At 40.9% G+C, this 144,179-nt stretch overlaps 8 protein-coding genes and 1 long non-coding RNA gene across 10 annotated transcripts; 6 read left to right on the top strand and 3 right to left on the bottom strand.

The window, feature by feature from the left end:
- Positions 1-8,048: 8,048 nt before the first annotated feature.
- LOC115666992 (uncharacterized) lies at positions 8,049-8,459 on the top strand. Its single transcript, XM_056319595.1, has 2 exons — positions 8,049-8,146; positions 8,192-8,459. Exons 1-2 carry the CDS (start codon positions 8,049-8,051, stop codon positions 8,457-8,459), a joined length of 366 nt encoding a protein of 121 aa, XP_056175570.1.
- A 14,052-nt stretch (positions 8,460-22,511) lies between these two features.
- Positions 22,512-24,494, bottom strand: LOC115689432 (patatin-like protein 7). The gene is made up of 3 exons (XM_030615457.2): positions 23,516-24,494; positions 23,332-23,394; positions 22,512-23,197 (listed from the first exon to the last, which is right to left on the bottom strand). Exons 1-3 carry the CDS (start codon positions 24,413-24,415, stop codon positions 22,901-22,903), a joined length of 1,260 nt encoding a protein of 419 aa, XP_030471317.2. The 5' UTR covers positions 24,416-24,494; the 3' UTR covers positions 22,512-22,900.
- A 16,147-nt stretch (positions 24,495-40,641) lies between these two features.
- LOC115664614 (vacuolar protein sorting-associated protein 2 homolog 2) lies at positions 40,642-46,800 on the top strand. Its single transcript, XM_056319523.1, has 11 exons — positions 40,642-40,969; positions 41,349-41,393; positions 42,189-42,223; positions 42,304-42,358; positions 44,538-44,638; positions 44,733-44,804; positions 45,169-45,240; positions 45,555-45,635; positions 45,711-45,746; positions 45,850-45,908; positions 46,526-46,800. The coding sequence occupies exons 1-11, from the start codon at positions 40,924-40,926 to the stop codon at positions 46,584-46,586; spliced, it is 663 nt and encodes a 220-aa protein (XP_056175498.1). The 5' UTR covers positions 40,642-40,923; the 3' UTR covers positions 46,587-46,800.
- Positions 46,801-49,469: 2,669 nt separating this feature from the next.
- On the top strand, positions 49,470-55,849 carry LOC130140415 (uncharacterized). Its single transcript, XR_008818425.1, has 3 exons — positions 49,470-49,773; positions 49,880-50,089; positions 55,543-55,849. It is a non-coding gene; the product is annotated as an uncharacterized LOC130140415 (long non-coding RNA).
- A 2,182-nt stretch (positions 55,850-58,031) lies between these two features.
- On the top strand, positions 58,032-67,350 carry LOC115689414 (lysine-specific demethylase JMJ18-like). Of its 2 annotated transcripts, none has more exons than XM_030615437.2 (11): positions 58,032-58,537; positions 58,957-59,079; positions 59,786-59,863; positions 59,989-60,498; positions 60,596-60,820; positions 62,260-62,421; positions 62,701-63,066; positions 63,220-64,228; positions 64,338-64,441; positions 65,041-65,238; positions 66,721-67,350. In XM_030615437.2, the coding sequence occupies exons 2-11, from the start codon at positions 59,038-59,040 to the stop codon at positions 66,817-66,819; spliced, it is 2,793 nt and encodes a 930-aa protein (XP_030471297.2). In that variant the 5' UTR covers positions 58,032-58,537; positions 58,957-59,037; the 3' UTR covers positions 66,820-67,350. The 2 variants fall into 2 exon arrangements, with proteins under 2 accessions (XP_030471297.2, XP_030471295.2); XM_030615435.2 differs by having other exon boundaries at positions 58,870-59,079.
- A 1,556-nt stretch (positions 67,351-68,906) lies between these two features.
- LOC115689433 (FAS1 domain-containing protein SELMODRAFT_448915-like) lies at positions 68,907-70,211 on the bottom strand. Its single transcript, XM_030615460.2, has one exon. It carries the CDS (start codon positions 70,141-70,143, stop codon positions 69,409-69,411), a length of 735 nt encoding a protein of 244 aa, XP_030471320.2. The 5' UTR covers positions 70,144-70,211; the 3' UTR covers positions 68,907-69,408.
- Positions 70,212-71,895: 1,684 nt separating this feature from the next.
- LOC115689418 (gamma-soluble NSF attachment protein) lies at positions 71,896-79,332 on the bottom strand. Its single transcript, XM_030615444.2, has 9 exons — positions 79,072-79,332; positions 78,391-78,458; positions 78,178-78,262; positions 77,944-78,102; positions 77,200-77,337; positions 76,551-76,629; positions 74,895-74,974; positions 73,863-73,992; positions 71,896-72,364 (listed from the first exon to the last, which is right to left on the bottom strand). Exons 1-9 carry the CDS (start codon positions 79,116-79,118, stop codon positions 72,260-72,262), a joined length of 891 nt encoding a protein of 296 aa, XP_030471304.1. The 5' UTR covers positions 79,119-79,332; the 3' UTR covers positions 71,896-72,259.
- A 14,212-nt stretch (positions 79,333-93,544) lies between these two features.
- Positions 93,545-102,171, top strand: LOC115689413 (probable ribose-5-phosphate isomerase 4, chloroplastic). Its single transcript, XM_030615434.2, has 9 exons — positions 93,545-93,915; positions 95,205-95,325; positions 97,811-97,890; positions 98,410-98,514; positions 98,635-98,730; positions 98,815-98,871; positions 99,298-99,415; positions 99,496-99,562; positions 101,653-102,171. Exons 1-9 carry the CDS (start codon positions 93,757-93,759, stop codon positions 101,735-101,737), a joined length of 888 nt encoding a protein of 295 aa, XP_030471294.1. The 5' UTR covers positions 93,545-93,756; the 3' UTR covers positions 101,738-102,171.
- Positions 102,172-130,508: 28,337 nt separating this feature from the next.
- LOC115689421 (beta-amyrin 28-monooxygenase-like) lies at positions 130,509-133,619 on the top strand. The gene is made up of 4 exons (XM_030615447.2): positions 130,509-131,607; positions 131,871-132,058; positions 132,566-132,710; positions 133,113-133,619. Exons 1-4 carry the CDS (start codon positions 130,674-130,676, stop codon positions 133,262-133,264), a joined length of 1,419 nt encoding a protein of 472 aa, XP_030471307.1. The 5' UTR covers positions 130,509-130,673; the 3' UTR covers positions 133,265-133,619.
- The last annotated feature ends 10,560 nt before the right edge of the window (positions 133,620-144,179 follow it).

Below are 144,179 nucleotides of genomic sequence, written 5' to 3'. Positions count from 1 at the left end.
CCAGTGTCTCCTGCTACAAAGTGCATGAGACGCAACACTGATCTCCTTACGAACCAGAGCCCGCGTAAAACGCATCAGGATGGTCGTCTTCCGGACGTACCGGGCATCGTCCTACTTCAAAGTGCATGAGGACTGCACACCCCGCGTAACACACATCAGGGCGAAATGTGATCACATGCTCATGCCAGGCACGCATTCTCGCACAATCTCGCCACATGCCTCATTCTCGGCATACATAATGCGTGACCATGAAATGCAATACAGTGCAACATGAGCATCACTATAACACAGGCACTTAATCAAATCCAAGCCACCACACAATGCCCAATTTACAAACAGCATGCTCACTTGGCCATTTAATACCGTGCGGCCCAAATACACAATGTATAATTTGGCAGTCAATTCAGCCAATCAATTAGCCAATCACACTTCGCACAATTCAGCCACACGAGTACATGACATGGCAGTACACGATTTATCACAATTGAGCACAATTAATCATAATTCGATCAACAGCCAATCAATTCCCCCTTTGCATATTCTAGTCCCAAAATCCTTCAACGGACAGTCACCAAACCAGCCGCTTCGCTGCCAATATTTGTCCTCAATTAAACCATATTGATCCACCAAATAGTCTCAATGACAACCTCCACCAATCGGTTCCCAAATTTCTCCTAGTACACATCATCAGTACCCAAACCAGTCCAGAAAACGCACTATCAGTCCTAATCCGGATTTAGGAGGTACACTCACTTAATCCAACTTCACGACGACGAGGAACGGCGGCCAATCACCGGTGGACGGTGGAATCGGCGGCGGCGTTCCAACGGACGGCGGCAGCGGCGTACGGACGGCGGTCCATTGGCCGATCCGGACGGCGGCGAAGCTGATGACGGCGAAACGGCGAAGGAAAAGGGGTTCGGTGAGCTTGGGTGGCAGTTTGAGGGCGGCGAGGACGGCGGCGACGGCACCGGCGGTGTACGGCTTTCCGGCGATCCTTTGGCCGAGAGAGAGAAAACGAAGGAGAGAGAGAGGGGACGGGGTGGAGGGGCTGGCGAGGTGAGGCTGAGACGGTGATGGCACGGCGGAAGCGGCGGTTCAGCGTGGCGGCGAACGGCTCCGGCGACAGCGGCCCCGGCGGCTTGGCTCACGAACGGCGGAGGAAGAGGACCGGTGAAGGGGGAGCTGATCTGGAGGGAGCTGGCCGGGAGAAGGAGAGAGAAGATGGAGGGAAAATTGAGGAGAGAGAGAGTCAACTTGGTCAAATATGGGGGGTGAGTAGAAGACACGTGTCGCCTATCCAAGCCTCTTGACCAAAACACCCTTGATCCAACGGCCCTCGTCCATTCTTATCCAATAATTGAGGGGTAAAGTGGTCTTTAGGTCCAATAATTGAGATAAATCCAAAATTAATTAATTCCTTAATTTCTCCAAAATTCGGAATGAATTTTGGCCTAGGGGTAAAATGGTCATTTTTCCGGTCCCGGGTCGAAATTCCATTTTTCGACTGTACTTACTCCAAATATGTATGGCCAACATAATATGGCGTTAGAATCGCAAAAATAGCCACACAAGCCCTCGAAAATCGACACTGAAGTCCGGGTCCAATTTCGTGACCAAAACTCGCTAAATTTTCAATTTCAAGGTCTCTCACTAACGGGCGGCTGTTTAAGGGTTACGCATATCGACCTAGGGTTATCCGAGTCATGACGGTCCCGATTGTCGAGAGAGAGAGAGATTATCGCTAGTCCCAGAGGTCGCGATCATTCGGTTTCAAGTTTCGGACTGGTTGGCCACGTGCACATTCGGACGTGCAGAATCACCTGCGATCCGATCGTACATCATTGGCCTTGGCCAAACCAAATCCATCACTTTTTCCTAAGATCGGCTCACGTCAGTCCAAAATATTCCCTCATCATTTCTCGTGATCGGTGTCTGATTCATGATTTGGGTCCATGGTCCACGTACCGTTTTCCTAGTTAGCCATACCCCATTGGTTAGTATCCCTAGAGTGATTAGCTCTGGACGAGACTTACTAAAATGAAATGCGAAGAAATGGCAATTTTATTGATCCCGGAATTACGTCGAAATTCAGGCTGTTACAGCCAAGGCCGACATCAGTAACAGAAATTCGGAGTTTCTTAGGTTTGGCAGGATATTACAGGCGTTTCGTAGAAGAATTCTCGTCGATAGCCATGCCGATGACACGGTTGCTTAAGAAAGAGACGAAGTTTGAATGGGACAATAAGTGTGAAAGGAGCTTTCAAGAGCTGAAGCATAGGTTGACGACCGCTCCGGTATTAACTACTCCATCCGAACCAGGAGGATTTGAGGTTTACAGTGACGCATCGTTGAAAGGACTGGGATGTGTATTGATGCAACACGGAAGGGTAGTTGCTTATGCGTCACGCTAGTTGAGGCCGCACGAAATGAATTACCCGACTCATGATTTGGAATTGGCTGCGATCATTTTCGCCCTCAAGATTTGGAGGCACTATTTGTGTGGGGAAAAGTTTCAAATTTTCACGGATCATCAAAGCCTCAAGTATCTGTTTTTGCAGAAGGAATTGAATATGAGGCAGCGTCGTTGGATGGAACTTCTCAAGGATTACGACTGGACATTTTGTATCACCCTGGAAAGGCTAATCGTGTAGCGGACGCGCTAAGTCGGAAGTCGAGTATGGCGCACATGATGGTCAAAGAGTGGACCTTATTGGAAAGGTTGAGAGATTCAGAATTTATGTTTGAGGTAAGCCATGTGTCGAATCTACTCGCCGTGTTGAGGACCGAACCAGAAATTCAAATCAAGATTAAGGCTTTACAGTCTATGGACCAAGAAATTCAAAAGATAGTTGAAATGGACGCCGCCAAAAGAAAACGGACTTCCAAGTATCCGAGAACGGGATCTTGAAGTTCCGCGGACGATTGTGCGTGCCCGACGATATGGAGCTTAAAGAGGAGATTTTGAAGGAAGCTCATCGTAGTAATTATAGCATTCATCCGGGCGGTACAAAAATGTATCAGAACATGCGGCAGCATTACTGGTGGAATGGGATGAAAACGGATGTGGCCAAGCATGTGGCGAAATGTCTGACCTGTCAACAAGTAAAGGCGCAGCATTATAAGCTTGGAGGGCTTCTGCGACCATTGGAAATTCCCGAATGGAAATGGGAGCACATCACGATGGATTTTGTCACGGGATTACCAAGGAGCTAGAGAGGACACGATTCGATTTGGATAATAGTGAATAGACTGACTAAGTCAGCTCACTTTCTGGCGGTACGAAAGGATTTTGAGTTGGAAAAGTATGCAGATTTATATGTTCGACAGATTGTCCGACTTCATGGAGTACCAGTGACGATCACTTCGGACCGTGATCCCCGGTTTACGGCCAATTTTTGGAAAAGTCTACAAACGGCCTTAGGGACGAAGCTTCAGTTCAGTACAGCCTATCATCCACAGACGGATGGCCAATTGGAGAGGACGATCCAGACTTTAGAGGACATGTTGCGTGCATGTGTATTGGATTTTCAGGGTAAATGGGAAGAGTAGTTACACCTGGTCGAGTTTGCCTACAATAACAGCTATCAGCAGAGCATTCAGATGGCACCGTTTGAGGCGCTGTATGACAGAGCGTGCAGGACACCAGTGTGTTGGGATGAAGTGGGTGAACGGAGTATAGCGGGTCCAGAGTTGGTGCAACAGACAGTTGAGGCAGTTGAGATTATTCGGGAAAGGTTAAAGACAGCACAGAGCCGTCAGAAAAGTTATGCCGATCGGAGACGAAGACCTTTGGAGTTTCAGATTGGTGACCACGTTTTTCTTAAGGTGTCGCCAATGAAAGGACTGTCCCGATTTGGCAAGAAAGGAAAATTAAGCCCGAGGTATGTAAGTCCATTTGAGATTTTGGAAAAGATTGGAGATCTGGCCTATCGGCTAGCCTTGCCATGTAACATCCTGAATTTCGACTCATTTCCGGGATCAATAAAATTGATATTATTCCTCATTTAATTTTGGTAAGTCTCGCCCGAAATTGAGCTCTCTCGGGGATACTAACAGGAAGGGAATGGCTAATTAGGAAAATGGTACGTGGACCAGGGAACTGATCGTGAATCGAACACCGATTTCCGAGAAACAACGAGGAAATATTTTGGGCCAACGTGAGCCGATCCTAGGAGGGTGACGGATTTGGTTTGGCCAATGACGTACGATCGGATCGTGGGTGATTCCGCACGACCAAGAGTACGCGTGGCGAACAAATCCCAAACTTAAATCGAACGATCACGACCTCCAGAACTAGTAATAATTCCTCGCGCTCTCCCGGTAATCGAGACCATCACGACTCGAGTAACCCTAGGTCGATACGCGTAACCCCTAAACAGCCGCCCGTTAGTGAGAGACCTTAAAATGTTAAATTGAGCAATTTTGATCATGGAATTGGATCCGGACTTGGACGTCGGATTTCGAGGTCGTGTACGACTATGTTGCAAGGACGATGTCGTTTTAGTGTGGCCACATATATTTGGGTTAGTACGGTCGAAAAATGGAAATTCGGCCTGAAATCGGAAAATGACCATTTTGCCCCTAGGCTAATCTTGGGCATTCCGAATTTTGATGATATTTGGGGATTAATTTAAGGATTAATTTATGGTTATATCAGCCCAATAATTCAATTTTCCTTGGACCAATTTGCCCCCAACTTTTTGGATAAGAATTAATGAGGACCAAGCATGCAAGGGCAACTTTGGAATTTTGGAAATTTGGTCAAAGCTATTAAATGCCCTTGTCTCTCTCTCTTGATCATTTCTTCTCCACCAAGCCAAGTCTCTTTCTCTCTCCTTCCTCTCTCCCTCTCCACCCACCGGCTCTCTCTCCCTCTCTTCCGTCCATGCGTGAGCGCCACCGCCGGAGCCGAGCACCGCCGCCTTTGCCGGCGTGCCGCCGTTCGGCCGCCGCCGCTCACCACCACCCGACCACCGTCCCCATCTCGTCCCTCTCTCTCTCTCTCTCTCTCTCTCTCTCTCTCTCTCTCTCTCTCTCTCTCTCTCTCTCTTCCGTTCTGCCGAGGATAACCGGACCCGCCCAAGCCGTGGACGCCGGCGTGAGGAAGCCGCCGGACCGCCGCTCGCCCAAGCCGTCCGCCCGTCTCGCCGTCCACACCACCTCACCGATCACTCCCTCACCGTGAACCACCGCCGACTAGCCCCGTTGCCACCCTGAACCGCCGTAGTCGCCGCCCTCCGATCAAGCGCCGCCGTAAGCATACCGGGACGCCGCTACTCATTTCGCCGCTTGCCGACAATCGGCCACTCGTTCCCCATCCATTAGCCTTGTTTGGAGTTTAGGTTTTAGGTGAGTAATTAACTCCTAAACCTTTATTAGGCCAAGATTGCATTTCCAGATAGGTTAGGTGAATTTTTAGGGGTTAATTAGATTGGGATTAGGCTTGATTATGGGCTGATGATTAGTGGATGATTTTGTGGTATATATGGGAGTTAAATGAGCTAATTAGGAGGTGGATTAATGTCATAAGATGGACTGATTTGTGGCTGCCCTCATAGAACCGAATTTGACTTAGTTTGGCTAAGTTGAGATTTAATTGGGCCTTTGCCATGATTGCTTGAAATGAATGATTCAATGGCTGATTGGTACTTGATTGTGTCCAATTATATGATATCATGCAGCGTGGTTGTGTGACCGATTAATGTGGTGTGCGATTGGCCATTGATTTGGCATGGATTATGATGCCCAAGAGTGTGAATTATGTGCTGGGCTATGTGGAATTATATGTTCATATGAATTAGTGATTCATTGATGTGCCAGAGTTGGAATTATATGCTCATTTGAACTGCATCATTTGCTCAAGTGCGGAAATTGCATGACCGACCATTTTGTGTGCCAAGATTGGGCATGAGACGAAAATTTTGCAAGTGTGCGTGCCTGGCATGAACGTGTGATCACTAATGGCCTAATGCGTTTCGACGCGGGGTCGATGCCGTCCTGATGCGTTTACGCCGGACGATGCCCGGTTCGTCCTGAAGACGGCTAACCTGATGCGTTTACGCGGGTTTTGATCCGTAAGGAGAACGGTGTTGCGCCTGATGCGTTTATGCGGGCTAGAGACACGGGGCCGCATGTGCTTCGGCGCGGGCCGTGAAGTGTTGTTGGCCTACGGGTCGGGCCCTATGCGTTTTTACGCGGGTCGATTAATAAACGGAAATTGGCAGTGTGCGAGTATGCATGATTGAGCCGGTCATGAGCATGGTAAATGTGTGCCAGAGTATGTGGCTAATGTGCGTGCCGGTGATTCGTGTGTGAGACAGGCACTAACGAGAATGAGCATGTGTATGGCGTACGTGTGACCAAGTGTGTCGTGTATGTGCCGTGGATATTATATTAAATTGCCTAACCTGCAGGGTCAGCAAGGTAAGTGATCTGGGCCCGAGGGCCTAGGTCAATGTCATTATTATTGGTTGCGTACTGGTTGAATGTGTTTGGATACCTGTCAGGAGGTGCATGTTAGCCTAGTTTAGGTTCAGTGGATTTTTACTCGCTGAGATTCGTCTCATTATTGTATAAACCCAAACTTTTCAGACCCCTGGACCTGAGGATGCCGGATGCTCCAGTGCGTTTTGGAATTCCACGCCAACTAGGGCGGACGTCGACCAAGCATCCCTTATGGAATGGGAATGTGTATATTAGGTATCATACTATGATATTGGTTGATGTAGGAGAGGCGTACCCCCAACACCACGAATATGTAGCCTGGTGTTTTAGGGATCAATTCGGAGAGCATGGACCTCTACGTACCTTTGATGTCCCGGTTAACGGGCAGGGTGAGGTAGACTCGCGGTGTCCTGATGGAGACGTAGTTAGCCCTGAAGCCTCGTCTGATGGGAGTTCGAGTGCTGGAGTTGAACCTGTTGTCTGGGAGGTAGATGATCTGGAGCCGATGGAAGCAGAAGAAGAACCAGAACCCATGGAGCAGGACATGGAGCTGGAGGACTTAGTAGAGCCAATGGACGTGAATGAGGAGGCCGCGGAGGCTGAGTCCGAGTTAGACTCATTAGATTCCGAGGAGGAGCTGCTTGATAGTTTTTCATCCTCTGAGTCTTCTGTTTCTGACCCGGACTGGGTCCCCTAGGTTAGTCCCAGCTTTAGATAGATCGGGCTGTACCTTTTTTACCAGAGCCCTATCTAAGTCTAGTGTCCCTGATCCCTGGCCACTGATCCTTTTTTACTTGAGTGGCAGTTAACCAGTTTTTGAGTCCGTTGTTTGTACTCCCTGTAAATGGATATTGTACATATTTTAATAGTAATGAAATGTATATGTTTTTTATCCGGTGGATTCCCGTATTGTGCTATCTTTGGTTATGTTGTTTATTGTACGGGTGTATATATATATTTATATATGTTGCTTCCGCATGTGCAATGATTTGTATGTTGGGCGTTGGGTCGGCGACGTGTCCTGGGACGTCGCAACAAATTCGACCTTTGCGTAGGATGTTGCGCGTCGTGGGGTACGGGGCGTGACATCCCCGTTTGATTTGGTATCAGAGCAAAGTCAGCTCGATCCAACTAGGTCGAAGTCTGGAGTGATAAGGAGCGATGACCTTGGGTAGCCAGTAGGGTGACCTTGTATGCTAATTATACCTCCTGACTGTCTGTGTCTTGATTGTTTGGTTGTATAAATTGACCCGTAAAGTGCAGGTGCAGCAGGACCTGAGGTGAGTACGTGTACCTCCTTATTTGAGGTCCTGTGTTGTTTGTGCTTAGCCGCATGCTGAGTGATTGATTGTGGATGTGCTAGCTAACTGCCTAGGACCTTAGACCGGTTTAGCTTGTTTAGGTCTCTAATTTCGGATGGAATTATAGCAGTTAGGCGGGTAGTGAGATCAGTACCAATGAGGAGACGAGGAAAGAAACCCCAGGGGCAACCGAGTGCAAGAGGCCAAGAGGCCAGAGACCCTAGAATGGAAGATGTTATTCAAACCCTGCACGAGATAGGAAACATTATGGGTAGGTAGGCTCAGGAAAGGGCTGCCACCATGGCCCAGGCTGTTGAGGCTGCAGCAGCTGCTGCCATGAATGGAAATCAAGCCAATATTGGGCAGGCTCAGGCAGCCGGGAATAGGCAAATGCATCAGTGAGTAGAGCAGTTTTTAAAGTTAAAGCGACCCAAGTTTACTAGAAAAGGTGTCCCCGAGGCTGCACCGAGATGGGTAGAGGAACTGGAAAAGGCGTTTGAGGTATTAAGGTGCACCGAGCAGGAGAAGGTGACCCTAGCGTTATACCAGTTGCAGGAAAATGCGAATGATTGGTGGAAGGCCACCAGGGGTAGAGTATTTCCGGAAGGTGTCGCCCAGACTTGGGCAACATTTATAGAAAGTTTCTATGGGAAATACTTCTCGGATAGTGCCAGGGAAAGGAAGATAGCAGAGTTTATGCGACTCCGCTAAGGTCAGATGACTGTAGATCAGTACGAGGCGGAATTTGCTAGATTGTCCAAGTTTGCGCCGAGGATGGTGGAACATCCCGAGGATAAGGCACGAAGGTTCCGGGAAGGATTGAAACCTGATATTCGTATCCAGTTGATACCGGCGAATTTGAGGACCTATGAGGACATCTATGATAGAGCTCAGGCTCTTAAACGGGACCAGGTAGACAGGGCAACCGCATCTGGATCGCGGTTTGCCCAGATCAGGGACAATCGCCGCTTCGGAAAGAAACCGATGACGAGAAATAGTCTTTTCGTCCCACCCGCTAGGAGGAATATTGGGAAGCCGAATCTTCCACCGAGCAGAGTTGGGGCATGTTTTAGATGTGGGAGTTTGAAGCATCAGATTCGAACCTGTCTCCAGTAGAGCCCTTCAGGACCTCTAAGGCAACCGCAGCAAAACCGAATAGGGAATCAGGCCGGGAATCTCCCACCGGCTAACCAGGGCAGACCGTCAGCGCAAGGACGAGTTTATGCAATGGCGCATAGAGAGGCGGAGGATACGCCGGGTGTGGTCACAGGTACGATTTCTTTATGTGATCATGCTGCGTATGCATTGTTTGACCCGAGGGCGACCCATTCATTTATTTCAGAGCAGTTTGTTAGGCTGGTTGGGATTAAACATGTTGTGCTTGAGACTATGCTTTGCGTGACGACCCCACTAATTGATAAAGTGTTAGTGTCATTGGGGTGTCCTAGTTGTAAAATAGCGATTGGGGGTAGAGAAGAAAGGATCGACTTGGCAGTGTTGGCCATGTTCGATTTCGATGTGATAATTGGAATGGATTGGCTGTTTAAGCATAAAGCCATAGTGGATTGCGGCAGTAGGGTGATTCAGTTTAATCCAATTGGACATCCTAAATTTGAATTTTAGGAAAATCGAGGAGGAACCTCGATCCCTTGGATTTCCTCGCTCGAAGTAACTAAGTTGTTGGATGAAGGATGTAAGGGATATTTGGTGAATGTGGTAGATCCCACCGTGGCAGAACCTAAGTTGGAAGAGATACCGGTAGTGTGTAATTTTCCCGAGGTTTTTCCTCAGGAATTGCCGGGTTTGCCACCAGAGCGAGAAATAAAATTTGTGATAGAATTGGCCCCGGGCACAGAACCGATTTCAAAGGCACCGTATCGGACAAAGGTTTCATTCGTCCAGAATTGAAAGAACTGAAAGTCCAGATGCAGGAATTGTTGGACAAAGGTTTCATTCGTCCTAGTGTGTCTCCATGGGGAGCACCGGTCCTGTTTGTAAGGAAGAAGGACGGGACATTGAGATTATGTATTGATTACCGGCAGTTAAATCAAGTGACGATTAAGAATAAGTACCCACTGTCGAGGATTGACGATTTATTTGATCAGTTGCAAGGGGCGTCCGTGTTTTCTAAAATTGATTTGCGGACTGGATACCATCAGCTGAGAATCCGAAAGGAGGATATACCTAAGACCGCTTTTAGGACGCGGTATGGGCACTATGAGTTTACAGTGATGCCCTTCGGATTGACCAATGCTCCTGCAGCTTTCATGGACCTAATGAATAGGGTGTTCAAAGAGTTCTTAGACAGATTTGTCATAGTGTTCATTGACGACATATTGGTGTATTCGAAGAATCCTGAGGAACATGAGGTGCATTTGACTGAGGTGCTACGGACCCTAAGAGAACACGCACTCTTCGCCAAGTTCAATAAGTGTGAGTTTTGGCTAAGCAGAGTGACGTTTCTTGGACACATAGTCTCGGGAGATGGAATTTTTGTGGACCCACAAAGATTGAGGCAGTAATGAAGTGGCCTAGACCGACCTCAGTAACAGAAATTCGAAGTTTCTTAGGATTGGCTGGCTATTATCGACGTTTTGTAGAAGGGTTCTCGTCGATAGCCATGCCGTTGACACGATTGTTGAAGAAGGATTTTAAGTTTGAATGGGACGATAAATGTGAGAAAAGTTTTCAAGAGTTGAAGCATAGGCTGACAACTGCCCCAGTTTTGACCATTCCGTCTGGGCTAGGAGGATTTGAGGTATACAGTAATGCGTCGCTAAGAGGACTTGGTTGTGTGCTAATGCAGCATGGAAAGGTAGTTGCATATGCGTCGCGCCAGTTGAGGCCGCATGAAATGAATTATCTGACGCATGATTTAGAGTTGGCAGCGATCGTCTTTGCCCTTAAGATCTGGACGCATTATTTATGCAGGGAAAAGTTCCAGATTTTTACAGATCATCAAAGCCTTAAGTACCTGTTCTCACAGAAGGAATTAAATATGAGGCAGCGCCGATGGATGGAACTTCTGAAGGACTACGACTGCGACATCTTGTATCACCCGGGGAAGGCAAATCGAGTAGCGGATGCGCTAAGTCGTAAGTCAAGCATGGCGCATATGATGGTCAAAGAGTGGACCTTTCTGGAAAGGCTTAGAGACTCGGAGTTTAAATTTGAGCTGAGTCAGGTGTCTAGTCTGATGGCCGCATTGAGAATCGAACCGGAGATCTAGGCAAGGATTAAGGCATTCCAGTCTACGGACCAAGAAATACAAAAGATTGTTGGATTGGATGCCGCTGCAAGGAAATCGGAATTCTAAGTGAATGAGGACGGAATTTTGAAGTTCCGAGGACGATTGTGTGTGCCTGATGATTTGGAGCTCAAGGAGGAAATTTTAAGTGAGGCACATCGCAGTAACTACAGTATTCACCCAGGTAGTACAAAGATGTACCAGAATTTACGGCAACACTATTGGTGGAGTGGACTGAAAAAGGATGTGGCCAAGTGCTGCTTGACGTGCCAACAAGTGAAGGCACAGCACTGTAAGTCGGGAGGATTGCTGCGACCGTTAGAGATCCCTGAATGGAAATGGGAGCATATCATAATGGATTTCGTCTCATGACTACCAAGGAACCAGAAAGGACATGATTCCATTTGGGTGATAGTAGATCGACTGACTAAGTCCGCGCACTTCCTAGTAGTACGAAAGGATTTCGAATTGGAAAAGTATGCGGAATTGTATGTTCGACAGATCGTTAGATTGCATGGAGTACCAGTATCGATCACGTCAGACCGTGATCCGAGGTTTACGGCCAATTTTTGGAAAAGTTTGCAATCGGCCTTAGGAACGAAGTTACGGTTCAGTACGGCCTATCATCCACAGACGAATGGCCAGTCTGAAAGGACGATTCAGACTTTGGAGGATATGTTGCGTGCCTGTGTTTTAGACTTTCAGGATAAATGGGAAGAACAGCTACACCTGGTAGAATTCGCCTACAATAATAGCTATCAGCAAAGCATTCAGATGGCACCGTTTGAAGCCTTGTATGGCAGGGCGTACAGAACGCCAGTATGCTGGGATGAAGTCGGTGAAAGGAGTATCACAGGCCCAGAATTGGTTCAGCAGTCGATTGAGGCAGTTGGGATTATCAGGGATAGGTTAAGGACTGCACAAAGCCGCCAGAAAAGTTATGCCGATCGGAGACGACGACCTTTGGAATTCCAAGTGGGAGATCATGTATTTCTCAAGGTGTCGCCTATGAAAGGATTATCCAGATTCGGCAAGAAAGGAAAGTTAAGTCCGAGGTTTGTCGGTCCATTTGAAATTTTGGAGAAGATCGGGGATATGGCTTATAGACTTGCCTTGCCGCCCAATTTGTCCTAAGTACACAATGTTTTCCACGTATCAATGTTGAGAAAGTATGAACCAGATCCGACCCACGTTCTAAGGTACGAGGAGATAGACGTGGACGACAGGGTGTCATATGTGGAAAGACCAGTAAGGATCGAGGACAGAAAAGATCGTGTGTTGCGGAATAAGACGATCCCGATGGTCAAGGTCGTATGGGAGCACCACGGAACCGAAGGTGCCACTTGGGAAGGTGAAGAGGCCATGCGACGTCAGCACCCCCATCTGTTTGAGTAGATAGGTTTGGATTGCAAATTTCGAGGACGAAATTTTTGTAAAGGGGGAAGAGTTGTAACATCCTGAATTTCGACTCATTTCCGGGATCAATAAAATTGATATTATTCCTCATTTAATTTTGGTAAGTCTTGCACGAAATTGAGCTCTCTCGGGATACTAACCGGAAGGGAATGGCTAATTAGGAAAATGGTACGTGGACCAAGGACCCGATCGCGAATCAGGCACCGATTTTCGAGAAACGACGAGGAAATATTTTGGGCCAACGTGAACCGATCCTAGGAGGGTGACGGATTTGGTTTGGCCAATGACGTACGATCGGATCACGGGTGATTCCGCACGACCGAGAGTGTGCGTGGCGAACAAATCCCGAACTTAAATCGAACGATCGTGACCTCCAGAACTAGTGATAATTCCTCGCGTTCTCCCGGTAATCGAGACCATCACGACTCGAGTAACCCTAAGTTGATACGCGTAACCCCTAAACAGCCGCCCGTTAGTGAGAGACCCTAAAATGTTAAATTGAGCAATTTTGATCACGGAAATGGATCCGGACTTGGACGTCGGATTTCGGGGTCGTGTGCGACTATGTTGCGAAGATGATGTCGTTTTAGTGTGGCCACATATATTTAGGGTTAGTATGGTCGAAAAATGGAAATTCGGCCTGAAATCGGAAAATGACCATTTTGCCCCTAGGCTAATCTTGGGCATTCCGAATTTTGATGATATTTAGGGATTAATTTAAAGATTAATTTATGGTTATATCAGCCCAATAATTCAATTTTCCTTGGACCAATTTGCCCCCAACTTTTTGGATAAGAATTAATGAGGACCAAGCATGCAAGGGCAACTTTGGAATCTTGGAAATTTGGTCAAAGCTATTAAATGCCCTTGTCTCTCTCTCTTGATCATTTCTTCTCCACCAAGCCAAGTCTCTTTCTCTCTCCTTCCTCTCTCCCTCTCCACCCGCCGGCTCTCTCTCCCTCTCTTCCGTCCGTGCGTGAGCGCCACCGCCGAGCCGAGCACCGCTGCCTTCGCCGCCGTTCGGCTGCCGCCGCTCACCACCACCCGACCACCGTCCCCATCTCGTCCCACACACACACACACACACACACACACTCTCTCTCTCTCTCTCTCTCTCTCTCTCTCTCTCTCTCTCTCTCTCTCTCTCTCTCGTTTTTCTCTTCCGTTCGACCGAGGACAGCCGGACCCGCCCACGCCATGGACGCCGGCGTGAGGAAGCCGCCGGACCGCCGCTCGCCCAAGCCGTCTGCCCGTCTCGCCGTCCACACCACCTCACCGATCACTCCCTCACCGTGAACCACCGGCGACCAGCCCCGTTGCCGCCCTGAACCGCCGTAGCCGCCGCCCTCCGATCAAGCGCCGTCGTGAGCATACCGGGACGCCGCCGCTGATTTCGCCGCTTGCCAGCAATCGACCGCTCGTTCCCCGTCGATTAGCCTTGTTTGGAGTTTAGGTTTTAGGTGAGTAATTAACTCCTAAACTTTATTAGGTCAAGATTGCATTTCTAGATAGGTTAGGTGAATTTTTAGGGGTTAATTAGATTGGGATTAGGCTTGATTATGGGCTGATGATTAGTGGATGATTTTGTGGTATATATGGGAGTTAAATGAGCTAATTAGGAGGTGGATTAATGTCATAAGATGGACTGATTTGTGGCTGCCCTCATAGAACCGAATTTGACTTAGTTTGGCTAAGTTGAGATTTAATTGGGCCTTTGCCATGATTGCTTAAAATGAATGATTCAATGGCTGATTGGTACTTGATTGTGTCTAATTATATGATACCATGCCGCGTGGTTGTGTGACCGATTAATGCGGGGTGCGATTGGCCATTGATTTGGCATAGATTATGATGCCCAAGAGTGTGAATTATGTGTTGGGCTATGTGGAATTATATGCTCATATGAATTAGTGATTCATTGATGTGCCAGTGTTGGAATTGTATGCTCATTTGAACTGCATCATTTGCTCGAGTGCGGAAATTGCATGACTAAGCATTTTGTGTGCCAAGATTGGGCATGAGACGAAAATTGTGCAAGTGTGCGTGCCTGGCATGAACGTGTGATCACTAATGGCCTGATACGTTTCGACGAGGGGTCGATGCCGTCCTGATGCGTTTACGCGGGACGATGCTCGGTTCGTTCGGAAGACGGCCAGCCTGATGCGTTTACGCAGGTTTTGGTCCGTAAGGAGAACGGTGTCGCGCCTGATGCATTTACGCGGGCTAGAGACACCGGGCCGCACGTGCTTTGGCGCGGGCCGTGAAGTGTTGTTGGCTTACGGGTCGAGCCCTATGCGTTTTTACGCGAGTCGATTAATAAACGGAAATTGGCAGTGTGCGAGTATGCATGATTGAGCCGGTCATGAGCATGGAAAATGTGTGCCAGAGTATGTGGCTAATGTGCGTGCCGGTGATTCGTGTGTGAGACAGGCACTGACGAGAATGAGCATGCGTATGGCGTACGTGTAACCAAGTGTGTCGCGTATGTGCCGTGGATATTATATTAAATTGCCTAACCTGCAGGGTCAGCGAGGTAAGTGATCTGGGCCCGAGGGCCTAGGTCAATGTCATTATTATTGGTTGCGTACTAGTTGAATGTGTTTGGTTGCCTGTCAGGAGGTGCATGTTAGCCTAGTTTAGATTTAGGGGGTTTTTACTCACTGAGATTCGTCTTATTGTTGTATAAACCCAAACTTTTCAGACCCCCGGACCTGAGGATGCCGAATGCTCCAGTGCGTTTTGGAATTCCGCGTTAGCTAGGGCGGACGTCGACCGAGCATCCCTTATGGAATGGGAATGTGTATATTAGGTATCATACTATGATATTGGTTGATGTAGGAGAGGCGTACCTCCAACACCACGAATACGTAGACTGGTGTTTTAGGGATCAATTCGGAGAGCATGGACCTCTTCGTACCTTTGATGTCCCGGTTAACGGGCAGGGTGAGGTAGACCCACAGTGTCCTGATGGAGACGTAGTTAGCCCGGAAGCCTCGTCTGATGGGAGTTCGAGTGCTGGAGTTGAACCTGTTGTCTGGGAGGTAGATGATCTGGAGCCGATGGAAGCAGAAGAAGAAGGACCAGAACCCATGGAGCAGGACATGGAGCTGGAGGACTTAGTAGAGCCAATGGACGCGAATGAGGAGGCCGCGGAGGCTGAGTCCGAGTTAGACTCATTAGATTCCGAGGAGGAGCTGCTTGATAGTTCTTCATCCTCTGAGTCTTCTGGTTCTGACCCAGACTGGGTCCCCTAGGTTAGTCCAGCTTTAGATAGATCGGGCTGTACCTTTTTTACCAGAGCCCTATCTAAGTCTAGTGTCCCTGATCCCTGGCCACTGATCCTTTTTGACTTGAGTGGCAGTTAACCAGTTTTTGGGTCCGTTGTTTGTACTCCCTGTAAATGGATATTGTGCATATTTTAATAGTAATGAAATGTATATGTTTTTATCTGGTGGATTCCCGTATTGTGCTATCCTTGGTTATGTTGTTTATTGTACGGGTGTATATATATATTTATATACGTTGCTTCCGCATGTGCAATGATCTGCATGTTGGGCGTTGGGTCGGCGACGTGTCCTGGGACGTCGCAACAAATTCGACCTTTGCGTAGGATGTTGCACGTAGTGGGGTACGGGGCGTGACATGCCGCCTGATTTGTCTCAAGTGCATAACGTATTCCACGTGTCGATGTTAAGGAAGTACGAACCAGATCCGACCCACGTGCTGAGATATGAAGAAATAGACGTGGACGACAGGGTGTCGTACGTGGAGAGGCCAGTGAAGATTAAAGACAGAAAAGATCGTGTGCTGCAAAACAAGACGATCCCGATGGTCAAAGTAGTTTGGGAGCATCATGGAACAGAAGGGGCCACCTGGAAAAGTGAAGAAGCGATGTGACGTCAATACCCCCAGTTGTTTGAGTAGTCGGGTTTGGGTTGTAAATTTCGAGGACGAAATTTTTGTAAGGGGGGAAGAGTTGTAACATCCTGAATTCGACTCACTTCCGGGATCAATGAAATAGATGCTTATTTCTCATTTCATTTTAGAAAGTTTCGCCCGGAACTGATCATTCTCGGGATACTGACCAATAGGGAATGGCTAACTAGGAAAACGGTACGTGGACCCAGGAACTCGACCGTGAATTGAGCTCTGATTCCGAGGAATGACGAGGGAATATTTTGGGCCAATGTAGGCCGATCTAAGGAGGGTGACGGATTTGGTTTGGCCAACGATGTACGATCGGATCGCGGGTGATTCCGCACGACCGAGAGTACGCGTGGCGAACAATCCTGAACTTGTTCCGGACGATTGCGACCTCCGGAACTAGCGATAAATCCTCACATTCTCTTAGAAATCGAGACCATCACGACTCGAGTAATCCTAAGTCGATACGCGTAACCCCTAAACAGCCCGTTAGCGAGAGACGCTAAAATCGCAATTTGAGCAAAATTGATCGTGGAATTGAATCCGGACTTGAGTGTCGAATTTCACGGACGTATGCGACTATTTTGCAAGGACAACGTCGTATAAGTGTGGCCAATCATATTTGGGATTGGTATGATCGAAAAATGGAATTTCGGTCCGGGAGTGGAAAATTACCGTTTTGCCCCTAAGCCTTAAGTGTTAATTCCGAATTTTAGAGGTTTTAATTGGTATTATTCAGCCCCATTAGTGCCGAAAATTAATGGACAAAGAAGCCCCCTATCTCCTTTGCTAATCCCCAAAGTGCCCTTAGATATTTTGTATCTAGAACCAATATTAGCCATTGATCTTGAATGGATGTGATTGGTATTCAAATATTGGCCGTTGGATCAAGCACTTAGTGGGGTGGGAAGTCTAGACATTTTTAGTGGAGTTGGCCACCAACCCCCACTCACCCATTCTCTCTAAAACTCTTGCAATCTCTCTCTCCTCTCATTCTCACCACCACTGGCCACTCCCTCTCTCTCTCGGCAACTCTCCCCCTCTCCATTTCTCTCTTCCCTTGGCCACGTGAGAGCCCTGCCGGAGCAACAAGCCGCAGCCGCCGCCGGCCAAGCGACCAGCCCGTCCGCCTCACCCTCTCAATCTCTCTCTCTCTCTCTCTCTCTCTCTCTCTCTCTCTCTCTCTCTCTCTCTCTCTCTCTCGCCGTCACCCCCATCGACCAGCACCGTCCGCCACCCTTGGCCGTGTGCGCCCACGTCACCACCGGCCACGCGCCACCTCTTGCGCCGCCGCCACTCTCAGCCGACCTCACCTTCCTCTCTCTCCCTTCATTTTCATGCGTCACCACCACCATCACCATCACATCACCCCTTCACGCCATCTAGCTCAGCCGAGACACCACCACCCACCGTACACCGCCGTTCGCCGCCCGTGGAGCCGCCGGAGTTCCTTGTCAGCCCGGCGTGAACCAGCCACCGCCCAGCCCGTTTTTCCCTTGACCGACACCCTTTGGAGCTTAGGAAATTTGGTGAGTGGAAACCCTAACCCTTAATTAGGCTCTAATGCATTTTAGGCAAGTTTAGGGTTTGATTAGGGCGTTTTAGGGGTTAATTAGTTGGCTGGTGACTAGGCTTGCTAATGTGATGATTTGGATGGCCTAATGTGATAATTAGAAGGTGGATTAGTGGCCTAGAGTGGGCTGATTAGTGGCTGTTCATGGTGGGCCGAATTGGACTTTGTACGGCTAAATTGTGGTTTAATTGTGAATTGCCGAGTGTGCCTTGATTGCCTACGTGGTGGCTGATTTGTGCATGATTTGTGATTAATTATGTGATGCCACGTTGAGGACTAATGTGGCCGAGAATTGAGGGACATGGCGGGCCTTGAGTGTGCGTAATTATACTGATTTAATCGCATGAATTCGAGTGCCAATTATATGTTGTGGCTGATTTGGATTAATTGGTTCACTGGGCATGTTAAGATGTGAATTGAGCATGTTGTGGCATTAATTGAGCATGTGGCCAAGTTAAATTGAGTGCCCAGTGTGAGTTTTTACGAATGCCGAGTGTGGATGTTATGGCCATGAATGTGCATATCAAGTATTGGCATAACATGTGCATCATGTGAGTCTGCATGAATGGCATTGAGCATGTGAACACCTAAATTGCCCTGATGCATCTTACGCGGGGTTCAGATAATAATTGGTGGTATGTGTACGTGTGATCACATAAATCCTGATGCGTTTTACGCGGGGTATTGAACCCGTCCTGATGCGTTTAACGCGGGACAATGCCTAGACTACAGGAAGATGGCCAACCTGATGCGTTTTACGCAGGTTGTGTTATGAGCCTGATGCGTTTTACGAGGGCCGGAGATCGATCGAAAAGTGATGGACCTAATGCGTTTTACGCGGGTCGGACCTGATGCGTTTTACGCAGGTCGGCGAATAAATTGAAAGTTGGCACATGTGCAATAGTGCATTAACGAGTGTAAGCATGTGCATAGTATGTGTTTGTGGCTAAGTGATTTGTGTATGTGCCATGATTGGGTCCTGCGATATTAGCATTGTTATTATGTGCCTAACCTGCAGGGTCAAGAATGTATTCAGCCTGAGTCACTTGATTGCTAGACTGTTATTTGATTAGATGCTTGTTCTGGAGGTGCATGTTAGCCTAGTTTAGGTTTAGGGGGCCTACTCGCTGAGATTTATTCTCATGGTTGTTAAAACCCCACATTTTAGACCCCCGACCCTGAAGATGGCAGGAGCACCGATTCGTTTTGGGATCCCGTACCGCATAGAGCGATCGGTGATCGAGTACCCCGTTGGGAACGGGGAGACTTATGTTAGACATTTTACTACTGTTTGGGTCGATGTGGGCGAGCCGCAGTTCCAGGCTCATCAGTATCTGGGCTGGTGTTTTCGGGACCCGTTCGGCGTTTACGGACCCCTTAGGACTTTTGATGTGCCGATAGACGGGTTAGGCCATTGGACCCGCAGGCAGCTAATGGGGAGGTGGCCAACCCCGAGGCGTGTCTGAGGAGGATTCTGATCCTTGACCCGTCATCTTCGAGATGGATTCCGATCCTGAGGAGGAGGAGCCGATGGAGTGGGGGTCCGATCCCGAGCCGGAGCCGATGGAGCTGGAACCAGAGCTGGAGGACGATTCCGAGGAGGAGCCAATGGAGGCTGAGTCCGAGCCGGATTCTATGGACTCCGAGTCCGAGTCGTCTGACGATTTGTCCGAGTCCTCGGGATCCGACCCGAACTGGTTACCCTAGGGTTTGTCCTTGACCATAGTTAGGCAGGGCCGACACTTTTTGATAGGAGCCCTTCTTAGATAGTGTCTGACCGCCCGAACCACATACCCCTTTTTGACGTTAGTGGCTGCTGACCCATTTTGATTTATATGTATAGTTCTGTTGTAATGGATATTGTAAATTCTCCGTATTAATGTAAGTTTGTATTCATGATGTTCATTGCTATCATTTGTCATGTTTCATTTATGTACGGGTGTTTGTTTGCTTTCGCATGTGCATTATTCTTTGTTCTGGATTTTGGGTCGGCGACGCGTCCTGGGACGTCGCACTGAATCGACCGATGGAAGGGGTTGTCGCGTGCCGTAGGGTTCGGGGCGTGACAATTTTCCTTTCTGCCGGGTCTTCTGCTGTGCCTGTCCAGTCCCAACGGCTACAATAGTGACATAACAGTCATATTAAATGAATCGTTTCCTAAACATTACCAATTACTAGATCTCGTCAGCTCTAATAAGACATCATCATTTAGCTGATGTTTTAAGATCAATGGTGCTATTTATACGATCATTTGAAGGCAGTCTTATTATCTTTTCTTCAATGAATAATATTATGAGTATCACTCAATCCTTTGAATATATCTGCACTTTAGACAATGTAGATGTTAGACCAAGAATAGTTTGGATATCATCAAAATTCATTTGGGGATGTTTCTCCAACAACTTGCTCATTAATGCCATAACTGCTCCTGATCAACTTTGGTGATTTTTTTGCAAATTCCAAACCTTGAAGATAATTGTTAGACACTAGATTAAGACCAAAAGGTGGACGTCACACGTCTTCCACCTCTCTGATATCGGCAGTTGCTCCTATGCCAACAATTTATTGCTCTTGGTAATGATCATGCTGATCTTTCTTCTGGCCTTTCTAAGCATATTGTCAATTATGACTCTACCAAGCTATCCATCTTCATAGTTCTTCCAAATTTTACCAAACATCCTCGTTCTAGGCTTATTCACCATCATCAGGTACAACTAATTATTCACTTGATCTTTATACATTTAAGTTATCATGAACATCCCCATTCTTCTCTATTTGTTCACCCTTGGATCAAGATCATTCCGGATCTTCACCTTATCTGAAGGCCCTACCAAGTTGTAGACATATTCAACGCCTAATATCTTGTTCACCTCAAATATTGACAGCTATCCCTCGATGTCGGTAGAGCACTTTTGATGGTGGCAGAGCACTCTTGACAGTAGCAGAGCACTCCTTATATCAGAATCACCTGGTGTTGTTTATGACATCATTTACATATCGACTTGTGCGATTTTCGCAACAATTACTAGTGAAGTCCAGCCTGTGTTAATGCTATTATTTGGATAGAGGACATAGGCTTGGGGACAAAACCGAATCACGTAAATTGTTGTGTGCTTTTCTTCTTTAGTTCATCATCTACAGTATTTGTTCACTATATTTACACACGCTGGCTACTACTTAATCTCGTTGTGAAAGTTTTTCATAATCCTTGATCAACCTATTCAACCTAGGGGTGTGCAAAAGACCCAAGAACCGGACCGAACCGGCCCAGAACCGGTGGTTCCTAAGGAAACCAGTCTGGTTCCCGGTTCTAGGTGTGAAACCGCCCACCCGCCTGCCCAAACCGGACTAGTAATATATATATTATATTTTTTATTTTTTATTTTTTAAAAAAATGAAAAATCCTAAATTCCTAATGTGAAACTCGCTAATCTTATCTAGCAGTATAAAGGCCTTTTTATCATGTAATGACTCTGTCTTGATGGGAACAGTGGCTCTACGATTGTTGACTAACAGCCAATCAATGCAAATAGGCTACGGACTGGTTTTTATGTTGGATTAGTGTCTGCTATTGCCCATTCATAACAAGTTTGGTGAGTGTGCTCTCTTACTTACACACTTCTTAACATTCATTTCGTTGGTTCATTGGCTCTGGCTAGAAGTGTCTTTGATGAGATGTAATTTTAATTAATCTAGAATCATTTCTTTTCGTTGTGTAGTTCTTTGTTGCATATTACAATGTGGACGTGTGAAACTTGGTGGAACCGGTTCTGGTCCGGTTCCCGGCTGCGTCTATGGAACCAATGAGCGGTTCTCGATTCTAGGGTGGGAACTGCCCACTCAGATCATACTCACTCCTAATTCAACACACCCCCCCCCCCCCCCCCCTTCTCGGTTGATCTGTTAGCCCCAGAAAGACTAGGAATAAGGGCATTTGCAATTTAAATCATTAGTTCACATACAAGTCATCTATCAATCAAGAATCAAGCTTAGCACATTCCATGTGACATGTGTGTAACAAACAAGGAAAGTCGAGTTACTACATCTGCATAACTAACTTTTTCTACAAAAGCATATTCACGTCTTTCTTGAAAAAGCTTAAAACAACCAATTCACCCTCCCTTGATTGTTGCACTAGTCATTTCAGTGAAGGTGGGGACACAGTAACAAAAAAACTATTTACCCATACTCAATTAATTTTATTGCGCATAAAAAAAAAAGGTTTCTACTGTTCGTATTATTATTTTCTATAACCCATATAGCATTTTTATTTTAAGAGAGTCCTACACGCCAGTATGTTTTTGTTATTTCCTATGAACTTTCAGCGGAAATAAAACAAAATTGACTCATTCTGTTGTATTTTAAGACTTGGTATATGAATCATTGATGTGATAGCACATCTAAAAAATGCATACTCTCAATCAGTTTTCTCTCGCGGAGCTAGAGGTTTGGATCTTGCGAGCCTAAGAATTGAAGTCTGAGCCAATCCACAATAAAGGAGGCTCATATTGACCAGTTGGCCCATCTCAAGAAGACTGCTTCGTGCATATTTCTGACAAGAGTAGTACTATCTTGCTTCTTAGGAAGGCTATCAAAGTCCATGACGAAATAATGCTTAGTGCTTCTAAATTTACTTGGAAATGTCATCCGTAAGTCAAAAGCTCAATGCCAGGATCCATATCGACTGTCCCAATACAACGAGGGACAAGAAAAAAACAAAAGAAAAATTAATCTCCTTGGCCACTGAACTCATAACCAAGCTCTTCACCTGATTGATCTAGTTAAACCAAACAGAGTTGGATCGGATGCCAAAGTTACCCCTTTACTTAACAAATTGCTTCAGCTCGAACTCGGGTTGCGATTTCTATTCATCGCGATCGAACCACGACAGATGAATCGATTCGACAGTACAAATTCCGCCCAAAAACCTTGTCCGTGAGCGCATTCGCCAGCCTACCCCCGTCCCGTGCTTTCCTTAGCTTTCTTCTCAATCTACACCGAAGACGAGATAGAGAGGGAAGTGGAGGACGATGTTCTCGGCGAATGAGGGGAGCTCCGCTTCAGGACCACCGTCGGCAGTATGCTGGTTTTCCTCCTCTCTTCCTCCCTGAGGATTTCCCCGGAAAATAGCTCCAGTCTGTCTATGTTGGTCCTCTCACCTATCTTCTTCCCTTGGAATAGTACTGACTCCACATGCTTCTGCGCTAACATCTCCTCTGTGCTTTCCAGTAAGTCTCTGGTCTTCTTATAATTGGCGAGGCCTTGCCTTCTTGCGGCGACACCATTCGCCTGCGACAACATGCGTCACAATGCATCAGGCACCGAACAATTGCGGAAACATGTAATTGGAGAAGAGAGATGGAAAGAAAGAAAGAAAGAAGCACACGAGATTGACTTCTTCCTTCTGTGCGTGTACAACTCACCTGAATACGGACGTAATTGTGCTTTCCTGATTCACCAAATGCCATGGACACAGCTTGATCCACCTGATCATTTGAACAACACGAACTCAGATGCGTTAGACGTACAACCATGGCAGAAGCTCCATCCTACTACATCATGAATAATTCGAGAAGGAAAAAAAAACCGAACACGGGTTTCACGTACCGTGGCGGAAGCTCCATCTTCGGTGATCCGAGCGAACCCTGACCGGCTCGGATCTTCGAAATCCGACCCGCCGTTCCCCAGGGAGAGCACCAACAAGTCCTCCACGCCGTTGCAAAACGGGAACTCCTGCTTGTTGTTCAACACGTGCGTGATGGCCGCGGCCGTCGGGTTATTCATCGCCACCCGCCCATTGACTACCACTAATCTCGTCCTCCCGTCGACTGACCTCAGCTCCAACGGCCTCTCCGCCATCGTCGCGGCGCACACGCCACTCAGCTTGAAATCGCAGGCGTCCATCTCGAGTGCGTCCGCGCGCGAGAACACAAAGGGCGCGTGGGACTCGAGGTCGTAGCAAGGGATCAGGACCGGCTTGACCGTGTCCCGCATCGTGAGCTCATCCGTGAACGCCTCCCTCAGCAGCTTCTTCTCCGCCCTGCCCCCCGGCCACCCACGCCGGAACAATCGCCCCCGGGACGCCTTCCGGCGGCGGATGAGGAACCGCAGAGCCTCCTCCGCCGCGATCGTGGCGCCGCCTTCCCCTCCATCCTTCCGGCGCATGAAGAGCAGCGCGGCCAGGATCCCCCCGGCGCCAGAGCCGGCGGCGACGTCGAAGAAGTCGGCGATGCGGGCGTTCGGGTCGCCGGACCTCCGCCGGAGGGAAGCCTCGAGGTGGACGAGGGACTTGGCGGCGAGGACTCCGTCGGTGGCGCCGCCGCCGTCGATGGAGAGGATCCTGACCTTGCCGGCGGCGAGCTTGCCGGGCTGGGGTTTCGGGGCGGCGAAGTTGGGGGCGTCGTAGCCGAACAGGAACTTGTTCTCGAGGATCGAGAAGATTTCGCTGGTGAGCTTGTCGACGTCGAAGGCCGAGCCGTGCGGTGGAGACTTCGGGAGTGCCGCCATTTCTGGTGCTTCTCTTTTTTGCTGGAAGCTATTCGTGTGTGCTTGTGTGTGTGTTGACGAGTACAAGAGCGAGGATGGGCGTGGGGGGATTTAAAGAGGGCGACCAACTCGCGATCATTCCGTTTGGCGATTAATCGGCGATCCCGCCTGCCCCCATTTTGTAACTTCCTCCCGCCCATATTGTAACTGCTTTTTTTGACAATTACCGGTTTCTTTTTATTAAAAAGGCAAAAAAAAAAAAGGAACAGAGAATCGAAGGAGCCCACGGTACCAGCAGCGACAAAGATGGTTGTTCTTTTATATTGCCAACATTCCTTTACTAATCCAAGGGTTGCGTTCTTCGGTAATAGCCTTGGGTGATTCCGACGGGTGGGTTCGATTTCCACTCGCATCCAAACCCGACCCGACAAATGAATTTTCGGTATCCAGTTTATGGTTTCAATTCGTTTCCTTTGTCCGTGTAACAAAATGATGCCCTCGTTTCGGCATATGAAGTCAACGGTCATGCTTATGGTTCACCTCCATGATATATCTATGCCATTTGCGCGTTAGTAACTCGTTTCGATACTTGTTTGGGCCGAGAGAACGTGCATGACCAGTATGGTGTACGATATTTTGAATCGATCGATCGATGACTTACCTCGATGAGTTTGAGATGAGACCAAACAGGGAAAATCCTAGTAGGACAGGGCAAATCAAGGACTGATGTTGGACAACAAGATCCGGTGGTTCGAACTTCAATCCGTATGTATGTACGACATAGCTTTTTCTTTTCCAAATTCAGCTTTTATCATCTTCCCTAAGTTCACCGGGCCCTATGCCCAGTCAATATGGTTGTGCCGACATTATGTACCTACCTATTATGTGTCTTCCATCTCCTAAGTAAGACCGAGCCACAACCAGAGACATGCTTGCGTGCTCCATATGCAGCGAGCTCAACTGGGCAGAAACCCTTAGATGAGTCGGGGCCGCGTGGGTCCCACCTCATCTGACGGTGCAAGTGAACTGGGCTCAGATGCACCCGAAGCATGGAAGCAACCAGAAGCTGTTAATGAGTGGATTTTTTTTTTCCAGATTTTTTTTATTTGCAGGATATAGTCACCAGAGATACAATATATGCGAAGGAAGATTTAATTCCACTTCGTCTTGATATTGTGGAGCACATAAACAGTTGTACTAAGCCCGGGCAATGTCATGTGCTTATCAGTTGATTGGGGAATCGAGTCTTGAGATTTTTAAGCATTTCATAAAAGGATCGAGATTCTCTAAAATTTTGGGATAATTGTTAAAAAAATCTTGAATCTATTGTATGGCGGCCAATTCAATTCTAAGCTCTATTTAGTTCTAAATATTTTGACGATTTTCCGATGTAATCCTTTCGGCCAATTTTGGTCTGATATCAAGCACGATCGGCACTGACGTGAACGATTCTAGAAATTTTTTAAAAAAATTTCTAAATTTTCTCTTGTTTTTCCCTTTCTTTGTTTTCCTTTTTGCCTGTGGTCGGTCTCAACAATGGCTGCGATGCCCCCACTAGGCCCTCACTGAATCCGAGTGAGCATTGCCCTCGCCTGTGGCCGATTGTCGGCCATCGTCGAGACAGGCCACAGGGAAAAAGGAAATAGAAGGATAGAAAAAAAAAGGAAAAAATTCAGAAAATTTTAAAAAAAAAATTGCCAAAATCATCCACGTCAGATATCTTCAGCTAAAATTAGTTAGAATGACTATATTGAAAAATCGTCAAAGGTTTATAACTAAATTTTCCAAATCGATAAGTTTATGATTGAATTGGCCACCATATGATATGTTTAATATCCTTTAATTTGAGATAAAGTTACCGCCGAGATCAAATACTTGTTTTTTTTTTCTTTTTGCCTCCAATAACAGAACTTTTGCACGAGCACAGCATCTTGCGAAATAGCACCAGTCCAATCTCTAACACGCGCCTCACTTTTTTCGCACGATTCTTTGGAACTTTCACACGTAAAGGAAATTGGGAAGGACAGCGACGTTAGGTGGATGGAGGCATTTCGTCGAGCAATTAATGGGCAATACTCGATTAAAGCTTGGGAGAGAAGGATGGACCCTCCCTCGCCTTTCGATAATTTCATGTCATGAAGGATATCATCATTGTCCCATGCATGCCCGCCCTGGTCCAATATTTTATTATCATGCCTTTGTTTCAAATATTTATGGCGCCCCCAGACCGGGTTTCCAGAAAAATGGGCCCCACATTAAATAAATTATCATCTCTAAAGTGAATTCGAAGTCTTAAAACTTGTCACGAAAACGCAATTGCGTCATAAAATTTTCAAAAGTGCAATTAAGTCCTGAAACTTATCACGAAAGTGTAATTGAGTCCTAGAACTTTCAAAAAATGCAATCAAATCCCAAAAGTTGTCAAGCTGATCCTATCAAGTTCTTCTGTTGATTGTACTTTCTGAAAGTTTTCAATTACACTTTTGTGATAAGTTATAAAATTTAATTTTAAGACTTAATTGCATATTCGTGACAAGTTTTAGGGACTTCCAATGTATTTATATATAATGGTTTTTTTTTTTGGTAACCGAGGATCCGCCACCATTCCCCGGGGACGAGCCCGCACAGGTAATTGGGGCGCCTATACCTCGGGGGAGACTAGTCCAGCAACCCACCGCCAGGAACCCCCCACTTAAATTACGGAACCGAGCAGGGATTCGAACCCAGAACCCCTAAGAAGGGAAGGAAAGCACCCACCAACTCGGCCATGCGCAGGTGGGTTATTTATATATAATGTTTTTTTTTTTGGTAACCCAGGGAACCCCCGCATTTATATATAATGTTAATACCACGAAAAACCTTAAACTGGTACATCTGTGAAAAATTTACCTAAAACTAATTTTTTTTACCACAAAAAACCCCAAACGGGTACACCAGTGACAAATTTACCCCCAGTTTATTTCCGTTAAATTTTACCGTCAAATTGCTTTGTTAAATGACATGCAGCAGTTGACGGATGTACCGATTTTATGTTTTACTCTCCGTTTATCACAAGTGTACTAGTTTGTATTTTTTTTGTGTTAATTCAATTTAACGAAAAACTAACGAAGGATAAATTTATCACAATTGTTTAGGTTTGGGGTTTTTAGTGGTCAAAAAATTAGTTTGGGATAAATTTATCATAAATATACTGATTTGAGATTTTTCGTGATCAAAAAATTAATTTAGGATTTTTCATGGTATTAACTCTTATATATAATATATATGCATGTGTATAGGAGATAAGAAGAAGAAAGTCTTGCCTCGCCGACTATGCGTAAAAAATCGCCGATTTAAACGTCAGCCGTTTCAGCCCAAGTCAACGAACTTTCTCGTCTCTCTCTGGGATACAGATCACCGTCGCCGACGCCTCCAAAGTGTACGTGGCGTGTTTCCCTTCGACTCTTGTCCTTTTCTGTCGCCGAAGAGATCTGAGGAACATGATTAATGTGGATTTTTATAAGTCATGTTTTGATGAGTACATTGTACATGTACATTGTAATCCTCAGTTTAAAATAGTGAATCAACACCTCCATTTGCTTTCCTTAGAAGCTTTGTCACATTGTATAGGGACAGATCCAATGATTAAGGACGGAAGAATTAGTTTGCTCTCTCATATTATCCATCATACAAACAAAAAAAAATTATCTGATTTCACAATGCAAATGTATAAGCTATCGCACTGGTTGAAATTCTCACGCTACCTTAGATTGGGATTACACATTTTCGAAACTTGTGCGGGCGCAAGTAAGCTAGAAGTTGAAGGGAAAGTTTTCATGCAACAGGTGGATTCAAGCGGGATTGCCTACGTCGGTATCATAATCGAGACTGATCTTAAGAATTGAAATGTCTCTGATCCACATCTATGCATGGATCGTGGTCTTCGCGATCGCGCACGCATGTCGCACCAGCTAAAGTTAGTTCGACTTGTTCAAAAGCCATTAAGACGCGAATGAATCATGATCAGAGCATCCACTGTTGATTGACAAAATTTTCAAATTGTATTGATTTGCATTTGCTTCCTAAGTCAAAAGGGTACCAGAGAAGATGAATGAGCATGAACTATCGATTATAATCGCTCCGTAAAGACATCAACATTGGCCGGATGATTTTACAGCTTTGATAGAGTCGTGGGCTTTTCCTTTGAGCAATGGTGTCACATCAAATTACATGAGATTGAGCTTCCATCATGTAAGAAATCATGGGACTAGGAATGTGGAAATTGACATATGAATCGAATTAATCGATTCTCTCCTCTTAATAAAGCAATTAGGGCAAAGGTAGTGGGGGGACACCGACGCATTAAGTGTTAGGTGAATGGGAAAAGGGCCAAAAGAGCCAAAAGAGCCGAAAGGACTTGAGGCTCAAGACATGCCTCCACGCACTCCATGTCGGACCACATCAGTGGTTGAGCAACATTCATTAGTATAATGATACGGTTCTCTTTCTTCCATCTCTTGTTCAGCGGCCAATTTTTTTAAAATTCGCTCGCTCATCCGACAGGAGAATGGTCTTCTTAATCATGGGGTTTAGGGGGTTTTAATCATGAAAGCAGGGGTTTCATTAGTTTAATGTGGCTGGTGTCGAGATGTGTTGGGTGGTACTAATGTTACTTTGATTCTCCTGTCTGCGGATAGAAGCTGGATTAGAAAAGAATACGTGACATCGGTTGGTCTTTGCCGGTGAACGGGACAAAGGGTCGAGGTTTTTGTCGTTTGCGTTGGGAGAGGATGGGGACGGGGGGACGAACTTTCGTCGTAATTGAAAATTGGGAAGGAGGGAACACGTGTGCGAACCAGACAGGAAGTCAGAAAGGAACGACTCGTTACGCGCAGAAAGAGAGGTGGCAATTCTTTCGCGTTCGCAACGTGGCCCGTTTCTACAAATTTCCGAAGACGATAAAACAAAAAAGAAATAGATGACCCGTTTTGCTGAAAACTTTTTCAAGTAATTGCGTATATGATAGTTGCCTCTGAGGAGAGATCCGGGGATCGAATCTTTCGACACCTGCGTTCGTCTCTCCTGTTATATTTTTTCATGTAATCTTGATCAAAATCCAATTTACATGTCGGGTGTAGTACTGCAATTTTTATAGTACTAAGCTATATCTTCAGCTGATATCTCAGACTTTCAATTCAGATATTCTAATATGGTATCAACAGTTCAAGAGTTCAGATCCTCATAATCTCCTTTCAAACTCGTTGTTCATGGCGGGTGCACAACTTGCTCACTTAAAATAAGGGTCTTGCCCAATTCGCAACATCGCACCGAGCCATGCGCTTACAGTGGATCGATTTTAGACACAGGGGTAGTATTGAATATAATAAAGATTGCTTACGTAACAGTCACGGAACTTCAACCAATAGACGCATTAAGGGTCTGCATAGCAACGTTTCTGTTCCCAGAAACAATTTCTGATCAGAAATGGTTTTTTCTATTTCTATTTCTTGGAACAGTTTATGAGCAAAAAATAGCGTTTAGTAACTGCACAAAATTTCTATTCATGGAATAGAAAAAGAATAGAAACGCGTTTAGGGCGTGAATGATCCATTTCTATTCCATGGACGAGTTTCTCCCTTCTGGGCTACCGGCAGAGGATGGCGGGTGGCGGAGGATGGTGGTCGGCGGCGGCAGGGGATGGCAGCCGGCAGTGGAGCACGGTGGTCAGCGGCGAAGGACGGTGGCGTCGGGCGGCGGTGACGGCAACGGGGGGCGGCGGCAGGAGGTGGCCGGCAGCGGAGGGTGGCAATCGTCAGTCGATAGAGCACGGCGGCCGGTGGCGAAGGATGGCGGCCGATGGTGGGTGACCGCCGGCGTCGGGTGGCCAGGGGCGGCAGGCGGCCGAGGGCAGCCAGTGCCGGATGGTGGCCGGCGTCGAGCGGTGGAGCACAATGGCCGGCGGCGGAGGATGGCGGCCGATGGTGGGTGGCCGGCGGCGGCGGAGGACGACGACCGGTGGTGGGTGATCGCCGGCGTCGGGTGGTTGGCGGGGGGAGGCGGCCAGCGCCGGGTGGCGGCCGGCGTCGGGCGATGGAGCACGGCGGCCAGCGGTGGAGGACGGCGGCCGGTGGCGGGTGGCAACAAGCGTCGAGCGGCGGAGAACAGTGGTCGACGATAAGAGGCGGCCAGTGGGAAGGAGGCGGCCGGCGGGCGTTGGCCGGCGAGCGGCGGGCAGTAGGTGGCGGCGAAGGACGGCGAGAGGCGGCGGTGGGCGGGTTGCGGCCGATGGATTGTTTCTTGTTTTTGGAGGATTCTAGAAAAAAAAATCGTTTCTTTTTTCTTGTTCAGAAACAAGAAGCAGATTTTTTTTGCTTCTTGTTTCTGTTCCAAATCTATTTCAAGAACACTTTTTTGTTCCAGAAACAAAAAAATAGATTTTTTTTACTAAACGGATTTCTGTTCTTTTTTTGTTCCGGTGAACAAAAGAACAGAAAAATAAAGAAACAGAAACGTTACTAAACAGACCCTAAGTCTTTTTCTCTCCCCCTCTCTTTTCTCTCCATCAACTTCTGCAACTTTCAACCATGGAGGGAGGGTTTGAGCTAGTCTCACCCTGCCCACCCTCTCTTGTTGATTTTGTTGTTCTTTTCTTCTTCTTTTTTCCTTCTCTTTCGATTTAAATTTGGGAGCTCTCTCCTCTCGATTTAATTCTAGATTTGAGAGTTTGATCTCTCATGATCTAATTTTAGATCTAGGAGCTATCCTCACCCGATCTAGATCTAGAAGTTTAATAAATATGCTTTTGGGGATTTGATATTCCTCTACTTTGTTCGTGTATAAGTTCTTTGCCTCCAACTTCAATGGTGATCTCATAAATTTTGGCATCTCACTAAGCCATGAAGATTTGCTCTTTCACATATTAGATCTATGTTTGTTCAACATGTCTTGGTTGTCTCCATACAACGATAGAGTAAAGGAAGCCGAATTTAGGTGTGCCTTGCCAACTAGCGATGCCATAATTATTGGAGAAGAAATTTTCGGCGTGTGCTCATTACTGATGAAGATACAATATTTAGTGTCGCCGATTATTTTGCTTAACAGATTCATTCTTGTGGAACCAGTGTATGCTTAACCTTGCCAATACTCCGTTGATCCTCCTTGTTTTCTTGATTTTGCTTTGTTTTTCAGTATTTGCTCTATTTTGATTTACTTTGCCATGAATTCTATGTACTTCTCATGTATCTTTACGAGCAACGAATACAATTTTCTTTCAAAAAAAATAACAGTCACAATTTATCTTACATACATGATACATCTAGTCTCTTTGAATCTCCTTATATCATGTGCACGCTGAAAAAGCAATAGACACGCACGCAAGCAAAAGGAAGCAACCGCAAGAGAAAAAAAAAAAAAAGGATGAGTGCTTGTGCGCTCTTATGTAATGACCAAGAGCAGCCCCAAAATTCTCCAATGGAAAAATTGCAGGCAAAGCGTGAGATCTCCGGTCATGCTTGCGTTTTGTTAAACATACTGAAAAACACTCGTTCTTTTGAGGGTTAATAGATTCAAAAACCTCAAATTGATACAACTGTGATAATTTTATCATGAATTAATTTTTTGACCAACAAAAATCCCAAATTAGTATACTCGTGAAAAATTTACCTTCCGTTAAATTTGATTAATACCACAAAAAATCACAAATTGGTAAATCTGTGACAAACAGAAAGGTAAATCCTCAAGCTGGTACACCCGTTAACTACCATATGTCATCCAACTTAGCAATTTTACGGTAAAATTTAACGGAAACTATTGGAGGGCAAATTTGTCACAGATGTACCAATTTGGGGGTTTTTTGTAGTCAAAAAATTAGTTTGGAGTAAACTTGTCACAGGTGTACCAGTTTGAGGTTTTTCATGGTATTAATCCTTCTTTTAAAGTGAAATATACTACACATATATAAATTACGTATTGTATTATACTCAAGTAAAACAAACTTCAATAATTTAACTTAATTATCTAACATCTTTTCATTAGTCATTTAATGATATATATTCAATACCAAAATAGGATTCACACAAGCAAATTTGATTCTCTTCGGATTGCGTCCCAGAGAGCGCGAAACTAGTAAGAAAATCAAATATTAGATTTGATAAAAATATCAAATCTTGTAATTCAAAAGGGTCCCATTCCAAAGTGCAAACTTTTCTCGTGTGTAATGGAATTCACATAAGTTCGTGATGATATCATTTTCAGATTTCATAGCCATAAGCCGTTGAACGATACAGAACAGAAAGGAAAGAGCGAAGTCGTACAGTTGGCCGCGTACAGATGGGGTGGTGGTTCGATGATGGCCACCAACCGTGCAGATGGGTGGTCGGAAATAGAACGAGGTTTGCTTTCTAACTATTCTGCGGTTAGATTTGATCTTTAATTTATAATGCTTAGTCTTATGTTGGATCGTTGCTCACGATACTACGACAAGAAAAAGCTTGAAACTAAGGGCTCAACCTTAATTAAAGTTCTTGATTAGCCTGTCTGATAGAGTCATCGTTGGAAGAAGGATACTAAACATGGATCGTGATATTATCAAATTAAATCGGAGAAAACTCTCTCCAACCACATTTCTAATTATTGGATTTCAAGTAATGAACATCTCCTACATGCAAACTTAACCAAGATTAAGTATGACTCTTATGGTAATGCTTTGAAATAGGGGTGAACAAAAGGAATCACTCGAACTGGGAACCGCCTGTTTCGGCTGGTCTAGGGCAGTTCCCAGGGGAACCGGCCTGGTTCTTGGTTCCATAAAATTAAAACTGGTGAATTTTGGTTATGTTTTAAGTGGGAAACCGCCCACCCGAACCACCTAGACCGGACTGATTTTTTTTATTCTTTTTATTTTAAAAAAAATTGTAAAAAAAACCTAATTTATCTCCCATTTTACTAAGGAATGTCTTTCAAGACTGGAGGGACTACGTTTACTTATGCACGCGATTAAGATGACAAGAACAAATCACAACACAACATAGTTGCTTAATCCCAACCAAATTTTGCTGCAAATTGGAAAAATCTTTGTGAAATCTACAATATTACACATAACTCATTGATTGTAGAAATGCATTGATTATCAATAACATCTTCAATCTCGTCTTGAATATTAATGACAAATAAAAAAGAGTATATATGCCACCGGTTCCATTTATCCACCTGGGAACTGGACCAGACCGGTCAGTTCGGTTCCAGGGGGCACCAATCCGATTCCCGTTCCAAAAACTGGGAACCGATCACCCCTACTCTAAAAGGGTGTCCCTATAAAGAAAAAACCAAAATTAAGTGGGTGATGTACATAATTATAATCCACCAATCATAAGCATGGTAGGATGGAGTTTTCTTTCGATCCGGATTGGAAAAGAATTATGGTCCTTATCGAACTGAAAAAGGGGTTATACATAATAGTTTGCTGGATACATATTTCATTAGAATCAAACGTTCTACCAAGAAAGACAGAAGATTTAGAATCCCAGTTAGATAGTGGACCTTAATCGTATGTTCATGCTTCGTTCTACCAAGAAAGACAAATTTAGGCCCATTTCGAAAGGCCCAATACTTCGTTCTTAAGACAAGCGGCAAAATGCACACGACCCTGATTTTGTAACCTGACAGACACGACTAAGAAATCAAGGAAAAACATGTTCCTTCGATTTCACTCAGTTTCACAAGCTTCTGTAATGACCGTCACTTAGGGTACGTTAGGTAACTATTATGTTCCCGAAAATAATTTTTGCTCAGAAATTATTCTTTTTTATTCCATTCTTGGAAATAATTTCTAAATACTTGAAGGCGTTTGATAACTACTTAAAATTTATATTCTTTGAATAGAAAAAGAACATAATTGCATTTGGTAACTGCACAAAATTTCTTTTTATTAATAATATTTTGAATTTTTTAATATTTCTTTCTCTTGTTTTTTTTTCCTTTTTCTTTCCCTTCCTTGCCCATGGCCAAGTCGCCGGTGCCGGCGACCGGCCACAGGCCAGGGCCGGTTAGGGCGTCGCGGCCCTCGCCGGCACCAGCGAGGGCTGGACCCTTGTCGCCACCCTCACCAGATCCGGCAAGGGTGGCCCTTGCCCTAGTCGGCGACCGACCATAGGCCAAGAAGAAAACCAAGAAGAAGAAGAAGAAATTTTCTTTTAAATTTCTGATTCTTGTTCCCAAAATCAAGAAACAACTTCTTTTTGCTTTTTGATTTTGTTCCAAAATTGATTCTGGGAACAAATTTATGCAAATTTGTGCCTGGGAACAAAAAATTTATCAAACGGATTTCTGTTCCAAAACTGATTCTGGGAATAAAAGAATAGAATCAGTTACTATTTGACCAATTACTAAACGCAGCCTTAATATCAGATAGAGGAACAAATGGCAATCATGATTTTCAACTCATTTTGAAGATTTTAGCCAAACATTGAAACGTTTCAATATATATTTTACTTTTTGACACACACACACACATGTATATTACTTGACAACGACTTCAAGAAAACGTAGTTGTTCGGTAGGACAGCTTTTGGTCATTAAAGTAAGGCTTGGAATAGGATAGGATAAGGTTGGCTATAAAAACTAGTGTATAGTGAGCGACATATCTTATTCTATTAAGTGTTGGGTACCCTTTTGCATAAGATAAAAAAAACAAATAAAAAAATCATATAATAAAAAGCTGAAAATTAGAAAGTTAAATTAAATTATAAAACTGAAAGGAAGGACCCTAAGTTTAGGGATTGCGGCCGTTGCTTCCGCCATGATGGCCGTGATTGAAGACAGCGACCACCAGCATCGCCCCTGCATGGTTGTTGTTGCCGTGGTCTAGCATGACGAAATCAAACCGAACGAGGGCAACAAAAATAGAAGAAGAAGAGAAAAGTGGTTTAAAATCGCGGTGGTGCTGGCGAACTAAGAAGATTAAGGTGGCATTGCTTGGGGCTTGTGACCCGAATTCATAGATTTGAGGCCATGATAGATGACCTCCAAGTGTGCTGTGCCACCATCAACGTCGATGGTTGCGCCAATCTTTACAAGCAACATCTTGCTGTTCTCATTCTTGTTAAGTCCTTTTTTACCTTTTCTTATCCAATCTTAGTCTATTCCACTTTTGTCTCGGATTTCTTATGAGGCATTTAATCCGGACATATTTGGATATATCCGATCCGGAGGATGTCCCAAGCACCAAATAAGACAACCAAACGTAGTGTAGAGTGTTTTCCTAGTCTTATTGTTTGTATATACCAATGAACTCCTTTATGAGTGATCAATGTTTAAAAGATTGAATTGTTCCCCAGGGCATTGGAAGAGCATACCATTGAAAGAGAAAGTTTCAATTTTTCTAGTAACAGATGACACGTCTCACTATAACAGTTAATGCATTATCGTGGTAATGTTTCTTTAGTTAATCACTCAAACTATAGGAAAATCAATATATGGATTACCATCTTCTAATAATTAAATTATTATAAATGAGATATGTTTAACAAGTGTCCTAAATACTGTCTTTTTCAATTGATAGAGAGAAACGAGTCGAATTGGATGCGTTGACGCAAGTATTTCATGGAAAAAGAAAATTTCATATCGGGGACATGAGCAACGGCTAGTTTGGGGTGATGCCATTGGACACTCGTTCAAGCAGCAACATGCTCTCCGAGAAATTACTCTAATTTAAAAGGTTTGTCCTCCACAACTTTTCGGCGAAACATATATGTTTATCAAATCTTGTAATTTGGTTAATACCACGAAAAATTCCAAACTGGTGCACTTATGACAAATTTACCAAAAACTAAATTTTTGACCATCAAAAACCCAAAACCGATACACCTATGACAATTTTACCGTCCGTTAGTTTCCGTTAAATTTTTTCGTCAAATTTTTTAGTTGGACGACATGTGACAGTTGACGAATGTGCCAGTTTGGTATTTTATCCTCCGTTTGTCTTGGGTGTATCGGTTGTGATTTTTCATTGTATTAATATAATTTAACGGGGGTAAATTTATAAATGTACTAATTTAGAGTTTTTTGTGGTTAAAAAATTAATTTGTGATAAATTTATTATAGATATATTAGTTTGAGATTTTTGATAATATTAATTATAATTTAAATATTGCTATTTTAAAATGCAATCTTTTCTCATTTGTGATATGATTGACATAAGTTTTTGACAGTATCACTTTCAGATTTCATGGCCATGACCGGGAGCTTTTCTCGGGTACTTTTTAGGAAGATGGGGGTACGTTGAAAATCTTGGCTGATTCGTCTATCTTTGATGGGTGCAGAACCGGCAATATAATGAGGTTTGTTTTGTCACTATTCTCCGGTCAGATTTGATCTTTATTCATCATGGTTAGTTTTTTCTTCTGGAATCTTGCTCGTGAAAGTACCACAAAAAGCTCAAAACGCTGCATATTTTCCAAATCCCTTTTCCTGGTCGACATTCTTGTAATGTTCTTAATCAGCCCTTTCATAGTGTCGTCGTTGGGGAAAGAAACAAAGCATGGATTGAGATATTGTCAACCCAAAAACGTTTTCTCTCAAATTTGATCGGAGAAAACTCTTCCTAACCACAATTCTGATCGGCGGATTGTTGATAACAAACATCTCCTTCATGCGAACTTGACCAAAGTTGATTGGGACTCTCGTGGTAACACTCATGAGGGATGCCTGAATCATAGAAAGAAATCTAAACTTATGCGAGTGATGTCTATGCTTATAACTCACTAATCAAAAGCATGGTCAGAGGAAGTTTTCTTTAATCCGAACTGAAAGGGGGGTGTTATCCTAAATACATGTATTATTAGAAGTTTAGTAGTTCTGACTTATAAGGACTGTCGCTGAGTATTCAAATGGAGGAACAAAGACGAGAAAATATTCAGTGGTTTACACACGCCACGTCACGTGCCTACGTGGCGTGCGTAAACCAAGTGGACCACTAATAATAAGACACGTAGCTGTGACGTGGAATAAAAAAATAAAGCTATATTTGATTTCTCTCTTCTCTGACGCCCTAGTATAGAAGACCTTCTCTCCTCTGTGCCTATAGAGGAGGCGTAAGCAAGGAAATGAAATAATAAATGTTTTTTTTCCCCCCCCCGCCCTCCCTCTGTTAGTCATTGTAAATTGTATATTCTATATGAAATTTTGACATGTAAATAAACTGTCATTTAACTCCAGATGTATTGGCAGCTTATTTGTTTGGTAAGTCTTTTTCTAAGTCATCGACGCATTGCTTGGAAGTTACATCGAGAGAGACCTTTTGTATCCTGGTACACTGGACTCGTGTAAACAAGGCTCGACGATCAATTCTAGAAGGCGGCCATCGATTAATTTCAGCTATTGGTTTATGAGAATAAAAATTTTTATCGGCGGTGGAGATTTGTATAAGCATGTGCACGATAGATGATCCTGTTACAGTCCGATTAAAAAACAAATAGAAAGCTGTAATGGTTACTTGTACTTGCTAAAGCAAATAATGAATCGGCACAAAGTTCAGGATTTATATCGATCGCCGTATAATAAGTTTAATAAGTTTGTGACTTTTTAAATGGTTATCCTGTCAAAAATATGTATACGTGTCTATCATCATTTCAGCTTCTTAGCGCATGTGTCTTGTTCGAGATGGATTTGAATGATATGGAGAAGAAAACATGGACGTAAAATTGGAACGTGAGAGGGTACGTTTCTCATGAAAACAGGAGAGAGACTTATTAGACAAATGTCTGGACATCCCGAATCCTAATTATTAATGCCAAACGGAAAATGATCATCCAATTTGGAATATATAAGTATATAAATACCGGAAAGATTGACGCCTGCCTGATTGCGGAGGTGGAAGCGGGAGGGCCGAGGCGACTTTTCTCCGGCGGAGGCCACGAGGCTGAGGTGGAGGCGGAAGGACGGGGGCGGGAGGGCGGAGGTGGAGGCCGCGAGGCTAAGGGAGGCGTGGCGGGGGGGGGGAGCGGGAGGCGGAGGGGGGGGGGGGGGGGGGGGGGGGGGGGGGGGGGGGGAGGAGGCGGAAGGTGGGAGGGCGGAGGCGGAGACCGCGAGGCTGGCGAAGGCGGTAGGACGGGCGCGGGAGGGCGGAGGCCACGAGGTTGAGGCGAAGGCCGCCAGGGGGAGGCGACGAGGCGGAGGCCGCGAGGGGGAGGCGGAGGCGGGAGGACGGAGGAGGGAGGACGGAGGTGGGAGGACGAAGTCGGAAGGTGGAGGGGGTTCTCGGGACCCAGCCGCTGCGACCGGCCTTCCGCTTTTCACCGGTGGTTTCCGGAGCCACTGACGATGAAAGTGAAGAAGAAAAGCTAAGAAGGATGAGATGAGAAGAAGCGTAGAAGGGAAGGAGAAGAATGAAAAAGTAATGGAATTCAAACTAACGTGAAAGAGGAAAGAGAGGGAGAGGGGGAGAGAGACACAACAATTAATGCACGCATTTATTATTTCATTTCCTTGCTCACGCCTCCTCTATAGGCACAGAGGAGAGAAGGTCTTCTATACTAGGGCGTCAGAGAAGAGAGAAACCAAATATAGCTTTATTTTTTTATTCCACGTCACAGTTACGTGTCTTATTATTAGTGGTCCACCTGGGTTTACGCACGCCACGTAGGCACGTGACGTGGCGTGTGTAAACCACTGAATATTTTCTCAACAAAGACAACGTGTTACTCCTCCTGATGATTTTAGGTGATGCACATTGGTAGAAGGAAGATAGGGAAGATATGATCCAGTAATCATTTGTTCTTTCGGAATCAGATTCTATAAAATTATTTTTCTTCCAAGACTTAAAATGAGAAAATTGACGGACATCATCATCATAACTCAGATTAATTTTCCACGCGTTTTTTGGGAAATAGTTGGGCCCAAACCAAACTCCAAGCTCATAAATCGCGATGCCTGAAAATCTACTACCAGAAGAAAGTAATTTTCCACTCCAAATGGCAATTATGATTTCCAACCCATTTGGAAGATTTTAGCCACATGTCGAAATTTTCAAAATATATATTTTTCTTGAAAAATGACTTTTTGAATGTATTTTCTAGAAACATCACAATTTTCGAAAAAATAGGTTCGTACATAGAGATCCGTTTGGTCGTTAGAGTAAGGATTTAGATTTAGAGGAAAAAGTGGGATAAAAAATCTCTCAGATAGGGAGGGACGTATCTAATTTTGCCAGGTGTAGGGTACATTTTAACATAAGATTATAAACAAATAAATTAAATTAAATTAAATTAAAAAGTTGCAAATTAGAAAGTTAATTTCTATTAGAGAACCGAAAGGAAAAACCCTAAATTTAGGGATTGTGGCTATCGCATTTGCCATAATGGGCACGATTGAAGGTGGCGACCATCGACATCGCCTTTCCATGGCTATTGTCATGTGGCCTAGCGCGACGACATCAAACTAATGGGGTTTAAAAAAAAAACAAAGTGGTGGTGGCAGATAAGGAAATTGAGGTGGTGTCGCTTAGGGAGCGCAACTTATATTCATGTAATATCTTACTATTCTTGTTCTTGTTAAGTTCTTTCTCACTTTTCTTACTCGATTCATGTCTATTTCACTTTTACCTCGAGTTTCTTATAATGCATTTTATTTGAAATTATCTTAATCTAATCAGTCCGGAGGATATCCCAAACACCAGATAGGATGACAAATTATATTATCCGTATCCAAAGTTCTGAACGCAGGATAGAGGGTTTTGCTAGTCTTATTATTTGCATATATTCCAATGAATTACTTCATGAATAAATAATCTGTGTCTAGAAAATCAAAATAATTTTTATGATATATATTTAATAAGAACTATGAACACTAGTTTTATAAAAAAAAAAATTTAAGTGAATCTTGTCAACTAGTGCCCCGGGCACAAACTAAGGATATTATCAAAGGCAAATTCTAGAGTTTTTCAATAATTGTTTACACCCCTCACTACAACAATTAATGCATAACCTTCTGTAATGTTTCTATAATTAATCACTTAAAAGTTAAAACCATAGGAAAATAAAAAAACTATCGATTGCCCCTCTTCTAATAATTAAAATTATCCTAGATAAGATATATTTAACAAGTGCCCGAAAATATTGTTTTTTTTTAAAGTATAAAACAGAAAAAAAGGGGTCAAATTGGATCCGTCGCCGCAAGTATTTCAAGGGAAAAAAAGAAAAATAATAATATAGGGGGACACGAGCAACGGCTAGTTGGGGTGATGCCGTTGGACGCTCGTTCAGTCGTTCAAGCAGCCGCCGCAGCACGCTCTCCGAGAAAAAAAAAAGTCTCTCTCTCTCCTTCTCTCTCTCTCTCTCTGTCTGTGGCCAGAGCTTGCTCTGCTTCCCTTCTCCATTATTGCAGCAGCGAGCGCGAGAGACACCCACGACAAGCGCAAGACCGACCATCATTTCTCACTTGCTAGGCATTGCAAGGAAACAGAGACAACCTACGGGGGGTGGCGTCGACCAGCGTCGTCTTCTCTTCTGCCGGGTGTCTGTGGCGGGTGTTCCCCCGAAGTGATTTGGGAAGCAAAAATGTCGAAAATCGTCGACATCTTCAGGAAGAAAACGTCCCCAAAAGGTAGCATTTTGAGTTCTCCCCCTTTAATTTTCCTGCGCTTTGGACTAGGATGTTCTGCTTTTTAGGGTAAGGGTTTTGATCGACGGCTCTGATCCTCAATGGGTACATTCGGAGCTGTCCCTGATTTCATGTTCGAGAAATTGTTCTTCAGATGTCTGTGTTTTTTTGTTAAATTTTTCGAGTACTTTTGTGGATTTTTCATCTGGGCTATGTGTAACTAGTAATTTCGCTGCTAGGAACTTGGATATTCTAGACTTCCGTGTTGTCTCCTCTATCTTGAAGCTTGTGTGTTTTATTTTCCCCTCTCTGCTCTGTTTTTCCGTCTGAATGTTCAATGCTGTAGTGACTTCTCCTTCTTCGTCTTTGTGTTCTTCAACAGAGGCCCTCAGAAGCAGCAAGAGAGAAATGGCAGTTGCCACACGAGGTACGGCTGCTTGTTCTATATAGTTTCTTGTGTACCAGGTGTTGCACATCGGAATCTAGTAGGTCAATTCAAGATATGTCGCATATGCTAGATGCACTAGTGTGATTGGTGCACTGCTGTTTATTCTGGAAAATTGGTAAAAAAAAAAAAGGGTCTTTGCTGTTCCGGCCAAGACTGAACCAACTCGATTTGATCTGGGCCAATTCATGGCTATTTATGGTCAGGCCTGATCTTTTTTTAGAAACTTGGCCTATGAATATTCAACATACAAGTGGATAGCAGGAATCAACAAATTGAGACTAGAAATCAAAAACTTGTAATTGACTGAAAGCAGGTCTTCACTATTGAAGTTCTTACAAACTTCACTAAGGATATAGAAATTTCTTCTTCTATTTTGTGTGGTGAAATAGCGGTATTGTGAGTTATCTGGACAAAACAAAAAGGAAAATAAAAGGAAAAGGCAACTATTCAGCTGTAATTGGTACATGGACTTGTCTCTGAGGCCTATTAGATGCCAGTTGATTTCTCACAGATCAACTTTTATTACTGGCAATAATCCATATGTAGCTGCCTTTCCTCCCCATATTCTTCTAACATGATAAATAGGAGCAAGCATGTTCTTGTCAACCCTCAGTTGTCTCAGTCACAAGGAGTTTTGCAGGTAGACAGAGTGAGAATATTAGATCAATTTGTTTGGTAGTTCCACTTTTGCCTGGAAATTTCCATATTAGCTGCTCTCGTCTTTCGCTCATGTTCTTCTTTACATATCATTAGCCATCTCTTTTTATTTATCAGGTATTGAACGAGAGATAGCATCCCTTCAATTGGAGGTATATTCCTACTACTTGCTGATTGTGAATTGCCATGGGTATTCTCTTGCTGAATCTTTTATCTGCTAATGAGCTTTCAGGAGAAAAAGTTGGTGGCAGAGATTAAGAAAACAGCCAAGACTGGCAACGAGGCAAGTTTTTTTCCTATTAATTATTGAACATTTGCTAATTTAACTATCAGCTCATATATCGTTATTTCTTGATTAAATTATTTTGACTTAAGTGAACTTGTTATGATGATTTTGGGCTGACATTTGACTATATAAACGTGATCATATTACAGCAGTTCTGCCCATTAATGCTATCTAGATATACTTAGGATAGATAGCTGGACCTTCTGATTATTGAGTTAAAAAAAATCAATTTTTACTTATTTTCTAGTATCATGACTACTTAGCTAGGAAATTATTTGTGGGAAGTATGATTCACAAAACACCAACTGCATTCGACAAGAGGGACCAGTGTTTGATGTTTATGCTTTTAGTGGTCAAACTGCTTACATGGAGTACTTTCCACTATTTACTTGAGAGGGTAGTTTCTGTTTTAACACATCCTGCAATTTTGAATGGTCAAACTGCTTGCATGGAGTACTTTCCTCTCTTTACTTGAGAGAGTAGTTTCTGTATTTATGCATTCTGCAATTTCGAATATAATGAAACTGTAAGTTGGTACTCATAGAGCTGGTTTCTGCTATATTCAGTCTGGATCTCTCGTTGCACAAATTGAATCACTTCATATTTCCAAGGGAATAAACTACCCTTGGACTTTTTGACTATAATGTTGTACTTGAAATATTGTTATTCCAGAGATTTATTGGCACGGCCTTCACTGTAGGACTATTTGATATTGATATACATCTTGATCGAACACTTTTACTGACCTTTTGCCTTATCATTTTCTTGCGGCGTTCAAAATTTGATTTTTAATCAATGTTAAACATTTGAACTATTTCAAAACAAATTATTAACAAACATGCTTAGAATGGGAAGTTTTTCATTTAGACTGAACTATGCCCTCAACTTGTGCTCCAAACCTTTTGAAGTTCTAAAAGAATCAAAATGAACACAATCACAAGATTAAATGATTTGAAAGCATTAAAAGCACCAGATCAAGCATTAGGTTTGTTTGCAAATTGTCAATTTACTTTGGTTACTTAAATTTCTACTAGTTCATGTTGATAACGTCTTTGACAACATTTCTTTCGGCATTTGGCAATTCAATATGAAGAGAGAGAAAAGGAAAATTTCATAATCTTTAGATCAGTTTTCCTCTATAATTAGGAGATTTTATGGTTGATGAGATTATTAAGAAATGATCAATTGATTTTTTCTATAATGGTCAATTGGAATTTTCTTTTTGGCCATAGATTACAAGGAAACAAATCATTGATTAATTTGTATGTCCATTGAGGATAAGTGTATGTAATCCTTATTCAACCTATGCAGGCCACAGCTTATGTGAAATGCAAAGCATTTTCACCATACCTTCTTTACAACTTTCCTCTTTTATTTTGGCTATCATTTAAAAAATAAATCTTAGCTATGGGTTTCAATAGAGAAATTATTGAGCAACAGTAAGATAAGGTAAATTCAGAATATATAATTCCAACATGCATCACTTTTGTTTATCTGATTTTAATATTAAATATCCAATTGCGAACATGTATGCCCACTTCTCTAAATGGTTGGTCTGCAAGGTATATCATGGAACATGTGCACTACTTTTTCCTTTCTGCAGATGGACAAAGCTCTAGTAACTTGTGATAATCTCTCTCTCTCTCTGAGCTTGCATGCTCTGTCTGCCTGTCCATGTGTCCGCTCAAAGTTAGCTGAATGTAGTATGGCTTTGTTTTGATAACAATGTATTATGGCTTCAGTAATGCAGAGATGATGTGGGAACCTCTGTCAAGTTAAGGTCATATAATTGCAAGATGCCCAGAGTCTAGATATTGTACTTCTGGCAGAAGCTGCTTCATGCTATGACAGATGGCAAAGCTAATTTAATCTAGATAACCGGTTGTTCTCTCCCTCCCCATTGGGCACACTTGTTTAATTAAATCTATAATCCGTATTGTGTGTTTAAGATATAAGCAGCATTGCCCTCTGTATTGTTGGAAACTTCCTGTATTGTTCCGATTACTAAGGACTGCTGTCAAGTTCTCCTGGTTGATTTGCAAGCTAGCTGCCTAGAGTCCACGGAGCTGCCCATGAGCTAATCCCTTGTTGCATAAAGTTGTTATCTAACGGCACGGTCATCTTATTGATACTTTTATTTGTCTGTTTTGGTGAACAATCACCTTTATGTAACCAGGCAGCGACTAGAATTTTAGCTCGTCAACTGGTGCGTCTACGACAACAGATAACTAATTTGCAAGGAAGTCGTGCTCAAATCAGAGGGGTGGCGACTCATACTCAGGTAATGACTCTTGTCTCTCTTTACATATATTGCAACTGTTGATGAGAATTTTCATTTTAAAATTTTAATTTTCTCTTACTTTCACATCCTTTAGGCATTACATGCCAGCACATCTATTTCTAATGGAATGAAAGGTGCAACAAAAGCAATGGTCGCAATGAACAAGGTATGCATATTAGCTGTCAAGTAAATGGTATCATAATGCTGCTAGAAGGTCCAACTAGAAGATGTGTGGGCCATCTATGCTGGCATTTCTTTAATGAAAAATGTGTGGAATTTTGACAGCGTGATATGCCCTGGTTGATTGTCCGAGAAGTCTTGACTTTTGAAATTTCCCAGAAATAAGAAACTATGTATCAGTTACGAGATTTTGATTTCTTGTCCTTTTCCAGATGCATGATGAGATTTTCAGAGTTAGTACAAATATTTTTTAAGTTTCCAGTATCATTTAATCTTTGTTTCATCAAAACACAAAAGCACATGCCTACTTGTTTGTACCAGTATTGAAATCTCCTTCTTGTACCTTCCAGCAAATGGTTCCTGCAAAACAAGCCAAAGTGATCAAAGAATTTCAGAAGCAGTCAGCACAACTGGATATGACGGTAATGCTTTTGTTTCTTTTCCCTATTATTTCTTGTTTCCTATAACTCAAGGATGATGTTATCTGTCCTGAACTGTGCATATTTTACTGGCAAATCAATGAACTACAGCAGAGTAATTTTAAGGAATTTGGCATGGATTTGTGCATTTGTGTCAATTTTGGTGTAATTGTGGCATTAACTCCCAGCGTGGATTTTGAATGAGTAAATTGTACGCTTTTTTTGACTGATGATTTTTGGATTTCTTTCCCTAAACATCTTAGTTTGTGTCCATATATTTTCACAATAATTTGTTCGTTTCATCTCTTTCCCAATAGATTGAGATGATGTCAGAGTCTATAGATGAGACCTTAGACAAGGATGAGGCTGAAGAGGAAACAGAGGAGCTGACTAATCAGGTAAGTCATTTTCCTTTCGCTATGGCTCCTCTCAAAGCCTTTTGGTTGTCACTAATTTCACATGTTTGATTATAGGTGCTTGATGAAATTGGTGTTGATATCGCTTCACAGGTTGGTCTTCTAGACAATGTCCACAAACCTAAGCTCCTGATATATCATTGTTTTGATATTGAAAAGAACTCACTTTCTTCCCTCTTTTTTTTGTTCCTAACAGCTATCTTCAGCTCCTAAGGGCCGTATCTCATCAAAGAAAGTGGAGACTGTTGTGACTAGGTTAGTACATTTCCCCGAAACTGTTTATTATGAAGACACTCACCTTCAAAGTACTAACAAGCTGAAACTTTGCGTTAGATGGTGTATATTCTTTTTCTTTTCTTTTTTTAATCTCTCCTCCCTTATGGAGCTAATGGGTACTCAAATTTGAAGATTGAATAATCTCTCCATAATTCTCTCCTCGTTCTTTTTAAATGCTTAGTGGAGCTCGTGCGCCGACACTGGCACAAGCCAACAAAGACCACATAAATATAATAAAAAAATGACAGTTTCTGATTTTTCGTAATCAGTTATGCTAGTAAGTACTAGTCAGCACAAGCCAAACAAGACCGCATAAATATAATAAAGAAATGACAGTTTCTGATTTTTCCTAATCAGTTATGCTAATAAGTACTAATCAGTACTAATCAATTTAGTACACTGATTAGTATAAAATGATGGGCCTGATTTCCCCTGAACCATAGGATGCATACTAATCAATTTAGCTAGTTTTCAGTATGATAATCATTGATGAAATGGTGGGGAAGTAGGTTCTTATGGCTACCAAAGAAAAGGAAGAATCAACATTCCCTGTTATCACTTAATTTCTCTGACTACTTTATTTTTGCGCAATGCAGTTCTGAATCTCCAGATGTGGAGGATCTGGAGAAGAGGCTGGCTTCTCTTCGGCGCATTTGATCCATGCATCGACCCTGCACAATATTTTTGTAAAGGTTCTTGGGACAAAGCTAATCGATGTAGAGATGATCATCATAAAAACCAGATACTATAATCTGACTTCCCATGATCGGAAACTTTACCGTGGTGTTGTTCATTCTAGAGGTACAACAATGCAAATGCTTGTAAGGTTTTGCATGAGTTCACTGCCTTAATATTGTAAGATTGCTATTCTCTTTGGGGTGCCGATATAGCATGCATCATCTCTAGCATTTCCTACGGTACGATGTAGAACTCGTTGATATGCATTAGAAGTATCATTGTTTATAATAATGTTGAAGCGCATATAAGGCCTGGGACTGCCGATATAGCCTGCATCATCTCTAGCATTTCCTACGGTACGATGTAGAACTCTGTTGATATGCATTAGAAGTATCATTGTATAATAATGTTGAAGCGCATATAATTGATAATGTTAGACAAGGAAAAGAGTCTGTGCAGATTGTTAGTTTGATATATCGGTCGATGAAGTATCATTTCATCATAAGCTTAAGATGTGTGGGGGCCCAAAGTGGTTTAGACTCTCTAAGTGCAGCAGAATTAAGCAATTTGTGTGTTCGACCTCTTCATATTCTCAGCAATATTTTTAATTTTTCGAATGAATTGGATCCAAGTCATAATTAACTCTATTTTACTTTATTCTGATCAAAGTAGATAACACGATTAAATTTTTGATAAAGTGTATTTTAGTTAATAAGGATAGTTTAGTTAATGGGTTGTTACCTTAAAACTCTTTTTGGTGTCACGAAAAAACTTTAAACTTATATATGTGCGATTTATATACCCTCTATTTTAATTCTATCAAAGGTATATTCGGAGTTTTTTATGAGACAAAAGAAGGTTAAAGTACTTGTGTCACAATGGGAACAATACATGTTGGGGGATGACAACATAAATTTATTTCAAGATATTTACTCTTTATCTATTTTTTTTTGTACTTTCTTAAATCAGCATATGTTCTCTCAATTACAAATCTAGTAGCTACCAGCACACATCACGAGCACCTGGATCACCACCGCCAGCAAAATAATAGGAATGTCATATGGTCTAGTTAAATTGTGATTTTCATTTTTGTACTTTATGGATTTTAGTACAATTTTAAAATGAAATATTAATTTTATTGTAATTAAAGTAGCAGGATTTATTTATTATATTTAATTTTGAGTAATTACCAAATAAATTAACTGTGACAATTGCAATGGGAACTTATGAACGTACCACTTAAAAACACAAACTTTCACCCATGTGATAAATCTAGAATGTGTTAGCCTTCATCCAACTATTAACCCTTTAGAGTTTCAACTATTTACATAATTTCCACTAAAGCTGTATTTTGTTGAAAAAGCTTAGTTTTTCATTCTTTCGTCTTATAAACAGTAATATAAAAAATTTCAAAAAATTAAAATTGTTATTGAAAAGTCAAATATAGCTTCTCTAATGTTTAATACATTTGTTAGTGGATTACATAGTGAAGGAAATAATCTTTCGACAAAATCTTTTGCTCAAGAAAATGATTACACTTGATGATTCTGAAATCTGGAAAATGCCCCAAAGAATCGGATGAGGGTTTTGAAAGATACCAATCCCACAAAACACATAGACGAAGAAGTCCCTCGAGAGTGATGCTTTTGAGGACCTTTCGATGCTCAAGTCTAATGATTTTTATAGGACTTTTGGAAACTAGCATAATTTTAGCTTAACGAGCGAGATTGCTCTTACATGACAAGAATGAAATGAGTTCTATTTATATTTGAACTTCGAAATTCCCAGCCGGCACATTTGTACAAGGACAATGGCTCTGGGCCTTTGAATGAGGCCAGACTTTCGGATGGGCTTGGGCCTTCAATGTTTTGTATATTCTTCTTCCTGTGTTCAATCTTGTGCAAGTATCACATAACCATGTGTATCCTAGGCCCGGTCCACATCATCTGCCCCCTATTCTTGAGGTCGGAGCCGTCAAGTTCTAGACTTGAAAATACCTTAGAAACCTAAGTTTGGACCTAAGGTTTGACCAAGATTGACAAAAGATGTTACTTGATTAGAAGTTCCATCAAATGAGAGCTTTACGATGATGTCCAATTTGTCCAGACCAAACGGCCAGAACTTAAGACATCACAATCTGTTTGCCAATATGCCCTCGTACAGTGAGGGATGCGTTGACTTAGCCAAACTGCTCCCTCTTCCTGCCTGGTTCCCTTATTCGGGTTGTTTGACCTGTTTGTCTTGGGAGAAAAATGAAACCAGCATCTTGATTGTTCATACTCTTTCTCAACTAACTAGTGGCCGAAGGCGCAATCAATTGCTATAATTCCTTATAAATGTGTTTACAATGGAACCATCTAAGGAACGGTTTTATTCTTTTGTACTTTTCGTCCAGTTTTAGCTGTAGGAACTTCGGCTCGAAACGATGAAATCTGGGTCAGCATTGTCACCTGTTGCTTACTTGTGGATTGGGACGATAATGTCATGGAGTACTTGGGACAACATTGTCATGTGGTGCTCACATGGGTTGGGACTTATCACAATAGTCATAGAGCATTTGGGACGAAGAGCAATAAGCTTCTTATTATACTATGAAGATCGAAAGTTTCTACTACCTTCCTATATTTTGAGAGCATTTAATTGAGCTATCTACTGATATATTGTTGATGATGCGGTTGACCATGGGGTCAATGGCTATCGTTTTCCAAAGGACACTGTCAAGATATTGTCAAAAATCATAAGGCATGTTGTCCCAAAAGGAAAAGTGTCACCTCTGGCTCATAAATTGCTGCACAAGGAAAGACTACTGGTAGGGACCTCATGGTATCTGAAACTGTTGAAGGGTATGAATCATTACTTCAAGACTTCAAGTAGCTCTGAAGCTCCCATCTGAGGTAAACCCTCCAAAGGATGTTTCTGAATTATCTCCTAAGCACAAGCAAGAGTGGAACTGGGATTTATTGGAAACCATCCTGAGACTGACATATCAGAAGAGAATTTGTGGAGTGACCTTTTTCCGGACAAGGTTGAGGATCGATGGAACCATACTCAAAAGGAGAGCTCCAGCTAAATTAATGCCATCGATTATTCATTTTCATATAGCATATGGGAGGAAGAAAAGTATATAGAGGTGGCTGCTACTAGAAGGAGAAGGGAGGAGCAGGAGGTAAGAATATATAAACAGTTCGATGTATTCTCAATTTGGGCCGTAATCTCCGTTTCATCGTGTGTTTTTTCGTGAAAGTTCATTTGTTGCTTATAATTTGATGCAGCAAAAAGATAGAAGTGATCGACCTCATGGAGCATGGGAAGAAGTATTTGAGTGTCAAAAAGGCTGATAGGTTAAGAAATGATCTGCATGAAAGGGATGAACTGGAGCTTAAAAGAACTGGCCAGCCCCTTGGTATCTATGGACCTTACTTGGGAGAAGGAGAATCTGGCCCTTTCTGCATGTTTCTTCAATCTATCGTGGGATTGGACCGGTGAGATGGCTTATGCATATTAGTGTTATCATATTATAATGTACTTACATCAGAGTTTAGGCTTAAACTGAATCAGAGTTGGCTGACTAAAGCCCCATTTGGTCCCCGGGAATTCTTGAAATTTACTGTTTCAATTTCCATATGATAATGAAAACATTCCCAACAATGTGCTCCAGAAAACTTCACAAATTGGCCTCGAGGAAAACATGGGACACTGTAAAACTGAAGTTATGAACTCAAATCAGCTTGTTGATGTTTTCGTGTTAGCACATATCCAAAGGAAAAGACATACTTTAGATCCTAAAGGTATGCTGCAAGAAGATGATCGCAGCGCTAGTCCTTTTGCCTGGTGTTTTTTTTTTTTTTTCGAACTACTGTGGTTCACTGAGATTACACTACAAAAAAACATGTTTTTTGCGACGAAAAAATCGCAAAAATCCGTCACAAATCATTTTTGCGATGAATTTAGCGACGGAAAAAATTCCGTCGCTACTAGGTCGTCGCAAATTTTTGCGACGGAAAATTTCAATTTTCGTCGCAAATTTGCGACGAAAAAAAAATTCGTCGCAAAAATCGTCGCAAATTAGCCACGAACACTATTCGTCGCAAATATTTCGTCGCAAAATTCGTCGCAAAAATCGTCGCAAATTAGCCACAAACACTATTCGTCGCAAATATTTCGTCGCAAATATTTCGTCGCAAAAATCGTCGCAAATTAGCCACGAACACTATCCGTCGCAAAGTTCGTCGCAAATATTTCGCACAAAATTGTCGCAAATTAGCCACGAACACTATCCGTCACAAAGTTCGTCAAAATTCGTCGCAAAAATCGTCGCAAAATCCGTCGCAAAATCGTCGCAAAAATCGTCGCAAAAGTCATCGCAAAATTTGTCACTAATTTTTCGTCACAAAATTTCATCGTAAAATTCATCGCTAATTTTTCGTCGCAAAATTTGTTGCTAATTTACCACGAAATTCTTTTTTTTTTGTTAATAATTTGCGACAAACTGATTCGTGGCAAAATTTGTCGCTATTTTGCCACGAACATTGTTCGGGAACGAATTTAGCGACGAATTTTTATTAATTCGTCGCAAATTAGCAACGAATTATAAAAATAGTTACGAATGTGCAGCAAAAATTTATTACAGGTTGGCCTCCTCACAACTGGCACAATGCAAATTGTATCTAATCCACGGCTGAAACCTGGTATATCTACCACAAACTCAGCCTTGTAGAGTTCCTTCTAACCTCTGATATCAAGTACATGAATATTGACAACAATAGTACATGCTTTAATATAAATTCTCAGTACAGAGCTGAGCTCTTGAGGGAACCCTGAGCTTCATATCCTCGGCGGCCCACCACACCCTCTTCAGATCTCCCGCCACCCCTTGTACACCCGCACCACCGCGAGCAGCTCCGCCGGCGCCAACCTCCTCAGGACCTCCCACAAGCACTTGGCGGGCAACCCGCCGGCGTCCGCATCCCCGTCCACGAAATCCCGATCCCGCTCGTTGAGATCCGGCTCCACCTCGTCGAAGTCCTCCTCCTTGTCGGCGCGAACGTCGAGGTCGTCGAAGGAGAGCACGCGGCGGATGAGAGCGAGGACGGAGTGAGGGCAACAGCGAACGCGGAGGAGGCGGCAGCAGCGGCGGCGTTGACGGGCATGGAGGAGGCCGCGACAGCGGCAGCGGCGGAGGAGGAGCAGTCGGCGGCGGGGGAGGGGGAGGAGCCGGCATGGCAAGAGCGGCCCTTCTTGGAGAGGCCGCAGCGGCCGCAGTTGTAGCTGCCGCGCTTGGTGGTGGCGTCGTCGTCAGAGGAGGAGGCGGCGAGGGAGTCGGAGGTGGGGCTGGTGGAGGCGGCGGATCATGGCGGAGGAGCGGCAGAGGAGGCTAGAGAGAGAGAAAGAGGGAGAGAAGTTAGAGAGAGAGAGGGGGAACGCTGTGGTGGTGGGGGAATAAAAAGAGCGAGCAAGGGGACACGATGGCGCGAGGGGGGATAGCGCGCGGGTTCCTGAAAATTTTCGATCCGACGCAAATTTGCGACGGAAAAAAAAATCCGTCGCAAATTTGCGATGGATTTTGCGACGGAAATAAAATAAAAATCCGTTACAAATTTGCGACGGAAAATAAAAATCCGTCGCAAATTTGCGACGGGAAAAAAATCCGTCGCAAATTTGCCCCAAAAATAAAATCCGACGCAAATTTGCGACGGAAAATAAAAATCCGTCGCAAATTTGTGACGGAAATAAAAAAATCCATCGCAAATTTGCCCCAAAAATAAAATCCGACGTAAATTTACGACGGAAAAAAAATCCATCGCAAATTTGCTACAGAAAATAAAAATCCGTCGCAAATTTGCGACGGAAATAAAATCCGTAGCAAAGTTGCGACGGAAAATAAAAATCCGTCGCAAATTTGCGACGGAAAAAAAATCCGTCGCAAATTTGCGACGGAAAATAAAAATCCGTCGCAAATTTGCGACGGAAATAAAATCCGCAGCAAAGTTGCGACGGAAAATAAAAATCCGTCGCAAATTTGCGACGGAAAAAAAATCCGTCGCAAATTTGCCCCAAAAATAAAATCCGACGCAAATTTGCGACGGAAAAAAATCCGTCGCAAATTTGGGACGGAAAATAAAAATCCGTCGCAAATTTGCGACGGAAATAAAATCCGTCGCAAATTTGCCCCGGAAATAAAATCCGACGCAAATTTGCGACGGAAAAAAAATCTATCGCAAATTTGGGACGGAAAAAAAATCCGTCCCAAATTTGCGACGGAAAATAAAAATCCATCGCAAATTTGCGACGGAAAATAAAAATCCGACGCAAATTTGCCCCGGAAATAAAATCCGTCGCAAATTTGCCCCGGAAATAAAATCCGACGCAAATTTGCGATGGAAAAAAAATCCGTCGCAAATTTGCGACAGAAATAAAATCCGTCGCAAATTTGCGACGAAAATAAAAATCCGTCGCAAATTTGCGACGGAAAAAAAAAATCCGTCGCAAATTTGCGACGGAAAAAAAAATCCGTCGCAAATTTGCGACGGAAAATAAAAATACGTAGCAAATTTGCGACGGAAAAAAAATCCGTCGCAAATTTGCGACGGAAAATAAAAATCCGTCGCAAATTTGCGACGGAAATAAAATCCGTCGCAAATTTGCGACGGAAATAAAACCCGTCGCAAATTTGCCCCAAAAATAAAATCCGACGCAAATTTGCGACGGAAAAAAAATCCGTCGCAAATTTGCGACGGAAAATAAAAATCCGTCGCAAATTTTCGATGGAAATAAAACCCATCGCAAATTTGGCCCACAAATAAAATCCGACGCAAATTTGCGAAGGAAAATAAAAAGCCGTCGCAAATTTGCGACGGAAATAAAATCCGTCGCAAATTTGCGACGGAAAAAAAATCCGTCGCAAATTTGCCCAAAAAAAAAAAAACGACGCAAATTTGCGACGGAAAATAAAAATCCGTCGCAAATTTGCCCCAAAAATAAAATCCAACACAAATTTACGACGGAAAAAAAATCCGTCGCAAATTTGCGACGAAAAATAAAAATCCGTCGCAAATTTGCGACGAAAAAAAAAAATCCGTCACAAATTTGGGACGGAAATAAAATCCGTCGCAAATTTTCGACGGAAATAAAATCCGTCACAAATTTTTGCAACTGCTTTTTTTTCCGTCGCAAAATTTGAGATGGATTTTTTCCATCGCAGATTTTGTTTCCGTTGCAAATTTGCAACGGAATTAGCGATAAATGTTTTTACCGACCAATTTTTCAAATCCGTCGCAAATTTCGTCGGAAATAAAATCCGTCACAAATTTTTGCAACTGCTTTTTTTCCGTCGCAAAATTTGAGATGGATTTTTTTCCATCGCAGATTTTGTTTCGTTGCAAATTTGCAACGGAATTAGCGATGGAAATGTTTTTACCGACCAATTTTTCAAATCCGTCGCAAATTTCGTCGGAAATAAAATCCGTCACAAATTTTTGCAACTGCTTTTTTTTTCCGTCGCAAAATTTGAGATGGATTTTTTTTTCCATCGCAGATTTTGTTTCCGTTGCAAATTTGCAACGGAATTAGCGATGGAAATGTTTTTACCGACCAATTTTTCAAATCCGTCGCTAATTTCGTCGTAACTTTAAGTAGATATGCTTCTACACTTTTACATATAATGTGACTAGCATTACGAATACTGTGGAGAAACATGATTGATGTGGATGTCATTGTTACAAACAAACTCGATTGACACTTTCTCAAATAATAATAGGGCTCTGATACCAAGTCAAGAATGTGATAAAAAAAATTAAGAGCAAAATATATATATATATATATATATATATATATATATATATCATTGTCAAATGAAGAGTACACGAACCTATTTATCGGTTTTATAGGATGACTATCTAAAAGGGAAAATATCAATTACAATCAATTAAAGGAAATATAGGGAATCTTCTAAATATTTCTCTAATAGAATGCATGCCCTCTATTCACTTATCATTCGGATGTAACCCTTTAGGAGTAATTCATCTAATTGGTTAGATCAAATTGGTTAGGTCTAAATAAGAATATCTCTTTTATAAGATCTCCTATAGATATCCCTATATAGATACATTGACTTTACATTTCATACATCCACCCGATTCCGATCTATTTGAAAATTGCTATAATTTATTTACCCATATATTTACTCATACATAATAGCTACGTGCGGAGGAAACCGCCACATTCAACTAAATAGATATCTGCGTTATCTATATCTAAGTCTTGAAAAAAGAAAAGATAAGATTTGCACCTATCGAATCTAAAAAAGCTTATTTGGGATGAGAACATTTTAAGAGATTATCTAATATCTTGAGTTTATAATAGATCTTCTTATCTAATTTGAATTTGTAAATCTAATCTCTCTTAGAATTGGACGTGTAGCAAATCGTCCAATCTCTTTTGAATTTGAACTTGTGACAATCATCCAATTCGTCTCTACTTTCGTCGCAAAATGGTAAATTTCATTGCACAAATTAGCGACAGAAAATAAATCCGTCGCAAAATTCGTTGCAAATTTACGACGAAAAATTAGTCGTCGCTAATTTGCGACGGAATTAGCGACGAAAATTTTCCGTCGCAAATTTATGACGAATTTTGCAACGGATTTATTTTCCGTCGCAAATTAGCAACGGAATTTTTCCGTCGCAAATTTGCGACGAATTTTGCGACGGACTTATTTTCCGTCGCAAATTTGCGACGGAAAATTTGTGACGATTTTCGCTAATTTGCGACGGAATTAGAAATCTGTCGCAAAGTTTGTCGCAAATTAGCGACGAAAAATTTCCGTCGCAAATTTCCGTCGCAAAATTCATGTTTTTTTGTAGTGTTATTTGCTAAGATATTAGTTGGTGTATGGTTCTAATCTTTGGTTTATCTTTTGATCTCTTTGTTGATGTAGAAGTTTAGCTGCAAAGAGTTAGAAGTTTATAATTGCAAAGCATATGAACCATAGGGCTGAGAACTCCATTTGCCATTACCTAGAGCTTAGATACTGAACACCAAAATACCCTGGTCGAGGTGTTGTTGATGTATGCCTATTGCGTTTCAGTTTTGGGGCATATGAGTGAAGTACCGAATTCCTTGGATTTGATGCTTTACCTGGTGATTGCAGTGAATAAAGGGTTGAAGAAGACCTGGAGTTTATTGACGCACCTTCTTGGCTTCCACTTCTTCATAATCCATGTTACCGAGATGCTTTGGGTGACTTTGGGGCCTATTTTGCAATTGCAAACAGAATAGATCGCATACACGAGTGCTTGGAGGGCAACAGCGAGGAAGGTATATATTTGAGATCCATTCCCCACCTGAAACTCAAATACAATTTTAAGTGGTTTTCTGTAGCTCTGCTATGTGAAAATGGCCTGTTGTCAAGCCAGTGGCATCCAACGCAAATTTCTGACCTTTTACTGCAACAATGTGGTGAGGCAACGCCTGGAACTTCAAGAAACGGTTGTTTGGTAATTGTCAATATTATTGAAATTGAAATAATATTAGACTTCCAACACTAATCAGTCAAGACATATGGTGTACAAAGTTCTAGCTAACTTAGTAATGCCAGATGCTTGAAATGCTGTGTCCATGCTTGAATATGCTGACTAAAGGTCCATCCTGTTTATGAGCTTTTAGACAAGGTCAAGCAGGTCTGACCTGTATCACCTGTGTTTTTGAATTTGAGGGTCAAAGTAGGAAAATAGGGTGTAAAAATATACGTTGAGTGATGATTGACGATTCGACGGGTTTAAAGAGCTCAAATTTGATTCTATCCCCATCGGTTGAAGAGGCCTCGTTCCGGCAATCTTAATAAAGACAGAAATTGGCGAAACATATTAACCTCCAGATGCATTCATACTTGCACTTTTCAGAATGTTTTTGTTGAATCTATGTCAGGAAGAAGGTGTGGATTAAGATAATGCAGTTTCTTGGTGATGCATTTTAACATGGGGTTTGAACAGGAATGTGGTCTGGTGTTGCTGAAAGACTCATTTAAAACTGGAAACTGGGTCACTTGTTTGATTGGTTTCTACTTACTAGGATTGTGGCAATAACTAAGAGAAAAATCACAAACTTAATTTCATTTTTGGCCATAGATCACAAACTTAATTACGAAAAAAGATCTAGCATAGCTTCTATTGTCACCCTAAATTTGTAAATTCTAATGTCTTACCCGACTTAAAACTGATAGAAGTCCAAATCTTAAAATTTACAAACTTACTAAATTTAAATGTTTCTACTATGACTTCTAATGTAATTTAAAGACTATTTGTTTTAGTAATGGAAACACCTAATCTACATAATTTAAAGCATCAATAAATTCAGCTTAAGCTATAGCAGTCCAACTAAACTTGAAAATCCAAATCATCATCTCGTGACTAGCCAAAAAAATGAGATTTATTTTAAAACTTACTAATTTTCGCCTCACTATTTTCTTTTGTGCAACTCTACTACTTTTCACCATGCTAGCCAATTTTCAATTCAAAATAATTTGAATAAGTATTGGGTCTTAGTTCAACAAAGGCCAGGAAGAGACTTATTGCAGTGTACTTATTTTTACTTGTTCGGTAAAATACATGTATGGGTTACTAATTTTACTTTCATTGTATTTATTATAGGTGAAAATATTTTCGCGAATACGCTACAAAAGAATTGAGTTTTGCATTTAATTGTCATGTTTTCTTCTTGTTGGTTTGATTTTCTTTTTTGAGAAAAGAAATATTGTCCAAGAGGGATGCTAGCATGATGGTGCGGTCACTTTCATGCGGTAACGGTGCAAGGAGAACCAATCACTTAATTTTCCATGGGGTGGGCAATCGGAGAAACTCCACTTGCTTTTCATTAAGTACAAAGAACAATGTATTAAATCTCCTTTTCTCTTACAAACCGAATGGAAAAATAAGTGGCGGAAACGGCTCCGTCACTCCATTAAAAGTGACGGATGGAGTGACGGAGCCGTCACACAATCACTTCCCATCATCCTATAATTAGGAAATTTTGTATCAGGATTCTTTTCCAAATTCGCTCCATATTTATCCTGTTCAGCTGTCAATACTATCTGAAAGGTAATTAGCAGTTAAAAAAGGCTACTCTTATTCGACGGTGCCATCGCCTTGGTATCATACTTTCGAATAATGACTCAAATGGGTAACTTTTCATTATATTTCGACTTATTAGTGATATTATAAGTGATTAGCAAATGTGATACACGCCAAAGTTAGCGTTGTACTTATCTTCATATCAGCACCCAGGAAAGTACTTCAAAAGGTCCACGAGAGGAATTGGTCAGGGGGCCAGTCTTCATGGCCGCGTAAGAAGAACAGTGCTTGCGGGCACGACAGCGTGGGATTGGCCCAAAACTGCTGAAAACGAAGAGCAGCGTTTTAGGTTTGGGCTGTGTCAAAAGAGGGGGCAGAGAGACTTTGGCGTCGTGTCTCTCCTCTGACTTTGGTTGGTTGGTTGGTCTCTCGTAGATTTCCGTTAAAACAGCGTGCGTTTGGGCGGGTTCCTTCCTCCTGCCTTGACCCTTACCTTCACTCAATCACTTATCTTTCTCTCCCTCTCTCTCTCTCTCTCTCTGTCTTTTTCTCTCTCTCTCTGAGGCTTCAAAGAACGTAACTGATAAATCTGAAGAAAACAAGATTCAAGACTTCCCCAGTTTAGAGAAGGACTCCTTACCCTACCCAAATTCGTTCTGGGATTACTCCTCCTTTCCTTTTCCGGATTACCCACTTGGAAACAAAAGATCACAGGCAGGTTTTCTTTATTTTTTGGAAGTTCCAAAACAAGGAAAAGGAGGTCTTATTAGGGAGAGAAGAAGGAAATAAAAGGGGGCAGATATCAACACGAGGGGCTCAACAAGTTTGTGTGCCTCCTCCCTAGGGTCCGCGCCTTTCTTGAAGGTACTCCCTTTGCTCTATATGGTTTTGATTGATTGGTGCAATCTTTTGCGCTCATCTTTGTGCTGTTCAATCTGTGCCTGTTGTTTTTGTCTACAATTTTCTGCCATCTTTATGTTTTGTGTAGGGTTTATCTTTTGTCAGGCATTTGTTTGTTCAATTCATGTGGGGTTGCCAGTTCAATTGGTACTAATCAAATGTCTTTACGTTCAGTATCTCTTCATGTTATTTAAAATTAATCACCCTTTTGTTTTCTGTGAATTTGATTGTCTGTTTGCTAATTTTTTTTTCATAATTTGGAATGTCATGACTCCTGTATTCTGTTTTGATTCTAGGGTTTCGTGTCCACTGAGGTCTGATTATAATCGATCGGGGAAGGAATAGTTTTGAGACAATTGTTTGCGCCGTTTCTTTTGTTAAAGGTCTTCAACTATACCTGGCGTGAGCAAGAAGATTCTCTCATGCTGGAACAACTGTTGAAGATTTAGGGTTGTTGCGAGCCAATGGCACAGCTCGGGTCTGCGACAGAATCTCATCCTAAAGAGGTCAGATTTCCCAATATTGTTGGTGGGTTTGTCTGTGGTTCGTGTACTGTACATCAAGATTTCATTTTTGCTGGTCCTCTCTGATAAATTCGCCATTTTAGCATTTATTTACAATTGATCTTTTCCACTTTACACCACTATCACATGTTTTGCAGTCCTTAATAGATCCTTGTAACCCTAACTTTTGAAGCCCTCAAAATTTGATCTATGTTATCACGGGATTCAACACTGTGTCAACTCTGTGGTTATAGTGTCTTTGTTAGTTGATTTTTTAGATTTGTTTCTTGATTGTCTTCCTCAATTTATTTCTTGCTACTATGTTTGTGATCAACTTCTAAGTATCTCTTCTTCGAGATTCTCTAAGTCTTTCCCTGGATCATTTCAATAAATTTCGAACTGCTAATGCATCTTGTTTAGCATAGTATATGACCTTTTAGTGTAAACATATTTGACCGTGAAGGTCTTAAAGATCACAATTTCAATTTGGTACCTTACAGTGATGATAAGTAAAATTGAACATCCAACTGCATAAAAAAGGTTTGCAACTCATTTTCTTGTTCAGTAATTTAAAATAGGTCATCTTGTCTTGGATTTTGGAGCAAATATATCTATGATGAGTGAAGCTGTGAATGATTCTTTCTTTGAAGTTCTGGATTATTGAGATAAAAAGGGGTTGCATGACCATTCTGCAATACAACTATTGCAGATGTCAGCGAGGTGGGATCCTGCTGAAGCATGCCGACCTATGATTGACGCTGCTCCAGTATTTTACCCAACTGCAGAGGTAACCCTTTGTGCTTGGCCATTTGAGTATCACGTCTACGTGGTTGGCATTGGTGATCACAGTGCCATGTTCTTAGTGTTGTTAAAAGTGTGAAAACTTTGTTTACACTTACAAATGATCATCAGGAATTTGAAGATACACTTGCATACATATCAAAGATACATCATCAAGCAGAATCATATGGAATATGCCGGATAGTCCCACCAATTTCCTGGATTCCTCCTTGCCGTCTTAAAGAGAAAGACATATGGGAACATTCAAAATTCTCCACTAGAATCCAGCTAGTTGATTTGCTCCAAAATAGGGAGCCCATGAGAAAGAAAAGAAGCCGGAAGAGGAAGAGGAAGAGGCACTCCAGAAGGACTGGCAAAGCGAATCCCAACTCTAAGTTGGAACCTAATTCTGCTTCAGACTGTGATGAGAAGTTTGGCTTCCAGACTGGACCCGATTTCACCCTTGCAGATTTCGAAAAACATGCTGCTGACTTCAAAGAATGTTATTTTGGATGCAAGGATACTAAGAGTGATCAAAGAACTAATGTGCTGACTGAGTCAAACAAAAGATGGGAGCCCTCTGTAGAGGACATTGAGGGTGAATACTGGCGGATAGTAGAGCAGCCAACGGATGAGGTTGAGGTATGGATCGAGATTTTCATCACTTACTTTTACGGCTTGATCAGGGATTTTCTTGAGATAATAACTGGTGTTGGTGTTATCGTTTATTGTGCCACAGATATATTATGGGGCTGATTTAGAAGCGGGTGCATTTGGAAGTGGATTTCCCAAAGCAGCTTCCACCACGAATGGAGGCAGCTCAGATCAGTATGTACGGTCAGGATGGAACCTGAATAACTTTCCACGATTGCCAGGCTCAGTGCTATCTTTTGAGGAAAGTGACGTATCAGGGGTCGTAGTGCCGTGGCTCTATGTTGGAATGTGCTTTTCGTCATTTTGTTGGGTATGTCCCGATGCCCCATCTAAAACTCTTGTGTAGGGAGATCTTTTTTGATCTTCAATTGGTCAGTGGTAAATACACTCTTTTCTTTCTTCTTTGGTTTTAGCTTGTTATTCGCTGTGTGCCACATTGTTAACTTCCTTGGAAAGTGCAATTATTTATGAAGTGGTTTTGACATTTATGCAGCCACGAACTAGCATAATTTTACAAATCATGAAATATCTGATCTCTATAATGAAGCATTACAAAAATGTTATTTTAGTGGCCACCACGCTATTAATATTGAAGAGTGAGGTGGAGTATTTCTGCCTCAGAAAGATCCATTTCTCGTATATTTTGTGAAGCCATCCGTATTATTCTATGGTGTAATGATTGAATTTACACCCAGAGCTCATTGAATTCAACTGGTCAGTCTTTTCATTGGATTTTTCTCCCCTTGAGAGGCTCGTCTTTTTAGGAAATTGAAGCATGAACATGACTTTTACTTTCTTATACTTTTTTTTTGGTCGGTTTTCTTATACAAACTGATAAAATGTTGAATCAGGGAAATAATGTATCTAGGAATTAAAACTCGATGGTGCAGAGTCGGGTTGATCAGTGATTATTACTGAAAATAAAATGACTGTCTATCATATTGATTGCTGTTTTTGAGGGTTTTGGATCTATTTGAGGAAACACATCAGTAAACCCTAAGGATAAAATGAGACGGAAAAAACTCATCTTAGCTGGTTTAAATGCATGAGCAAGCAACTTTAAGTGGCTTTATTGAAAGATTCGACTTTAAGATAGCATAGGCTAATAGAATAGTTGACCGGAATTTGGCAGAAATATCAAAGAATTTTGTCCTTGGATCTTGTTGAAGACTCTTTTACTAAATAAAGTACAGTGTCATAAGAAAATCCATGTAGCTGACTGTACCAAGTGGGAAGATGTTGGTAGTTGTTCTGTTGGTACATCCTTGGCCTTATTACTTTTTGATAAGGCTTCATATCTGGCTTCACTATGTAAATCATTCTGATATTGAAGTGTACTGCCAATCTTTTGGGGAGAAACTTAAGAAACTGCTTTGCTCATTGAAAAGAGGAACTTATTTTAGGACTTTTGAGCGTCTCTTGAGAGAAGGACTTCATTTTACCAGAGATTCACTATTCTGTCGAGTAATTGAATGATCATATTGCGTATATAATCTTAGACGGACTGATACAGCCATGAAATGCTTCTTTGTAGAGCTTATTCTTCATTTGCTATTTAAATGGTGGGAATATAGAATTGATGGATTGATACTTGTCCTGATCCTGGCTGATTTGTATAAAGTTTTGTTTCTTGTTTCGTTTAATTGTTCTTTTTAGAAGATGAGTACTGCATAATTGCTTCCTTTTTCCAGTTCATCCTATCTGATGGTGTCATTGATCTTTCTTTCTCCCCAATTTTTTACTGAACAGCATGTAGAAGACCACCACCTCTATTCTCTTAACTACCTCCACTTTGGCGATGCAAAAGTATGGTATGGAGTACCTGGAAGCAGTGCTTCCATGCTGGAGAAAACTATGAAAACGTATCTGCCAGATTTGTTTGAAGAGCAACCAGATTTACTGAATGAATTGGTAAGCAGTTCTTTTCTTTTCTATTTGATTTGTTGTCAACTGTAGTGGTTTAATAGGTTGTATGTTCCATCAGTAAAACATATGGGATATTTCTTTATCTTATCTTTTTATGTCAAGAATCTGTTTAAGCACTTGCTAGCGTTGAAATAGTCTTGCTCATTTGTGTTACCTTCCATCTTCTGACATCAGTAGTGCAGTAAGCTTTTTAGAGAGTATATAGTATTTTTTAATTTGTTTTCACAACATTTATTGCATGTTCTGATGTTTATGCCTATGCAGGTCACTCAGCTATCTCCGTCCATTTTAAAGGATGAAGGGGTACCAGTATATCGTGTTGTCCAGCAAGCTGGGGAGTTCGTTCTTACATTCCCGAGAGCTTACCATGCCGGGTTTAATTGTGGGTTTAACTGCGCAGAAGCAGTGAATGTTGCTCCTGTTGACTGGTTAGGGCATGGACAAAATGCAGTGGAGCTTTATAGCACACAGCATAGGAAAACATCAATATCTCATGACAAACTGCTGTTTAGAGCAGCTAGGGCAGCTGTGCAAGCTCTTTGGGAACGATCAGTCTTAAAGGAGACTCCAGCGAATTTGAAGTGGAACACTGTTTGTGGGAAAGAAGGGGTTCTTACCAGAGCTATAAAGGTACTCTCTATCTGGATTGGCTGCTTAGAGCCTCTTCTTTTTTCGCAATACTTTATCCAACCTTGTATTCTTTGATTTACGCGTGGATGTGTCCTTATAGGTGGATCGATTCTCATGTGCTTGTTTGTTTCCCTTGTTTCTCTCTTTTCACAGACAAGAGTGGAGATGGAGGAAGAACGAGTAAAGTCCCTTCCAAATTGTGTGAAATTGCGAAAAATGGGGGCAGACTTTGATTTGAATGATGAGAGAGAATGTTTTACATGCTTTTATGACTTGCATTTATCTGCCATCAGCTGCAAATGCTCCCCTGAACGATATGCGTGTCTCAGACATGCGGATTTTTCATGCTCTTGTGTAGGAGATGATAAGTATGCCCTCCTCCGCTATACCATCTATGAACTTAAGAGGTTAACTGAAGCTTTGGAAGGTGGATCAGATGCTATGGTAGAATGGGCAGGAAAAGACCATGAACGCGTTTCTGTTACTGGTACTGGAGCTAATGTGGGTATCAATAGGCACGTAAGTGGAATTAAGAGCTCTGAACCCAAAGAAAGTTCACTGTGTTCCCGGAAAGTAGTATTATTGGAGTCCCAGCGAGATAGTCTGAACCTAAGAGCATCTCCTATGAAATGCGAAGATAGTGATAACCACAATAAAATTCTCTCGAGGAATGATGATGATATATGTAATTACAGCATTGATTTGAACAGTGGCATTAAGCCTGATGAAAGAGAGAACAACACTCTGGAAATCACTGGGGGTGTCAGAACTTTGGAGGATACTTGTGTATCAGTTTGTTGGGAGGAGAGAAAAACCATCCCGCATGCAATCAAAAGATCATTGGATATGCAGCTTGTTAGAGATTCCAAGTCGTCAGTAGCGTGTGCAATTTCCAAGAGCAATCTCACTATGTCTGCCTTGAATAATTTGAATACGAGCTCACATGGTGATTGCAAATTATTTGGGGTTGATCTTTTGTTTCCCAATCAACATCCTGCTGTTCTCTCCAGCAATCTGCTAACCACTAAACCTGTGGATAATTCTGGAATGAAGTGCTCTAGTTATACCATTAAGGAGTTTACAGCTTGTGTTGAGCCCATTCATTTCGGTTCCATTATGGCTGGAAAATGTTGGTGCTCAAAACAGGCCATTTTCCCCAAAGGTACACTATATCTGTGAAAAATTCCAAGAAAACATGACCCTACTCTTTTTTTTGTTTTTTGCCTTAATGACTTATTTTTAATAACTCTCAATTGTTGACATTTTTGCAGGATATAAAAGTCGTGTTGATTTCTTCAGTGTGCTAAACCCTGGAAAGATTTGCAGCTATATATCAGAAGTTGTGGATGCAGGGCTACTTGGCCCTATTTTTAAGGTTTGTTTTCCCTCAACTTTTTGAAAGGAGAATTTTACCTTTGACACTTGTTCTTTACCTACTCTCAATCTGCTGTATGGGATAAATGATTGAAAATGCAGCATAGATGCACATGTTGGAAATTCTGCTGTCTATATCTACTAAATAATAAGTAGAGGATGTGTTTCGGATTTCCTGCGTAAGACAATGTTCTTTGATGAGCAGCTGAAAATTTTCTGTCAAAACGGCCCTTTCCTACTTTTGATGTATAAGAATACTTCTTGGTTGAAGCAAGAAAGTGGTTTTGCTTTTTCTCCAAGTGTTAGCCCATTTTTTTAGGATATCTCACTAAAGTCGCTCCAATTGGAAATCAAATGAATTACTCGAATAACATTGAAAGGAGATCTCTGTTGGACATCCCCAAGTGGAGCTTAAGGAACTTTTTTATAAGAAATGAAATTTGCAATTATTTGCTGACGAATCACATGTTTACTTAGATCAGTTGTACATTAGAAAATAAGCATCTTCTTAATACAAAGCTTTTGATATCATGGTCTAAGCATTTTTGCATTCTGTTTAGTTTAATGTCCATATTCTCATTCTTTTTCCGTAAATTTCAGGTCACCCTGGAAGAATGTCCTAGTGTAACCTTTGCTGATACTTCAGCAGAGAAGTGCTGGGAATTGGTAGTGCAACGCCTAAACCAAGAAATTCTTCAACAGAACAGCTTAGGGGTGCAAGGAGAGCTTCCTCCCTTTCACATGCAGAGTGTCAATGGCCTTGAAATGTTTGGGTTTCTTTCGCCAAATATCATCCAGGTGAGACAGTCTAAGAGGAATTTCAAACAATTCAGTTTTTCCTGTGGGAAGACATAAAAACTCCATAAGTGATTCACTTGAGATTTGGTATTTTGGGCTCTATCTGCCAATTAGGATTTTCTTTGACAGAACATGATGCTCGAACCATTATTATAAGACCACGTAGCTTGAGGATAAGCATTATGGTTGCACCAAGCAGCTGTCCTTCACGAGGCCTCTCTTATTTTTTGGCAGCAATAATTGAACATTTTTTTCCAGTCATACTTCTGAGGATGTTCATACTTTGCATTCATGGCTGTAATTTATGCGACTTTAGTTTGTGGTACTTAAATAGGCAAAGTTTAACTTGTGACAGCAGTAGCGTGAATTCTCTTCTAGTCATGTCATTAGTCATTGCTTTCTTAGGATATTGACTGCGCTTGGGATGCTCATTAATCAAGCAAAAAGTAATGTTTGCAGTTTCAAATGGATTGCATACCTCATGTTATTTGGAATCAATACTTTCAAAATCTAAATATTTCTTATCGAGGACTTTTGACCAATTCCTTGGGGACACTCGTTAACAATACTATTTTCTTATACAATATGTACTAACTATGCGATTTCTTTTATGTTAATATAATAATGAAAAAGAATGCAATGCTAAAGAGAGTCATAAGCATTTGAGTTCATATGGTTAAATGAATATGGACAATATTCACAGCACCTAATTTACTCATTGATGACATAACCCTGCATGGAGCCCTATTGACATGCTTATTTCTATCATAGTTAGAGCAACAACTTTTCCAAATTTTGGGCCGACATAACATTGATAGCTGGAAACACCTGTTTACATAGGCTTTTACTGCAAATCATGCTTCCTCTTCTTCCTGAAAAGGGAAAAAATCAGAAGTTTTTGATTAATTGAAAAAAGGTAAGTGCGAGATGAATGATGAAATACTTTTGTTCTGTACATATCTTTATGTTGCTTTTGCTAGAGGATGAAATGTAGACATTTAATTTGTGTAGTCTTCGAGTTTATTGTACTTGCTGGAAGGTCTCTCTAGTTTTAACAGGTCATGTTGAACATCTGTATTAAATGCAGAGAGATATTTGTGGAGAAACAATTGATAAAAAATTGTCCAATTTAAGACTAAGGGTTTTCATGAAGTGGAACTAATTTCCCGTAGATATTGGACTTGGTTGAGTCTCTCCATCATCTGCCCCTGCTTATATATCAAATAGGGAAAAAGGTTTCCTATATTGGAGCGTTATCTAACACATGAAAAGAAAATAAAGCCTACAACCACCACCACATGTGCACCATACACTCAGCTTTACTGATCCGCCACCCACGTGTGAAGCACAAATAATGTGTAAGCTTCTTATAGAGTCTATCAGCCATGTTTCTTTAGATTTAACAGAAAGAGGATATGAGTTATGTGCACTATTTTGATAATGATTTCTAAATTTGTGATCATATTTTACTACCCTTCTCAGGCTATTGAGGCTCTGGACCCAGATCATCTATGTGGAGAATACTGGAATAACAAGTGCAACGAAACTGCATCTTTCGGCGACATTGGTCGGCGTCAATAAGTACAATTTTGGTTTAAGTTACAGTTGTAGTTGCCGAGATTTTCGGTTGTACATTGGTAAAACAGGAGCAGAGGAATTCAGCTGAAGAAGGTTTTTCTTCCTGTTGACAAAAAGGGATGACGGATCCTATAAAGGCTTGTTACGGGGAGGCCATCACAGAAGAACCGAAGTAGGGAATAAGATGTTTCGCAATAAGTGCTGATAGGAAGCGGCATTGACGACATTCATCTAGGAAATTTCAAGAGAGCGTGGAATAAATTACGGAAAAGTGGGACAAAAGGTAGGGTTCTAACCATTCTTTCTCATTAATGTTAGGCTTTGTTTTCACTCAGATGCTTATCTCTAGGCATATTCTTTTTAGTGGGCAGTAGGGAGAATAGGAGCACTCCGCACACGTGAGATGTGCACGGTTTTTCAGAGTGCCATTGCCTAGACTTGACTATTAATTTAGGATGTCAATTGACAAGCGTTTTTGTAGATCATTGAATCTGCGACATTCGAAAGATTATGGTATATTTTGCCTTCTGTGCATATTGCCCTCTTCCCCTACATTGTGTCTTCTGCCTAGCATGCAGACACTTTGCTTGTTTCCTGCTTAGACTTCCTTTGTTTCACGGTGTCAAGAAACGCAAGCTGAGCTTAATTTGAAGGAAGCTCCAAATATGGGACACCAATATAAAATCATTTTGATGGTGTCCACTGTACCTCCACAAGCACCTTTGACAGGATAACGTGTAAGGAAGATTTGTGTATCAGTGTCGTATTCGTGTCATGGGGAATTAACATGTCTGCTTACATCTGTATGACGATGATGTGTTTATCAACTTGTGGTAATTTTTCGAAACCCAATATAACCTGTAAAACATGTTGATGCAATAGGGTAAGTTAATGTTGAGGATTGGCTTTTATATATATGCATGTGTGTTGTGATGTGTACAAACACATGTTTGAAAGGGTACAAACATGTCATGTTAACATGAATAACTAGTTTAAATTACGAGCTAGCTATTTACCATTACAAGTTCAATCAGAGAAAATCAAGTATTGTGCATGCGTTGCTTGAACGGTTCATTCAGGAAGTGCCCATGCCAGATGTTGTTAGCTAAGCATTCCAAGGTCTGTCTCATCTGTCCGGCTCGCAGAAATACTTCTTGGCCAGGCAAAATGGTTTGTAAGGTCGTTAAGCTTCCTTATGCAATGTTGTTTCCATCAAAATGTCTGATAAATGCAACTGTCTTGCTCGTTACTGGGTATCGTGCTTTACAGAATCCTAGAAAACTAGAGCTGCACCGTCCAATTCTCTTACTCCGCCGGGGGGATTCACACGCCTTGGCCAGAGAATTATGACCAGTGGACTTGGGGCGGGCATGGGTTTCCTCTTGGTTGGCGAAAGGGTTAAAGGTTAAGACTAGTCGAGGTCGGCCATGGAGTTCTGTGCGAATCGAGAGAGATTGCAGAGAGAGGAGACAGCAACGCTGTCAACAAAGAGAAGGGAGAGAGAGAGGAGCTCGGACAACGGTGGAGGGGGGTTGATGACGGGCGAGGTTAGAGTTTGTGGCGTATTTTGGGGTCTCGGAGTGTTCCAAATGGAGGGTATTTGGTACTTTTGTAATCCCGTCGTCGATATGAAAATCAAAACGAAGTGAAAAGTAAGGTACATTTCTAGTTTTTTCCAAATTTTTCTTGGCAATTTTTTATACAACAAAATTGTATAGGTGTACCAGAGAAATGACTCTCTGATTCTTTAATGATCTTCAAGAGATTTTGATAAGTAAGTCCATTAAAAAGAAGAATTCAAAAGGCTTGCTAAACAAGAGAAGATGCTTGCCGACCGATGAGCCCACCGCAATGCCCCAAAATTCTTGGATACAACTTCAACTGGAAACGAATCCCTCACACAATCTTGAACCCTAGAAAACCAAGCCAAGAACGGACGTAAGAACCAACCGCCGTGAACTCAGCGCTGCATGCGGTGGGAGGCATGCGCCGGCCAACCATTTCCTCAAGCGGCAAGATCGCTGCCGCTGTTGGAGCATCACCCTTTGCGACTCACTTGAACTGAGTATGTATATAAGTTGCGATTGCTGATTAACATAGAGTTCTATAACTCGTTGGGTTTGACACACAGTAATATAACTCGTATGGCGCACTGCATGAGTTCCGAGTATTCACGTCACCAAGTACAAAAATTCACCCCTATGGAGTTGAAGAAGATAAAGGAACAAAAACAGAAAATGTAAACAAGAAATCCATATCCAGAAGAAACTATTCTTTTTGACCGAAGAAGATTTACTCTCTCCTCACCTTCTTGATTACAACCACGCCAACGAACTCAGGAAGAACACGGCATCTTTCCTTCTTGATCTCCCAACCCAGAAATCGAATTCTAATGGACTTCGTATGATCTCAGAATTTACAGAAAGAAAAGCACAGATCATATGTGTTTCCCCTGGCTCCAATGGCTCGACAAGAACTGAAAAGGAACAGCAAAAATCAATGGAGAAAATGACCTGGCGCGTAACCCTACAATCGTTTGCCCTTCAAGTCTGCAACGATGGAAGACCCATCAAAAAGAGACCCAGAAATTCCTCACAATCTTGAACCCAAGAGTACCAAGCCAAGAACGGACGTAACAACCGCCGCCATGCACTCAGTGCTGCATGTGGCGTGAGACATGCGCCGGCCGGCCATTTCCTCGACCGGCAAGAATGCCGCCGCAGTCGGAGCATCACCCGTCGTCCGCTGCGGTGGTGGCGGAGAAAGCCCGTGCGCAGCGCTGCCACCGCCGTAGACTGTGTAGTTGAGGACCCCGGCGACGCCATGCACGGCGAGGCCATCGGAGGAGAAGAGGTCGGGCTCAACGAGAGGGAGGCCGTCGAGGGTGAAGTTGGATGGAGACCCTGCTGTGACGAGGATGGAGTTGTTGGGCAGGAGGGTCGGCAGGCGAGAGCCCGTGCGGAAGAACTTGAGTTGCGAGAAGGGGAGGCGTTGAGGGACGACGTGGTAGAGGAGAGAGGGAGGGTCCTTGGGGAGCGCAGAGACGGCGGCATCATCGCCGGCGGGGACGAAGAGGGTGGCCGAGACGGGGAGGGTCGAGGGGTTGATGGCGGAGAGGACGGAGGCCCAGTTGCCGAAGTCGCCGGAGCCGAGCAAGGCATCGAGGATGTTGCTGACTTGCTGGAGACAGCAGGCGCCGTCCGCGGCGGGCAGTGCGGCGGGTACGGCGGCGGCGGGGACGGTTGGAGACGGCGGTGGAGAGGCTGACGTTGCGGTGGTGGTCAGGAGGACGCCGTAGAGAAAGAAGAGTTGGAAGGTGTTGGCCATGATCGAACGAAAGAGGGAGGGCGTGGGATTCTTGAAAATGTGGAACTGAAGTTGCGACCCAATAAGTTTTTGCGACTTCATGAAAGTAATCTTTGAGTTGTGTCACTCAGCTTTGTAGAGTAAGTTAATGATTATTTCCGAAAAGAAATTATTTAATAAATTTGATTAAAATCCTCTAAAATGAATGATATTTTTTCGCTATAAAGCTAGGAAAAATGACATAAATGATTCTTAAACTTTAGCTCAATATGTAATGTAGTCTCTGAACTTTTAATTAGTTTAACGTGATTTTTGAACTTTTTATACATTTTTAAGTTAGTCTCTAGACTATATAAAAATGTTCAGTGATGTCTTTTCATTAATTTAAATTCAAGGATAATATCGGATATTTTTTAATTTGAACATATATTAAAAGTCCATGGGTTATATTTATCAAATTAAAAATTTAGGAATCATATTACACATTAAATCAAAATTTAGGGATTATTTATGTCTTGCTCTCGTAAAGTTATACCCCTGAGATTACCCTGGAAAGATGGATGCATCCAAATTACAACCATATTTTATTTGTAGACCACCCAAATAGATTATCCTTCTTCTTTTTTTCTTACTCTTTCCTTTTCTCCGTTTTTACCGAACTGCCCCTCCTTCGTATTTTGAGGAGCACGACCCGCAAGTTGCAGACCAAGGCGCTAGCCACGGTCATCCGCCGTTCGCCGCCACGCCACCACAGCCCAGTAATCGTCGGCCACAGCACGGCATTCCCACACTTCGCCGGCCTACCCAGCCCCGTCGCAGCCCGTCTCCCACTCCGCTGCCATTGACCTCGGGTTTGAGGCTCGCAACCTCAAAGCGGAGGCCGCTAGCTTTAAGCGATCCAAGGCCACGACCTCGGCATCAGCCGCGGCCGGCGCTGGTGGTGGCACGCACAACCCTCTTAATTTAGAGAATCTCAAGAATATTTTAATTAATAACATATAAAGTACTCAAAAACAGTTTCTAAGATTTCACCATGTGGCTTTTCCAATAATTATAAATGAGACGATTGAAATTCTAAAGTTATATTTGCTTTTTGGTTCTTTTGTTATTTTTACTTTTGATGACATAATAAAAGGACTAAAATATTATTATTAAATCTGGCTTTTACCAATGCTATTCATCGTTTCTCCATGAAGCTTCATAAAATGCTAAAACTTGACGTTACAAGAGCGAGATGCGCAAGCAAGTTAAAAATATTTATGGAAAGTTAAAGGGAAAATTGCTGAAGATTATAATTTCATCTTTACTATACGATAAATTTCTAGTTAATTTATGCATTTCATTAGACAAAATGATATCTTCTTCTCTCGTCGCTCCTACCGAGTAAAAGCCAAACAATAATAGATCCAATGTTGTTTGAGCAAACGCAAAAGCACCATGAAATCATCGGTTTCTAATTATCACCTTCTCTCTTTCTCCATTTTGCGATGACGTAGCAAATGTGTACACGTGATTCGTGTTTGTAAGAAATTGACATTTGAAAGATTTAGCAACAGGAAAATGAATTTACCAGCGACTTAGTCAGATTATTATTTTTTTCGTGAATATTACAAATCGTAGGAATGATATGTACAAGGTAAATTACTACGGGCAAGGAAAATGTAAATGCCAAGGGAAAGTTACGATCAATTAGGCGAGAATCGGTCCACTTTTCTTTTACGGGACTGTAGAGAGACACCGCATTCACAAAGTTTCAGCAACTGTAAATTATACAAGAACTTGTGCAGCGATCATTTCATTTGACTATTGATTTGACCGGATGTACAAGTTTCCTAGTTCAACCCAATTTTCTGTCATGGTCATAGCCTAAACAGTTGCTCAGAAAAACAGCACAACCCCTGGAAATTTACACGGCTTTACATAAAATCACATTTCAGAAGCAAGGATTCATAAGGAAGGAAATATTCCGACATTGCTCGGGCCAGAGAGCTGCCGATAGCCGTAGCCACTAGAAAACAACGCAGAAAGCAAAGATCTTCGCGGCATAAGACGTGGCAGCTGAATGCCTTTCCAATCAGAGTTTAAGCAAATAAAACAGATGACCCCATCACCACCATCGAAAGCAGAAAAGGAGAAATTAAGTCAGGTCATTTTCATCAAGCGGCTCTTCCTGTTCCTTGGAGGCATCGTTCTCAAGGGCAGTGACATCCCCTGTCGGTAATTTCCTCGCAAGCCTGATTATCTGTGGCAAGTAAAATCTCATCAAACCCATCCTAGGGCAAGCACGTTCATAAGATTTCGGGCTTAGTTAAAGTCTCCTGCTCAGTTGCAATTTTAAGGGATAACCATTACGAGATGACAATCGATATATGAAAATCAAAGGATGTTTACATCAATAAACTGATCACGGATCTTCAAATATAGGGTGCTTCTTCTATTTACTAGAGTCTCAATAAGTAAACCCTAAAACTGCTACTGAAGAGTCTGTTTATTTGAATAATTTGTTCATTACATGATAAACAAAATTAACTCTTCTTAAAGACAAAACTAACACGAAGTACTTCAAACAGTTTGCAATTTTAAAAATTGAATAGTGAAGAATTCATATTAATTTTGATACACTACCAATGAATTTGCAGTTAAAAGAATTCAAATTTGGAAACAACTTTTGAAGTTGACCAACGTTAAATTTATCATGTACCATATGAAGTTGAGCTTGCTGGAACATTGACAACTGTGGGTCTCCCATCAAATTTTCCTTATTAAACGGGATTAACCTATTCATCGTATTGTCTGATTGAAGTGGCCCATTCCCGTTCAGATTAATGACCACCATATTGTCTGCATCAAGGCCTCACAACAAATGTAGTGCTGGCTAGATTCCAGATGTTGTCTAAAAAAATGCTTTTACATAGGCTAGAAAATCTATTTAATGACTTTAGGCTTAGGATTTGTCTAAGCGAATTTGGTACCAAAAGGATGTCGTGCAAGTGCTAATGACTTGACCAGGCATAACCGAAACCTCAAAACTCCAAACCCTTCTAAATATTACGCAAACTAGTAGCCATAATATACCTAGGAGACTAGGTAATTTCTTCATCAAAACCTAGGTTTTAGGTTTCAATTGACATAGGGTTACCCCCAAAGAGATTTACAGCAACTCTAAACATGAAATTTAAGTTGAGAAACAATTTTCGTTGTGGGACGACAACCACCTTAGGATATGAGAGGAAATCTGTATCATTGCAAACACCATAAACATGATCCATATGAAGATTTCAGAAAACTAAGAAAATGCTACCAATTCCATGAGAACCATATGATCGTCTTCTTCCTTCTATGAGATAGGTTGTAGGCAATTATCTAAGAGAGTGTTTTCCCACAAGCACCACACTTTTCTTTTTAGTGGGATGTTAAAAAACAAGCCATGAATTCAAGAAAAATATCAGACATCACGATAGCTACACAACCAGACCACACCATGTCAACTCCATGAGAACCATCTGATCTTCTGTTTTTCCCTTATATGAAGGCAATTATAATAAGACTTTTCCAATAAGCGCCTCACTTATTTTTTAGTGGGGTCTTCCAGAACTAGTGACGAAATGAAGACACCATAAAATGACTATAAATAATTCTTCAAATCAATGCAAGAAATTTGTCAACCGACTTTCTGGTCAATTTTTTTTTTGGTCGAAACTTTCTGGTCTATTCAAAGTATGCAAAACATAACTACTTACCACATGATCAAGATGCGTAATGGTGCTGGACTGAGCTACATGTTTAATTTCTTCTACGTCACCTTCAGCATATGCAGAGAGAAACTTAGTGGCACAGCGATTCTGGTCACTTCTCAAAAATGCATCGATCCTGCAACACATGGAAAACATAGTTCACAATCAAATTACCCAATATTATCACATAAATTATCCAAGTGAGACAATCTTTTCTTTTCCACTTGAATAGAAATGCATACCATTTTGCAGAATTGTGAGCCATTTACACAATTACACTAATTACTCATTATTTTGTATAAACCATCAGACCTCTTCTACTTGACATTTGAAACCGAAATGCATAGACTATATGTCAACATTTCAGAAAAAGCTCAACCATCTATTCAAGTCCACTGCTCCATTTTCGGTTGATTAACTCAGATGGAAAGGGTTCAATTTATACCTGAGCTCTGTGCCCATATCCAAGCATATTTATGGTTTCACTTTTAGTATTGAGAAAATACTAAAATTAGCACCATTTTCCAATTAAAAAGTTTATAAACTCTCCAGATCAGTGCATTTACAAGACTCTAAAACAAAAGATAAAAAGAAGAATATGTGCACAAGAATCAGGATTGATTTTATCGCTGGAAAAAAACCAGTTCTTGAAGGACTACAAGATGGTTGATGGGACTGACATCCACATCTACACAAACTAAACAGAACTTAAGCCGATTTTTAAGGCAATATCAACCAGATTGACGCCGGCCAAGGAAGCAATAACAATATATCACAATTATACCTCATGGGTATACTGCATAAAACATAACAGAATGGTATCATGCACGGCATTGAACTGCAAAAGCCCTTGGACATATTCACCGAAGTGAGTCCCCCTCACCCCCCGGCCCTCCCCCCCCCTCTCTCACCCAGCACTTATTTTATATTTCTGGCATGAAGGCATGAAATCCCCAATGACGCCACCTGAATGTCCCACTTGCAAAGTGAAAAATGTAAATTACACTCAAGCAGGGGAAAATAGTGCAGTGAACTCACTGTGAGCAGTCATTATAGCACTTTTCCGCTTGGGTAGTGTCATGGAGATAGAGGTAGACAATGATTGCGCTAAGATATGCCTGAATTGAAAACCAGAGGCAGAATGAGCTCGAAAAACAATACATAAGAAATAACTGAAGACAAAAAGGCCGTTCCCGTGCCAGAAAATAAACTAAAAGAAAAATGTTGGCATATCATCAGTAAAGTTGCTTCACAAACATCTAGAAGGCGGTAAAGAAAAAGCTTCAAGTAAAGCATTCTTAAAGCAAACAAGCACAATGGGAAGACAATGCTTATCATCAGGTTCACGGCGCACTTTATTCTGAGATGACAGTAGGATATTTTTTAACATCCATAACCGAGGTATTTCCTGATTACGGAAACTTCTACAGAGACTTTTCTGAATGTCCCGTCATGAATACTGGACAAGGAAGTGCATTAGGATCATTCCTCCATGAGTAATAAAATGGATGCAGTCTCATCAGATGAGGATGTGAATTATGTACATGCTCCCAAAAGAAGTAAATAGAGATGCACTCACATCAAAGACGATATCCCACTCCTACTTCAGAAAGGACAATACCAACCACCTCAAAAGAGACCAATCACAAATCAAATAACTTTATTATCTATGATATTTGAACTTGGATATAAACATCTGGCACAGAATGTCTTGGTATCTTGTATATGTATCATAATACGGGATGGATGGACTTGTCATATATTATAAAACTTCAATACTGGAACATTATAATATAGAAATATCAGATAAGAAAAAAGTTTCCCTCTTAGAATGCATCATATGATCAAGCTTTAATGATCACGTGAATGCTCATTTCCTATCTTTCTAATATTTTATAGCTTTCTTCAGATTCTTCTTCCCCACTTAGTGAGATAGGTTTAGTATGTTGTTGTTGTCATTTCTATGAGATTCTTATTATTATGGTTTCCCATAATAATTATGCAATCAGACATTAATGCTGCATGATCGATGTCGAGCAACGAATCCCCATACCAATGCCCACAACCAAATCATGTTCTGTTGACCATGAAGTGACCACAACATAAGAGTTACAGTGACAGTTTCGCACTGTTTCATTTAGCCAAATTACAATTGTCCCCCCAACACAGCATGCATGATATTAAGTTAGAGGAGTTTCCTTGGTGATGAATTTGTCTAATTCACAGTTGAAATATTTCGCTAGTAATTAAAAAGGTGATCATAAGCACTGTAAAGAAGATAAAAGATCACTCCAACTGCAGAATTTATAACCAAATGTCAGTCACAAGACCTCTCCTGCCATTTGTCCAGATGATGAATAGGCAACCTCGGAACTTAGTTCCAAAAGATTACTGTTGTAAATATTAAAACCATGCCACACTAGAAGAGCGCCGTGAAGACGTAATGAACACAATGCAATTTTTCGATATGAATGACTAATTTTCATGACATTGAACAATTAATTTATGTGTCCTGAATATAGCTTATAGTTTAAAATTTCCGCCAAAAATCTCATAAAAGAATTTTTATTCAAACAATTTGTGCAGAAAAATCGCTTCCGGGCAGCAATTGTAAAAAGGAATTTTCTCAGAATATCATATCAGGAGATTTAAGTATGATGTCAAAAATCAAAAAACATTTTGCTAGACCTACACCTTGCACTGGCTGTGGGTGGCATTGCACTTGTCTGCTGCAAGGCCCCATCTTAACAAAGTTGCTGCAGCATCCGTAAACCTAAGACAGATTATGTAATGAGTTCACCATATGTGTTTTTGACATATACCAACATCGAAGGAGTCATATAACAGGATAATACAGTACAACATGTCAATTTCTTCTGTGAAAATCCAGAAAAAGCCATCTGTGGACATTATCCTTATTTGGCGTTGGCAGATCAAATCAAGGAGTATTTTCTATTTCAAACTTGTTCCAGAATACAGCAAGATCGAAAGCTAATGACAATGTTTCTTTAACATTTTCTTAATTTATATGACTAGATAATGCCTGAAACAGTTTCCCCCAAACAGAAGCAGTGAAAAATGCGTAGATTTTAGACCTACAAAAATATGAAACTTCTAACAAAATTTTCAAACATGAAAGTTGGATGTGTGATGTGACATTTCAAGTTTATATCATGCCCTCATTTTGGCTTAATACCAAATCAACTGCCCCCTAAATCAAATTACTGCACAAATTTAATACCTTAAAACTCACAGATGTTTGCTATAAGATTTCATCAGACATAAATAAGAATCTTCATAAGGACATCAACCATGTTTTTTAGGTAAAAGACAAGGTCTTTACTTTTCAAGCTTAATATAAACACTTGTGGCAGCACGGTACAAATCAAATGCCATCTGTTCCTTGCCATCTTCCTCAAGAATAGCACAAGCATCTGTGTACAGCTTGATAGCCTCTTCTGGGACAACCTCTTCAAGAACACTGTCAAGGACATAAATGTTTCACGATTTTAGCGTACTATATAGGGAATAGAGTACTCAAAGGAAGTGGTATTAAGAAGAAGGACAAGCGGCCCAAGCTGTGAAGGGATGCTACCCCTGCGAAATATTGAGCCAGCGAGTATTAATTTGAAAGGAAAGATGGCACAAAGATACGTTTGATCTTAAGTCATCTCGAATTAGCCAACCAGACAATAAGTCAGAATACTTTAATCTAAGCAATTAGGTTAAGCATGTACCAGGAAAGATCATAATAATATAGTTCATTCAAAAGATACATTCACAGCATCAGCAGAGAGCCTATGGGGAAGAGGGAAATGGAGCATCAAACTACACAGCATTTAAAATTATAATCCATATCTTGCTTTAACCAAAACTTCCCACTCTGCGCTGAGACATATGACTGCTGATTTACATAATTGTCAAATTGGATATCCAATAAGACATCCAGATACGGTTTTCAAAAACATCCTGCACAGTTCACTACGAGAATGCTAAAACTTGAGCAACACAATAACAAGTGCACAGGAACATACTAATTGAAAAGAACTAGAATATTTTCAAAATACAAAGATAATCCCAAGATTACCGAGCCCCTTTTGTCAGAGCATCTGATGCAGGCTGTGATCTCCCGCACTCAATGTACAATTCGGATGCTCTTCTGTAGAAATCCGTAACCTCACTCCAATTTCTCAATTCCTTAGCTACAGAAGCGGCAGACTCCATGTGTTTAGCCGCATCCCAGGGCCTATTTCCCCGTCAAGGATACAAAGAAAAGAAAAGCATACGGAAACAGAACATGAACAAACAGACAAAAGGATACGAGGAGAGCATCTCCTGGCCTTTCGAAGCTTTTTCAAATGCCTCCTTTGCTTTTTCGTAATTTTTAGCAAGCCTATACCCAATAGCTTGAACAGCAGATATATTAGTCGCCAGTTTCTATGAAGAAGCAGTCCCAACATTTCATTTCCTCAGATCAATCAAATAATGATCTCTAGTTAGTTGAACTAAGTTGCAGCACAAAATTTCAACCTACCAGCCTGCTCATACAGTGCAGTTGCGCTCCTCCAATCGGCACTCCACCTCGTAAGGCTCAATTTTGTCCTAAAAAAAACAAATGCAAGAGAATAAATCGAATGGAAATAGCATACGATAAACTTCGACATGGAAAAAGAAATTCATCGGTTCCAAGTGAATTAAAACAACCATTAGCCTCGGCGCCAAGAAAAAATAGCAATTTTTAAGGCATTTCCAACATGGGCATCCCCACATTTACCATCCCTAGATGAATACAGCATTCATGAGAAACTCAAATGTAAAACCCACAGTAAGATTCTTCCCTATCAGTTACATAAAACACAGAAAATTCACACGGCATCCAAGTTAAAATCCAAAACATCTCGAAACAACACCGCAAGAGATGCGAAAAGTAAAATCGAATCGCACTCTCCACTAACCCACCCAAATTGCTCAACCCCAATCTAGCTTTCCAGCAATGACATCTCGCGAAGAAGTTTCGGAGTTGCAAGAGCGAGAGATTCGCGAGGCGAACAACATGCGAGAATCGCATGCCGCAATCCGCATCGGAAGAAACGACGGAACAACGCACGGATTCTCTCGGTAATGATCGAAACCGATTGTCCTCGATCCAATCGAAGGCATTTACAGGTCTTGGAAGGATGCGCAAGTTAGAGCGAGAGCGAGAGAGAGAGAGTACTGCTTGTCGGCCTTAAGCATGAGTTTATCGGGATCGGAAGAAGCCATGGTGGTCGGTGCTCCGTGTTTCTTCTGCTGATTCCACCGCTCGCCGAGGGAGGCCGACGGCGGCGCGTGATCTCCACTCGCCCGTCTTCAGCGAGGCACGATGCTGCGCCGGAGTTCTGCTGTTCGAGTACGTCTTCTCTCGAATGGAACGGGGGGAATCGGTTGAGTGGGAGCTGCGTTGGGTCGATCTGTGTGGTGTACCTAATTGCTGCTTGTTTCGGCTAAATTGTTAAAACTGAAAAACAAACAGCAAACGGAGAACACATTTCACCAAAAGTTAATAAATTATAGCATAAGAGCGCTAGAAATTCTAAAACTTATCGTGAATATACAATCGAATCCTAAAACTTTCAAAAAGTAATCAAGTCCTAAAACTTGTCAAATTGATGAAATTAAGTCATTCGGTTAACTCCGTCAATTTATTAAATAGAAAATGCTGACGTGGAATTTTTAAACTACTTTCTCTTTCCTACGTGGCATTTTTATTATTTTTTCTTCAAATCTGATTTTAATTAGATTAAAAAAATTAATAAAAAAGCTAAAATTTTATTTAAAAAACAAAACTAAAAAAATGGCATGGCAGGGCAGGGCAAGGCAGGGCCTCGCCAGTGGGCGCGGCCACCATCGCCCCGCCTATTGCCGAAGGGGTCGGTGGAGGTCACCGGCCCTAGGCAAGGCTGGCCAGCCCTCGCTAGCCCTAGGCGAGGCCTCACCGGCCACAGGTGTGGGCACCCGTATGTGGGCAACGCCAGCTCTCCCCTGGGTCCGGCGACCATAGGCCGCCCTAGCCTGGGGCTAGCAAGGCCTCACGTGGGGCAGACGAAGGCTGTCGTCACCCAGATCTAGGCGCCCTCGACCCAGTTTCTAGGCGTCCTCGTCACCCAGATCAGGCGAGGCCCGATGACCATCACCCGCTGCGACGCCTCACCCAAGGTGGGCGATGGTCGTCGGCCCTAGGGGAGAGTCGGCGTTGTGCAAATCTGGGCGTTCTCGCCCGGGCCTAGTAAGGGTCGTCAGTCCTCGCTCGAGTCTAACGAGGCCTTGCCCGGGGCTGGCAAGGGTTGGCCAGCCTCGCCCAGGGCTTGCAACCTTCGCCAGCCCCTTTGGCAATGGGCGGCGGCGGCAGCACCCACCAACGAGGCCCTGCCCTACCATGTTTTTTTTTTGTTCGATTTTTTTTAATGTAAAATTTTAGCTTTTTTAAATTTTAAATATAATTAAAATAAGATTTACAGAAAATAATAATTTAAAAATGCTCGGTAGGAGAGAGAAAGTAATTTAAAAATGCCACCTTAACATTTTTAGTTAATATAAATCGACAATATTAACAGAAGGACTCAGTTGCACCAATTTAACTAGTTTTAGGACTTGATTACATTTTTTGAAAGTTTTAGGACTTAATTGCACTTTTGTGGCAAATTTTAGGACTTCTAGTGCACTTATCCCAAAAAATCTTAAACTATGTTATGTGTGACACAAATGTCCAAAAAAAATTTCTGTATTATTAAAAATCCTAAATTTATCCATTTTGACAATAATACCCTAAATATTTTTTGTATCATAAAAAACCCAGAACTTATACCAATGTGACAAATATGTTGTAGGTTTTTCATGACACAAAATAAAAGTTTGGGGTATATATGTAATAGTGGGCAAATTTAGAGTTTTTTGGTGGTACAAAAAAATATGTAAGGCATTTGTATCACGGTGGGCATAATTTGAGATTTTTTGTGGTATTTGCCCTCGACAAAGTGCCCTTTCATGTGTGCTTTTGCTTTTTAAGCAAAAGTAAAGACATTATCCGTCAAAAATTAAAATATTATTTATATTTCAAAAAAACAATGAGGAAAATATTTATCAAATTACGTGTTAATATTTACATATTGTGAATTATTCAAATATTTCACATTTTAAAAAAATCAATAGTTAATAGCACAAATTATTTTTTCAACCTACGAAATCCCCAAAGTGGTACTATTATACCAAGTTTACCCTCCATTAATATCCGGTCTAATTTCGTCGTCAATTGTCCCACGTGTAATCGGCTTGGCAATGACTGGCCAATGGACCCATTCTAATTCTACAAAAACCCATGATTTTGCCTCACCATAGCTAGGGGTGTGTAAAAAGGACTGCCCAAACCGAGAACTGCTTGGACCGAACCGAACCGGGCGATTGGGTCTGGTTCCCAAGAGTGTCCGTCTGGTTCTCGGTTCCCAAAAGTGGAACTGGTGTCCAGGCGGTCTGGTTTCCGATTCCTAGGGGAAACCGAACTGACTATATATACTTTTTTATTTTTTAATTTCTTCATAAAATTAGTAAAATATGAACTAAACCCTAAGTGAACTTCATTGACATAAATTCATTGACAAAAATTAATAAAATGTGAACTAAACTTTAAATGATCGATTCCGTTGAACCGAACTGGACCAGTCTTGTGGTCCGGTCTGGGTCCTGGTACTAAGACCAATCGGTTGGTCCCCGGTTCCCAATTTTATGAGTGGTCCGATCCAGTTCTAAGTCCTAGGACTAACTGGTTTGGTCCCCGGTTCCCAATTTTGAGAGCCAGTCCTCTCGGTTCGGTTCTCGCTCCCACCTTGGAATCATAGCAAACCAGAAACCAATCACCCCTAACCTTAGTCATGTTTGATATAATCACATTGTAACTCTTGTTTAAGTGAGTTAAAAACGGCGTCATTTCGACCAAAGAATGTCATTTCTGCGAAGGGCTCATGTAGTTCCAGTCGCTGCCACTTTCTTATTTGTCACGTTACACAACACATAGCATAGTTGCAGACGAAATTGGACAAAATGCTAACAAGGGTAAATTTAGGACACTAGTAGGTTTGAGTAAAAAATGTCCAAATGGTATCAGTGTATTCTAATGATATTAAACCAAAAAGAAAAAAAGTAATTTAGATTAAGCAAGAAATAAAAGTAAAAACCAATCTAAATAGGCTTTTTGGGCCGTAAGAGCTTAAGGCAGAATCAATGGATAGACAAATCACCTCTTTTTTAAGTCTCGGACTTAACTATTTGCGAATATGCAATCTAGTCACTAAACTATTGCAAATGTGCTATCCAATTCCTAAACTTTCACTGTATTCAATGTAGTCTATCAACTTTTCATAACAAAGTTAAATTGGTCCTTTTGTAAATTTCACAAATTTTCATAATTACATTGTTACTCGGATTATATAATATCTTTCATTTCAATCAAATTCCTAATCAACAAAAGTGTGCTATCTTTTTATTATTCTTTTAAAATTTTTTTAGTCTTTATAAATACAACAATCACCATTGAAGCATGTTTTAGCTTATGATCTCTAAAAGTTAAAGTATAACCTCATTTGGAGTTGTATATTTTAAGTCCAAGATTTCAAAAGGATTTCTAGAAACGATATTAATTTATCTAAAAAAAGCATACTTATATAAATTCAAATCTTGTTTCTAATTTTTTCGAAAAATAAAATTTTCAAACTTTTGTGCTTCATGTTTTGTTGATTATATTTAGTTAAATTTGTGTGTTTTCAAGCTTCATAGTTAAAGATCCAACGATAAAAAAAATTTGCCAAAACAAAACACACAAATTTAACCAGGCTTTTTCCACTCCCTTTTTTGGCTTGTATACTCTCTGAAATAGTGTTTTGACTATAACATCCCTTGTGGGTCCCACCTTTTTAGCACATTATACCCATTGATAATTATTAAAGTCAAGCATGGGCCATTTTGTATCTCACTTTATTCTTCTTCTTTTTTTCTTCTCTTTGTTCTCTCTGTTTTATGTTCGTCGTCTTCATCGAGCCTGTTTGGTTCAACTTTGAAAATGCTATTTGGGGGAATGTAAATACCTTTGGGTGAAAGCCCATTGGGGAAATGCAAATGGTGTTTGGTAAAAATATTTTGTAAAGCTACTTTGGCCAAAATATAGTGTTTGGTGAATTTTTTTTGCAAATGGACTTTGAGAATTATCTTATTTATAAAAAAAAAAATAACCTATCCATCGCCGAAGCTAGCCGCCGGCGAGATAGATCTGGCGCCGGCGGCCATCGCCCGAGGTCGGGCGACCTTCGGCGAGCCAGATTTGCCGCCGCCGGCGATCGCCCGAGGCCAGGCGACCCTCGGCGGGGGTCGCGCGACCCTCGGCGGGGTCGCGCGACCCAGGCAACAGCCGCCTGAGGTCGCGCGACCCAGGCGGCAGCTGTTGTCGGCTAAGTTCGTATACTCGAAATTAAAATCAAATGTTAGGAAAACTAACCTGAAAGCAGTACAACCAAATAAGCAGAATGTTGATCCGAGCCCAACGAAATAACGTCGTGTCCTTAAGACGAATTTGCCCCCTCAATCAGTACCCGAGGATATTGGACAATCGTCTCCCAGGATAGAACGGATCTCGTTCCTCCGAAGCGGTACGTATTCGGAGGACTCCTACGAACGCAATTTTGCAGAATAATCGCATAAAATGACAATGATGAAGTGAATATGCGTAGAGAATGTCTCGTGGGAATGCCGATGTCACGAAGTGTCACTGTATCGAACTAACTGTTCAGTCATATTAAAGTGGCGAAAATGAAGAGTTACAAGGGTTCGTGAACAGTAGCGAAGGTTCACTTGAACCGGTTCGGTTCGTGAACAGTCACGAAGGGCTTCGGTTTTCGTTCAGGCGAACCGAACCTCACGAACAGACATGTTTGTTTGTCCAAAAAATAAATAATTAATTAATTTCTAACAACGTGTCTGTTCGGAAAAAATAAAAATCGATAGAGAATGGACCCGGAACCGAACCGAGCCGAGCCGGCCGGCCGGACGGTGGCGGCGGGAACCGACCTAGCTTGGCGTAGATCCTCTCCCTTCCACAAAAGTGGGGTACCCCTTGGGGCCCAAACCCATTTGTGAGGCTCAACTATTTGAACCCATCTCCCATCTCTCTTCTATTCAATGTGGGACACTTTCATCTACACACTTCTCATTCAATTCTATGGGATTTGGATGCCAAAATCCCAACAATCCCCTACATGAATGAGAAGTTAAGATATTATGACTCTTTGTGTATGCATGAGATGCAATGTGCGATTATTCCATGAGAAAACGTTGCATCAGGATAAGTAGTCTGAGACTTTGAACTTTCCTTAGTGAAACCTATCGGACTTACTCGGTCAATCAGTAGACTTGATGTCTTTGAACTGTCGACCTTTGGTGTAAGCCTAGACAATAGAAATCACACAACTATTTCTCGAACAAAATTGGTTCTCACTGTTGTGTTCGTTTTGGCCATGAACACCGCCTGGTCTCATGAGTGTTTTAGAGAATTCGGCCTTTTCAATTCTCACAAAAGCGGCCCTCACTTCACACTCACATAGGTGATTTCTGAACATATGGTATATCACATACTCAATTCAGAATCATTAAAAGCTTTTGCTTACCCTTCACATATTAGTACTATCTTCATCCGGGAATGAGTAAAAAATTTGACAGTACTCTACACTGTCTTCATAACTTAGTTGTCCCTTTGAACCTAGATCTTGGGATCTCCAGTCAACTAGGTAGAGTTTCCGCTATGATGACTTGTTTATAGGCCTTAAACCCATTCCCCTTGATGTTTTCGCAATCATCTCTCTAGTTAGGCCTTTTGTCAATGGATCCGCAACATTATCTTTTGACTTTACATAGTCAATGGTGATAATTCCACTAGAAAGAAGTTGTCTTACTGTGTCATGTCTTCGACGTGTGTGTCGAGACTTACCGTTATACATGACATTCCTTGTTCTTCCTATTGCCGCTTGACTGTCACAATGTATACAAACAGCGGGCACTGGTTTAGGTCAATTAGGAATATCTTCCAAGAAATTTCGAAGCCACTCTGCTTCTTCACCGGCTTTATCCAAAGCAACAAATTCTGATTCCATAGTGGATCTAGCAATACAAGTTTGTTTGGATGATTTCCAAGACACTGTCGCTCCACCAAGTGTGAATACATATTCACTTGTCGATTTTGTGTCTTTAGTGCCGGTTATCCAATTTGCATCACAATATCCTTCAAGTACCGCTGGATATTACGTGTAATGCAAAGCATAATCTTGAGTATGCTTTAAGTAGCCCAATAAACGTTTCATAGCTTTCCAATGATTTTCATTTGGACTAACTGTAAATCGACTTAACTTGCTCACAGCACAAGCTATGTCCGGCCTAGTACAGTTCATGACATACATTAGACTGCCTAGTATACTAGCATACTCATTTTGAGCATTACTTTCACCAGTATTCTTTGAAAGATGTAAATTAACATCTATCGGAGTCTTTACTGGTACAATATCTAAATTCTTGCACTTTCCAAGAATCGTCTCAATATAAAGGCATTGTGATAGAGCTAATCCTCCAGATGTCTTATGGATTTTAACTCCTAAAATAATATCTGCAACCCCCATATCTTTCATATCAAATTTATTTGTGAGCATGCGTTTGGTCACCTTAACAACCTCACTATCGCTGCCCATTATAAGCATGTCGTCTACATATAAGCACAAAATGGCAAAACCATTATGAGTGTTCTTAACATATACACATTTATCATACTCATTAATCTTAAAACCATTCGACAACATGACTTGGTCGAATTTAGCATGCCATTGTTTCGGTGCTTGTTTCAATCCATAGAGTGACTTGATAAGCTAACACACTTTCTTCTCTTGTCCTGGAACAATGAACCCTTCGGGTTGTTCCAAATATATTTCTTCTTCCAAATCTCCGTTTAAGAAGGCCGTTTTAACATCCATTTGATGGATTTCAAGCCTATACACCGCTGATATGGCAATTAGCATCCTTATAGATGTAATTCTAGTAACAGGTGAATAAGTATCAAAATAATCAAGACCTTCTCGTTGATTGTTTCCTTTTACTACAAGCCTAGCCTTATATTTATCAATAACACCATCCGCTTTCATTTTCCTCTTGAAAATCCACTTACATTGTAGTGGTTTATTACCAGGAGGAAGATCAATCAATTCCCATGTATGGTTTGACAAGATGGATTCAACTTCACTATCGATAGCTTCTTTCCAGAACGGGGCTTCTGGCGAAGTCACAGCTTCTTTGAATGTCCGAGGCTCATTCTCTAACAGATACGTTAAGAAATCAGGTCCAAAAGACGTGGAAGTCCTTTGTCTTTTACTACGTCTAGGTTCATCCTCCATTGGATCACTTCTAGATATAGTATCTCGAGGCCTCTTATTATTATCAATTGGCTCATATACTATGTTATACGGAAATATATTTTCAAAGAACGAAGCGTCCCTTGATTCAATGATCGTATTAACATGTATATCTGGGATCTTTGACTTGTGAACAAGAAAATGATATGCATTGCTATTCTGAGCATATCCGATAAAAACAGAGTCAACAGTCTTTGATCCTATCTTAACCTATTTAGGCTTAGGAACCGCAACCTTAGCCAAACACCCCCACACTTTGAGATAATTCAAGTTAGGCATTCTGCCTATCCATTTCTCATAGGGAGTTTGTTGTGTCTTTCTGTGGGGTACTCTATTTAAAATAAAATTATTTGTCAAAACAGATTCCCCACAAATTCTGTAGTGGTAACCGGAACTATTCAACAATGCATTCATTGTTTCCTTTAAAGACCGGTTTTTCCTTTCCACCACTCCATTAGATTGCGGCGTATAAGGTGGAGTAATTTGGTGAATAATACCAAACTCGGAACAAATTTCTTCAAAAGGAAATTCATATTCACCTCCTCTGTCACTCCTTATTATTTTAATTTTCTTATTCAACTGAGTTTCAACTTCGGACTTATAAGTTCTAAAAGCATTCACAGCCTCATCTTTACTACTAAGCAAATAAGCATAACAATATCTCGAGCAGTCATCTATAAAAGTAATAAAATACTTCTTACCACCCCTTGTCGGTATTGCTTTCAAATCACATAAGTCTGTGTGTATTAAATCTAAAGGTTCCGTGATTCTATTATCTATAGAATGAAACGGAGGCTTAGAAAATTTAGATTCAACACATACTTGGCACTTTTCACTTGAACAATCGAATTTTGGCAATAACCCCATGTTCATTAATTTCTTTATTGACTTATAATTAACGTGTCCTAATCTAGCATGCCATAAATTAGGAGACTCAAGCACATAAGCATAAACAACTTTATTCATAACATCATTGGGTACAACAGTCATTACATTCAACTTGAAAAGACCATCACTAAGGTAACCCTTTCCTACATACATCTCATTCTTGGAGAGTACAAACTTATCAGACACAAACACCAACTTGAAACCATTCTTGCTAAGAAGAGATCCGGACACTAAATTCTTGCGTATGTCTGGCACATGCAGCACATTGTTTAGTGTCACAACTTTCCCATATGTCATCTTTAGAGCAATCTTTCCGACACCTTCAACCTTAGAGGTTGATGAATTACCCATATAAAGTTTTTCATCACCCCCCACAGTTGTGTAGGACGAGAACATCGATCTGTTTGCACAGATATGACGAGTTGCTTCGGTATCAATCCACCACTCCTTGGGGTTTCCCACCATATTACACTCGGATATCATAGCAGTTAGATTGATATCATCAACACCATTGGAAATTTCTTCCACCACATTAGCCTGAGTTTTCTGTCTTTTCTTGACTCTGCAGTCTTTGGCTCGATGTCCAGACTTGCCACAATTGAAGCACTTGCCAACGAACTTCTTCAGGCCTTGGGTGAATCCCTCTCCAGACTTGCTAGGCATTTTCCTCTTCTTGTTAGGTTTCGATCCTTCTTTAACAACATTGGCCTTTGAAACCTCTAGGTTCTTCCCAACTTTCTTCTCAGAGAGTCTATTGTCTTCCTCAATCCTCAACCGAACAATCAAGTTTTCAAGTGACAACTCCTTTCTCTTGTGTTTGAGATAATTTTTGAAATCTCTCCAGGATGGTGGCAGTTTTTCAATGAATGCAGCCACTTGAAATGTCTTACTTAGAGTCATTCCTTCAGCATGAATATCATGCACAATCACTTGAAGCTCTTGAACCTGACTTAAGACGGTCTTTGAATCAACCATCTTGAAGTCCAGAAATTTACCGACAATGAATTTCTTCAATCCGGCATCTTCTGTTTTGTATTTCTTGTCCAGACTATCCCATAACTCCTTAGCCGTTTTTAGCGGACTATAGACGTTATAGAAAGTATTGTCCAGACTGTTGAGGACATAGTTGCGACACAGGAAGTCAGAATGATTCCATGCATCCACAGCAGCCAACTTTTCTTTATTTGTCTCTCCAACGTCCAATTTAGGACCATCCTCGTTGAGGAATCTAGCCAAGTTCAAGGTCGTGAGATAGAACAACATCTTTTGTTGCCATCTCTTGAAATCCATACCATTGAACTTTTCTGGCTTTTCTCCGTGATTCGGAATAGGGTTGACCGGAGTCGAAGTCGAAGCCATTTCTGAAATATAAAAACAGAACATATTCACGACCAGAATCGGAAATATATGACTACGAACAGAATTGAAAATTTTTAATATGAACAGAAACGAAAAACTTGTTCACTAACATAATTGAAAATTTTAATACGAACAGAAACGAAAATATTTGTTCACGAACAGAATGTGTGAACAGAATGTACAAACAAAATAGTATTCCTATACGACAATGACAAGGAACATACGAACTATACAAAAGTTCGACTTAAAGGAACGGCAATCTAGATATTTGACAGAAAAAGTCAATGAACAACGCATAAGAATATACGAACAGAACCGAAGAAAATTCGTCTTAAGATTGTTGTCGGCTAAGTTCGTATACTCGAAATTAAAATCAAACGTTAGGAAAACTAACCTGAAAGCAGTACAACCAAATAAGCAGAATGTTGATCCGGGCCCAACGAAATAACGTCGTGTCCTTAAGAGGAATTTGGCCCCCTCAATCAGTACCCGAGGATATTGGACAATCGTCTCCCAGGATAGAACGGATCTCGTTCCTCCGAAGCGGTACGTATTCGGAGGACTCCTACGAACGCAATTTTGCAGAATAATCGCACAAAATGACAATGATGAAGTGAATATGCGTAGAGAATGTCTCACGGGAATGCCGATGTCACGAAGTGTCACTGTATCGAACTAACTATTCAGTCATATTAAAGTGGCGAAAATGAAGAGTTACGAGGGTTCGTGAACAGTAGCGAAAGTTCACTTGAACCGGTTCGGTTCGTGAACAGTCGCGAAGGGCTTCGGTTTTCGTTCGGGTGAACCGAACCTCACGAACAGACATGTTTGTTTGTCCAAAAAATAAATAATTAATTAATTTCTAACAACGTGTCTGTTCGGAAAAAATAAAAACCGATAGAGAATGGACTCGGAACCGAACCGAACCGAGCCGAGCCGGCCCGATGGACGGCGGCGGCGGTGGCGGCGCGCGCGCGAGGGGGGGAACCGACCTAGCTTGGCGTAGGTCCTCTCCCTTCCACAAAAGTGGGGTACCCCTTGGGGCCGAAACCCATTTGTGAGGCTCAACTATTTGAGCCCATCTCCCACCTCTCTTCTATTCAATGTGGGACACTTTCATCCACACACTTCTCATTCAATTCTATGGCATTTGGATGCCAAAATCCTAGCAATGGCCGGGAGGTCGCGCGACCCAGTGCGGCGGCCGCCCGAGGTCGCGCGACCCAGCCGGCGGCGCCCGGGCGATCGCGCGACCTCACGGCGGCGGCCGTCGCCTGGGTCGTGCGACCTCGCCGGCCTCTCGCCGGCGCGATCCAAGCGCCGGTCGCCCTCCCTCGCCGAAGAAGATGAACAGTGACGCATGAACAGTAGCATTTGGCAAAGGCTGAAAGCCCAAGGCTGGTCCGTACCAGCTTTAGGCTTTCAGCATTTGGAATGCTAGCATTGGCCAAATGCTGAACCAAACACCCCAGCATTTTGGGAAGGGGCTTTCGAGGTTCCAAGCCCCTTCCCAAAGCTGAACCAAACACCCCATCGTCCTCGTTGCCTTCTCCACCTATGTCATCCACCGTGCCTCCAAAGGCTCCATTGGCCGTGCCGTTCGCTCGCTTCTCCGCCTCGCACCCCTCGCGGCCTCGACCCACCATCATCAAGACCTTCCTGACCATCGTCTACTCCGTCGTGAAGGGGCACAAGATCGGCGAGGCGTCGCTCAACCCCACCGTGCGCTTGAACGATTTTGAGGATGAAGATCCAACCTATGACGATGAACTTGAGGAACTTAAGGGAGAGAGCATCGGCAAGGAAAGATGGGGTTTTACCCATTTGGATCTATAGATGGAGAAATCGTAGCCTGAGAGAAGCAGCATTTTCACCTTAAGAGCATCTGAGGTGTCGCTTGACAATCTGGGTCACCGACTCGACGCAGGACCCGTTTGGTTCGGCATTTCAAATGCTATTTGGGGGAATGCAAATACCTTTAGGTGAAAGTCACTTGGGAAAATACAAGTGGTGTTTGGTAAAAAAAATTTGTAAAGCTACTTTGGCCTAAGTAGTGTTTGGTAAATTTTTTTTTGCAAAGGGCTTTGGCAACTTTTATTTTTAATATTCCGGTTTTGCCTCTATACTGTTCATCTTCTTCACCGGCGAGGGTGGTCGGCGAAGGGCCGACGAGGGCGGATCTGGCCGGCGAAAGGCCGGCAAGGTCGCTCGACCCAGGCGACGATGCCTGGGTGGTCGCCCGACCCCAGGCGACCGTCGCCTGGGTCGCGCGACCTCAGGCGACCGTCGCATGGGTCGCGCGACCTCAGGCGACCTTCGCCTGGGTCGCGCGACCTCAGGCGACCGTCGCCTGGGTCGCGCGACCTCAGGCGACGGCGCCTGGGCGATCGCCCAACCCCAGGCGGTCGTCGCCTGGGTCGGGCGACCTCGCCGGCCCCTCGCCGTCCCCTCGCCGGTCCTTCACTGCCCAGATCTGCCCTTGCCGGCCCCTCGTTGGCCCTTCGTCAAGGGCAATTTGGGAAGGGAAAAATAGGCTTCAGCATTCCATAGCATTCCAAATGCTAGCTTTCGGCTTTTTGGATTCGAAAAGCTGAACCAAACGGGCCCGCAGCCGTCAAAGATGTTAATTGTCGTCGAAGGTGTTGTTGTTGTTGCCGTTGATGCAATTGCAGTGGTTGCGGCCGCACTTCGCCACCAATTACTTCTTGTTGCTCTCCTCGAAGCCACCCTAGCCCCGCCTCCTCCATCCTCGCCGTACTAAGGAGGATCTTGGTTGGGTAATAGAATTAAGTGCACAATGCAAGAGAGAACAGAGAGAATTTTTGCGCGAGAGCACGGCCTTGGAGTTGCCGCAGTTGGCAACAACGATCTTGTCAGGGGTGACAATGGCAGCGTCGTACTCCGGCGCACACCTGCACCTCTTGTGCACTGCCACCATGCCCTCGTTCCACGCAATCACCTCCTTGTCCATCTTGTGAAAGCCCCTCTCCAATGCCGTCCTCCACTCTGTCGGAGCCGAAGCCTCCTCTTCGTTCACCATCGGCGGCTCCTCCTTTTATCAAGCTTGTGCATCCTATCTCTACACCTTGCGCTTGGGAACTACCGGTCGAACAAGCAAAGAGAGAGAACAAAGAGACAGAGAAGAAAAAGAAAGTAAAACAAAGTAAAAAAGTGAGACCCACGAAGGATAGTACGGTTAAAATACAATTTTAGGAAGTGTACAAGCCAAAGGAGCAATAGAAAAAGTGTGACCCAAGATTTAATCAGAAAACACGAAACAAGAAAGGTTGAAAATTTTGTCTATTTAAAATATTACGAAAGGGTTAAATTAACACGAGTGTGTGTATATCTATAAATAAATTAATGTCGTATCTAGATATATTTATGAAAACCTTAAACCTAAAGTAGTAGGAATATCAACTTGATATAATTCTAAATGATGTATATTTATTATTATAGATATCATATGCTAAAATATTTTTAAATGGAACTATCGTATTATTTGTAAAGATAAAAAAGATATAAAAAAAATAAAGCACAAGATAGCACATTTTTTGTTGCTTTAGGAAATTGATTGATATGAAAAGTAATTATAAAATCCTGGCAATAGTGTAATTATGAAAACTTGTGAATAATATCAAATAACTGATTTTACTTTGTTGTGAAAAAGTTGAAAGACAAACTGAAAATTTAGGGACTAAATTTCACGTTTGGCAATAGCTCAGGGACTTGTGATGACTTTCTCCATAATTTAATTAAATAAATGGAGTACATTGACTATCTATAAATACTAAAAGGACCATATTAAAGGAACTAATAGTACAAGGAAGACATTTCCATATTACACCAAACTTTAGGGACTATTAGTGTTATTTTTTCTTTCCTAACGTTTGTATCTTTCCATGAAATATCATAAGCAATCTAACTTAATTGTAATTTTTTTTGGGTTAATACCATGAAAAACCCCAAACTCGTACACCTGTAATAAATTTACCTCGAACTAATTTTTTGACCATAAAAAACTCCAAATTGGTACACTTGTGACAATTTTACCCTCCGTTAAATTGGATTAAAGCAGCGAAAAATCACAAATTGATAAACCTATGACAAATAAAGGGGTAAAATCCCAAATTGATATGCCATTAACTGTCACGTGTCATCCAGCTCAGTAATTTAATGGTAAAATTTAATGAAAACTAACGGAGGATAAAATTGTTACAAATGTATCAGTTTTGGATTTTTCGTGGTATTAACCCTTTTTTTTCCGTAGACTTACTAACTCGCCTCAATGATCACAGTATTCCTTACAACTCGTAAATGTAGTGGCCTTATTAGTGGGTACTAAACCTTGTATATCGTAATTTTTTTAATCAATAGGAACATTGACAATTCTATATTAATTCCTTAAACGTTCAGAAGTTATTATCTTTGTTAATTCAAAGTTTATTCTATTTTAATATAAAGGTTTAAATGGAAGACCAGTCCAGTATTTTTTAAGAGTATAAAATAGGATTGTGCAACCGAATAGAACCCTTGGAAGATCGATATGGTTTCCGATTCCATATTTTTGGAACCATTGGGAACCGGTCTGGTTCTGAGTTAATAATCACTCAGGAATCGAACCGAATTTGAAACCGATTTCATAAAGCCTAAAAATTACAGTTTTTCTCTTGACATCTTTTCCCTGTCTCTTTTTTTTTTTCTAGTTTTCTCCAACCTCACTTGGACACTTCACGACTCTCTCTCTTGTGCTCACAACTCACTCTCCTCCTTGCTTGCTGGCAACTCGCCCTCGCTTGTTCCTAACTCGCCTTTGCTCGCTCTCCCTTGTTCATTTTTTTATTTTGAACTGTTTTATTTTGTTCTTCCAATTATTCTACTGTAAAAAATGAAAAAAAAAAAAGGAACAAAAGAAAACGGGTTTTCAGATAAATCCTAGAATCGGATTGGAAAAACATGATAAGTCCTGGGGTCGGTTTCATAGCCAACATGGTAGATTTCACGTCCAAAATTGTGAATCGATTTCATCGTTGTAATTCCAGGTTGAAGGTTCCATACCAAGAGCTTTCTGATGTGTAAACGTAGACAAAAGAGAAGTGGGTCCCCTCTTATCCACAATTGCATAAAAGCGAGAAACAGAGTACTCGCCAGAAGAAAGCAGCTCGGGACGGAGGGGGCGAAAAATGGCGGCATCAACCGCTTCACTAGCACCGCCCTTTCGATTCTCTCTCTCCTTCGCAAGCTGCAACGGCCGAGCGAGAGCTCCTCCGCCCACAGCCGTCCGATGCTCCGCCCCATCCGACATTGACGCGCCTCCTCTGCTCCGTGCAGCCAAGTACACCGTACGTCATTCTCGGTTTTTTCTTTCTGGTTCTTTTAGTTGTACGAGAGTGTTGGCCGACACAATGCATGCCTGTGAAATTTCTTTTGCCCTTGATTTATTGTCTCATTCAAGAACTAGAGAATTTGGTGGTGATTGATTCAAGCTTCGGCGTATTGGTTGCTCAAGTATTGGTTGTAGATGGAACTGTACAATTCTTGCTCCTTGAGAGATCTAACTAGAAGCTGTACATTTTGTCATATCAATCCAAGACTGATCATATCATCACAGTCTTCTGACCCAAAAAACAAAAAATATCATCACCATCTTTCTTGTGCATTGGAGATGTCTAGAACATAAAGCAGTTCTCATGAAATATCTGGCTAACTTCAATGTATGTGAGATGTGAGTTAAGCCTGGGTGGGTGGCCTAAGTACCGAATCCTTCGCACTTGATTGTATGGGTAATTGAACTTATGTTGTGTGCCTAATTCAAACCACACAGCTCTTTTCGCGGGTTTTGCAATTGCTTGTAGAATAGTAGTTTTGGATCAGCCTCCATCTGCCCACAAACTTTGATCAGCTGTAACTGAGTTGGAAAGGCGAATCATATAAGTGTCGATATCCCCGTCATGAAGGGCGCCTGATCGTGCGTATTGCAAGTGGGCTCCTGCAGAATAGTTGTGTGTAGTCAGTTGGTATCTGTGATTAGCGAGAAATTTTCATTGAAGGGAGCACATATTTATTTGTGCTGCAGCAATTATTTTGTCGCAAAGCCACGATCAGATGCCTTTGGTCCTAGTGAATGAAAACTGGCACGAAAACTGCAATTTGAGATGGTCAGTGCATGTTGGCATAACCTGACGAACTTAAACTACCAACCATAAAGCGAATATTATCTAAGAACCGATTCCAATTTCGCTGAATGCCTCTCTACGATCATAAACCATGTTTTAACACATGTTCATTTGCATCCAATATGCATGTGACTGTACTCTAGCTTGCCACTTCCATAAATAGCATCCACCCTTTAATTGGATTTTGCCTTCCGCCCAGAGAAGTACATTCCGGTTCCGATTGTCATCATCCTCTGACTGCCGTTACCGAGTCCTTTCTTGATATCCTATACTGTCAACTCTTCAATATAAAGTGAAACTAGGAGTTCTTCGCCTGGCTATTTTGATTGAATGAGTTGTGAATAAATGTAATGCAAAGTAATTTGGGCTACTTCTATAGTCGTATATGACTGACTTTACCTCTTCGACTGGTGCCCTTATATGTCAGGAATTTTTCGTTGACATTTCATTTCCAGGTTGACAGATACGTTGAGAATGGAATGGTGATTGGGCTAGGATCTGGTAACGCTTCTAGCATGGCCATAAAATATCTTGGTCAGCAACTCCGTGCAGGCGCTTTGGAAGATATAGTAGGGGGTACCCCACGTGAGTTCTTCTTACCCTTGCAATTGCAAGCCCAAGACCTTCTTCTCTGTTTTATAATAGAAATCAGTTATTTGCAGTGTATTAGCTCCATCCTGTTTGTGTTTCTTGATTAGGTTATTAAATCTTGCATCTCATATCAATCAGGCACTTTTGTTACATTTATTCGCACTGGTAGAGAACATGACAAGGATGGACGGTTGTCGGGGAGCAACTGTATACTGTAGGGCCGACCATATGGTTGACAATTGTTCATTGGCGGACCTATTCTTTTGTGATTCTTCGAGACGATTTATTTCTACATAACCTGGTAGGTCATGATTTGTCTAGTGTCTTCTGTCTTGAGCTGGCATTATTTACATGAAGGGGTTAGTTCGGATTTGCTCAAATTTACTCTTTTTTTTTTTATTCAGCTGTCAAATTTCTGCTTAAGATGGTAAATACATTCCAATTAAAAATCTACCAAGTCAAATAGCTTTTACTGACAAAAGCGAATGTATAAGTTCTGATTTAATCCTTGAACTTATTTAATTTCATCAACTTGCTCGTTAAACCTTTCTTCCTTATCTCTATTAGTTTTTTCTTATTTGCTCACAAACTAAGGTCATTCGGCAAAAAGAAAATTGTACAAAAAATCTTAAATGTTTGGTCGAATGTGCAATCAAGTTCTAAATTTTGAAAATGTGCAATCAAGTCCCACTTTTTCGATCCAGTGCAATTTAGTCCTTTCAATGATTTCCTCGTAAATTTTGGTGACGTGGCATGCCGGAATCCAACGTGACATTTTTTTAATTCTTCAAAACACATGTTGGTTTTGACGTGGCACTGATGAGGCTCACATAAGAAAATTTTAGAATTTAAAAAAAAAACAAAAACCATAAAAGCTAAAAATAAAAAAAGCCAAAATTTTCAATCTTAAAAAGCTAACCTTAATCTAAGAGAGTGCAACGTGGGGATAGTTTGACTCCATTGGGGTCGCCGCCACGGTGTTGCTGCCCCCACATCGCTGGCGCCCCTCACGAGCCTTAGGTCCTGGTCGCCGACTATCTGCTATACTTCTAGTTTTGCACTGTAGTTTCAATTAAGAAATAGAAGATTGACAATTTGAGACAAGACTAACATGGAAAGTTTGAATGCCAATTTGAGACATATATAATGAAGATTTTGACTGCCATCAAGGACTGAAGTTGATAATGAAGATCAGGGGTGTGAGTGCGCAACATAAAAACTAGAAAATCATTGTCAAGCATGTTGTTAAAAGCGAGCAGTAAAAAGTTAATATCTTTAGGTGGGGAGATTGCTCATACATGCATCTCAATAATTTTTGTTTCGTGTGAGTTTAATGTTAGGTTTGCTTTCTCTTAATTCAGTTATTCTTTTGCATTAAGATGTCTTAATTTGAATCTCCAATCATCGTCGGCCAGTTTAAACACGCCTTTCAACCATGATCTCTTCCCAAACTGGACTGTGATGGTAAACCACACTTGGTAACTGCGAAGATCCATGGGATTCCTTGTTTAGTCTAGGATACTGATATACATTAGGGACACACCAATCAACCATCATTTTGATACTATTTGTTGGGAGCACATAGCAAAATTCTGATACTTTAGATAGGGAGATCGTTAAGAGAGAGTCCAAATGTGAGCCATCAACAAATCCAGCCGAACCCACCTTTACTCAAAAGTCCAATGAGTCATGGGCAAATTAGGATTAATAATTGCTCCACAACATTTTAATTTTCCGATATGAGACTTTTCTAATACAATTCATACATGCATCCCAATAGATGCATAATGCAAAAGATCACTCTGTTAGTCAAATATCCAGTGTTCTCTTATTTACTTTCTACCACGTTTTGCGCAAATTTAGTTATCTTAAATGGGTTAACAATGCCAAATGTAGTCATTAGTACACTTTTGAGATTGGCCTTACATGTAGACTAGATGTAGGTTTTAATAGATTTCGGAGTAGAATAGAATAACCAGTAGAGGAGGAGTACGGAAATTCAAATCAAGCGCTAAGTCCTATTGCGTTCCCTAAAGTTTTCTAAATTTTCTGTTTTTGTATCTATTTACGATCCATAGATTCTTTTCAGCAGCTTGAACAGTTAAAACAAGGGAATCTGATTTAAATAAACTGATGATAACCTTTTTTTAAATTTTTTCATTACTTTCATTGCAAATGAATTTTAGAGTGTTTGAAATCCCAAAAGGAAAGCCTCTTTACATTAATGGAATATAAGCATGATTTTTCACTATTTTTAATTCTGGAATAAATTCTCATTTCACTAAACAAACAGGCTTCAATAAAATTTAAAACTAAATACTGTTTTCGTTTCTCGTTTTCATGGAACATGAGAACTGAATATTTTCTCTGGGATACTTGTATATGTTAAAAATTCCTGGGTAAGAGGCAGGAAGCAACAGAAATTTCAGGGTCAAATTTCCTGGTCCAATTTCTCATTCTTCCTTGAAAGTCTTATGTAGGTCTGTTACAAGTGCAAGCGAAGCAGCAAAATCAGGAATTCCTTTGGATAACTGCCAAGGATGTTCTCAGGTGTGGACACATAGCTAATTCATACTCAGTCTCCCTGTGTCTGTGACAATCTTTTTCTCTCTTTTGTTACAGAAGTGTTTTGGAAATTTGGTAAATGGTTCTTGAAATGGCAGGATCTAAGTCAACATTGAAATTGTTACCATGGAAATTTGTTCAGCTGCATCAATTTTAAATCAAAAGATTAATTTTCCACAATGATCCTGCCTGAGGATTTTCCCGGGCTGCAATTTTGCATGAATTGAGTCAGTCAAGGATTGAGCCCATTGACTTGCGAAGTGCAGCTTAGCAGTCGTGCAGCAAAGCACTAAAGAATGGTCCATTGCATGGTGGCCTGTTGTGTTTTCCTACTTGTTTTATTGCAAGTTAACATGCTGAAAAATTGAATTGTGGAAAAACCACAGAATTTATTTGATTAGTTTCTTTCTTATCCTCTTCATATTTGGAGTTTGTTGCTTTAGGTTATACCCAAGTATCCCATTCTCTGTCACTTTAATATTGTATATACTTGGTTTTTGGTAGATTGACTTTGCCTTTGATGATGCTGATATCATAGAAGAAGACACACTCATTGCTGTTATTGGCCGCCGAAAATTGGAAGGCGGAGAGTCAATAATCCAAGAGAAAGTGAGTCCTGTTTAGACATCATAAGATGAGCCTTACTAGCCTATCCCTCTATGATGGAATCATATGCTCTTTCTTCTTTCTAACTGTGAGCCAACTGGGTTATTATTTTGCTGTTTGCAGTTTGTACTTAATGCAGCCAAGAGACTTGTATTTATCATCACAGAGAACAGATATAAAGGTGCTCTCGATGGTTCTGTTCCAGTCTTAGTTCAATCTGTAAGCAGCTACGCACATATATGTCAATTACATATGTTAAAAGTGCTCAACCGAATGATAGTGAAGTAAAGATTCTATTGCCAGCTCAACTGGATGGAGACAGCTGAAGAGATTGATGATTTGTTTCTGGGAGATGCAGAGGTTTGGTTTTTGATAAAATGTAAATACTAGGGTCTGATTCTGGACTTTATTTGAAGAACTTAAAACTGATCTGAGATTAAATATTTAATCTCCCTACAACTTTGATCAGTCAGAACTTAAATGTCGCTTCTATTTGGAGGTTTATTGTTTAGATCACAGCATAGAATAGGGGATTGCTTATCCTTTAAATTATTAAGCTTCAACTACAGTTATAAACTATCGTCTCTTTAATATAATACTTGTTAACTTGACATGTCATGACTTTGTAGTGTCAGCAAAATATAATTTGGCACTCACCTTGTGGGTATGCAGATTTTTGTTACCGTGATTTTGTAACAATTTTGGATGGGGCGCCTTGGGAGTTTTTTCTATGTGGCGGATTTTTGTTACTATGATTTGTATGATTAATTTTCTCTTCTGTCGAAGGTCTGGAGAAGACCATCTATAGGACATGCTGATCCATTAGGTGGAGATTTTCCAGTAGTTACCAAGGATGGCCATAATGTTCTTGATGTCATATTCACATCTCCAATTGCTGACCTTGGTATGATGCTCAAACCTGATTTGCTTCTCTTATTTTCCTTTATGATTTATGTGCGTGACTTCTCTCAAGTGTAATTGCAGCTCAAGTAGCTGAGAGCCTTGACAGAGTAGATGGAGTGGTGGACCATGGGGTCATTTCCAAGTTTGCGTGAGTTAAACCTCATTCTTTTGGTGCATTTCTTTGATCAGCATCGAAGGAAATTTGTTTGGTCATTCTTGGAGGTGTTGCAGAAGCATGCTTCTTAGTCAATAGCACACAGCAATATACGACTCTCAAGTCACAATGATAATCGCATTTCATGACCACCATTTCTGCCATGCTGCTTGAATGGAAGAGGGTCTTTTTGTTCTTTGAATTAGTTCTATCTCAATAAGCTTCCTCAATAAGTTTCCGTGTGTGTATACACACACACACATGTCATCAATATTTAAAAATTGGCAAACTGGTTTAACATCTGAACAAAGATCTCTCTCAATATTAACCTTTGATGAATCGGATCATAAACCCTTTGTTTGGAAACAAGAAATGCAGAAAATCCTTTCATCCATCCAAGGCAAGATTAACAAGCAAGTAGCTCTGATTCACTTGTTTTGTGTGTGCCCACTTTATTGTGTAATCTTCATAGAACACATCTCGGAACATTCTTATACAATGTTTTGGATTAAGAAGAACAACAGTATTCAATTGTTTTCACGTGTAGGGTTATTTCCAGGATATTCTAATTGGCAGTAGATTTGTATGGCAGTCTAATTGACGTAACTATTGTAATTTAGATTGTAGATTCGGATGTGAGTCTTTAATCTGTTTATGTTCAAATATCAGAGGAGCTAAAGTTGAGACCAAATGAAAAAATAGTTTCATGTTCTAGAGAAACAAATACCGCCACCTCAACCACTTGTTATCATAATTGCCCCACCATTGCCACCTCCACTGTCATTTACCAACTTTCAATTTGTCCATGCTGATGGTGGTGGAGATGCTGATGGTGATAGAGTGGAGGTGCTGCTGGCTATGTTTTAGTTTTCCTAAATCAATCATCTTAAAAGCTTTTCCTTGTGCATATATGGTGAGGGATAATTTCTTCATCATACAAAAGTGAAAGTTACTTGACACCGCATTTTTTATAAGCATTTTTTAACATAAGACTCCTGAATATTGAAAGAAGGGCAATGATACCGCTATTCCTGTCCTGTCTTTCCTTAATAATAATCCACTTTGTTCCTTTTGAAGATTTCTGTCCCTGTTTCTTATCCATTAGATATTCTTCAGTGGACTGTCCTGCAAAAATTCAATAGTCAATATCAGCAAACTGTTACTTAAAAGATTCTTCAGTTTTCCTCTCTTAGATTCCGGCCTGCAGTTATTTTGCTATTCCTCTTAGCCATCACTTGATGGTATGTGATGGAGATCATCACAGGTGAAATACTAACTGTATGGACTTGTAATTGAGACTTGGCTGTCCACTAAATGATCCCTGGAGATATGGCACTGCAACTTCCTCGGCTGATTATAATCTCAGACCATATTCAGGAACAAATGCTATTGCTTGGCAAAGCATACTCAAGAGAACTCTGAGTGATTCCTTGAACTTCTTTGATTTCTGAGGTCCTATCTCTCATACAATGGTTCCAGAAAAGTGCCGTGCTAGCATTTTTTGTGTTTAGAGAGGGTAGATTTTCAAAGCAATATTTGGGTGCTGGATTTTATGTTGTTAAACTTAATTCTCTTGAGCAGCATCTGTGAGTCTGGTGGTCCATGGATATGGTTATGGATCACTTACCTCACATTCAGATATTGGAAACCAGAGTTTACACCATAGGTAGTGAGAAATGGTTCTGTCATAGGTAGTATGTCATCTTACCGATGTTTATATGACAGCAATCCTTAGTGTAGCCTGGTCTCGCTAAATTGGTATTTGTCTTGAGTAGATCCTAACTTATCAAATGATTTTGGGGAAATTCTGCTTAAACTTATGTCCCCATTCATATCCGTAACTTATCTCAATAGTATTGATATATTATCTTGTTAAAATTTAAACCATCTCTTAGCACAACCTGTAGCTTGTTGTGGAGTGATAGGGTCAACATCCTCATCATTTTCAGAAAGCTTGAGTTGACCATGGATGTGATCTTCAAGGGAAAATATCTCGGAATTCGTTACATTTACTATTTAGTGTAGACCTTATTCAAAATTCCCCTTGTGCTTGTTGAGCTGATGGAAGTGCCTTTCTATTGCAGTTGCACCGCGGTGGTTGCGTCCCCAAGCGGAGTTTCCGTTATAGATAATGTGCTAACAAATGTTGCTGGGGATCCTGCAATATGAACCTAGAGAATCGTTTGTTTTTTACACGCGGTGCGAAGGTAAGTAGAACGTGTAGAAACCATGAAGACCAGAAAGTATGAAAATGACTGGAGGAAATACACAAATTGATTAAAAATTTCATATACTCCTTGATGAAATCTCGAGGCATACTCTCATCCTTGAAAAGCAAAAGAAAAAGAAGCATCTGTGAGTGAGCTTATTTTTGACTGAAAATTTTATCTGTCTACAATCCGTATTATTTATTGACAGTACAATTTAGAAGTCTTAGAATATTAGTGTTATCTATTTGTTGTGTTTGGGTAAAGTTGTTACCTTGGAGGCTACGAACTTTGTTGGCCATATCATGGTAAGAGTCGATCCTTTGCATCAAACTCAAATAGCTTCACTGTAAGCAGTTTATGAGTTTCTAACATGCAGAATATGGTTTCATGCTCTTCTGTTGTAACGTGTTGCGGTCGTCCTGAATCTTTGCATCATATTTTCCGAGGGCCATTTCTCATCTGTTTCGGGATTCATTTGTGTTCGGGCGGGTTCGGATTCCTTGCCGTCGAAATCCAGGCGGCTCAAACCGTGACTTGTCAAGTCGGAAGGTGTTGTTGGGTACTTTATTATAACGACAGACTCGAAATGCAACGACTGGCATTGATTGTGTCTGTTAACTCTCACAAATCTCAAACACAAGGCCACATTGGTCTCACGCTGGAGGGGCTCACTTCATGCCAATCTCACGGCACTCATTTTGCGCACTCACAGTACATAACACCTCTCCCTGGCCCCTCACTCCACATCTATAGGACATAAATGCTAGAGCTTTCTTTTATGGTCTGTAATAAATGCTAGAGCTTACTAGCATCAAAATGGGACAAACAACTTCGCATGATTTCTTGCCGTAAACTCTACTCCTTTTAGAATAACAACCGAAACTAATGGAGTATAGATGGTGTTGTTGAAAATAACATTATCAACATACTAAATCATATGGTCATGGTAGCAAATGCTTATAAAACTCAACAAGAAGTTTCTGATCATTGCTAATCTTAGTGGCGCGCTTTACTGGACAACTAAAAGGTTGGTGGGATAATTACTTAACTTATGAACAAAAAACCCAAGTATTAAATGCATATAGAATACATGAATATGAACAAAGCATTAAGGATGAAAATGGACAAATCATCCAAGATGCTATCAATACACTCATTTTCTCTATATCCCGACACTTTATAGGTGTTCATTTGCACATAAGAGATATAAATTAAGATCTTTTTATCAAACATGAAATGCAAATTCTTAGGAAAATTCAGAGAATACAAAGAATTCTTACAAAGAGTTTTAGTCAAACCAAATTGTAATCAACCTTTTTGGAAAGAAAAATTATTTGCAGGATTATCCTGTTTTATAGGGGACTAAGTTCGAAATAAAATAAAGGAAGAATATGATAGTCACATTCCCCATCACTTACTGTCCTATGGAGAGCTAGTTTCATATGTTTATAGGCAAGGAACACAAATGTGCAATTCAATCAAATTACAACGACAACTTAAAAAGGAATACTCCCTTAAGACTTAGGTGATTTTTGTGCCCAATTTGATCCCTCATATACTGAACCAACAAAACCGAAGTGTAAATGAGATTGTCCTCCTAAGACAGATTAAAGAAAGTTTAAAAATTATCACATGACCAAGCCACAACAAGATAAACATAGTTCCTTACCAAAAAAAAAAAACAACATAAACATAGTAAACTTAGACAAAAACCTAAGAGGAAGATTAACAAAGATATTAAATGTTATACATGCGGGAAAAGGGGACGTATTTCAAAATAATATAGAATAAACAAAAGAATAAATGAGCTATCAATAGATGAAGAAACCCTCTATCAACTAAATGACATTATGGCCGCAACCGATGATGATACTTCTTCTGAATCCGAAGCTGAATATCTCGGTGAGTAGACTTTAGAAGACTCCATGGAGAGTAGACTTCAGAAGACTAGTCTCTCATATACGTATGGTCAAAGTGGAGTCAACTGGTCAATTATAGTGTATTTGTATTTATTGGGATTTATATTTTCTCCTATTTCCTTTTTATTTAGAAACGTGGCGAGACTACTAAACAGAAGACTAGCGCCCACTGCTTCTTTTTATTTGCCGTTCACACACACACACACACAGGTAATATAGGTTTAATTTTATCATCTGGTTTCTGGATTCAACCATGTACAAGTGGATTTGGATTCCTTGCCATTGAATTTCAAGCGGCTTGAACCGTGACTTGTCGAGCCAGGAAAGGGTTGTTGGTACTTTAATACAGCAACAATTTTGAACGATATTGGGAATGCGCAATAGAAACCCGATACTTTTATCTTGGGAGATCACCAAGAGGGAATACAGGTCGGAACCCGTCAACTTCTACAATAGAAACCACATTCACTTGAATTATGAGCCAACTAAAATATATTAATTGCTGCACACCACACCAATTTTCTTATATGAGACTTTCTATTCCGATGTTAAACTTTTTGACACAACTCACACGTGCATCTTAGCAATCTCTTCCTCGCGTGTGAGGTTAGTGTAAGGTCCGTTCCTCTTTAATTCAAGTATCATTCCTTAAGATATTCACCAAACAGTAATACACATTGGGAGCCTTTAAGATAGGTATCCTTCTTCGAGATATTCACTAAATATCGATACACACCGGGAGTGGCCACTAATCAACAATCGGCTGTATTATCATTTGACGGGAGCGCACATCAGAACACATTGGACTCACACCGAGGGGACTCAATTCATAATGTCCCGCCCCTTTACCAATCACACGGCACCCTCACTTTTGTCACTCACGGTGCATACGCTATCGCACTGGCCACTCACTGCCCTTCTAGGGGACACAAATGCTAGTGCTTGTTCCCATGCAAGCGGGACAAACAACGTGGCATATTTTCTTGCCAGAAGCATAATAATGTCTTATATATTTAAGCCAACAATGGGTTTTGTCTCGCCTTCAGTGGCTGATTGCCCTTACACTAAATAATAACAAGGTAAAAACAAAAGATACAATTAACTTTACGATTGATACCACCAAATGGGCACATTTGTGATAAATTTACTCCAAATTAATTTTTTGACCACAAAAAACTAAAAACTGGCACATTTGTGACAAGTTTACCCTCCGTTAAATTGGATTAGTACCACGAAAAATTATAAATCAGTAAATCTGTGACAAATAGAGAGGTAAAACCCTAAACTTGTACACTCATCAACCGTCACGTGTTATCCACCTTAGTAATTTGACGATAAAATTTAAAGGAAATTGATTGATGGTAAATTTATCGCAGGTGTACCAGTTTGGGGTTTTTTATGGTTAAAAAATTAGTTTGGAGTAAACTTTTCATAAGTGTACCATTTTGAGATTTTTTTTAGAATTAACCCTAACTTTTATAATAACTTCCCACTTTCAACCCCTTCCTTACGTGCCTTATTAATTATAACTACTACATTTCATGCACGAGCCTAGCGCATACCCACATATTATTTTAATTAATAAGCCACAATTATTAAACTATAACTGGAAACTGATCGATTCATGTTGGTATATTAGTTGAGTGTGTTCTTGCTGTGTTATATTTGGGTATTATTTATGTATTTCTGTACACCAATCGCGTCTGAGTTCTATCCAGCCTTGTAGCTTAGTTGCATGTTGAGACTCAAATGGAGAGGGCTTAGACGTAGGAGCTATAGAGGATGACTTGTGAGAAACAAGAACTACTTACTGAAGTCCTTCTGGTTTTCTGTTTCATTTGTAAGTGGATACAGATTAGGAAGTACGTTTTGCTTTGACAGCCACCCTAGTTTTTAAATTTTCGAACTTTTAAAAGACAGAAACCAATTTTCTTTGAAAATAGATAATAGGATCTCAGTAAAATTATATAAGGAAGATTGCACGAATAGTTCTAAACCTATTGCACTTTATTTAATCGGGTGTTAAACCTTTTAATCGAATCAATTTAGTTATAAACCTTGGAGGGAAAGTGCATTTAAGTCCTCTCAACCAAATCTCGCCTGATTTATCTAACACGCACTTCAGTCGTCATCATCGCCTACATGTAACAAAGATGGCATGGCTTGGATTGATATTGAACGAATTGATGCTGTATTTGTTTAGATAAATGGTGTCATTTTTTTGGTCGAGCAACTAAAGTCTCGTATCAGCCCCAAACTCCAAAATCAATCCCTCGCATTCGAGCCCTAATTCCCCTGAGAAACCATAATTCCATTCTTGGCAGCAAAACTTAGAGCGAAGATGAAGATGACCTCGAGATATTGCAGCAGAAACGACAAGGAGTGGTCGTGTTAGGCTTACATTGAAGTCCACTGTCTTCTAATTTGACAAAACACTACGAAAAAACAGAGAATAAGTCGAAGGTATAACTTTAATTGTAATCCCTCCAAAAATGTGTCGTCTTTTCATAATCTATTTGTCATGTTTGTGTTAGTTTCTTGGCATGTGATGGGTTGACCCTCTCTCAATGGAAAACCTCACGTCTCTACTGTTAGGTCAAATCCGAATTTGCCAATCTAACATCGATACCAAGTCAAGTCACGATGTCACGTCTTTTATGCCCACCCATATAAAACTTGAAGTGCATACAAATGTCTTAAATATTCGAGCAGAGGAAAAGGTACATCCCTTTTGAGATAATCAAATCAAAAAGGGAAAAGGAGGAAATAGAAATAGATATGAAAACAAAGTCTTGGGGAGGAGACTTTAGAAAGACTAGTGCCTCTCATGTATGCATGATCAAAGTGGAGTCAACTGGTCAATTATAATGTATTTGTATTCATTGGGATTTTATACTTTCTCTTCTTTCACTTTCATTTAGAAACGTGCCGAAACTACTGAACAGAAGATTCCCGCCCACTGTTTCTTGTGTTTTTTAGTACAGAAGGTGTAGATCCTGATGAACAGAGCGCTAGTGCTGACCGTTTCCTTCACACGGCCCCAATTTGATATACACTAAAGTGTAGCCAATTTGGATATGGCGTAAGTCGTCTACCGTCCCGAGAAGCCAATCAAGCTGCTGATTAGGTTGCTTAAGTCCACCGTAACGAGACTCTTCCCACCAATTGGTTGTCTTATCATCTTTTACCCATTTGAAATATTTTATGTTCAGAAACTCTTTTGTCCAGCCCTAGTAGGGTTCGTTTTTTTATGAATGGATGAAAGCATCTTTTCGATAAAAAAAAACAAAAGTATAGCTAATTGCACCTTGGGAACGTTAATGAAAATTCTATGCTCACGTCAACTTATTGCGAGTATTTTATACTATTTCCAAGGGTCACACTTCAAATTTCAAACTTCTACAAGATTTTCGCAAAGATGCATACATTTAAAAAGTCATATTAACGCACATGACTATAGATGGACAAAATCGAAATTTGCGATACTAAAAATGTTTGGCAGATAATTATGAACGTCTCATTCTCCAGCGAATGCAAAATAATTGTCAAGTATTCCATAAATCTTTAATTTTTTCCTTTCACGACAATCGAAATTTCTACATATTATTTTACTCTTTATTAACTTAAATTTTAAATTATTACTGTTCACATGTTACACATGTGCTTTTCTGTTCCCTTCTATCATCATGAGACCCTCCCGGAAGTAAAGGAAAATAAGGGAAATCGTGCAGGTGCAAAGATGGGTATGTCCTTCAAAGTGGCAGTTCATGTTCAACACAAGGTGGCTACATTTCAGAAAAATGACAGCACTTGCATCATAGTCAATGGACTGCCACTTTGTTTAGTGCAATCTGTGTGTCTTCACAAGCTCGTGTCGCACATGACGACTTCGTTAATGGTAGATCGCATCAGCATATCTAGCATTTTTATGAAGCTATTGAAGCAGAACGAGTATTGCTTTTACATCAAATAATGAAAGGCAAATCAAGCTTTGACGTGACGGATCTAGCTCCGATTAATTGATGAAGAACATAGACACGTCGTATATGGGTTTAGAATTAACACCATCCGGATCTGTATTAACACTGTTATTAACACTATTAACTAGAAGTATTGGAGACTCGTCAAATGTACTTCTCTACTAATAATAGGTGAATTTAATTCTCGGCACCAGTATCGATAACCCTGGCCACCTTGTGCATAACCTAAGAACATGTACTTTCTCACCTTTGTATTGAGCTTACCACTACTCACTCGAAAATAACATAGATAATCAAATATTCTAATAATAGAATAATCAGTAACGTTACCTGACCACACTTCTTCGGGAATCTGACATCCCATCGTAGTCGATGGGGATCTATTCACCAGGTAGCTCGCTATACTAAGTGCATCCACTAGGAATCTCATAACCATACCAAAACTAGAGAGCATTTTATGGATCGTCTCTAGTAATGTTTGGGTTAATATCACGAAAAATCCTAAACTGGTACACTTGTGACACATTTACCCCAAACTATTTTTTTGACCATAAAAAACCCTAAACTGGTACACCTGTGACAATTTTACCCCAAACATATCACAAAAAACCCCAAACTGGTACACATGTGACAATTTTACCCCGAACTAATTTTTAATTTTATTTTTTTTATTGTTTTATTTTTTTGAATTTTTTTGAATTTTTTCTTTTTTCTTTTCTTTTCTTTTTTTTTCCTTCACCTTCAACCTCTGGCCGGTCGCCGGTCCAGCGACTGGCCAAAGGCGGAAGCCGGCGAGGGCCGCCCGACGCTGGATCTGGCACGAGGGCGAGCGCCTCGCCGGATCTGGCGAGGGCGACCCTCGCCCGATACCGGCGAGGGTCGCCTTTGCCCTGGGCGGGCGAGGACGGCCCTCGCCCGACGCCGGCGAGGGCGACCCTCGCCGGCTTCCGCCTCTGGCCGGTCGCCGGACCGGCGACCGGCCAGGGTCTGAAGATGAAAAAAAGAAAAGAAAAGAAAAGAATAAAAAATAAATAAAAATTTGAAAAAAATAAAAAATAATATTAAAATTTTAATTCAAGGTAAAATTGTCACATATGTACCAGTTTGGGATTTTTTGTGGTAAGTTCAGGGTAAAATTATCACAGGTGTACCAGTTTGGGGTTTTTGGTGGTAAAAAAAATAGTTAATGGTAAAATTGTCACAGGTGTACCAGTTTGGGGTTTTTTATGATCAAAAAAATAGTTTGGGGTAAATGTGTCACAAGTGTACCAATTTAGGGTTTTTCGTGGTATTAACCCGTAATGTTTTGCTCATTAACTCCGCGACATGTTGTGATTCACTGGAACTAGTGCAATGTCTCAATATGCCTACATTCATGCAGAATTCTTTTAATGGATCCGAGCAAAACTCCGTGATATTGTTAGTCCAAACATGCTTAATTGACTTTCTAGTCTTCTTTTCGATCAAAGCTATCAACTACCTGATCTTGACAATAGCATCGAACTTGTGCTTTATCACAAACACCCAAGTCTTTCTCGAGTAGTCATTAACAAATGTTAGCATAAACCTAGCACTCTTCATCGAAGAAAATCGCGATAACCTATGAACATCCAAATGAATCAACTTTGCAATCTCTATGGTTTCTCTGACAACCGTACTAAATTGCACTTTTCACCGTTTACTTAAGTCACGGCACCTGCATACATTCAGTTGTCAGCAACATAACCACATAGAAAATTCTTTTCACTTAGATCTTATATGCCATAATTCAGACTTTCGAACGAATACTTTCAATGTCTCCGTGTCGAATCCGGTCACTGTCTCACCTTGAAGATCATACATGCCACTGTGTTTACTTCCTTTCATTATCACCAAAGCACCTCGAACAACCTTCAGAATTCCACATTCTGAAGTATACCGACATCCAGCCAAATCCAATGTACTCAAGGAAATCAAGTTCTTCTTTAATTCTAGAACATGCCTCACTCCAGTCAATTTCATCACAATACCATCATGTATTTTGATTTTAACATTACCAACACCTACAACATCGCAATTACCAATGTTCCCCAATTGCACTTTACTACTAACAAGTAGTAAACCGGTTCCTATTTGGTGTAGCACGAAACGCATAACCATAATCTATAATCCATCCATTAAATGATGAATAATCAGTAATAGACAAGACACAATTAGCACTATTCAAATTACTGTCAGCTACAGCTGCAAGATCATCAGTAGACTCGACTATAATTTCCTTACCCTTGTCGTTTCAACTTAAAGCAATTCTTTTTAAGATGCCCCCTCTTACCACAACTCTCACAGACAGCACTAGCAGTCCTAGACTGACCACGTCTGTTCAGGTTTATACTATTTCTGCTAATACGAGTAAAAGCTCTTCATCTATTTTCACCTACTAAAGCAGTACATACAAGTTCACCGGATTCTCTCCTACGGATGTCATCACTCGTAATCAAATTGAGAACCCCATCAAATGTCAAACTTATTAACCCAGAGAAATTACTAATAGCAGTAATAGTAGTATCCAATTATTAGACAACGATGATAATAGAATCAAAGCATGTACCTTATCTCCAAAGTCAATCTCAACTAAACTCAATTGACTAACAATCACATTGAATTCATTTATATGAGCAGCAACTAACGCATCGTCGATCATTTTCAAGTTAAACAGACGTCACATAAAATAGACCTTGTTGATCGCAGAGGGCTTCTCATACATGTCCGACTGGGCTTTCATCAAACCCGCAGTGGTCTTCTATGTTAAACGTGACATTACAAGCCAACGACACCCAACGCTTGTCTGTCCATCAATTCCCATTCAGCTCGCTTCATCAACTCTGGCTTCTCCCCAGACGGGGTAAGTGTAAATTTCTCTAGTACAGATAATTCTTAATCTACATCTTCTAGAAACCAAAATCCTTTCCATCAAATTTGTCGATTTTCACTTTTCCTTTTTCTTTCGCCATCGATTCGCTTCAACTCAGCCAAGCCTAACTTTGATACCAATTCTTGCATAAACAAACGATCAAACAATAAAATAGTGTCGCGCCGCGCTTTCGCATGCTAAGGAGATACTTTCATTTGTCACGAATGAGGAAAATGTCCCCGGATGAGCTACTAAGATCCGGAACGGATATTTCGCCCGAACATCTCACAGATATCCCATCACTAGACAAACGAGGATCTCTCTCAGACCATACCTCACAAGACTGCAGGTATTAATTTTTTTATCTTCCTATTTAACCTAAGTTTTGATTTGGAGTCGCCACTAGTCCTTATTGGTTGATTAGAAACCTAATCAAGGTACGGGAGAAATACCACGATTTCTGCAAACCAAAGACTATATGGGTAAGGGGACTTGGTTACGCTAATGATCCCAAATTGAGATCCCTAACACCTTTTTTTATACATAAAACGATACAAAGTGTCTAACGTGTCACGCGAGTTTTCAAGGCCTATCCACTAATTCTAACCATTCTAATCGAGAGAAATCAATCAATCATTGAATAAATGCGCAATCATTTTCAATCAATCAAAGCAATCCTAAATTATCTCTAAAATGAAAATCAATCCAAAACATTCAATGCCTGGTAAAGCCCTAATGGCCAGTTCATTCATTGGATTGTGTTGTTTTAGGGTTTTTTAGGGTTGAAACCCTTTTTAATCCCTAAACTGAGGAGTTCTAAAAAATATCACTTAGGCACTTCAAAAAATACAAATTTCACTCAAAATGGGTGGCCACGGGGTTTCTGAGTCATACTATGAATTTTTCGGAATTTTGAAATTTTTTTTAAAAAAAATTTCGAAATTTTTATGGGAATTTTGGGATTTTTCAAATTTTCATGAATTTTTGGGAATTTTCTGATTTTTATGAATTTTTCTAGGAATTTTTTCCAATTTTTTTCTGAATTTCCGGGATTTTTATGATTTTTCTGATTTTCCAAAAAAATTTATAATTTTTCTGATTTTTCCAATTTTTTGTTATTCTCTGATTTTTTATGATTTTTTTTACGATTTTTTTAATGTTTTTTACGATTTTTTTTACTTTATGATGATTTTCTGAATTTTTTTATGATTTTCTAATTTTCTGTGAAATTTATAATTTTTCTAAATTTTTTATTTTTATTTGAATTTTTATTTCCCGCTAGTATTAAACCGGACCGGTTCAAGCTAGTCTGGCCGAGTTAGACTGGCCTAAACTGGTATGGGCATTCCTGGCGGGAATGGTGCCAAAATGGCGCCGTTTTCCTCTTCTTCTTTGTGGCATTTCGCCGAACAGTTGGTGAGCATGAATCTAGCGTAAACATTTTTTAGGCCGCCGGTTCGAGCTTAATTCCGACGACCTTCCGACGAGTTTTTAACAATCTTTTCAAGCTCTTCACCAACCTCCCATCATCCCCTAACCATCTAACCTCATCGATTTATCGCCGGACCGCCACCGGCCGGTGAAAACCGAGCCTAAAAACCTAACTCAGAACTAACCTAAACAAGCTTTTCTAACATTCGGATTATCCTACATATCGCCCTAACTGTTTCTAACGTTTAAAACAATCATCAAAGCATGAAACAAGGTTAGAAACCACTAACTTGAGTGACCATTGACCATAGACGACTCTCCGGCGAGGTTTGGGAGCTCCGGTGTGGGTTTCATGATAACCGACTCGGTCAAATGCAGTTCCAATGATTCAAAAGGCAAGAAACAATGAAACACATGATCATAAACTTGTTTTAAACATCAATAATCTCAAAATCACAGAGAAGATCACGTAATCAAACATGATAGAGCTCAAACACCTATTCTGGAGTTTTATCAAACTATGATCATAAGGCAACTTGACCTTCTTCGTTGGACCTTGATTCTGAAATTCCGAACCAAACGACGACCGTAGAGTGATTCCTTGACACTTTCTCTCGAATTTGACGAGCTCTTCTGCGCTAGGAAAGTCCTAGATTGATCGGCCAAAGCTCACTTTAGGGCTTCGCAGTTAGCTTTGCACTGATCGCCTGAAGAGGATATCCTCCTTGAACGATCCATTCGCCGGCGCCGTTCAATCGATCGGCGCTGATCACTCGATTATGGGACTTCAACTCCCTTCCCTCTCAGCCTTCTTCTCTCTCTTTCTCTCTAAGTTTCTCTCTCTCTTTCCGGATTTTTGTCGAGCACCTTCCATGCTTGGATAATGACTTTCCCGCCTCTCTTCTAGCCTTCTCCGTGATGGTTTTCGGTCCTAACCGACTCCCCAATTAGTTAAAATGAATAAGGATGGACAGCTGGAGATTCTCCGGCTGTCCAATCCGTTTATCACGTGCTAGATTGGTCGGAGTAAGTCGGCGAAAACTCGGCCTCGAACAGATATTTTCCCCCTTTTTCCCACACGTTGCCTAGTCGGGTAAGGAAGAAGGCCAACCCGGGTCAGGTCGGGTTGATCTGGCCGACCTAGGTTGGTCTAATTTTGCAAATTCAACCTCATTTTGACCTGATTTTTCAAATTTAACCCCAAAAATTGGATTCCTTAGCACTGTCGCGACCTAAAATTCCTCTCAGGCTAATGGATTAGTAAGACTAAGCCTAACTCGGGCCCTCCCAAGCCCTACCAATTCGCAACTTAGGGTTTAAGTTTTTAACATGCAAAAGTTTTCATGCTTGGAGTCGCCACTAATCTATTTGTGGTAGGTCGATTAGAAACCTAAATAAAACATAGGGAGATATGTTTTATTCCTACGAACCAGAGATTCTAAGCTCGGAGACTTGATTACGCTAGATCTAGTCTAACGTCCTTTCGGTACATTTTCTTTTCAAAAACATTTGTGCAGGAAGTCTGGATCCATTTTAACTTAGTCACTAGCATGTGAGGTGATCATGCGGGTGCGCAAACCACCAAAGTAACACCCAATAATCAAAACATTAAATAAATTGCAAGATTGGGAGAATTACTTACCTCGAAGCAACGTAAGCATCTGCATTGTTAGCTAGAAAATCACATCAACAATCCTAATATGATTTCTAATTAACAAGCAGTTCACTCAATATTTTTTGGATTTTCACTTATTTAAATGAAAGCTAACATATATGTAATGACGTGCAAAAATTTACACGCGATTAATGCAGCCTAACATGCAAACTATATGTCATGCGACGACGTGACCTAATTAATGACGGACAAATGATTTATTTTTGGTATTTTTTCAATGAAATTCGGAATTAAAAAAATGCCTAAATTAACATACAATCTATTCTAAAAAAAGATAATTTAATCTATCCTAAAGTGGCTTCTTTTTGGTATTTTTATGAAAATTCGAAATCAAGAATTACCCTAAAATGAACCGTCGAGATTAGGATAATATCTAAATTAAACTAGGAAATAAATTACTCTAATTCCTAATTTAAATTAAAAAGTTATCCTATCGACTTATTCAAAGAAAGTTATTCTAAACCTATCCTAAACATGCATCATTATCTTCTAATAAAATCAATTCAAATCCTAACTAATCTTTTTTTGGAATTTTCTTTTTAAAAGAAATAAATCAAATAGATAAATAATCACCACGATCCAAACCAGTCCACGCAATCCACAAGATTTGTTTTACTATCTTTGAATTAAGGAAACGATATGAACCGACGATCATATCCATGTGGTTATGGATATTGATGGAAGGCAATTCGTTTGAATTTGGGAACAAAATAAAATCTATTATCGTATCAAAATAGTTATGGATAGGATAAAGATTTTTCGTGCCACCGAGTGTCGTATCTCATGGTTGAGATCGGATAGTCGTCTCGACACGTTATCAAGTTAGGAAAGTTTCCTAACTTTGGGTGATTTTTAAATATTTGCGGATATCACATACGCACCCAAAGATTAACAAAAATCCACAACAGATAACAATATCACCCAAATCATGTAATGAAATATTCGAAACGATATCAGATAACATCGTTACCTAATTTGCGGATAGTTTCCAAATTCAAACTTCACGGAATCGGGATTGCGGATCGAAACGGGGTGGCCGGCGAATGGTGGTTCGCGGTGGATCACGAGAAGCTCGTAGGCGTTGTGGCTCGTTGAATGGTTCAGATGGTGACCTCGTATTGGTGCTCGACAATCTGCAAAAACAGAGAAAGAAAAAGTGTCGCTAGGTGCGAGGCGGTGAGTCACGGAGGTGACGCTGCGCTGAGGCTAACAAGAGGCACAAGAATCGTTGTTGATGCTCGGCGAGACTCACAGCAGCAACTGGTCAACGTCGTTGGGGCTGTTTGTTCACGGTCTGGAGGCGGAGCAAAGATGATGACCAGGGCGGTGTTGGAAGACCTCTGACTTTGCAGAACGTGTGTACAGTGGGGGATCCTCTTTGGCGTTTTCTCTTGTGAACGCCTTCTCTTTGCAGAGGAAGAAAAATCCCTCGTGGACAAAGATGCAAGAGAAAGACTCCTTCGTGCAATCAAGGGAGATGGACAAAGAAAAGCTTCTTTTTTCCTTTGGTGAGCTTCCTCTGCCCCTCTCTCTCAGCTTGGGCCACTCCAGACAAAGACCACCGCTTCAAAGTCTTCTCCCTTTTTTGTGCTTTTGGTTGCTCTCTTTCTTTCTCCGGATTGTCTCTTGCGAAGTGATGGCGTACCAATCGTGAATTTTCTGATGAAGACACCCCCGACCAGCAATGTGAGACGCGACACAAATAACTCCTCTAATGGCCGACCTCCCTCTCTATTTTTCTCTCTCGCTTTCTCACGTGTGTCTCTCGTGCTCTCAAGGATTGTCTTCTGGGAATTATGAGAGCTCTCTTTTTGATTATGACGCATAACGACATATTTATATCGCAACCCTAGGTTAATTAACCGGGCTTCCTAGTCCTAATGGGCTTAGACTTAGGCTTTATCATTTAATTTAATTTTAATTCCAAATGGGCTAAATTAATTCGGGCTGATTTAAGCTCAAATTAAAACAACCAAAGCCTTTTAGACTTGTGAATTTTGGCCCCCAATCCCTTGAGTGAGCCGAGTGCTCGAGCTCGGTTTACGCGATGAATTTTCAGCTTTCTCGCCACCGCCGGTCCGATGCGGAATGCAACTAACCTATATGAACTTAAACTATATACTATGCAATTTTAATATTTTTGTTTAGGGGTTAAAATTTAATCCCTAATTTTTCTATGCAATATTTAAATAACGGGATCTCCAAAATTTAGGTGTCAACAGCTGCCCCTCTTTGAAGGTGAGCTCAAAGAGGTTGCATTCAAAGACTAAATGATGCCTAAATTTTGGCCATGAAAATGCAATAAATGTTATTTTTGGTGGGAGTATGAGTCCCATTTTGAAATGCAATAAGAAATGATGCATGCTGACGTGAATAAAACATACCTGGAGTTACTTACCTGACAAGAGTGGTAGCGTAATTCGAGGCATGACTCCGACTTTGTAGGTTGACAATCACTTGGGCATTGTCCCAAAGATGTTGCCTGATAAACTATTGGGGGGGCTCCGGTGACCTGCAATTCAGTCAAGACACACAAAGAAAGTTCGAGGCATCCAGTTATCGTCTGGGGTGCTCTAGAGAAAGATTTAGCAAAATGGAAAATGTTCCGACCTTTACAAACTACCTATACATCGCCATAGGTATTCGTAAAGATTTGGCCACTGCACCTAATTATCATCGTAAGTGCGACACGGGGGAACTTTCCGAGATCGAGAGGATATTCCGACCTTTACGAGATACCTATACATCACCATAGGTATTCGTAAAGATTTGACCGTTTCACCTATACCTTCCTCATAGGTGAGCCGCGGGGGAACATCTGGGATTGGGAGAACATTCCGACCTTTACGAGATACCTATACATCGCCATAGGCACTTGTAAAGATTTGGCCGCTGTGCCTATACCTTTCCTCATAGGCGTGTCACGGGGGAATCTTCTGAGATTGGGAGAATATTCCGACCTTTACGAGATACCTATACATCGCCATAGGTACTCATAAAGATTTGGCCGCTACGCCTATACCTTTCCTCATAGGCGTGTCACGGGGGAACATCTGGGATTGAGAGAACGTTCCGACCTTTACGAGATACCTATACATCGCCATAGGCACTTGTAAAGATTTGGCCACTGCGCCTATACCTTTCCTCATGGACATGTTACGGGGGAACATCTTCTAAGATTGGGAGAATATTCCGACCTTTACGAGATACCTATACATCGCCATAGGCACTTGTAAAGATTTGACTGCTGTGCCTATACCTTTCCTCATAGGCATGTCACGGGGGAACATCTTCTGAGATTGGGAGAATATTCCGACCTTTACGAGATACCTATACATCGCCATAGGCATTTGTAAAGATTTGGCCGCTGTGCCTATACCTTCCCTCATAGGCGCGTCACGGGGGAATATCTTCTGAGACTATGTGAAAAGTATACCTAACAAAATATCTAGTTATCATCTAAGATATTTGAAAGGACTTGATCAATAAATACCTGGATATCGTCGCAGGTACTTAACGATTAGCTGAACCAGGGGCTAGCCCGAATGTTCAGGGGTTCCTTGACAAAGTACCTGGATATCATCAAAGGTACCTGAAAAGGCTTGATCAATAGATGCCTAGATATCGTCAGAGGCGTTTAGAGATCGCAACAAAATGATCAAATATGGGACCTGACAATTACTCGAACAGGTTAGGGATACCTGGATAGTCACAGACATCCAAGGGATAGAGATATACTTACCTGGTGAAATCTCCGACTCTTGAGGGCATGTCTCTTGCTGGACACGGTTTTAGGCAACATGTAATATGCATTCATGGACAATCAAGAACACATATACTCATGCACTATAAATTCAACTGGTTTTCATGCATGACGGTTTTGTCAAATCAGCATTACTAAATTTCACTGGGAAAAATCATGATAAGACAATCCGAACTCACAAGTAGGTGTCTTGAAAATGTCAAATGAGGGACTTTCGGTCCGAAAGGGCTTTCACTCACTCTCATCAAAAAGTGGCTAATTTATGAAAATCACTCTATCTCACCATCATCATGTCGACAAGGGTCCGAGTATTCTCGCAAGCGGTACAACCTTACCAATCCGAGAGGTCTTTGCTAGGACCGTAACGTGGGCTTGGTCAATGGCTTAGCAAAAGGGGACTCATTGAGTCAAGGCTATTGAAAGAAAATACTCCGCAATCGTCTCCGGATTTACAAGTCAAGAACCCTGCAAAATGAGATAGAAATGGACTTGCTCGTACTTCTTCGAGCTAAGCTTATAAACATCTGAATCCTACATTAGTTCAAGTGCCCTAATCTGAAGAGACTTTACAAGGGACGTAACGTAGGCTAGGCTCATGAGTTGAGAAATGAATGGATCATTAGGCTCAAAATGTGTATAATTGGGGTGAGAGTTGGTGATCATCTCGGCATTATCACCGGTCCTCTTTTCCGCCAGGGATTGTCTTCTCGGTAGATGCTCCATTGGCCTTGAGAGCTTATCACTTGACTCCTTAAGACTGTGGATAACTTTGACACATCTTAACATTTTCTACTCCGAAGTTCTCTCCTTTTTCTTCATTTTTTTTCTTTCATTCTCTTCTTCTTCTTTTCTTTTTTTTTTCATGGGCATTGGCCTTGCTTTTACCAGGCACACTGCTTTTTCATGCCCCCTAGTTTTTTTTTTTTTTTCATTTTTGACTTTTGACACACACTGTCTACAATGCATATATTGGCCAACCACCCTTTGGCTTGTTTTGACCGAATGATTAACATTTGGACTTTCAGGGTCTTCGTCTTCTATCGGCGCTCCGGATATGCTGCGTGGACAGTGATGACTTTTGCCTTGCCCCAGTGTGGGGGATGATCACCAACTGGGTTTTTATGAAATGAAATTGCAGGCTCAAGTGGGCTAAGCAATGGATAAAGTGTGTAGGATAGAGAAAGAACCGCTCTTCATCATCCTAAGGCACTTGAATTAATGTTTGAGTTCATTTGCAATAGCAACACTTGAAGATTGATGCAAGCGTGAGCAAAAAAATTTCTATCCATTTTTCTCACCTCGTGATGTCAGCTTACCTCCAGTTTGCCCCGATTTGGGGTGGTTCTTGATAGGGGTAATTTGAAAGAACTTCACCAAGTGTTTGGGCTCAAAGTGGCGAAACAATGGATAACCTGTGGTGTTTGGGATAGAGAAATAAACTGCCTTTCGTCACTTCGGTTGCCATACCTTTTGCGAGATAACCCTTTACCTTGCAGACATGAAATTTTTCCACTCAACTCATTGGGGATTAGTGCATGGGACTGTGTATAGGATAGGACTTGCCTTTCCTCATCCCGATGTACCTCATTCAACACATTCAATTCATTCCACATGAGTTATCAGATTGTCCAAATAGATTTCCCTTTTGAAGTCGATGATGCAGACCGACAAAATAACCATGCAGAATTTAAAGCCAATGCACACATCTTATCTTTAAATTGATTGAAACCATTTATTCATAAGTGAAATGTTTGCAATTTAGAATATAAAACCAAACACTTGAAAACTTTTGCTGCAAAATGTTAGATTTTATCAGGGATAATACATCTTCACAGCATCAGAATTAACAGGCGTGGAAAACTCACGACCATCCACTTCTGCGAGAACCAGGGCACCTCCAGGAAGCACCTTTTTAACCACGTATGGGCCGATGTAGTTTGAGGCAAATTTACCCCCAGGAACAGGAAAGACTGGCAGTACCTTCCTTAGGACTAAATCATTTACCTCGAAGTGTCTTTGACGCACTTTTTGGTTGAAAGACTTACCTACTCATGCGGCAACTGGATCGAGCGTTCCGTCTCACTCTCAGGGGGATTTGCCCCTCTATTCACTTCTCTGGTTTCTCCAGAATCACTCAGGTTGACGGTGATAGTTTGGTCTACCGTCAGGACTTTAGGTCTTTTATGATGCTCTAGATCGTGCTGAAGGTCCGAGGAATCTTCGAGTTCGTTGGTGTCATCGAGATCAGGCTCAGCGGCACATAATTCATCAGATTGGACCGTTCCTATACCCTCATGTGTCACAAGATTGCCCCTGAAACATGAAGTAGGGGGTTCAGAAGGACAAACAGGGTAAAACAGTGTATTTTTTCGATTTTTTTTTTGTGACTTTTTTTCGAAATTCTTTTCAAAAAAGTTTTAACACAAGGAAGCATGAAGAAGCCCAGGCCTCAAAATTCTCCTTGGACTATATTTTTCTTTTATCGGTTGGATATCATCACCGGGCTAGTTTGATGTACCTCAACATGCCCTCAAAATGTAAATGAACTTGTAATTTCATTGAATAGAGTCAAATGAATTACATTTATTGGAATGGAAATTGCACCAATCGAGTTCTAGAAATGAAAAATCCTAAAAAGCAGTTCCCGAGACGGGGCAAGTCCTAAAAATCAGTAAAAATTCCCACACAAGGGGAGTGTATGAAAAAGTAAAGATGTCACTCTTGAGGGCCAGTGCCCATTCCCTCCAACAGTACTTCCTCGATAGCTCCAATGAGCATGTTATTGAACAGGGCAGTGATTCCCTCCATCGCATCATCAGGATCTTCTGTCACTGGAGATGTTGGATCATCCATACCTCCCCATCCATCGGGGACAATATCACGTGGGTCAATATAGAAGCTCGGGGGAGCCAAGTATTTCACGTAGCAGTCGAACTTGCCGCTCGGTTGCCCGAGGGTGTCGATCACCTCCTTCTCTTCATGTATCATTCTTGCAGGACTCGGGGGTGTGGTCCGGATGTTTGGAACTATGAGAAGATCGTCTCGGCCTTGGCAGAGCCACGAAGCACGGAATGTGAATGCCCCAGTATCTAAGAAGTCCTGAACCTTGTGCTTTAGAACATAGCAGTCATCAGTGGAGTGACCGACTTCTCCCAAGTGATAGTCACACTTTTTGGATGGGTCGTAGTTGGAGAACCGCTCAGGATTAGGCCGCTTCGACTCAGTGGAAAGCAAGCCCTTTTCCCGGAGGATCGTCAATACTAGGGATAGAGACCCGGGGAGAGGAGTGAATTGTCTTCTAGCGCCTTGTCGTCGATTAGAGAACGGGTGTCTCGGTGGGCTATCTTGACATCCAGGGAGTAGTCGTGCTTTGCTTTGCTGGGGCGCGATGTTGGAACGAGTGGATCCCGATTACCTTGTTCGTGCTTTACGAACTTTGGACGCAGGGTGCTCAACTCGCTAGGATCGGGGGACTCAATAGTATTGCCAGGTACGACTGCTTTGTCATTTGGGTCGGTGCTGAAGTGCTTCGTTTGAATCATCACCCTTGGCCCTTGAGGAAAGGGACGGGTCATGGTGAGTTGTTTCAAGTAATCCGACAGATGCGCCGTTTGCCTCGAGAGTAGAAGCCGCAGTTGCCACGAGAACGGCAAGTGGTGGACGGAGCTGCGGTTTGTTCCGTGCGGTGAGCTCACGGTGGCGAAGGAGCAACAACGAAGGAACTTGGCAAGGTTGCCCCATGGCGAGGCTCGAGCGATGGATCAATAACTGTGGATGATCCGTAGTCACCTAATTCAAGAGAAATGAACCAAATAAGCACATGGTCAAGACAAGGTTAGTCCATGACACACTTTCTAGTTTTTTTCATTCTTCGTTTATTCATAAAAATACTCGTATATGAACGAGACTGCATGGAAAAGTGCTCTAAGCAAAGAAATATAAATAACACTCTAGACACAACCTAGGAAATAGATGCATCGAAATCCCTAATCATAAAACTAGGAAAACCAAAAATTAAGACTCCCTAGAAACTATGAACTGAAAACAAATTCTCTGAAGTTTTTTTTTTTCGCCATTTTCTGTTATAAAAACAATGACAACCTCTTGTGAAAATAATTACCTATGACACACCCAGGAAATAAATTCTCTAAAAAAAAAGGCTTTCTTTCTTTCTTTCTTTCTTTTTTTAGAAGGACTCAATGATTATGGCTTTCAAATTAAAACCTACCTAGACCTGTCATGGACCGACCCAAAAAAAAAACGAGAAAATAAATAAACTGCAAGATAAAGGTTCAGAAGACTTACTCTACCAGGTAAGACCATGGCAATCACATAGACATGCGCATGAAATGTGAGGTTCGATTTCTATCTAGACTTTGGCTTGCAAAGTGGAGACGCGAGGATTACCGGGCTAAACCAGTCATGGTAGTGGTTAGGCCGGGGTTCCCCTGACTCCGGCTTAGTCAAGGAGCCGACCCGGGTTGCAAAGGGTGCAACCGTGGTGGGAACTCAATGACACCGTGAAAGAACTTTCGGGACCAAGGAGGGCGACCCATACCACGCGGGTGTGGTCGGGGTGTCCGCTGTATCAGTACCATCCTAAACCTGTGCCACCCAGGTCCGGCAGTGGTTAGTGTGTGCGGTGTAGTGTAAATGCAAGGCATGCACAGCAGGTTATATCATACAGCGCTTCGTGCATAAAATAAACCATACATCCAAACACCTCCCTGCAAAACAAGGGTTCACAATCACGCCTCCCCTTATACCACCCATCCTGCAAAAATATTTAACACCTAAAATGTTAGGGACATACCTGGGATCCTTGCTGCCAAACAAAAATATTTTTTGAAAAGAAAAACTGGCCTAAGTCCACTAAGAGTTTTAACTCAATCCCCAGCAGAGTCGCCAAGCTGTCGCGACCTAAAATTCCTCTCAGGCTAATGGATTATTAAGACTAAGCCTAACTCGGGCCCTCCCAAGCCCTACCAATTCGCAACTTAGGGTTTAAGTTTTTAACATGCAAAAGTTTTCATGCTTGGAGTCGCCACTAATCTATTTGTGGTAGGTCGATTAGAAACCTAAATAAAACATAGGGAGATATGTTTTATTCCTACGAACCAGAGATTCTAAGCTCGGAGACTTGATTACGCTAGATCTAGTCTAACGCCCTTTCGGTACCTTTTCTTTTCAAAAACATTTGTGCAGGCAGTCTGGATCCATTTTAACTTAGTCACTAGCATGTGAGGTGATCATGCGGGTGCGCAAACCACCAAAGTAACACCCAATAATCAAAACATTAAATAAATTGCAAGATTGGGAGGATTACTTACCTCGAAGCAACGTAAGCATCTGCATTGTTAGCTAGAAAATCACATCAACAATCCTAATATGATTTCTAATTAACAAGCAGTTCACTCAATATTTTTTGGATTTTCACTTATTTAAATGAAAGCTAAAATATATGTAATGACGTGCAAAAATTAACACGCGATTAATGCAGCCTAACATGCAAACTATATGTCATGCGACGACGTGACCTAATTAATGACGGACAAATGATTTATTTTTGGTATTTTTTCAATGAAATTCGGAATTAAAAAAATGCTTAAATTAACATACAATCTATTCTAAAAAAAGATAATTTAATCTATCCTAAAGTGGCTTCTTTTTGGTATTTTTATGAAAATTCGAAATCAAGAATTACCCTAAAATGAACCGTCGAGATTAGGATAATATCTAAATTAAACTAGGAAATAAATTACTCTAATTCCTAATTTAAATTAAAAAGTTATCCTATCGACTTATTCAAAGAAAGTTATTCTAAACCTATCCTAAACATGCATCATTATCTTCTAATAAAATCAATTCAAATCCTAACTAATCTTTTTTTGGAATTTTCTTTTTAAAAGAAATAAATCAAATAGATAAATAATCACCACGATCCAAACCAGTCCACACAATCCACAAGATTTGTTTTACTATCTTTGAATTAAGGAAACGATATGAACCGACGATCATATCCATGTGGTTATGGATATTGACGGAAGGCAATTCGTTTGAATTTGGGAACAAAATAAAATCTATTATCGTATCAAAATAGTTATGGATAGGATAAAGATTTTTCGTGCCACCGAGTGTCGTATCTCATGGTTGAGATCGGATAGTCGTCCCGACACGTTATCAAGTTAGGAAAGTTTCCTAACTTTGGGTGATTTTTAAATATTTGCGGATATCACATACGCACCCAAAGATTAACAAAAATCCACAACAGATAACAATATCACCCAAATCATGTAATGAAATATTCGAAACGATATCAGATAACATCGTTACCTAATTTGCGGATAGTTTCCAAATTCGAACTTAACGGAATCGGGATTGCGGATCGGAACGGGGTGGCCGGCGAATGGTGGTTCGCGGTGGATCACGAGAAGCTCGTCGGCGTTGTGGCTCGTTGAATGGTTCAGATGGTGACCTCGTATTGGTACTCGACAATCTGCAAAAACAGAGAAAGAACAAGTGTCGCTAGGTGCAAGGCGGTGAGTCACGGAGGCGACGCTGCGCTGAGGCTAACGAGAGGCACAAGAATCGTTGTTGATGCTCGGCGAGACTCACAGCAGCAACTGGTCAACGTCATTGGGGCTGTTTGTTCACGGTCCGGAGGCGGAGCAAAGATGATGACCAGGGCGGTGTTGGAAGACCTCTGACTTTGCAGAACGTGTGTACAGTAGGGGATCCTCTTTGGCGTTTTCTCTTGTGAACGCCTTCTCTTTGTAGAGGAAGAAAAATCCCTTGTGGACAAAGATGCGAGAGAAAGACCCCTTCGTGCAATCAGGGGAGATGGACAAAGAAAAGCTTCTTTTTTCCTTTGGTGAGCTTCCTCTGCCCCTCTCTCTCAGCTTGGGCCACTCCAGACAAAGACCACCGCTTCAAAGTCTTCTCCCTTTTTTGTGCTTTTGGTTGCTCTCTTTCTTTCTCCGGATTGTCTCTTGCGAAGTGATGGCGTACCAATCGTGAATTTTCTGATGAAGACGCCCCCGACCAGCAATGTGAGACGCGACACAAATAACTCCTCTAATGGCCGACCTCCCTCTCTATTTTTCTCTCTCGCTTTCTCACGTGTGTCTCTCGTGCTCTCAAGGATTGTCTTCTGGGAATTATGAGAGCTCTCTTTTTGATCATGACGCATAACGACATATTTATATCGCAACCCTAGGTTAATTAACCGGGCTTCCTAGTCCTAATGGGCTTAGACTTAGGCTTTATTATTTAATTTAATTTTAATTCCAAATGGGCTAAATTAATTCGGGCTGATTTAAGCTCAAATTAAAACAACCAAAGCCTTTTAGACTTGTGAATTTTGGCCCCCAATCCCTTGAGTGAGCCGAGTGCTCTAGCTCGATTTACGCGATGAATTTTCAGCTTTCTCGCCACCGCCGGTCCGATGCGGAATGCAACTAACCTATATGAACTTAAACTATATGCTATGCAATTTTAATATTTTTGTTTAGGGGTTAAAATTTAATCCCTAATTTTTCTATGCAATATTTAAATAACGGGATCTCCAAAATTTAGGTGTCAACAAGCACATTTTGCATCAAGATATGAGATTTGTATCAACTTTTATTACAATTAGACCCAAAATTTCCCAAATTTGAATTCGGATCGATAGGGTTTTTTTTCAATTCAGTGTCCAAATGACCTAATTATGAAAAATTGAAGCCAAAATTGAATTACCCACATCTTATTAACCCTAGGGAAAGTATGGGTCTTGATCGAAAATTTCAAATTGTATAAGATTCCTAATTTGGGTCTTAAAATCCCTAATTTTCAATTAATTTTTGGGGGTTTTTCACTTCTTTTGTTAAATTGTGAAATTGGACCAACCAATATGCAATTCAAGGTCCCAGAATCAATTGTTGTGAAGACACTATGACCTAAAAATGACTAAAAATGACTCAATTGAATTTTTTGTTCAATTAGGGTATGAATTTTACCCAATTTTGGGAAAAACACATCCCCAACTGAAATTTTCCAAAATTGAAGCTTCATTGATGAAATTGGAATTAAAATAAGACTAATGATATTTTTTATATTTTTATGGAATTTTTGAATTCCATTTGGTATTTTTCTTGATTTTCACTCATTTTAGCCAAAATGAAATAAGGAAAAATTCATGAAAATTCTAAGAAAAATTATTTTTGGTTTAGAAACAGGTTCCTAAGCATGGCCAAAATTGCTAATCCTAATTTTGTAATTTTTAGGAAAATTTGAAACATGGGCAAAAAATCAAGTGTCAACAAATATACAAAATAAGAAAATAAATCAGATATTAGATTTTAGTGACATATATCCACGGGGAGAGTAGCAATGAATTCTACTATTGATTAAGCAATACAATGGAGATTACAACCACACTCGCATCATTCAAACACTCTCAGTGTTTCTCAGCTTCCCTTCATACCCAATAAGGCACATAGTATTTGGCCTCACAATTTCTTACGAAATAATCTCTTAATCTCACAAAAGAATTAATAAATCTTATCACAAGATTAATTGGCTTCAACACAAATCCACCAAGATAACCCATTGCCAAGCACTCACTGTAAATAGCGCTTAAATAATAGCCAACAGCGAAGATAAAAAACAATACATATATTTACCCAGGGACGATCAGGCCAACTTCTAATTGGGGAAGGAGTCCGTGTGATTCGGTGAATCCAAAGTCCAACTTGTACTTCTCCTTTCTTGACTGTGACCAGGACGTGAATCACGAAAGTGGAGATTTAGTCTTTAATTTATTTATTTTCACTTTTATTGACCCAAACTTTCCTATCACCGCCTGCAGCGGCTGCGTTGGCTTGCGTTCTTGTCCCCCCCACGAAGGGATCGGAGTTCGAACCCCAGCGTAGTCGTTAGGGATTCTTAAGTGTGGCGCCGTGGTGGTGGGTCCTGCGCTAGCGTCACCCCAGGTTTACCCCTCCGGCTGTCGGCCGTGCGGAGGGTTCCTGGTTATCAAAAAAAAAAAAACTTTCCTTTTCTTTTTCTTCGTTGGGCGACTCCAGAAGCAAAGAAAAATTATATCCCCATTTTCTTTGCTCAATATTTCGAACGTCCACATCAATTATAATTCATCTTGGGTCTGCTTCGTTCGCTGGCTTAAATTCAAGATATATTTTAACAAATATAATTAGTATATTCATGCGACAGAATATTACGATAAAAGATCTTCATCCCATATTTTGTAGGATGGAGATCCAATCCCTATATTTATGCAGTACTTCGGTTGCTGAACAATCTTAATAGTCAATCCATTTGGAAAAAAATTGTAAAACGACCTCTCAATGTATCAACGGTTGAGATTTGTCGACACATTGAAGGAGCTGGCACCATGCAGAATAGTGGACCTTCATCCTGTTATTTTCCGGGATTGCTCGGGCCATGCTTGGGTGAGCTCGACTGACTAAGATGTTATTCAGTGTAGTATATATTTCCTAGCATATGACGTTTATCCACGTTAAGTCTTCAAGTCTACAAATTTGACCCCATTAAGAATTTAAGAAAGCCGGAGTGAGACATGCAAGAAAATGCAAAATTAGTATATTTATATTTTGAAACTTCAACAAAAGCAGGGGAAAGAGGACAAAAAAACAGACTGATTTTTCTTAGTCCAACGTACGAAATGTAACAAAAGCCATAACGATTTTTCTAATGATTCACAAATTCAACTCACGCAATGTACTTTGAAACATTTCCTGAGATGCGTAATCAATTTTCTTATGCTCATTGTGTCTCCAACTTCTTAAACAGGACAAATTTTCAATAAAAGGCTGCCATTGAAGATATTTTGGATTGCCTCTGTCACAAGCTCCTGATAGTCCGCTGGACTTGATCGTGCAGTTCGAAAGATTGAGATTAGAATATTGTACCCTACACGAAAAATATGAGACTTCTAATGAATTTTACCCTTAAAACACTAGTCACTGTAAAAAGATAACTATTTTATGTGTGTCATGCTTTAATTTTTGCATTTATTATTTGTAAAGCTATCTCTAGTTTTTTTCCCTTCCTTTTTCTTTATTTTCGAACAAAGTGTACAGGACCATTTAGAATGTGCAATGTTGTCTTTATTTGTATTCAACAGATTCCGTATTTCAATCAGAGCATCTCCCATGTAAATTAATCTTGGCGGGTCAACTCGAATACCTCGCGCACGTGAGCGATGTACTTCTCCCCTGAATTTCGCACGATGTTCTATGATTTGGCCACACATTCCGGCTGGCTTAAAACGACCAAGAGGATTAGTCGGTAGTTGACAATAAGGTAAAATAAAGGGACATGTGCACTAAAATCCCAAAACTTGTAGGTAAAGTACAATTGAATCTTGAAACTTACCAAAAGTGTAATCAAGTTCTAAAACTTGTTAAATTGGTGCAATCAAGTCTTTTCGTTAACTCCGTCCAACTTGGCTAACGAAAAAAATCGATGTGGCTTTTTTTATTATTTTCTCTCTCCTACATGACGATGACATGGCTAAAGCACAAAACGTTTTGGTCCAAATTTGATTTTCAATACAAATTTTATTTAAATTGAATTAAAAAAAAATTAGTAGAAAAAAAAGGGAGTTAGAACCAGGCAAAGCCCTCACTGCCGGTTCTAACTTTTTTATAAAAAAAGTTTAGCTTATTTTTGAAATAATTTAAATAAAATTTATATTAAAAATCAGATTTGGACTAAAACAACATTGTTTCAAATACGTCATCGCCAAGTATGATAAAGAAAATGATTTTTTTAAAAAGCCACATTAGTATTCTCCGTCAATCAAGTTGGACAGAGTTAACGGAAGGACTCGATTGCATCAATTTAATAAGTTTTAGGACTTGATCGTACTTTTGTAAGTTTTAAAACTCAATTGTACTTACGTGATAAGTTTTAGGATTTTTGGTAAATAATCAACATATTCCTAAAATAAATAAATAAAGATGTTGATTGGATTACAATACATTGTTCACTAACGCGCCCCATGAGTCATAATTACATATTGTATCTTTGATTATTCACGGTCTCAGTGACCACCTGCAAGCTTTTGTTATTCAGCAATACCAAATGCGTACTGCCCAGGCCCTGCATGCTAGACACAGGTCATTTGGTTCAATTTTGAGAAGGGGCCTTTGAGGAATGTAAATATTTTTAGGTTAAAATTTTTTAAGGGAATGTAAATGACGTTTGGTAAAAAATTCTTTATGAAGTTACTTTAATAGTGATAGAGAGAGATGGGAAAATGATAAAAGAAGCAGACTAGGTCAATTCAAAGAAGGCAGGCCTGGAAAATATTGGGTAGGACTAATTTTCCACGGCATTCATAAGTCACTCCATTCCTGAGGCGACGTGTGGCAATGTGGGTCCCACTATTACCTTGACTCTGCTTTCTCTCCTCTGTCACTCTCTTCTCTCTGTCACAGTCCCACCCAAACTTTTCTACCGACGATCATTACTCTCTCTCTCTCCCACCATTCCACCTTTCACCATCTTCTTCTTCGGCACACATCCATAAACACGACACCTCCATCATCAACGCACAATGCAGAGAGCTTCATTTTTCATTTTTTTTTGGGCCATAAACTCTGCAAAGTGCGTGATCTCCAAGCATTTGGTGACCTGATTTTTGTGCACAGGAAGAGCAAATATTCCTAAATCCACAGAGACCCCAACAATAACAATTCTCGATACTGTAACATTGAGAATCTAGCTTTGATTGATATAACTCTTTCTCATTTGCTCTCTAATTATAGGCTCACAAGGAAATAAAAAAAAAAAGGATTGATACCACCAAAAATTTCAAACTGGTACACCTATGATAATTTTACTCAGAACTAATTTTTTGATCATAAAAAACTCCAAACTGGTACACTTGTGATAAATTTACTCCGAACTATTTTTTTAACCACCAAAAATCCTAAACTGGTACACTTGTGACAATTTTACCTCGAACTAATTTTTTGTCCACCAAAAACCCCAAACTAATACACCTGTGATAATTTTACCTCGAACTAATTTTTTGACCACTAAAAACCCCAAACTGGTACATTTGTGACAAATTTACCCTCCGTTAATATTCGTTAAATTTGATTAATATCACGAAAAAATCACAAATTGGTAAGCTTGTGATAAATAGAGGGGTAAAACCCCAAACCGGTACACCTATCAACTACCACGTGTCATTAAACTGAGCAATTTGACGGTAAAATTTAACGGAAATTAACGGAAGGTAAATTTGTCAGAAGTATATCAGTTTGGGGTTTTTGATGGTCAAAAAATTAGTTCGAGGTAAAATTGTTACAGGTATACCAGTGTAGGGTTTTTTATGGTCAAAAAAATAATTCGGGATAAAATTGACACAGATGTATCAGTTTGAGGTTTTTGTGGTTAAAAAATAGTTTTTGGTAAATTTGTCACAAGCGTACTAATTTGAGATTTTTTGTGATATTAACTCAAAAAAAAAAAGAGTACTCTTTTTCAGCAACCTCACCAACATGAAGACAGAGAAAAAAAAATGGAAAACAAGAAAAGAATAAAGTCTTGAACAATCTCGGTAACAACTAAAAAAAGAAGAAGAAAGACAGGGGACTCAGTCCATTGGGGTCTAGATCTAGGGATCTTTTATTCGAACGATTCTGGATCTCTCCTCCTCTTCCTCATTCCCATTTTTTTTTATTCGATTTCCTTTACTTAGCTCTCTCACTACGACATTACATCAATCGCTCAATAAGCTTTGACAAACGAGGAACGATGACGATCTCTTGTCATGATCGAAGTTCTGGGCATAGCTTATTAAATCATACTGATAGGTCTATGGGAGGTAGATGAAGAAGAAGAAGAAGAAGAGGAAAGTGTAAATCGGAAGAGAGAGAGTCGGTCAGTAACGTTGTGAGTAACCGAGGAGAGAGAGAGTAATGGAGAGGAGAAAGAGTAGGACCCACATTGTCAGGCGTTGTCCGAGTAATGGAGTTATTTATGGATGATTTTGGAAAATCAGTCCTACCCAATATCTTCTCGGCTTGAGATTGCGGTGTGAAATGACGGCATAAGCTATAGAAACTTTTGAGGTTCCGGTCGTTGGACGGGTTACATCATCATCATCATCTCCTATAATATTAAACCACAGTTTCTTAACCTTCCTCGCCCATCTCCATATCTTCCCCGAAACCCCCAACCTCTCACTAAGTACACACCAACCATGGAGACCTTCTTCATCGTCCTTGCTTTGGTAGCTGCAACTCTCACGCTCGCACTGATCGCCTTCGCGTCGAGACTCGGCAAGAGCAAGGGCAAGAACCTCCCGCCGGGTAGCTTCGGGTGGCCGATCGTCGGCGAGACCATCGAGTTCCTGTTCGGCAAGCCGGACAAGTTCGTCTTCGACAGGATGGCGAAGTACTCCCCCGACATCTTCAAGACCCGAATCCTCGGCGAAGACACCGCGGTCATCTGCGGTCCGAATGGGCACAAGTTCCTCTTCTCCAATGAGCAGAGGTACTTCACCGCCTTCCGGCCACACTCGATGCAAATGATCTTCCGGTCCCACAAGAAGGCGGCCCCGCCTCCCGGCAAAGAGGAAGAGAAAATCCTCCGCTCGCCCGGGTTTCTCAAGCCTGAAGCTCTAGTAAGGTACTTGGGGAAGATGGACACCATCACACAACAGCAAATGCAAAGCGAGTGGGAAGGCAAGAGGGAAGTCAGGGCTTACCCTCTGGCCAAGTCATTGACGCTCACCCTCGCATGCCGGTTTTTCATCGGCACCGACGAGCCGGAGCGGATCGCGCGGCTCGTGGACTATTTCGACGACATAACACTCGGCCTGCACTCGATGACCCTCAACTTCCCGGGCACCATCTTCCACAAGGCCAACAAGGCCGCGGCGGCGATCAGGAAGGAGCTGCGGGCGGTGATCAAAGACAAGAAGGACGCCATCTCGAGCGGCGCCCCGATGCAAGACATACTGTCGCACATAATTGTGGCCAGCGATCCCTCCGGGAAACACATGCCGGAGGCCGAGATCGCCGACAAGATCATGGGGCTCTTGACCGCTGGCTACAGCACCGTAGCCACTGCCATGACCTTCTTCATGAAGTATGTTGGAGAGAGGCCTGACATATACAAGAAGGTGCTGGATGGTAAGCACTTCGACCCGTCAATTCCTTTCCCAAAAATAACCTTCGGAACAGACGCGTGTGCCATGCATCTTCTCCGATATATAGCTTGAACTTTGCATAGGCTATGCAACATGAAATGCATGTTTTTTGCTTTAAGTTCTGTAAAAGATAAGATTTAACAGTTGTGTAACCTGGACTTTACATAGCAAAATTCCCTAAAATTTGAAAATATTAGATATGTCTCATGGTGTTTCTTTTGGGTTTTTCCCTCCTTTGATATATAGAGCAATTGGAGGTCGCAGCATCGAAGAAATCCGGGGAGTTGCTGGAGTGGGACGACATCAATAAGATGAAGTACTCGTGGAACGTGCTGAACGAAGTCATGAGGCTCACCCCACCTCTCCAAGGAACCTTTAGAGAGGCCCTAACCGATTTCACCTATGCTGGTTACACCATCCCAAAGGGATGGAAGGTATGTGACTCGTTTTGCAAAAACCTCTTTGAGATCGAGCGACGTGAGAAAGTTATTCCTTCCATATTACGTAATTTCAATATAGGTGACTTACCTAATCTGACTTGACCTGATCGACGCATGATCGAGCCCGCTCCTGGTCGGTCCGAAGGGCAACATGGGTGGGTTTGGGCAAGCGTGTTCCTTGTTAAACCGAATTCGCCCACCTTCGGTCGCTCAACCTTGTCAATTTGTATAGATAATTTATTAATCCGTTTTAGCATGGGCATGCCCTTGGCAAAAGGACAGTTCCGCCCGGTATCAAGCCTCACATGCCCATCGATCAGGTCTAGGTCGAGCCTAATGCATCAAAATTAGTGCGAAAGACCATATGAACAAACATATTTAGTGTAAAAAATTGAATTTAAATAATTGTGCTGTAGCCCGTACATCTGTATACATACCAACTCTTCACGTATGTACCTCCTAAAAGATTGTGATTTTCATCACTTTGATTGTCTTTGTTAGGTCTATTGGACTGTTAGCACAACAAACAAAAACCCAGTGTACTTCCCAGAGCCGGAGAAGTTCGACCCGTCAAGATACGACGATGGCAACTCTTTCCCTGCATTCACATTCGTTCCCTTTGGAGGTGGGCCAAGAATGTGTCCAGGTAAAGAATGAAAAAAGCATTTTGTACTTCAAATGCATGCATCTCGTATTAGAGTTCACACTTATAATGTCTCGAGATCGACGTTTTGTTTGTCATAACATGATATCATTAGACTCTTGAATTGACTTAAGGATTAGTTTGAACATGTACCGAAAGTTCAGAGATCACGTTACATATTTAGACTAAAATTCATGAATCATATTGAACAAACTGAAAGTTCAGGGACCACATTATACACTGAGCCAAAGTTCAAGAATCGTTTGTGTCAATTTCGTCTACACATATGCATCTCGTATTAGAGTTCACACTTACAGAGTCTCCAGAACTCCACATTTGTTCTTTATAACATGATATCATTAGATTCTTTGAATTGACTTCTTGCTTCCAAATTCTCTGTCCCAGGCAAAGAGTACGCACGCTTGGCGATCCTCGCGTTCGTTCACAACGTGGTCCGGAGGTTCAAATGGGAACTGGTGAATCCGACGGAAAAGATAGTCGGGGACATGATGCCTGCCCCACAGAATGGCCTCCCAGTCCGCCTCACGCGTCAGTGATCGAAGCGCTTTCGTTGATTCATTGCTCCGACAAGCTCTTTAAATGAAGACTTCTCAAACCGAAGCTCGATCTGCCCCACGTATATGTTTACTTGTGATTTGATGTATAGCTGCTTTTTGCGGCTTGTCATAAATAGAAAGGAATTAGCTTCTCTCTCTCTCTCCATCTCTCTTCATCGCCCTTTTTCGTTAAGTGTAACAATGGAATTCTGTAGTTTCTTATCCTATATTTTGTGCAAGCAGCATAGCATATGATCTCCTGTAAGTAGCTTTAGTTCCCAAACAACCTATCGGGCCGAAGTCCTCGGTCTCCGTTGGATGTCATAGCTAGCGAAACCGTACCTTCTGTCGCGTCCCCGTGATCGATACTTGTTTCCCCGGTGCAATTGTCGTGTCGTCGGTCGAAGGCCCGATCGCGAGAACGGAATGGCGTTTTTGCCGTCGATGATGATTTAATGGGGGACTTGCTTTGGCATCTTGGTTGAGGGGTGTTTCACGTGTGAATGTCTACTTTGCACTGTCGTCCCTCTTATGTCCATGCACGGAGGAGAAGAAGAAAAACCTTCTTTCTCGCTCTTTCTAGTTGAACACATCCAGATCGTGTGCTGCTATTAAAGAAGTTTTTTCTTCCAATAGCCTTTCCCTGCAGGGGAACTAGTTGGAATTACATGAACTGGGTTCGGGTCGGCCCATCGGAAGCGGACCCAACTCAGTCCGAAGTCCAACAAATTCTTTTGCCATAGGTGTTTGGTTTTAAATGTGGGAAAACGGTTCAAAAAGTTCTAAATCTATCGCATTTTTGCCAATTCAATTCTAAACCTCTCAATTATACCAATTGAGTCATAAATTTTTCACATTTTGTCATTGAATCCATCCGGCCAATTTTGGCAGGAAATTGCTAAATTGGGTCGTGCCACGTAGGACAGCTGACGCTGACGTTGACAATTTTTAATGATATTTGAATTTTTTTGAATTTATTTATTTATTATTTTTCCTTTTTTCTTTTTCTTTTCTTTCTTTTTTTTCTTCCCTTCTTCCTCCTCCTCTAGCCGGTCGTCGAGCGTTGGTGATGGCCAACGATCGGCCAAAGGCAAAGTCTGACGAGGTCGACCTCACCAATAAGCTTCGCTAGAGGCCAACGACATCACCAGCCCTCGCCTCTGGCCAGTTGCTGGGCCTCGGTGACCGGCTAGAGGAGGAAGAAGGAACAAAAAAAGAGAAAGAAAAGAAAAAAGAAAAATAAAAAAATTGAATAAATTATTATTAAAAATTATCCATATTAGTACCAACCGCGCCATGTAGGACGGCCGGCATCCATGTCAGCGATTTCCATCTAAAATTTACCGAATGAACTCAATTGGCAAATCATAAAAAATGTTTAAAACTCAATTGACAAAATTCAAAGGTTTATGACTGAATTGGCAAAATCGCAATGGGTTTAGAACCTTTTTGACAATTTTCCCTTAAAACGTGCCACAAGTATGACCAATTTAATAATCTTTTAAATAGGACAATAGCTCTTGAATTTTTTTTATAAAGAATCTCTCGCAATACGTGAGTTCTCAATAGATAGTCGATGTTACGAACATAGAGATGAACCTAGTCGTAAATTCTATCTATACCGAACATTACTTCTCAAATTTGTAAATAATTATTCCCCATTCCTCATATTTTGTATTTAGAAGCACGATCGGTTGTAAGGCATAACTCTCAAATTCGGAAGTCTTTTATGCCCAAAGCTCCTAATTACACTTCCTCAAACTTTAGAACGTAAAGAAATTAAAACAAAGTATGGTTAATATACCACAAAAACCATAACCTGATACTGCTGTGATAAATTTACTCCAAACTGGTTCATTTGTGACAAATTTACCCTCCGTTAGTTTCCGTTAAATTGGATTAATACCACGAAAAACTATAATTAGTAAACCTATGACAAATGGAGGGTAAAACCCTAAACTGATATACCCGTCAACTGTCACGCGTCATCCATCTTGGCAATTCGACGGTAAAATTTAATGGAAACTAATGAAGGGTAAATTTGTCACGGATGTACCAACTTGAGATTTTTTGTGGTCGAAGAATTAGTTCTAGAAAATTTATCACAGGTGTACCAGTTTAGGATTTTTTGTGATATTAACCCTAAAAAATATTCCAGTGGGACCAAGATATATGGATGAATACGTAAACCTTTTTTTTTTTAAATAATGGGGTCCAAGCATGATTTCGGAATGTTCAAGATTTTATGGTGAGGCCATTCATACGCCGTTTTCATTGATCGTGGTTTCCTGTCATGAGAAATCGTTTTCCCATTTAGTGCGTTCGTTCTACGGAAAATGAATTATTTGAAAAATATTTTTCGAAAAATAATCACTTATATCATTTAAAAATATAAATGAATGAAAAAAAATTTCATCGCACGTGAAAATAGTTAGACATAGATTATTATCGATGATGAAAATATTTTCCGTTAACTAATTTTTCTAAACGATATAAGCAATCATTTTTAGAAAATATTTTTCAAATCACTCATTTTCTGTGAAACGAGTTGTGTACGAAGAATCGCTTTGCTTGCGACCTCCCCTCCAAAGGTTCAAATTTCTCCTTGTCTTAGTGTGGACCTCTCCATTCGTACCCTTCACACCCACAATTCAAAACTACTAATAGCAACAGCAACAGCAAACGAAACGTGTGTTTTCGACTCCAAAAATCAAGCCGTTCAAGTTCGTACATATGTTTGTCGCACGTGTTTTGCTTCTTATTCTCAAAGCGGCCACGGATCTTCTCTTTCGAATGGCCCAACGGCAGATGGATAGGACACTATCTACGTCGCCGAAACTGAATACATGATTAGCTAACGCAATAGAAAACTGATTCCGCGTGTCCACGTCAAGCTCGATTCGTACGTACATGTATGCAATGTACGGTACCCCTTTGTGTGCTTGTGGCTCAATGTCATCCTTCGTAATCATCAGTCTCCTTCTATTCCTATTGACTTAGCTTGAAATGAAGCCTCTTCTTTAGGTCGAGATAATAGACATAAGGGTTAATATCACGAAAAACCCTAAACTGGTACATCTGTAACAAATTTATCCCAAACTAATTTTTTAACAACCAAAAACCCCAAATTGATACACTTGTCACAAATTTATCATCCGTTAGTTTCTATTAAATTTTACCATCAACTTGTTGAGTTGGATGACAAGTGGCAGCTTGCGGGTATACCAGTTTGTGATTTTTTGTAGTATTAATCCAATTTAACTGAAACTAATTAAGGGTAAATTTGTCACAAATGTACAAATTTGGGGTTTTTCGTGGTCAAAAAATTAGTTTAAAGTAAATTTGTCACAGATGTACTTATTTGGAGTTTTTCGCTATATTAACCCTAAATATAATTGAATGTCGAGGGCCAACAAATGCCCCCATAACACCCGGTCTTGGTGATTTCCTTTTGATCCCTACAATTACCGCCGCTTGATCGTGTGGAAAAACAAAAGGGTTGAAAATCCTCTCTTGAATGTATGATCACACTATGCTTTTCAAGAACCCCCGTTCCCAACAGGTGCTTCTCTCTGCTTTTGGTCAACCTCGCCCGATTCTTGCAATGCTATGAACCGCTCAGCATTGGCAAGAAGAGCATCATCAACGCTTTTGGTTTTTTGAGATATGAAAAAGCATACTGGTTCGTCATCGATTTACAGATGATCTGGTTTCGATGCCTTCCTTTTGCATTTCCATGGCCTTTCTCATAAGATAAAAATCACACCCACGTGAATCAAGAATAACCATCCATATCAACAAGACCGTATCTTTTACCACAAGGACTCTATGTCCTCCTAAAGTCTGCATGCAACTTTTTCAAAGGACAATTTCTTGATACAAAATTCTTAGAAATAAAACGAACCTTTCGCATGCTTACCCATGGAGCATGCATCACAATGACTTCGAATATGAATTGATCTGAAAAAAGACTTCTGGTCTCTGATGATTCTAAAATTCCTAGGATTGATTAATTGGTCATTGGTTTATTAATAGAATATGAATGGATCTAAACATAAGACTTTTTGGTCTTTGAATATTGCGAAATTCAATCCTAAACTTCTAATTTGATTAGTTTAGTCCTAAACCTTTTCAAATTAGTATCAATTCAGTTCATCATGTCAATTTAGACCGGAATTGCTAACGTGAACGCCGATCGTCCTATATGGCATGGTCGGCGCAAATGTGGATAAATTTTTTTTATAATTTTTTAATAAATTTCCGAATTTTTCATTAATAGTTTCTCTTTTTTTCTTTTTTTTCCTTTCCTTTTTTTCTTTCCTTTTCTTTTTCTTTGGGCTATGGCTGGTGCTTGGCCATGGCTGGTGACCGGCCACAGGCGACGGCTGCGACGGTGACGGCCGGCAAGGGTCGAGCCCTCGCCAGTGGCTGTCGCTGGCCATGGCCGAGTATCGGCCACAGGCCGAAGGAAACAAAAGGAAAGAAAAAAAAGGAAAAAGGGAAAAAATTTGCAAAAATCAATAAAAAAATTCAAAATTTTATTAACAAATTATAAAAAATTATCCAAATCATTGCCGGCCATGCCACGACGTCCACATCAGCAATTTCTGGCCTAAATTGGCCGAATGGTCTAAATTGGTACCAATGTGAAATGTTTATGACTAAATTAGCCCAATTAAAAAGTTTTGGACCGAATTTGTACAAATGCAACAGATTTAGGACTTTTTTGGTACTTTTCCCAACTTGATGAGACTTGCTTTGGCATCTTGTTGAGGGTGTTTCACGTGTGAATGTCTATCTCGCACTGGCGGCCCTCTTATGTCCATGCGCAGAGGAGAAGAAGAAAAACCTTCTCATTCTTTCTAGTTGAACACATCCAGATCGTGTGCTGCTTTTAAAGAAGTTTTTTCTTCCAATGGTAGTTCCCTGCACGGGAACTATTTGAATTACATGAACCAGGTCGGGTCGGGTCGGTCCATTGGTAGCGGACCCTACTCAGTCCAAAGTGCAACAAATTCTTTTGCCACGGTTCTTGGTTTTAAATATGGAGAAAATTGTTCAAAACATCCTAAACCTATCGCACTTTTGCCAATTCAGTCATAAGTCTTTTAAATTTACTAATTGAGTCATAAACATTTCATATTTTGCCATTGAGTCCATTTGGCCAATTTTGGTAAGAAATCGCTAACATGGGTCGTGCTACGTAGGACAGCCAATGTTGACGTAGACAATTTTTAATAATTTTTTTGAATTTTTTTACTATTTTATTTTTCCTTTTTTTCTTTTCTTTCTTTTTTTTCTTCCCTTCTTCCTCCTCTAGCCAGTCGTCAAACGTTGGTGATGGCCAACGACTGGCGAGGTCAACCTCGCCACTAAGCTTCACCAGAGGCTGATGACCTCGCCAGCCCTCACCTCTGGCTAATTGCTGGGCCTTGACGACTGGCTAGAGGAGGAAGAAGGAAAAAACAAAAGAGAAAGAAAAGAAAAAATAAAAATAAAAAGTTGAAAAAAATATTAAAATATTATTTAAAATTGTCTACATCAGCACCGATCGCGCCACGTAAGACGACTAGCATCCTCGTTAGCGATTTCCGACTAAAATTGACTTGATGAATTCAATTGGCAAATCATAGAAAGATTTAAGACTCAATTAGTAAAATTGAATGGTTTATGGCTGAATTAGCAAAATTGCAATGGGTTTAGAACCTCTTTGACAATTTTCCCTTTAAACGGGGCCACATGTATGACCAATTTAATAATCTTTTAAATAGGATAATAGCTCTTGAATTTTATTTTTTTTAAAGAATCTCTCACAATATGTGAGTTCTCAATGGATAGTCGATGTTACAAAAATAGAGACGAACCTCATTGTAAATTCTATCTATGCCGAACATTACTTCTCAAATTTGTAAATAATTACTCCCCATTCCTCATATTTCGCATTTAGAAGCACGATCGGTCGTAAGACATAACTCTTAAATGTCGGATGACTTTAATGCCCAAAGCTCCTGATAACACTTCCTCAAACTTTAGGAAGTAAAGAAATTTAAAAAAAAAAATATTCTGGTGGGACCAAGATGTATGGATGGACACGTAAACGTTTTTTAAATAATGGGGTCCAAGCATGATTTCGGAATGTTCAAGATTTATTATGGTGAGGCCATTCATACGCCGTTTTCTTTGCTTGTGGTTTCACTGTCATGAGAAATCATTTTCCCATTTATAAACTCCCATGTTGCGTCTGAAGAGCCCGTGTGGACCACTTCGTACCCTTCACATCCACAATTCAAAACCCCCCAACAGCAACAGCAACAGCAACAGCAAACGATACATGCGTTTTCAACTCCGAAAATTAAGCCGTTCGAGTTCGTAAATATGTTTATCGACGGCAACTGGATAGCATGCTATCTACGTCGCCGAAACTCGATACATGATTAGCTAACGTAATCGAAAATCGATTCTGCATGTCCGCGTCGAGTTCGATACGTACGTATGCGTACGTAATGTACGGTACCCCTGTAATTACCGCCGCTTGATCGTGTAGGAAAACAAAAGGGTTGAAAATCCTCTTGAATATATGATCTCACTATGCTTTTCAAGAACCCCCGTTGCTTGTGATGTCCATCCCAATAGATGCTTCTCTCTGCTTTTGGTCAACCTCGACCGATTCTTGCATTGCTATGAACCAGTCAGCATTGGCAAGAAGAGCATCATCAACGCTTTTGGTTTATTGAGATATGAAAAAGCATACTGGTTCGTCATCGATTTACAGATGATCTGGTTTCGACACCTTCCTTTTGCATTTCCATCACAAGTTCTTTGAGATGATTTGGTTGGATGATTTCCTATCGTTTTGCTCTGTTGCAGCAGTTTGTTCTTCTGCGGGGTACAGTGGTTAGCGCTTCTGCAGAGTTATCTTCTACGGATGCATCTTCTTCGTTGCTATATATCTTTGATTCCTTCATCACCTTTACATCAATGGATTCTTCCACTCTCTCGGTATTCTTGTTGTATGCTCTGAAGCTTCGTTAGACAGAGATTAACCAAGATAGCCTCATCTGATCTATATAATCGAACTAAACAACTTGATCAACATTTCCATCCAAAGACATGAAAAGACGAGATGCTCGGTTTTCTTACTTTATAAATCTCATAGGCGGTATCCGACCAAAAAAATAAAAAATAAAAAATCTCATTGGCAGTCCTCTTGGGAAAACGTCGCGCGTGCGCACAACTGCAAATGCAACATGCAGGACATGCTACTTCTGCCCAAGAATGCTTTGCAATGTTGCTTTCAAGCAATATAGCTCAAGTCATCTCCTGCAAAGTCTAGTTATTCCTTTCAACTACACCATTTTTTAAGTAAACAGGGCTAAATAGTTATGCTCAATGCCATGCTCATTGCTCATCACAACAAGATGCAAAATCATGGTTTTCAAATTCGTGCTCATGATCAGTTCTTATACAATAAATCATAAGCTCTTCTTCATCTCGAATCCATTTTGCAAGCTTTGTGAAAGCAAGAATGCACCGTTCTCATAAATAAAAATCACACCCAAGTAAATCGAAAATAATCATCCATATCAACAAGACCATATCTTTTACCACAAAGACTGTGTCCTCCTCAAGTCTGCATGCAACTTTTACAAAGGACAGTTACTGGATACAATTTTTTTTTTGAAATGAACGAACCTTTCACCTGCTTACCCAGTGAGCATGCATCACAATGACTTCCCTTGTCAACCTTGATCCTGGGAAGACCACGAACAAGGTCCTTCTTTGCAAGGACAGAGAGTTTCTGGAAGCTTGCTTGTCCAAGCTTTCCATGCCAAAGCCAGCTTTCATCTTTCATAGTAAAAAAGTTAGTTTTCGTTGAAAAGATCAAAACCGTTTGAATAAATAATAGGATTAATACCACGAAAAACCTCAAACTAGTACACTTGTAATAAATTTACCTCAAACTAATTTTTTGACCATAAAAAACCCCAAACTGGTACACCTGTAATAGAATTACCCTAAACTAATTTTTTGATTACCAAAAATCCCAAACTAGTACACTTGTGACAAATATACCCTTCATTAAATTGGATTTATATCACAAAAAATCACAAAATGGTACACCTGTGACAGATGGTAGAGGGTAAAACTCCAAACTAGTACACTCGTCAACTACCACGTGTCATCTAACTCAAAAATTTGACAGTAATTTAACAAAAATTAACATATGGTAAAAGTGTCACAGGTGTACTAGTTTGGGTTTTTTTTTGTCAAAAATAGTTTGAGATAAATTTGTCATAAGTGTACAAGTTTGGGGTTTTTCGTGGTATTGACTCTAAATAATATGAATATACTTGCGCCTTCGACCAACAAGTTTCTTCTCGAAACCATTTAAAAACCTTTATTGCAAAACTGAATAATGCTCAACAAGTGTTTCAAACCTTTTGACAAGCAAGATATTCTTAATCGTAAAATTGTTACCACAAATAGTACCACAGCTAGTGATCTTTCCTTTTTGTTGTCAACAAATGTGAATATTCCTCCATCTTTGTACTCTAGGATGGCAAACTAAGCATCAAAAGTCATTTGTATTGAACATCTACTGTTCAAGTATCACGTATCCTTCTACTGTTCAAGTATCACGTATCCTTCTTTGAATTCTTTGCTTCAAGTTCCTCCAAGACAAACAGAATGTCTGATCTTAGGTACCCTAATAGGGAAAATTACCCAATCAGTCTTCAACCTATTATACGGATATCAATTCAGCCATAAATTTTCAAATTTTGTTAATTGAATACTATACATTTGCATGAAATTCCAATGTAATCCTTCTAGACAATTTTCCCTTTAAACGTGCCATAAGTATGACCAATTTAATAATCTTTTAAATAGGACAATAGCTCTTGAATTTTTATTTTTAAAGAATTTCTCACAATATGTGAGTTCTCAATGGATAGTCGATGTTACAAAAATGGAGATGAACCTCATCGTAAATTCTATCTATACCGAACATTACTTCTCAAATTTGTAAATAATTACTCCCCATTCCTCATGTTTCGCATTTAGAAGCGCGATCGGTCGTAAGACATAACTCTTAAATTCGGAAGACTTTAATGGCCAAAGCTCCTGATAACACTTCCTCAAACTTTAGGACGTAAAGAAATTTTTACAAAAATATTCTGGTGGGACCAAGATATATGGATGGATACGTAAAAAAAAATTTAAATAATGGGGTCCAAGCATGATGTCGGAATGTTCAAGATTTATTATGGTGAGGCCATTAATGCGCCGTTTTCTTTGCTTGTGGTTTCGCTGTCATGAGAAATCATTTTCCCATTTATAAACTCCCATGTTGCGTCTGAAGAGTCGCTTTTCTCACCGATCTCCCCTCCAAAGGTTCAAATCTCTCCTTGTCTTAAACCATGTGGACCACTTCACACCCACAATTCAAAACCCCCAACAGCAACAGCAAACGATACATGTGTTTTCGACTCTGAAGTTAAGCTGTTCGAGTTTGCAAATACGTTTGTCGCGCTTGTTTCGCTTCTTATTCTCGAAGCAGCGACAGATCTACTCTTTCAAATGGCCCGGTGGCAACTAGATAGGACGCTATCTACGTCGCCGAAACTAAATACATGATTACCTAACGTAATAGAAAACTGATTCTGCGTGTCCGCGTCGAGCTCGATACGTATGTACGTGTATGCAATGTATGGTACCCCTTTGTATGCTTGTGGCTCAATGTCATCCTTGGTAATCATCGGTCTCCTTCTATCCCTGTTGACTCAGCTTGAAATGAAGACTCTTCTTTAGGTCAAGGTAATAGATATAATGGTTAATATCACAAAAAATCCTAAACTGATATAAATTTACCTAAAACTAATTTTTTAAGCATTAAAAACCCTAAACCGATACACCTGTGATAAATTCATCATTCATTAATTTCTATCAAATTTTACCGTTAACTTGTTGAGTTGGATAACACGTGACAATTTACGGGTATATCGATTTATGGTTTTTCGTGGTATTCCAATTGAACAGAAACTAACAGAGGGTAAATTTGTCACAAATGTACCAATTTGAGATTTTTTGTGGTCAAAAAATTAGTTTGGGGTAAATTTGTCACAGATGTACTAGTTTGGGGCTTTTATGAAAAAAAATTAGTTTATGGTAAATTTGTTACATATGTACTAGTTTGGAGTTTTTCGTGATATTAACCCTAGATATAATTGAATTTTGAGAGCTGACAAATGCCCCCATAACACCCGGTCTTGGTGATTTCCTTTTGATCCCTATAATTACCGCCGCCTGATGGTGTAGAAAAACAAAAGGGTTGAAAATCCTCTCTTGAATGTATGATCTCACTATGCTTTTCAAGAACCCCCGTTGCTTGTGATGTCCATCCCAACAGGTGCTTCTCTCTGCTTTTGGTCAACCTCGACCGATTCTTGCATTGCTATGAACCAGTCAGCATCGGCAAGAAGAGCATCATCAACGCTTCTGGTTTATATTGAGATATGAAAAAGCATGCCGGTTCATCATCAATTTACAGATGATCTGGCATTACAAAAAAACACCGGATTAGCGACGAATTTTGCGACGAAAAATTTGGAAAAATCCGTCGCAAATCGAATTTGCGACAAATTTAGCGACGGAATTTTTCCGTCGCTACTAGGTCGTCGCAAAATTTTGCGACGGAAAATTTCAATGTTCGTCGTAAAATTGCGACGGAAAGAAATTCGTCGCAAATAATTCGTCGCAAAATTCGTCGCAAATTTGCCACGAACACTATCCGTCGCAAAATTCGTCGGAAATTTCGTCGCAAAATTCGTCGCAAATAATTTGTCTCAAAATTTGTCGGAAATTTCGTCGCAAAAAAACATTCACTACAAAAAAACAAGATTTTAGCGACGAAAAA

The sequence above is a fragment of the Syzygium oleosum genome, unplaced genomic scaffold, assembly GCF_021117445.2.
Source record: "Syzygium oleosum isolate NSW1041296 unplaced genomic scaffold, Sole_v2.1 Sole_v2.18, whole genome shotgun sequence".
In the NCBI taxonomy this organism is placed as follows: Eukaryota; Viridiplantae; Streptophyta; class Magnoliopsida; order Myrtales; family Myrtaceae; genus Syzygium; species Syzygium oleosum.
This window is presented reverse-complemented; position numbering and strand designations above follow the sequence as displayed.

Coding starts and splice junctions, on each gene's coding strand:
- LOC115689418 (XM_030615444.2), bottom strand. CDS start 79,118: ATGGCTTCTTCCGATCCCGATAAACTCATGCTTAAGGCCGACAAGCA. Junction 78,459..79,071: donor ATGCTTAAGGCCGACAAGCA/GTACTCTCTCTC, acceptor TGTTTTTTTTAG/GACAAAATTGAGCCTTACGA. Junction 72,365..73,862: donor TTACGCATCTTGATCATGTG/GTAAGTAGTTAT, acceptor TACTTGCCACAG/ATAATCAGGCTTGCGAGGAA.
- LOC115666992 (XM_056319595.1), top strand. CDS start 8,049: ATGGCCCAGGCTGTTGAGGCTGCAGCAGCTGCTGCCATGAATGGAAAT. Junction 8,147..8,191: donor GGGAATAGGCAAATGCATCA/GTGAGTAGAGCA, acceptor CAAGTTTACTAG/AAAAGGTGTCCCCGAGGCTG.
- LOC115689433 (XM_030615460.2), bottom strand. CDS start 70,143: ATGGCCAACACCTTCCAACTCTTCTTTCTCTACGGCGTCCTCCTGACC.
- LOC115689413 (XM_030615434.2), top strand. CDS start 93,757: ATGGCGGCATCAACCGCTTCACTAGCACCGCCCTTTCGATTCTCTCTC. Junction 99,416..99,495: donor ATCTCCAATTGCTGACCTTG/GTATGATGCTCA, acceptor GTGTAATTGCAG/CTCAAGTAGCTGAGAGCCTT. Junction 99,563..101,652: donor GGGGTCATTTCCAAGTTTGC/GTGAGTTAAACC, acceptor TTTCTATTGCAG/TTGCACCGCGGTGGTTGCGT.
- LOC115689421 (XM_030615447.2), top strand. CDS start 130,674: ATGGAGACCTTCTTCATCGTCCTTGCTTTGGTAGCTGCAACTCTCACG. Junction 132,059..132,565: donor CCATCCCAAAGGGATGGAAG/GTATGTGACTCG, acceptor TGTCTTTGTTAG/GTCTATTGGACTGTTAGCAC. Junction 132,711..133,112: donor TGGGCCAAGAATGTGTCCAG/GTAAAGAATGAA, acceptor TCTCTGTCCCAG/GCAAAGAGTACGCACGCTTG.
- LOC115689432 (XM_030615457.2), bottom strand. CDS start 24,415: ATGGCGGCACTCCCGAAGTCTCCACCGCACGGCTCGGCCTTCGACGTC. Junction 23,395..23,515: donor AAGATGGAGCTTCCGCCACG/GTACGTGAAACC, acceptor TCAAATGATCAG/GTGGATCAAGCTGTGTCCAT. Junction 23,198..23,331: donor ACAATTACGTCCGTATTCAG/GTGAGTTGTACA, acceptor ATGTTGTCGCAG/GCGAATGGTGTCGCCGCAAG.
- LOC115689414 (XM_030615437.2), top strand. CDS start 59,038: ATGGCACAGCTCGGGTCTGCGACAGAATCTCATCCTAAAGAG. Junction 60,499..60,595: donor AGCCAACGGATGAGGTTGAG/GTATGGATCGAG, acceptor ATTGTGCCACAG/ATATATTATGGGGCTGATTT. Junction 64,442..65,040: donor TACTTGGCCCTATTTTTAAG/GTTTGTTTTCCC, acceptor CGTAAATTTCAG/GTCACCCTGGAAGAATGTCC.
- LOC115664614 (XM_056319523.1), top strand. CDS start 40,924: ATGTCGAAAATCGTCGACATCTTCAGGAAGAAAACGTCCCCAAAAG. Junction 41,394..42,188: donor AATGGCAGTTGCCACACGAG/GTACGGCTGCTT, acceptor TTTATTTATCAG/GTATTGAACGAGAGATAGCA. Junction 45,909..46,525: donor GTGGAGACTGTTGTGACTAG/GTTAGTACATTT, acceptor TGCGCAATGCAG/TTCTGAATCTCCAGATGTGG.